Source organism: Anomaloglossus baeobatrachus, chromosome 5, assembly GCF_048569485.1.
Source record: "Anomaloglossus baeobatrachus isolate aAnoBae1 chromosome 5, aAnoBae1.hap1, whole genome shotgun sequence".
Classification (NCBI taxonomy): domain Eukaryota; kingdom Metazoa; phylum Chordata; class Amphibia; order Anura; family Aromobatidae; genus Anomaloglossus; species Anomaloglossus baeobatrachus.
In genome coordinates, this window is record NC_134357.1 from 22,395,242 (window position 1) to 22,539,420 (window position 144,179).

At 43.1% G+C, this 144,179-nt stretch overlaps 1 protein-coding gene across 1 annotated transcript; it reads right to left on the reverse strand.

The window, feature by feature from the left end:
- Positions 1 to 10,997: 10,997 nt before the first annotated feature.
- LOC142312584 (alpha-2-macroglobulin-like protein 1) lies at positions 10,998 to 116,434 on the reverse strand. The gene is made up of 31 exons (XM_075351573.1): positions 116,323 to 116,434; positions 111,926 to 112,010; positions 111,569 to 111,671; positions 109,079 to 109,196; positions 105,462 to 105,571; positions 100,435 to 100,599; positions 98,772 to 98,969; positions 74,224 to 74,269; positions 70,813 to 70,833; positions 69,067 to 69,212; positions 67,937 to 68,086; positions 59,953 to 60,096; positions 58,014 to 58,098; positions 55,530 to 55,659; positions 52,590 to 52,815; positions 50,562 to 50,691; positions 45,913 to 46,034; positions 45,777 to 45,828; positions 43,497 to 43,586; positions 43,074 to 43,250; positions 42,900 to 42,981; positions 39,384 to 39,540; positions 30,287 to 30,361; positions 29,842 to 30,004; positions 25,791 to 25,981; positions 25,498 to 25,713; positions 23,294 to 23,406; positions 21,576 to 21,666; positions 19,942 to 20,010; positions 18,058 to 18,163; positions 10,998 to 11,084 (listed from the first exon to the last, which is right to left on the reverse strand). Exons 1-31 carry the CDS (start codon positions 116,432 to 116,434, stop codon positions 11,044 to 11,046), a joined length of 3,714 nt encoding a protein of 1,237 aa, XP_075207688.1. The 3' UTR covers positions 10,998 to 11,043.
- Between the last annotated feature and the right edge of the window lie 27,745 nt (positions 116,435 to 144,179).

The window sequence follows — 144,179 nt, forward strand, 5'->3', positions numbered from 1 at the left end:
TGTAAATGTGTTTAATAATGTGTAGTGAAGTGTATTAGTCAGATAGGTTTTATGCCAAGACACAGGTTTTAACAGATATGGCAGGGTGGGGATTATTAAGTAGGATGTAGTGGGAGGTAAAGGTTTAGGATGTAATTTATAGGAAGTAATGTAACGTATAGGAATGTTATGTAGATGGACTTAGATAGTATTAGAAGCAGTTAATGTTAGTGTAGGGGGGTCAAGGCTATGCTACCCCCCTGCAGAAGTAGCCGGCACACAGAAAGGTTTATCTCCTGCAGCAAAATGTTGTTATGTCACCGTCGGAGTCTGCTCCGGCGACTTCTGCTCCGATCGCAGGGCGACGCCGTGTTCCTACCGTGGATGGTGCTGGTGGGGGGGGGGGGAGGTCGGTGCTGGCGGCGCCGGTGGGCGCGGGCTCCGATCATCCACTGGGCTGGGTTAGCTTGGGATCTGCAGTGCCGCTGGCTGTCTTGTGGGTGGCGTGTGTCTTCCAGCTGGAGTTGCCAGCGTTCAGCTACAGCCAATGGGAAGACACCACACCCTTCTTATTCCCCCTCCTGTCACATGATTACTGCCAGATATACTTCTGATTTTCCTGGCTCCTGTTATGTCCTATTCTGTTGGTGATTCCTGTGTTGACTTCTGCGTGTTTTGACTACCCTTCTGCCTACTGTTTTTGTACCTTGCTGCCCGACCCAGATCTGACCTCTGCTACGTTTGCTGACTACGTCACTGCCTGCCGATTCTGTCCCTGTTTCGCAATTCCTGGTTTGACCCTGCCTGACTACTACTCTCATCGGACTGCAGCCTTCCACAGGTAGTGATCTCCAGTTCCCTGTGTAATTCCAAATCCCTGTATAGGGGTTAAAGGGTTTCAGGGTTCTGGGGGTCCTACTTGGTGAGTGGCTTCCCTCTAGCCTCCCCTTTACAGCCCATCTGAGTCTGTGGATCCAGGCAGGCGTTACAAATGTATTGTGTACTTTGTAAATGGCCAGCAGGTGGCAATATGGTTCTGTGATGGCTGACCTCGCACCTGATTAGGCAGAACAAGGGTTAAGAGAAAGGAGGAGGATAGGGTATATATAGGACAGGATATGGAAGGGAAGAGATAGGGACAAGAGGCCATAATATTCTATTAATTCAAGATCCTAAGGGTCAACCCTTTGATCCTGGACATGCGGGGTCCTGCTCTTTAGAGGACCATGGAACTAAGTCCCCAGAAAAGGGGTTTAGTCCGGTCAGTTGGAGGCATCCGTTCTTTCCTGGACTTGAAACCCAAAGGTATCCCCTGCGAGACTGAAGGTCAGTGGGCCCTTAACAGAGAAGGGTAGGTCCTAGTCTAAAGCATGAATGGAGGAGTGCTGTCACACATAGCATTTCCAAAGCACAAGCTAATCCCTCTGGGTGGGACGGAAAGGCTTAAGGACTATTTGAATTGGTTCATGCAGTGTGACATCAAATGGGAGAATGAGAGGCCTAGTAGTGTCCGATGGAGCTCAGAAGCCAGGAAAGCGGTCGGCCGTCAGATTATTTTTTGGCGTGGATTCTGGAGGGAACCCCATCGGGACCAGAAGCGGTGGAAAATGTCCCTATATTGAAGTTCAGTAAAGTTCGGATGTTTGAAGGAAATATACCAGTGTCTGCTTTATTGACTCAAAGAATGAATGGACTGTGGTGAAAGCATCCTTGCAGTGAAGCAGCGACTGGGAGGCAAGGGGTTGGCAACCCCTACACACACGACTACCACTGTCTCCCCTTGCTGTTCTACATTAGGTCCAGCTCACTGCAGGGTGGAACTAGTTTTGAGGAGTGAGAGACTTCCTGTTTACAAGAGAGGAGTCAGTTAAAGTTCTGCTTAGCAGGAGAAGAGCCTGGGTGGCAGGGTCAGTCCAGAGAAGCCTGAGACCAATCCCGGTAGGTCTGGAGCATAAGGCTCATCCTGGTTGGCTTGGTGAAGCCGCCCGAACGAAACGCGTAGGGCAGTTGGATCAAGGAAAGATGGGACTATCCTGGGAAGCTGTAGACCTGTGTGAAACTCTCTGAGGGTTTTTACAGAGAAAGGAGAGGGCTGCCGCTGCACCCTTAGTGGGAGTCCTAGAGGGACTTTGTAAGGGTCACAGTGGTGGCATTATTATGTGGGTCAGTAAGAGGATCAGTAACAGGTCCACATACGGCAGCAGTGGCTCAGCATTGGGGTATCTGCAGGATGAGTTTGTGACAGTTGGGAATAGATGAAGTCAGATGTGTCTGTCTTTATGGCTGGTGAAGTGTTGTGTTGATCTGAGACAGACGGAAAAGATGGGAAAAGTGAATGACTCCATCAGAAATAACGACATCAACAGTCGCCAACTGTAATCACTTATATGTTCTGCAGGTCTGATATCAATCTCTATATGGTGATCATATCAGTGTTGCTCCTTGTGTTGATATCTACTGTATTTTGACGGTCCGGTTGTCTGCTGAGGTTCCCCTGTGGAGGTGGCCTAAGCTATAAATTGTTTGTTCAAACGTAATAAGAATATCTGTGTATGTAAATAATCAAAATCTAGATGTAGTTGCATAATTATCTGTATGTCTATGTAGCAATCGCACAGATTCATAATATGATTTTAAGCTGTATAGTCATGAAGGGGTTACCAAGAATAAGTGAACAGATGTACAAACAATGGAAGTTTTCATAATGATGAGTAAAAGTCTTATCAGTAGTTTTCACACAGAAAGAATGTATAACGAACAGAGATGTGTTTCATAACATGCTGGGAAAAACTAAGGAGTTGAATACTCCCTAAAGTTCCTGTTCTTGCTTCAAGGTTAATGATGTATACTGTATAATTTAATCTATCCAATACACGAGTTTCAGTTCGTAACGCTGGCTCAAAGAGAGAACATGTCTCCTGTGTTCATTGTCTGTTCATTAATATCGGCTCTGATATACAGCTAATACGGCACCGGTCTCTGGATACCCTGTATGAAGACTCCATTAGCAGTCTTACCCAAATTTCTCCCTTGACACCCCTATACCCATGTCAGGCTCCACCACCATCATTGTAATCGGGGTTACTGTTTAGGGTCCACTTAGATGTTTCGCCCACCCCATTCTTTGAGCTGAACCCCTGGGTAGTACAGACACCTCTAATGGGTATAAATGGCATTTTTACTATTTTCTTCCACTTTCCACCTCCCCTCTATGTCTCCTCCTCTGTATTGTGGAAAACTTATATGAGGAATCCTTATACTCTAATTACGGGAAGTCTAATGTCTTATTCCTATTTGATATCGCGCTTACTTATAGCCGTCGTCTTGCCTCTTCGTGGATCTCCAGCGACACATACAGACGTGTTAATTTATTTGTTTTCCTTCCTTTGTGCTGGATTCCCACTGGATCTGCAGATATTTATCGTGTTTGATGATTGCATTGAAATTCTTTTGGGATCTTCTAATTAAACAGACGTACAATTACAATCAAATTTACTCAACCCCCATTGCAAATTCGGTTAATTAGCAAAATTTATTTTCTGTTGTTTGCAACAAACCAGTGATAGAAGAACAATGCACAACTAATATAACCAGTTGTAGCTCCAAATTCATGACAAAAGCCACTTTTACTGACTCCTGCGGTCTCAGAGTAATTTACCCGTTCATGACAGGTGTCTATAGCACTTAGCAGAGCCCTCTGGCTGTTATGACCTGATGCATCACAATACAACAGCTTCTGATAGAGATCTTAACCAATTCCTCTTGGGAAATGGCCTCCAGGTCACTAAAATTCTTCGGTGTTTGTAAGCTGCTACTGTCATCTTTAAATCCCACCAAAGCTTTTCCGTGACGTTTCAGATAAGTGATGGTGATAGCCGCTCCAGAATCTTGGAGGACTTTGCCTGAAACCAAGCTTTGGAGGACTGTGAGGTGTGCTTGGGATCATTATTTAATGTGTCTTCAACTTTCTCAAAGAAGGCATGACGTTGTCTCTTTTGGTTTCCTAACGATTGAATTATAGTTATATAGTAGGGTTGAAAAAAAGACATGTCTATCAAGGTCGACCAAGGGATAGGACATGATAAAGGAAATTGTTTACAGGTAAAATCATACTATATTATCCATTCCGCCCCAGAAGAGCTTAATGTTCCCTTTTGATCCCAATTGTCAATCTACTGGACCAAACATTCAGAAGAGAACTTTATATACTTACATAATAATCTTACTTTTCTAGAAGAAAATATCTCAATCTTTTTGATATTCCTCAACGGTTCCAGCCGTGGTCAATTCCTGAGTTTGACTATTCCACAGATGAGTAATTCATAAGGTAAAAAGTTCTGCCTATTTTGAAGATTGGACCTGTCTTTCTTCAAGGAGTGTCTTCTGGAAGTCCATCTTGCCAGTTTCCCGTGTCAGAGGAAGAGAAGTGATTGAGCCCGAACCATACTTTACTGTAGGCATCACTAGGCCACTGACATGAGTCACTGTAGGGAATGAGAAACCACTGTGCTTTACTGTAGGCATCACTGAGGCACCACCACGCTTCAATGAAGACACCACAAGCCAGTGCCATGTTTCACTGTTGTTATCACCAAGACACCACAAAGCTTCACTATAAGTTTCACCAAGTTGCCACCATGCTTAAATGTAGTTAGGGTGTTTTTTTCAGAGCCTGTTCCATTCTTTCTCCTCCAGACATAGCACTGATGCATAGGCCAAAAAATTTAGTTTTGTTTCTTTGCTCCATTGAACACAATCCCGACATTTCTGTGATTTATTTGTATGGCTGTGAGCTTATCATATCGGACCTGACTTTTTATACACTTATGTGTCCACAGAAGTGACGTCTTGGACTTCAATAGATCTTCAGCTTTTAGTGAGCGCCTTACTGTACAGACTAAAACCTCAGTGCCTGCTGTCACTAAATCTTGATGTAGGTCATTGTTGTCACTCAGAGATTTTGCCACCCGCCTCCTCAGTAATCCGTTTCCAGCAGGTGACTTCTTCGTCTTTCTGCCACTTCCATGTTCTTATAACTTTGGACTTCAGCTACTTTTGGAAGTAGAGTTTCCTAGGAATTGTCAATGCCTTTGCAAACATTTTGTTTCCGTCTTCTTGCTTGTGCAAACTAATGTTCTTATCATCGAAAACCCCCTCAAGAAAGCTGCCAGATGCTGGTGTCCGGCTATGCATCACATTTGCAGCAGGTCGTAACAGCCAGGGGGACAACAAGTCGTAACAGCCAGGGGGACAACAAGTCGTAACAGCCAGGGGGACAACAAGTCGTAACAGCCAGGGGGACAACAAGTCGTAACAGCCAGGGGGACAAAAAGTCGTAACAGCCAGGGGGACAACAAGTCGTAACAGCCAGGGGGACAACAAGTCGTAACAGCCAGGGGGACAACAAGTCGTAACAGCCAAGGGGACAACAAGTCGTAACAGCCAGGGGGACAACAAGTCGTAACAGCCAAGGGGACAATAAGTCGTAACAGCCAGGGGGACAACAAGTCGTAACAGCCAAGGGGACAATAAGTCGTAACAGCCAGGGGGACAACAAGTCGTAACAGCCAGGAGAACAACAAGTCATAACAGCCAGGGGGACAACAAGTCGTAACAGCCAAGGGGACAACAAGTCGTAACAGCCAGGGGGACAACAAGTCGTAACAGCCAGGGGGACAACAAGTCGTAACAGCCAGGGGGACAACAAGTCGTAACAGCCAGGGGGATCTTCTAAGCACTAAAGATGTTTGTCATGAAGAAATTAATAATTCTGAAACTTCAGGAACCAGAAAAGGTGGCACTTTGAGCTGAATTTGGAGAAACCACTTGTTATATTAGTTGGATTGAGCTCTTTACATTGTTCTCGTTTCATTGGTTTATTGCAAATAGCAAAAAGTTTCTAAATGTTAAAAATAAACTAGTTTATAATGGGGATTAAATAATTTATGTTGCAATTGTAAATTATATAATCTAAGATTCATTCTTGATTCAGAAGGATATAACCAATTTTCAGGACATGCTTCAGACCCAAAAGAAATGATGAATTCAGGATGTTTTTTTTCAAGTACCGTCTTCAGGAAAGTGGAAAAAGTAAGGTATTAGAGCCTCTGTAGCTAATATTAAGACGCTCTTGCCGACTTTTCAAAAAAGTAATCTGGGAGATGGAGAATAACCAAGACACTGTCACAGCTGCTTGCTGGACGTAGCAAGAGGTTTCGGCAGCACTTGTGAAATTTGCCAAATCTTGACATAGTTTGGGAGGTCTCCCATATATTCTGGGTGGTTCATATGGACAAAACGTTTGTGCCCCCTCCATATTACACGTATATCAGCTTTTCTGACCAAGTATACACATCCATAGACATTAATAGTTGGATCATGTGCCAATATAACTGCAAGATTTCTACAAGGATTTCGGCAAGATTTTGTAATTGTTGCCCCTTCATCCAGAAGAGGATTTCTGAGCTAAGACCCTGATGTTGGGGAGAGGCCGGGCTCACAATATCTGATCTACTTGTTGAACTCGGTTGGGGTCCAGGCTCTGTGTGCCCTATCATATTCTTCAACCAAATTCACCCTACCATGCCTGTATGTACCTTCCCCAACTGTTCCCACAAAGCTGGAAGTTACATTTGTCAGCAACGTCTTGTGCTAAAGAATTAAGATTTCCCTTCACTAGGACTACGACCATTAATAACTGTGCTGTTCCTACTTGTTTTATTTGAAACATAATGTTTTTCATGCTTGTCTTCTGCTGCCATCTACTGGTCAGACCTTTTGGCTCCTCTGTTTCTTTTCGTTCAGCCCATGGGAGTGTCTGCTGCTCCTCTTACATCACATCCTGGCATCCATGTTCCCAATTACCAGCCAGAGATCGTGACAATCAAACCCCTTATTTGAGCTGCTAAAAGCAAAGTCTTCTGACCTTAGTGGCTCCAGAGACAAGCATCACAAGAGAACCACAATGCAAGGTACTTGGACCACTGTACTCTGCATGTCCTTAACTCTTGAACTCTTGGAGAAAATAAACCACCATTGTTTCATCTCAGCATGTGCATGTTTAACTCTGGAGCGCTCTGGTCCGGTCTGCCTCACCTATTGGAAAACAAAGGTAAGATTCTCACGCCATCCTACAACTGCGCACCTTCAACCACCTTTAAGTGGGGACAGAACAATAACAGCCCAGAGTATTATCCTCCTCTACCAAACTGTACAGCAGGCACAATGCAGTCAGGGGGTAACGTGCTTCTGGCATTCACCAAACTCAGACACGTCCATCAGACGTCAGAATCCAGTGGCGGCGACTTTACAATACTCCATCTGACGCTCAGCATTGTGCTTAGTGATGTATGGCTTGGCATTGTGCTTGGTGATGTATGGCTCAGCATTGTGCTTGGTGATGTATGGCTTGGCATTGTGCTTGGTGATGTACGGCTCGGCATTGTACTTGGTGATGTATGGCTCGACATTGTACTTGGTGATGTACGGCTCGGCATTGTGCTTGGTGATGTACGGCTCAGCATTGGGCTTGGTGATGTATGGCTCGGCATTGGGCTTGGTGATGTACTGCTCGGCATTGTGCTTGGTGATGGATGGCTGGGCATTGTGCTTGGTGATGTATGGCTCAGCATTGTGCTTGGTGATGTACGGCTCTGCATTGTGCTTGGTAATGTACGGCTCGGCATTGTGTTTGGTGATGTACGGCTCAGCATTGTACTTGGTGATGTATGGCTCGGCATTGTGCTTCGTGATGTATGGCTCAGCATTGTGCTTGGTGATGTACGGCTCTGCATTGTGCTTGGTAATGTACGGCTCTGCATTGTGTTTGGTGATGTATGGCTCAGCATTGTACTTGGTGATGTATGGCTCAGCATTGTGCTTGGTGATGTACGGCTCAGTATTGTGCTTGGTGATGTACGGCTCAGCATTGTGCTTGGTGATGTACGGCTCAGTATTGTGCTTGGTGATGTATGGCTCGGCATTGTGCTTGGTGATGTATGGCTCGGCATTGTGCTTGGTGATGTACGGCTCGGCATTGTGCTTGGTGATGTACGGCTCGGCATTGTGCTTTGTGATGTATGGCTCGGCATTGTGCTTGGTGATGTACGGCTCGGCATTGTGCTTGGTGATGTATGGCAGCTGCTCGGCCATGAAGCTCCCGGCGGGCGTAGTGTTTGTGTTGATGTTACCAGAGGAGATCTTGACTTGCCATTACGGAGTCAGAAGAGTGTTGGTGACTTTTCTTCTCTCTGTTCCTCAGCAATGACCCTGCTCTGTAATGTTAGAGTCTCCACTTCATGGTTGAGTAGCTGTATTTTTTTACCACAATTTTAGAAAATCAAAGACAAAAACAAAATCAAATACATCATATGAATGTACCTTAAAATTCATTGCGCAGAGCGCAGCAGCCGGAGGCAAACTCTGCTGAATTGCTGTACTCTGCAGCAGTAGAAGTCACAAAGCTGAGCTCAGTAGTGTTCAGTGTACAGAGCGCTCACCGGTGATGACTTAACAGTACCGCTGCGCTCTGCATATTGTATGAAGCCTGGAGTAGGCCCCCTCCATATCAGTGCATTCGGCACAATTTCCCTCTTTGCCCCTTCAGCCCCTTGTAGCTACACTTCCAGATCCATGATATGAATAGTGTAGCCTAAGATCCCCCTTTTTTGTGAATGGACCAAATGAGAGCGTTGGAAAAATGCTGATCTCATTAATTTGCTTGGGCTTCCTATCTTCCCAGTGTATGCAATAATCCGGCCATGTTATGGAGCAGACGGTCCTCGGCTCTCAGTCATTTTTACTTCTCTCGCGGCTGAGAGCTTTTGCCAGGGGACTTCATGATGTCTATGGTGTCTATGCAATCAGATTATTTTTTTTCCCTGTACAATAATTAATTTGTAACAAACCATCAGGGATTTTACAAGTAATCATCACTCCTAAAATGAATTCCCTCATGCCAATACCTAATACACGTCATGATTCTGATTAGCGGTGCTCTGCGCTCCTGCACAGCCTATACTGGGCCTCATATTTTCGTCCGCTGAACTCGTTGTTCCCGGTCGAGTCCTATGCGGTGTGGGCGGGGCCTGTTCATTGGAACCTCGTTCCCGGTGATTGCTCTGCTTCATCTGGGGGCTGTTTCACCCAGAACGCCGCAAGTGATAGTTCCTGTTTGGCAGTGTACGTCTCTGGTTCACATAAGTGATTGACCTGATCTTGTCCCGCTACCTAGTTCCTCGCACCCTATCCCGCCTCCTCCCCTTCTCTGACTTGACTCCCTGCCTCCATGACCTTTGGCTAGTTTCCTGACCCCGGCTCCACTCTCTCCCACATACTCACCATTAGTATTCTCTTAGTGTATATATACCACTTCCTTCCTTTGGACTGTGCTGGTGATAATTTCAGTTCCTTCAAGCCGAGGTTAAAAGCAAGTGGCTTGTACTCCTCTGTGGTATCATTGCTAAAAGCTCTGCTGAACTTCTACCTAACGTGCATACAAATCAGAGTGAAGAGGGGGTTAATGCCACGCATCAGCCAAAATGAAGATGTAGCACGTTGATGTTATAAACGTATTATTTTATTCCATCGGTCTACGCGTTTCGAGGATATACCTCTTCTTCAGGACCAGTGCATCAACATAGTATCATAGTATAGTATAGTATAGGATACTATGTTGATGCACTGGTCCTGAAGAAGAGGTATATCCTCGAAACGCGTAGACCGATGGAATAAAAGAATACGTTTATAACATCAATGTGCTACATCTTCATTTTGGCTGATGCGCGGCATTAACCCCCTCTTCACTCTGATTTGTATGCACATCCACGTGGGGCTGCAGCAGACGCCTTCATCCTATGCTCTATCAGTGGTTGGACTATCACAACCTTTTCAGGTGAGTGTATTTTTCCTGATCTACCTCACTGATCTGTTGGTATTACACTATCAGCGCTCCTTATTTTTCAGTTGAACTTCTACCTAAGTCATCTACTGATAAGTAGTTCTTGCTTTTACCTCTGTGTCCTCCTTGTGTCTTCTATTGTTCTTTAGTGGGGTTGACAAAGAACCCATCCCATCCGTTCCCTATTTAGGGCCCAGCACTAGAGATACCTAGGGTCAGGTATTCTGGCTTGGTGCATAGGTTTGGAACCTATCTAGGATGGTGAGGGACCCCAGGGACCAGCAGTAGGTTTTGTCAGGGTTCACCATCATCCATCTCTCTAGACACAGGGGTCCCTTTCCCTTCTCTTTCGCCATTCTCTTGGTACTTCCCCGTACCTAGCGTGACAAAAAGGCTAGAGGACCGGGCGGTAAGTTGCAGAGGTGGGACTAATGAGTAGAGATGAGCAAACCTCAGGCTCAAAGCTCAGGGTTCGGGCTCTGAAAACTACGTAAAAATCTCCGTGGTGAGTATCACGCTGTGCTTGTGTCTGAGTGATTACCTGCATTGTCCGTGCTGCTGGAAGTGTTTGTTAGTCACAAATTAGGCTTTCATTAAGCGTGCTGAGCTGTTTTGCTCACGTACAATTAAAAAAAAATACCGCCCACTTTGCTCCGGAAATGTTTTGCTATGGGCCTCAAGCAAAACATGTCTGGGGGTGGGTGGTGGTTTTTTTTTCTGACTTCTCCATGAACAAAACAGCATTTTGTTCCCATTATCAATGGGGATCCATCGGTGAGACCCCCAGTTAGTTATCCCCTATCTTGTGGAGAGGTGCTAACTTGGCAAGTAGGGAACAGTGGCATGACACAAGGTTCAAGGGCCCCACTTCACAATCTTCAACAGAGCCCAAAACTATCATGGGTCTGTAATAGAATTGGACCACCTGACCTTTTGGGTCTACCAAGGCTCCAGGGCCCGGGTGCGACTGGACTTCCTGCCGTCACTATAGTACGCCCATTATGTTTCTTAAATAATTACACAAACAATTCCGAAATAATGCAATTTTATTCCATCCATCATTAATGAATAGTCCCTTTACAAGTATTCACCCACAGACCGAGGCTTGGATCTTCACTACAGTCCCGAAATGGTCCCATCACGTTCATGGATGGATGTGCTATAGATCAACGGTTACAGGCGTTGTACGAAGTTACAGCATTTTCATCTGTAGTAAAAAAAAAAAAAAAAAGAATCCATCAATATAGGAGAATATTAAAAAGCTTCACTAACAGGGACCTGGTTCTCAAAAAAACCCTATCGGGAGTCTAAAAATTAGCTTGGTACATTGGCTGAGAATCTCTCAAGAAGTCAATCAGTAGATCTGACCGGGATGACATGACAGGTGGTTGCCGGTAGGTGGGGATGAGTCTGTAGAATTACGAATTCGGCGGATTCACTCGAATTCAACTAGGAATGTAAATTTGCAGATCTCTCCGAGCATAATAAATGTTGGGTTTATTATATTGCCCTTTCCCTCTACCCTGACTCTCACCTTTTCTGTGTAGTCCCTGCCCGGCCTGGTCTTTTGCGCCTGTTCATGCCAGGCAATGTCATGAAGTCATGGAATGGTGACGTCTTATGAGGCCTCCTTACTGATTAGGCCTTTTCGTAATGTCATGAAGTACGTCATCCTATGATGTCTTGGCATTGCAAGGCCTAATCAGGGCCAGAGGAGGGGAAGACTGGGCCAAAAGTATCAAGATGGAGACTGAAGACCTGTGATGAGAAAAGAGGAGTGGACAGGAATGGTGAGGAGCTGCAGAGAGGAGATAGGAGAAGTGGTGAGTAGAGATGAGCCAATTTATTAGGCCGAAGTCACAATTGCGAGTGACTCACGCAAGTCTCGCATCGGCATCACCTGGCACGGTCGCACACTCTCGATCACAGGAGGGTCTCAGCTGCATGTATTTCTATGTAGCTAAGATGCTCCTGTCCATAGAGTGTGCGGCTGTGACGAGTGATGCCAATGAGAGAGTCGCGCAAGTGTGACTCCAGTCTTAGGGTGGCTTTACACGTTGCGACATAGCTACCGATAGATCGTCGGGGTCACGTCATTAGTGACGCACATCCAGCGCCGGTAGCGACATCGCAGTGTGTGACACAAAGGAGCGATGATAAAAATCGTCCAAAAACGGTGATCGTTGACACATCGTTCCTTTCCTTAATATCGTTGCTGCTGCAGGTACGATGTTGTCTGTCGTTCCTGCGGCAGCTCACATCGCTGTATGTGACACCGCAGGAAAGACAAACATCTCCTTACCTGCGTAGACCGGCAATGCGGAAGGAAGGAGGTGGGCGGGATGTTACGTCCCGCTCATCTCCGCCCCTCCGCTTCTATTGGCCGCCTTCCATGTGACGTCGCTGTGATGCCGCACGACCCGCCCCCTTAGGAAGGAGGCAGGTCGCCAGCCAGAGTGACGTCGCAGGGCAGGTAAGTGCGTGTGAAGCTGCCGTAGCGATAATGTTCACTACGTCAGCTATCACAAGATATCGCATCTGCGACGGGGGCGGGGACTATCGCGCTTGGCATCTAAAGCATCGGCGTGCAATGCAGAAGGAAGTAGGTGGGCGGGATGTTATGTCCCGCTCATCTCCGCCCCTCTTCTATTGGACGGCCACTTAGTGACGTCGCGGTGACATTGCTGTGACGCTGAACGCACCTCCCCCTTGAAGGAGGGATTGCTAGGCGGACACAGTGACGTCGCTGCACAGGTAAGTGCGTGTGACACTGCCGTAGGCAGTGATCACCAAATGTCACATGTACGACGGGGGCGATGTCGCAGCGTGTAAAGCACCCTTTAGAGTGGTATTGAAAACCCCATAAATATTGCAAAAATTAGGATTTTCCCCAAAAATATGGATTTCTTTGCATTTTGACAACAACATGCACTGTGACGGCACGGCACGCAGTGACATCAGAGGACTAGTTGTGCCAAAAACCACAGCCAGGAGTGAAGAGGCTGAAGAAGATGAGCGTGACAAGAGAAGGGGAAAAGAAGAGTCATGAAGGCCCGGATGGCAGGCTGGGCAGATGTCCGGACAGGTGAGATGTGAGGCGAGTAAGGATATTTTTTGTTTTTTCTCCAGCCTCATCATTTATTATGTTCTGGGGTCTGGAGACACCATAATTAGAAACGTTCCATTTGCATCCAATAACTTTGCCTTGAATTGAAGTTTCCACGTTAGTTGGCAAATTTATGTTTATCATTACTAGTGGTGAATATACAGTTAGGTCCAGAAATATTTGGACAGTGACACAAGTTTTGTTATTTTAGCTGTTTACAAAAACATGTTCAGAAATACAATTCTATATATAATATGGGCTGAAAGTGCACACTCCCAGCTGCAATATGAGAGTTTTCACATCCAAATCGGAGAAAGGGTTTAGGAATCATAGCTCTGTAATGCATAGCCTCCTCTTTTTAAAGGGACCAAAAGTAATTGGACAAGGGACTCTAAGGGCTGCAATTAACTCTGAAGGCGTCTCCCTCGTTAACCTGTAATCAATGAAGTAGTTAAAAGGTCTGGGGTTGATTACAGGTGTGTGGTTTTGCATTTGGAAGCTGTTGCTGTGACCAGACAACATGCGGTCTAAGGAACTCTAAATTGAGGTGAAGCAGAACATCCTGAGGCTGAAAAAAAAGAAAAAATCCATCAGAGAGATAGCAGACATGCTTGGAGTAGCAAAATCAACAGTCGGGTACATTCTGAGAAAAAAGGAATTGACTGGTGAGCTTGGGAACTCAAAAAGGCCTGGGTGTCCACGGATGACAACAGTGGTGGATGATCGCCACATACTTTCTTTGGTGAAGAAGAACCCATTCACAACATCAACTGAAGTCCAGGACACTCTCGGTGAAGTAGGTGTATCTGTCTCTAAGTCAACAGTAAAGAGAAGACTCCATGAAAGTAAATACAAAGGGTTCACATCTAGATGCAAACCATTCATCAATTCCAAAAATAAACAGGCCAGAGTTAAATTTGCTGAAAAACACCTCATGAAGCCAGCTCAGTTCTGGAAAAGTATTCTATGGACAGATGAGACCAAGATCAACCTGTACCAGAATGATGGGAAGAAAAAAGTTTGGAGAAGAAAGGGAACGGCACATGATCCAAGGCACACCACATCCTCTGTAAAACATGGTGGAGGCAACGTGATGGCATGGGCATGCATGGCTTTCAATGGCACTGGGTCACGTGTTTATTGATGACATAACAGCAGAGAAGAGTAGCCGGATGAATTCTGAAGTGTACTGGGATATACTTTCAGCCCAGATTCAGCCAAATGCCGCAAAGTTGACCGGACGGCGCTTCATAGTACAGATGGACAATGACCCCAAGCATACAGCCAAAGCTACCCAGGAGTTCATGAGTGCAAAAAAGTGGAACATTCTGCAATGGCCAAGTCAATCACCAGATCTTAACCCAATTGAGCATGCATTTCACTTGCTCAAATCCAGACTTAAGACGGAAAGACCCACAAACAAGCAAGACCTGAAGGCTGCGGCTGTAAAGGCCTGGCAAAGCATTAAGAAGGAGGAAGCTCAGCGCTTGGTGATGTCCATGGGTTCCAGACTTAAGGCAGTGATTGCCTCCAAAGGATTCGCAACAAAATATTGAAAATAAAAATTTTTTTTTGGGTTTGGTTTATTTGTCCAATTACTTTTGACCTCCTCAATTCCTACAATTTCTATCAGATATTTTTGTTCAAACCTTCAAATTAAACGTTACAATCTGCACTTGAATTCTGTTGTAGAGGTTTCATTTCAAATCCAATGTGGTGGCATGCAGAGCCCAACTCGCGAAAATTGTGTCACTGTCCAAATATTTCTGGACCTAACTGTAACTTTTTACACTTTTGTAACCCTACATAATGGATCTGAAGAAATCTTGCGTTCAACACTCTTAGGTTTCATTCATCAAAGTCTTTTTGTCAGAAATACGTCATAAAACACTTTATTAAATTGCAAAAAGTTTTGGCAATGGCAACGTTGAGCAATACATTTTGCGATTTTTGCCAGTTTCGACACCTTTGTGGCATGACAGGGGCTGAATGGGGTTGTGATGCCACAGGTCATGGAATTCATGACGAGCTGCGGTGTAAGGAGCACCACAAATATTATTCTAGGGGACTGGAGGAAGATTTGTGAGGAGGTGCACATGGAGGCGCAGGCCACTTTTCTGACGCATGCGATTCATTAAGAGGTGAGCCACCAGGTGCCTCTGGCTCCAGCACTCCCCCTCATCAAGACTGGCCTTAATTTTTGGTCAGTTCCAAAAAATGTCTAACTGTGACACTGTAAGGCTATGTGCACACACTGCGTTTTGACACTGCGTTTTTGTGCGTTTTTTAGCGCTGAAAACACACAAACGCATCGTCTTTAAAAACACATGCGTTTTTACAATGTTTTGGTGCATTTTTGGCTGCGTTTTTTCTCACTGCGTTTTTCTGCATTTTTTTATCAGTGAACATTGCCATTAAAGATTGTTGAAAACAAAAAAAAAAAGGTCTGATGTCATTTCCTTCTTCTATATGTTCTTCATTCTCCACTAGTGTATGCATGAGAGCAAACAGCTGCAGAACTACAAGGTTCAGCATGCTCCATCCAGGACTGTATGCTGGAGGGAGAGTCAGGGGGAGCAGACCTACAAGGCTCAGCATACTCCATCCACTAGTGGATGCAGGAGAGCAGACCGCAGCTGCAGAACTACAAGGCTCAGCATCCTCCCTCCAATAGTGTATGCAGGAGAGCAGACAGCAGCTGTCGAACTACAAGGCTCAGCATCCTCCTTCCAGGACTGTAGGCAAAATTTCTTTGCCCCCCCAAACAAAAAAAATGACGTGGGCTTCGCCATATTTTTGTATGCCAGCCGGGTACAGCAGGCAGGTACGGGCTGCACCCAACCCCCAGCTGCCTATTTGTACCCGGCTGGGAACCAAAAATATAGGGAGGCCCTTTTTTTTTTTTTTTTTTTTTTTTAAGTATTTCATGAATTTTGTGTTTAGCTGGGTACAACTAGGCAGCTGGGGATTGGAATCCACAGTGCAGGGTGCCTATGCTTTCTGGGCACCCCCGCTGTGAATTTCAGTCCGCAGCCACCCCAGAAAATGGCACTTTCATAGAAGCGCCATCTTCTGGCACTGTATCCAACTCTTCCAGCTGCCCTGGTGACGGTGGCTCGCTGGGTAATAATGGGGTTAGGGCTAGCTGTATATTATTGTTGAGGATAAAGAATTGAGTATCCAAAAATACTTAATTCAGCCATTTCATAGACTCAGTTATATAGTTCAGTAGATGTAAACTAACACACATATCTATGCATGTCTTTGTTCTCTTTTATTCTTTTACTAATACGTTTATATAAGTATATTGCATATTCAGTGTATTTTCCTTAGACTCAGTATATACTAGGATATATATATATATGTATAGCTTGAAGATGGCTGCTATTTCCTGTCCTGCACCCAAGACAGATGGACAAAAGAAATTCTTGAAGCCTGGACTGACCAATCCAAGAAGGATATGCAGATCTTTCTACGTCATGAAGCCCTGACCTACGATACTTGATTGGACTAAAACTTTTGTTTACACCCCTTTTACTTCGTGGTCTAATTGTCCGAGAATAAAGATTTTCAGTCTTGCCTCAGCCTTGGTTGTGAGAGGAAGAGTTATAATTGATTACAAATTAATTATTATTCTTTTTCGCCGTGCACACACGATATCTTTAATTTGGAACAACGGTCAGATCGGAAAAAAAGGGATCACTTGTATCCCATCTTCAACATTATCAACTGGCCCTAAGCCCGAAATTCATGGTGGCACGCCAATATTAGACATGGCCACCATGAATTTCCAGTACAGATAAAAAAACACAACACACAGAAAATATTTTTATTAGAAATAAAACACAACACAATTAGTGACTCCATCTTTATTGAAATAAAGAACCCCCCTCCGCAGTAATCCTGGGTTAAGGGTCCCGCGCCGTCCAATCCGGATCCAATATCATCTGATCGGTTTGCTGGAAGGCAAAGCGATCAGATGATGTGTCAGCTTCAAGTGCCTGAATCACATGACACATCAGCTGATTGTATAAAAGCCGTTTATACAATCAGATGATGCATCAGTGCAAAAAAAAAATACTCACTTATGTGCTGATTACCGGCAGCTCCTGGAGCGAGTCTGATCCTGTCCGATCGCTGCAGGAGCTGCCGGTAATCAGTGATGAAGTCTCCTGACGGCTGATAGGTTAAACCGGCCGGGCGCCGGCATCACCGCGAGACTTACGATCAGCTGACGCGTCAGGTGACTGCATCAGGTGATCCATCGCCAGGTCCTGCAGGCATACGTACCCAAGGAGACTGCACACAGCCGGAACGGCGGTACCGGGAGAGGAGCTGGGAGCGGACTTGGCACTGGGAGTCTGCAGACATGTGAGTATGACATTTTTTTTTTCTACTGTTCACTTTTGATTTCGCAGCTGCCTCCACCTCCCGCCCAGACATAGCGCTGCACGGCAGCATACATGCACAGGTTGGGAGGTGGACGCAGCGGTGACGGTACCGGGAGGATTCACGCTTCTGTATTTACTGACAGAAGGAATCCTCTTCCTGTACATGTCACTTTACTACCCACCTCCTGCGTTTATAGCTGCGTTTTTGGTCTTAAAAACACAACAAAACGCACCAAAACGCAGCTATAATAACAATTTGCGTTTCTCATTGCGTCTTTCAACATCCCATTGAACTCAATGGATGAAAAATGTGGTGAAAAACGCGGGAATAATTGACATGCTGCTTTTTTGTGGTCACCACAAAAACACAGCTGAAAAAAAACGCTGTGTGCAGACAGCAAAAATGAAAACTCATAGACTTTGCTGGGGGAAGCAAAGTCATGCAGTTTTCTGGGCAAAAACGCACCCGAAAAACGGCGCGAAAAACGCACTGTGTGAACTTACCCTAATACATCTTTTTACCTGAGGGTCACTGCAGGGAAACTAAACACCTACTATCCTGCATCCCAATATACAACACTTTGAGCCTAGTTGTTTTTATTAGAAATTCATCTAACATGCGGTGATTGTCCAAAACCGAGACCTCCTGTGACTTCTTGATTGTTTGATGGTTTCTTTCTTACCTAGCAGATAATAGTCATATACTTTTACAGTTGCTCCTTTCAAGCCAAGGACACTGGTCTCCTGCTGTATCGAAAAGGTGAATTCATATTCTTGTTCCAGAAAGCACTTAAGATGGATAAAGAAGATCGATATTATGCAAACAACAGTATATAAAGAAGGCAACATTCTCTAAAAAGAACTTATCAATCAATTAAGAAATGAATTGACCATCCCATAATATGATAAGCAGCACATATACTAGGAATTGTATCTGTATCCTTTAACACAGGCAGATTTCTGCTCATGCCAAAGGGGGATGAAAACTTAATCGATCGGCGCTCATTTGTAACCCTCTTACATGGGGCGGTACAAACTATATACAGTATCTGTTGTCTGGAGATCTGCTTGGTCTTCATGGTGTTGTTTGGAGATCACCTTGGTCTTCATGGTGTTGTTTGGAAATCTCCTTGGTCTTCATGGTCTTGTCTGGAAATCTCCTTGGTCTTCCTGGTGTTGTATGAAGATCTCCTTGACCTTCATGGTGTTGGCTGAAGATATTCTCTGTCTTTATGATGTTGTGGAGATCTCCTTGGTCTTCATGGTGTTGTTTGGAGACCTCCTTGGTCTTCATGGACTTGTCTGGAGATCTCCTTGCTCTTCCTGGTGTTGTTTGAAGATCTCCATGAACTTCATGGTGTTGTTTGGAGATCTCCTTGGTCTTCATGGTGTTGTTTGGAGATCTCCTTGGTCTTCATGGTGTTGTTTGGAGATCTCCTTGGTCTTCATGGTGTTGTTTGGAGATATCCTTGGTCTTCATGGTGTTGTTTGGAGACCTCCTTGGTCTTCATGGTCTTGTTTGGAGACCTCTTTGGTCTTCATGGTGTTGTTTGGAGACCTCCTTGGTCTTCATGGTCTTGTTTGGAGACCTCTTTGGTCTTCATGGTGTGGTTTGGACATTTTCTTGGTTTTCATGATGTTGTTTAGTTAGAGGTTCCTTTTGCATAATGGTTTTGCAGCCTCTGTGGCATTTCAGAGAAGGTTTGTATATACTGATAGACCACGACATGCTTAGATTGCACACAGATGGACTTCCTGAATTATGAAGGTAATTGCTTGCACCAGAAATTTTTAGGGACTTCATACCAAAAAGGGTGAATATATACGCACATGGCAACTTTTATTTATTTTATCTCATAAATTAAAATTTTGCCTATATTTTTCTTACTTCACTTCATCAACTGGTGCATCACACACAAAAATCGGATAACATAAATATTTAAACACAGGTTGTAATGCAACAAAAAAGCTAAAAAACCAAGAGGGGTGAGTATTTTTGCAAGGCACTGTAAGAGCATATTCTCATTTGTGGGCTGATCACTAGCATATTTAAATTGGGACGAATACTCATTCAGCTCATTATTGGCCGATGTACAGGTAGCATCAGCACATGCGTGACTACTGCGTGTTACAGGAGACTCAGGATAACCTTCTTGTGATCGGTCAGGATCCCAACAGTCGGAACCTCACTAAAAAGATATAAAGCTATGGATAAATGATAAGTTTTGATCCTTAGGAAATTCATGCTCAGATACAGCAGAATCTCCTAGATCTGCGCATGCGCTGAATGCTTTCAGTCTCTGCACATTATGGGACAAAACTAGAAAAGCAGGCACATGACCACCGCCCGTCCTATGGGCATCAGGGGGACTTGCAACGTAGCAAAGGTGTTTGCAATAGGGATGATTGCATATATCTGTTTTGGGCTCTTTAGAAATTGAGTCAGGTGTGGACAAGGCCTTTAATAAGGGTCGACATCCTACACTTTAAGGCTCTGGACTAACTCAGGGAACTTTTATTATTCCACTATAGATTCATTTCTCACATGACATGGAACATTCACTGACCTCTTGTAGGTAAATGATTAAAATGCCATTCCGGAAGTTACATTTCTTGACCACATCTAATTCCAGGAGCTGGAAATATAAATATGAGATATATTTCTTTTAGAAATTTGGTTGCTTCCTATTTTCTAAACCAATTGTCCCCACTCTATGTCTCTGCCATAAGAACGTGCTGGGAATTGGAATCAAATTTTGCCCCATGCGTTAGACCAAAAATTGAAGACCTCTGCCACATGGAGTTCAAAATATTTCTTCAATTCACTGTTTCCAAACTATAACCAAAATTTTTGCCCTCATCATGTCCATTCTGCAATACCCTATGTGGCCCCCGCACTAACAGTATCACATGCCCCCTCTCCATCATTACAACTTTGTTCTCCATAGATCAGGGGTCGGGAACCTATGGTTCGCGAGCCCGATGTGGCTCTTTTGATGGCTACATCTGGCTCACAGACAAACCTTTAATAAAAAAAATACCATATTTTCTGGTTTGAGAGACGCACTTTTCTTCCCCAAAACTGGTGGAAACATCGGGGTGTGTCTTACAAACTGCATATGGCTTACCGGGGCGGCAGTGGTGGCGCAGGGTCGGCGATACTGCGAGCTCGTGGGGTGTTGCGTCAGCAAGCACCATTGATCTAAAATAAAATTATGGAGAAAACAGCACTCACCAGTTCTTGCTGTGCCGACACATCAGATGACGGCCGTTTCGCACTTTCTCAGCTGAAGCACTGAGAGAAAGTACGAAACAGCCGTCCTCTGACATGTCGGGTGGTCTGCTCCCTCCCCGCCAGCCCTATGCATGTAATCTCCACATATAAATAAAGAAATTCCTGCACAGCAAGAACTGGTGAGTGCCGTTTTCTCCATAATTTTATTTTGGATATGTCTCCTCTAAAATGAGCACCCCAAAGCAGCATGGATATTTGCCTGTTTACTATGGACACAATGGACACTGATCGCACGGCATGAGCAGTATAAAGGTGTTTGGAGCAGTGCCCGAGATTCTCCTCTACCTTTTGAAGCACCATTGATCTGCTGGCGGGCTGCTTTGAATCTCCCACAGTTGACAAGATCGACTTCAAGAAATTGTCCGCGGAGGCGGCGCGTGCGCAGATAGGACTCCGCGGCCATTATCTTGATGTCCACCACGTCAATCTGCGCACACGCCATGGCCAAATTTTTAAGTCAATCTCGTCAACTGCGGGAGACTTAAAGCAGTCTGCCAGCAGATCAATGGCGCCCGCCGCAAGGACACCCCAGGAGCCCGCAGCAGTATCACCGACCCTATGCATACTGACCCTCTTGAGGCACAACACCCCCTCCTCCGTGCCCGTAGCATCGCTTACCCTGATTCCTGGGACCTTCTGAGCCGCTCAATCACCGCCGCTCCCCCCTTGTAAGCATGGCCCTAACGGGATTACATTTTAAAATATGTGGCGTTCATAGCTCTCTCAGCCCAAAAGGTTCCCGACCCCTGCCATAGATCCTGCCCCGATCTTCTGATACCTCTGCTCACATAATCTCCAGTATATAACCCGTCCTCTCCATACATCTCTGCACTAATCATTCCTAATTTTACTAATTAGCGAAGCAAATTAAGGGAACGAGACTGTGACACAACATTTCTGTATTACCTTTTCTTCTGGATTGCCGGAGATCGTGAATCCCGAGAGCATTTCCACCTCAATAAGGACCATATTAGTCACATTTCTTTGTCCTATGTAACTGCGGCAAAAGAAATTAGGAAATTAGGGATTATGTTACTGATATGATGGTCCTCTGACATCAGGGATGACTTCTAATCGCGAGCATGAAGGGGCCTTTCTTATGCTTCAACGTTTTCTTTCACAGCGGCGCTCCCGGCCATCTGCCTATAGAGGGAACCGCAGCAAGTCCCATGTAAGAGAATGGAGCAGTACAGCAATGGGTGGTCGGGAGCGTCACTGTGCAAAGGGGATAGATAGATAGATAGATAGATACCCTGTTTCCCCAAAAATAAGCCCTAGTATCATTTTTCAGGATTTTGGGACTAAATTTGAAACATACAATATTTTTCGGTTTATAAGACTCACTGGATTATAAGACGCACCAAAAATGTAGAGAAGGAAAATAAGAAAAAATAGTTTTTAATGTAAAAATGAGGGTCCGTCTTACAATCCTAGTGCGTCTTATAATATCTTACTAGGACGGAGCGGCGGTGGTGGAGCAGCTCAGGAAGATCACAAGAGACAGGGTCGGCGATGCTGCGGGCTCGGAGAAGGGGTGTCGCGGCTCAGAGGGTCATGGGACGGAGGGTCGGTGATACTGCTGGCTCAGGGGTGCCACGGCAGCAGGCGCCATTGATCTGCAGACCAACTGGCGCTTGGAGGAGGGGGTGTCACTGCAGTGGAGTGGCTCAGGAGGGTCACTGGACAGAGGGTTAGTGATGCGGCAGGCACCATTGATTTGACAGTAGGCTCTTGGCTCTATTGAATCGACCATGGTTGATGAGACTGATGTTAAGAAAATGGCTGTGGAGGCGGCGCGTGTGCAGGTAGGACTCCGCGGCCATTTTCTTGAAGTTGATCACGTCAATCTGCGCACGCACCGCCTCCGCGGCCATTTTCTTGAAGTGCGCATCACGTCAATTGCGGGCAGCTCAATGGAGTCAAATCAATGGCACCCACTGCATCGCCGACCATCTGTCCTGTAACCCTCCTGAGCCACTCCACCTCAGTGACACCCCCTCCTCTGAGCGCTCAGTATTGCTAACCCTGCCGCCTGTGATCCACCTCCACTACTGCCGCTCCGGTAAGCCATATCCTGATTATAAGACACTCTCCCATTTTACCCCTAAGTTTTGAAGGGGAAAAAAGTGCGTTTTATAATCCGGAAAATACGGTAAGCCCTACTCCAAAAATAAGCCCTAGTTACACTTCAGTAGAGTTCCTACAGTTTATTCCAGTTTATATATCATGTGTCACTAGGTCTTTTCTTACTTATTTACATGTAAAAAGCTGCCTGGACATTTTTTGATTTTTGCTCAATACTGGTACATTGTTGTACATGTAAAAAGGAAATAGACTCAAGAAATTCATGATGGGATTCAGGTTGGAGGGTTTTGATGATGTTCCAGAATTTGATGACATGGGTAGATTTGAATAAATGTTGATTTCTTTTTCAAGAATAGATGTAATTTTTTGTTTATGGGAAAAAAAAGAGACATCCCCTGAAAATAAGCCCTAACCCAACTTTCGGACCAAAAAAATAGTATAAGACCCTGATCGGTGGCGGCGGCAGGTAGACTATCAATATCAAAGTCCTGGAAAAGCCAGATGGAAAGAAGTCAGTAATGATGCAATATAAAGATTACCTTATTGTTATAGTGAGAGTAAAAATAAAAGTTTTCCAGTCACAAACAATGTTGACATCAATAGTGAATGCCGACGGTACTTTCACTGGATCCAAATTGTATCTTGTAACTCTCTGTTAGAAATAAGGATCATTAGGTGAGGTATGTAATGGAAAAAAGTAAATCTACAAGAAAAGCAAGGAAGAGTCTCCCAAACACTGGAGATGCCAGGTATCAATGTGCTCAGAACCGCTCTAATGGACCAGTGCTTAGTTCTCCACCCCAGGGGTGCGTCTTGGGGCTTAACTTTGCATATACCATCACCTGCCGACCCTCTGACCCTACCTTCCAATACCTTTTTTGGACTTGACATTCACCTTTCTGTTCTAGATTTGTCCTGACTTTGCCTTTAGCCCAATCCGCTGTCAGCTCTCTAGATTTGGTGGAATTCATAAATCCCGAAAGGGATCTGAATGGGTTAAAAAAATATAAACATGCTAATAGTCACCTTTCTAGATCCTACTCTCACCAATCCTGCTGTCGCAGCTCCCCCACCTGATCCTCCACCCGCTTCAGATGGGTTTCAGTTTCAATCGTTCGACATGTGACCGAAAACCGACCCTAGGTGAGTGGAGGTCTGCACGGGAAGCTATGGTGGCAGGTCAGGTGAGCTGTGAACCTAGGAAGGGTGAGCTACATGTGCAGACAGGTGAGCTGAGGGCCAAGGATGACTGAGCTGTGAGCCCAGGATGGGGTGTGCTACTGGCCAAGGTCAGATGAGCTGTGGGCCCAGAATGAGGTGAGCTGTGGGCAAAGGTCGGGTAAGCTGCAGGTCTATGACAAGGTGAGCTGTAGGCTCAGGACAGGTGAACTTGGGGCCCAGGATGGGTGAGCTGGGGACCCAGGACAGGTGAGCTGCTGGCCAAGATCGGGTGAGCTCTAGGCCCAGGACGTGGTGAGTTGCTGGCCAAGGTTAGGTGAGCTGCGGGCCCAGGACAAGGTGAGCTCTGGGCCAAGGTCAGGTAAGGACGGGTGATCTGTGGGCCCAGGGCAGGTGAGCTGCAGGCCCAGGGTGTGTGAGCTGTGTGCCCAGGGTGGGTGAGCTGCAGGCCCAGGATGAGTGAGAAGCAGGCCCAGGACAGGTGAGCTGTGTACCCAGGGCAGGTAAGCTGCGGGTCCAGTAAAGGTGAACTGCGAGCCCAGGACAGGTGAACTGCAGGCCCAGAACGAGTGAGCTGTTGGCCAAGAACAGTGAGCTCTGTGCCCAGGATGGGTGACCTCTGGGTGAGCTCCAAGCCCAGGGTGTGTGAGCTGTGGGCCCAGGGTGTGTGAGCTGTGGGCCCAGGGCGTGTGATCTGTGGGCCCAGGGCGTGTGATCTGTGGGCCCAGGGTTGGTGATCTGTGGGCTCAGGGTTGGTGATCTGTGGGCCCAGGGTTGGTGATCTGTGGGCCCAGGGTTGGTGATCTGTGGGCCCAGGGTTGGTGATCTGTGGGCCCAGGGTGGGTGATCTGTGGGCCCAGGGTGGGTGAGCTGTGGGCCCAGGGTGGGTGAGCTGTGGGCCCAGGGTGGGTGAGCTGCAGGCCCTAGACAGGTGAGCTGTGGGCCGAGGACCAGTTAACTGCAGACCCAGGGTGGATAAGCTACGGGCCCAGGACAGTAGAGCTGGGGTCCAAGGACAGGTGAGCTGTGGGCTCAGGACAGCTGCAGACTCAAGGTGGGTGAGCTGCGAGCCCTGGACGGGTGAGCTGCGGGCTCTGGACGGGTGAGCTGCAGGCAAAGGATGGGTGACCTATGGCCCAGGTTGGGACCATGTATACTGCATACAGCATTGTCTTACAATAAAGGTTTCCCATTGCAGTGATAGCAGTACACTTGTCACTGGAAAGGGAAGCTTTTATTGTCAGACAATTCTGATGAGTGAGGCCCAATAAGCATCATCCTGTTCAAACTTCCCAAGAGTAATAGGCCCCATTTGCCAAAACTGTGTAAAAGGAAAAAACCTGTCTTTGTTGCTCATAGCAACCAATCAAAATTCAGCTTTCATCTTTCCAGAGTAACCAATCAAAGCTCAGGTTTAATTCTTTAAACGGCTCTGACAAAATAAAAGGTGCACTGTGATTGGTTGCCGTGGCAGCTTTTCTTACAGACAGTTGTGATAAATTTGCCCCTTAGGGGTTAGTGCTTGAGACTCACAACTGCACATAGGAAGCCCTTAGGGCATCACCTGAAAAAGTACGCATCCATTTCCTTCGATAACCACCCAGTATTTCCCAGGGATGTTTGGTAGAGGCGAGGTCTGGAGGAGGAGACGATTCGTTTGAGTGATCTTGAACGTTACCACAACTCTACTGCCGGTATAAACCGTAATGACCAAGGAGCTTGTCGGACTGGACGTCAACATCATGTACCTCACAAGAGCCTTAATGGTTACGACCGTGTCCTGTGGGAGGCAGAAATTAATACCACAACAGTAGAAGATGGCGGAGTAGAAAACATGAACCTTTCCGGAAGCCTTACCTGTGTGGAGGAATAACCCCCCTGGGGACTCTGCTGTTTGACCAACCAGTTGACAATTTGATAGGCTTTAAGAAGATCATTAGCCGAAATCACGGAGCCCGTAACTAACGCCAGCAGACAGTATGCGGTTAACTCCACGCTGGCGGTGGCTTGATAATTCTGTAGAAAGTACGTCCAGTACAGGTCCCCCCCTGAGTGAGATACATGACACGTAGACGTCAACATCGGCAAGACATCGATAAGACAATATCTGGCATTATAGGCAAAAGAAAACCTGCAAGATTTCCTACATATTCTCACATTGCTAAAAAAACGTCCACTGCGACCCGAAATCCACAGTGAATTTCCTCATCAGTCATGTAGAATCATACAGTGTCACCAATTTTACAAAATGATCCCCCATTCCGCTCATTGAAAATTCAATAGATTAGCAAATTTTACAAACTAACAACAATCTAAATAGTTCAAATGCACCAGCTGTCGGCTGTACACTACAGATGACATCCTGCTGAATCAGCCATGATCAGTGCTGACACCGACCATAGCCGTTTAACCCTTTAGATGCTGCTGTCAATAGTGACTATGGCATCTAGATGGTTAACACAGTATGGGGGATCCTTTAACCCCATCGGTATCCTGAGATCATTATTGTGTGGTCCTGAAGGTTCTCATGGTAATTCACAGCCAAATGCCGGCTTTAGAGTCTGCCGGCTATAGTGGCCTGTTCAGAAGTTAGCAACATTTAGGTGGTAAAAATAACATTTTTCTTTCCTGTTATCCCAATTTGCATCAATTTCTGAAAAGCAACTGATGGGTTAATAAACTACCTGACAGCAGTTTTGAGTATGTTGAGGGGTGCAGTTTTTAAAATGGTATCATTTTTGGAGGATTTTCAAATATAAAGTTTCAAAACTGAATAGATCCGTAAAAATCTTTTTTTTAACGGCTTTCAGCTCAATCTCGAGCCATTGAGAGTTGATGGATGAACGCTCTGTAAGAAGATCAATCTTGTACAGCCTAGATAGGTCCACCAGAGTCTTCTCTGCCTAGACAGGTCTACCAGGGTCTTCTCTGCCTAAATAGGTCCGCCAGCGTCTTCTCCGCCTAGACAGGTCCACCGGGGTCTTCTCTGCCTAACTAGGTCCACCAGGGTCTTCTCTGCCTAGATAAGTCTCACATGGTCTTCTCTGCCTAGATAGGTCCCACATGGTCTTCTCTGCCTAGATAGGTCCCACATGGTCTTCTCTGCCTAGATAGGTCCCACAGGGTCTTCTCTGCCTAGATAGGTCCCACAGGGTCTTCTCTGCCTAGATAGGTCCCACAGGGTCTTCTCCGCCTAGATAGGTCCCACTTGGTCTTCTTCACCTAAATAGGTCCACCAGGGTCTTCTCCGTCGTTATCTTGATACTATCAACCCATTGGGTCTTCCTCTTAGCCTTGTTCCTTTTATTCTTTGGACTATGATATCTTTTTCCAATTGCTCTCTTCATATGATGCGTCCAAAGTAGGCAAGTCGTAGCTTGGTAATCCTTGCTTCGAGTGACATCTCTGGCTTGATATGTTCCAGAATTGATTTGCTTGTTCTTCTTGCCATCCATGGTATTGATAATATCCTTTTCCAGCACCACATTTTGAAGGCATTGATTCTTCTTCTGTCTTGTTTTTTTATCGTCCAGGTTTCACATCCATCTGTTACCACAGAAAAGACCAGACATTATACAAACTGTGTCCTCATCACCAGTGAAATGGTCCTTGATTGGAGGACCTTGTCCAGTGACTCCATTGTTGATTTGCCCATAGCTATTCTCTTATTGGCTTCCGGTGTCGTCGCTGCACCTTGAGTGATCATTGATCTGAGTAGGTTAAAGTCTTTTTACAACTTCCAGTTCATCTCCGTCCATCTCAAATCTGTTCTGGTCCTACCTGGCAGTATTCAATATCTTTGTCTTCTTTGTATTGAGTAGGAGTCCCATGTTTGAGTTTTCCATTTTGACCTCTGCAGTAAATCCTTCATTCCATCTCCACTTGTTGCTATCAATGTTGTGTCTTCTGCATATTTAAGATTGTTGATGGTACGTCCAGCAATTTTGATTCCTTCTTCATTTTTGACAAGTCCAGCCTTCCTGAAAATAGCTTCTGCATATAAAATGAAGAGGAATGGTGACAGGATACCACCTCGTCTGACGCCTCGCTCTACTTTGAATCATGCCGTGTCACCGTGATCCGTTCGGACTGTTCCTTCTTGGTCGATGTAACGGTTCCTGATAAAGCTGATGAGATGGTTCGGCACACTCATATCCTTCATGGTATTTCAAAGTATCTGGTAATCAACATAGTCAAATGTTTTGCTGTAGTCAATGATGAAAAAATAGATCTCTTTGTTATATTCTTTGGCCTTTTTCATTATCCATCTAACGTTAGCAATCACATCTCTCGTTCCTCGGCCTTTCCTAAATCCTGCTTGTTCCTCTGGCCGCTCTTTGTCACAGTAAGGCTGCAGCCATCTTTGTAGGATCTTCAGTAGTATTTTCCTGGCATGAGATTTGAGCGCAATAGTCCAATAGTTTCCACAGTTGGTAACATCTCCCTTCTTCGGAGTTGAAATAAACCGATCTTGTCCAGTCCTTGGACTTTTACCAGGTGTCCATATCTGTTGACTCAGGTGCTTCAGAGGACTTTATTAGCTCTACTGGAATATTGTCACATCCAGATGCTTTGTTATTTGACAGAAGCTTTATTGTGACGACTTCATCTTTCAAGATGTTCGGTTCTCTATCATGTCCAGTCTCAGTCGTTCTTGTAGAGGTCTTCCATGGACTCTTTCCATTTTTCCTTAATCTGTTCTATCTCAGTTAGTTTGTTCCCGTTTGTGTCTTTCAACATTCCCACTCTTGGTTGAAACTTCGTCGTATCTCTTTGATCTTTTGGTGTCTTCCTGGTCTAAACGGTGCTTTACACCAGACGATCTATCGTGCGACAGATTGTCGGGGTCACGTTTTTTGTGACGCACATCCGGCATCGCTTGCGACGTTGGGCTGTGTGACACCTCCGAGCGACGCAGTATCGCTCACAAATTGTGAGTCGTGTACTCGTCGCTCGGTTTCATAATCTCGTTTAATTAAAATGGCACCGGTTGCTCATCGTTCCCGGGGTAGCACACGCCGCTCCGTGTGACACCCCGGGAACGATGAGCAGCAGATTACCTGCGTCCCGCGGCTCCCGCCGGCTATGTGGAAGGAAGGAGGTGGGCGGGATGTTTACATCTCGCTCATCTCCGCGCCTCCGCTTCTATTGGCCGGCCGCCGAGTGACGTCGCTGTGACGCCGAACATCCCTCCCTCTTCAGGAAGTGGATGTTCGCCGCCCTCAGCGACGTCGCACGGGAGGTAAGTATGTGTGATGGGGGGTTAACGACTTTGTGCGCCATGGGCAATCAATTGCCCGTGACGCACAAATGATGGGGGCGGGTACGATCGATCGTGAAATTGCACGATCGGCCGTCCCGTGTAAAGCACCCTTTACTCTTCAGTTATTCATTTTCTATCTCTGTACAAATCTTTTGGTAATAAAGTTCTTTGTCTGCTCAAATGGCTCTCTTTAGTCTTTTACTGATGTTGTCTGCGTCCTGCTTGTTACCTTTTTCCATTCGTCTTTACTCGATGATCTTTAGGGTCTCTTTTTATAAAATCTCATCCATTTTGATGCTACAGACTGAAATATTTCCAAATCCCCATCCCCCAAGTTTGGACAAAAATTCCATGTTGTATCTGCCCTGTGTGAACATGTCCTAAAAACACAGAAGGCTCTTAGGCAATACCATGTGCCACAAGTGTTGCTCATTATCTATAAGGGGCACATGAAATGCACTTTTAAAATTATTCCCAATTTTTTTAAGATGGAACAGTCCCTTCTTCTTCCCTACTAAGTTCCAATACTCAGGAAAGAAGTATCCTTTCCATCACATTGATGGGAATGGTGAAATCATTTGGTTGGTGAGCCTATAGTGCCATCATACATTTTAACCCTTTGTACACAGACCGTGATTACATTACCCGAGGACACAGCAGATAGATAGAGTTGGTTTAGAAGTATCTGCTTGTTTTCCAGGTCATCGGCAAGGGCAAAGGTGTACGCCAACAGCGCCATAGTGTACGTATTTGTTAGGTTCAGTACTTCATTTCTCAAACATGAAAGCGCCTGAGCCACTGTAGGGTCCTGGTAGATTTAGGAGAGACTTTATTATTAATATATGTTATACTGTCAAACGATGATAAAATATATTCAGCATCTTCTAATACCCTGGGGCATGGGGGGGAACTGGATGACATTAATGATAGTGTTATTTTGAAGATAAAAAAGGGCCTCCATCCATGCCATTTTTCAGCATTAATGAAAATCCAATATTTTCACTAGGGCCCTATTATGTGGCTGTATGTCCATGTCCCCTACTTCAGCACTACACCAGGTCTCTGGGCACATGCCCTTGATATTACTCACAGTCGCCGGAATGCCAGCCTCCAGGAAAGCCGAAGTGACGTAACCGCAGAGGGAGATGTCGTCTTCCACACCTCCCTAGAAAAAATAAAATACGTTTGCATCAAAGTTATCGTGAATTTTATTTTAGTAGTTATATTCTTGTACATAGGGGCAGTATTATAGTAGTTATATTCTTGTACATAGGGGCAGTATTATAGTAGTTATATTCTTGTACATAGGGGCAGTATTATAGTAGTTATATTCTTGTACATAGGGGCAGTATTATAGTAGATATATTCTTGTACATAGGAGCAGTATTATAGTAGTTATTTTCTTGTACATAGGGGCAGTATTATAGTAGTTATATTCTTGTACATAGTGGCAGTATTATAGCAGTTATATTCTTGTACATAGGAGCAGTATTATAGTAGTTATATTCTTGTACATAGGGGCAGTATTATAGTAGTTATATTCTTGTACATAGGGGGCAGTATTATAGTAGTTATATTCTTGTACATAGGGGCAGTATTATAGTAGTTATATTCTTGTACATAGGGGGCAGTATTATAGTAGTTATATTCTTGTACATAGGGGCAGTATTATAGTAGTTATATTCTTGTACATAGGGGGCAGTATTATAGTAGTTATATTCTTGTACATAGGAGCAGTATTATAGTAGTTATATTCTTGTACATAGGGGCAGTATTATAGTAGTTATATTCTTGTACATAGGGGCAGTATTATAGTAGTTATATTCTTGTACATAGGGGCAGTATTATAGTAGTTATATTCTTGTACATAGGGGGTAGTATTATAGTAGTTATATTCTTGTACATAGGGGCAGTATTATAGTAGTTATATTCTTGTACATAGGGGGTAGTATTATAGTAGTTATATTCTTGTACATAGGAGCAGTATTATAGTAGTAATATTCTTGTACATAGGAGCAGTATTATAATAGTTATATTCTTGTACATAGGGGCAGTATTATAGTAGTTATATTCTTGTACATAGGGGCAGTATTATAGTAGTTATGTTTTTGTACATAGGGGCAGTATTATAGTAGTTATATTCTTGTACATAGGGGGCAGTATTATAGTAGTTATATTCTTGTACATAGGAGCAGTATTATAGTAGTTATATTCTTGTACATAGGGGCAGTATTATAGTAGTTATGTTTTTGTACATAGGGGCAGTATTATAGTAGTTATATTCTTGTACATAGGGGGCAGTATTATAGTAGTTATATTCTTGTACATAGGTGCAGTATTATAGTAGCTATATTCTTGTACATAGGGGCAGTATTATAGTAGTTATATTCTTGTACATCGGGGCAGTATTATAGTAGTTATAGTCTTGTACATAGGAGCAGTATTATAGCAGTTATATTCTTGTACATAGGAGCAGTATTATAGTAGTTATATTCTTGTACATAGGGCAGTATTATAGCAGTTATATTCTTGTACATAGTGGCAGTATTATAGTAGTTATAGTCTTGTACATAAGGGCAGTATTATAGTAGTTATATTCTTGTACATAGGAGCAGTATTATAGTAGTTATATTCTTGTACATAAGGTCAGTATTATAGCAGTTATATTCTTCTAAATAGTGGCAGTATTATAGTAGTTATATTCTTGTACATTGGGTCAGTATTATAGCAGTTATATTCTTGTACATAGTGGCAGTATTATAGTAGTTATATTCTTGTACATAGGGGAAGTATTATAGTAGTTATATTCTTGTACATAGGATCAGTATTATAGTAGTTATATTCTTGTACATAGGAGCAGTATTATAGTAGTTATATTCTTGTACTTAGGGGGTAGTATTATAGTAGTTATCTTCTTGTACATAGGGTCAGTATTATAGTAGTTATATTCTTGTACATAGGAGCAGTATTATAGTAGTTATATTCTTGTACATAGGAGCAGTATTATAGTAGTTATATTCTTGTACATAGGGGCAGTATTATAGTAGTTATATTCTTGTACTTAGGGGGTAGTATTATAGTAGTTATATTCTTGTACATAGGGGCAGTATTATAGTAGTTATATTCTTGTACATAGGGGCAGTATTATAGCAGTTATATTCTTGTACATAGGGGCAGTATTATAGTAGTTATATTCTTGTACATAGGAGCAGTATTATAGTAGTTATATTCTTGTACATAGGGGCAGTATTATAGCAGTTATATTCTTGTACATAGTGGCAGTATTATAGTAGTTATATTCTTGTATATAGGAGCAGTATTATAGTAGTTATATTCTTGTACTTAGGGGGTAGTATTATAGTAGTTATATTCTTGTACATAGGGGCAGTATTATAGTAGTTATATTCTTGTACATAGGGGCAATATTATAGTAGTTATATTCTTGTACATAGAGAGCAGTATAATAGTAGTTATATTCTTGTACATAGAGAGCAGTATTATAGTAGTTATATTCTTGTACTTAGGAGCAGTATTATAGTAGTTATATTCTTGTACATAGGGTCAGTATTATAGTAGTTATATTCTTGTACATAGGGTCAGTATTATAGTAGTTATATTCTTGTACATAGGGGGCAATATTATAGTAGATATATTCTTGTACATAGGGGCAGTATTATAGTAATTATATTCTTGTACATAGGGGGCAGTATTATAGTAGTTATATTCTTGTACATAGGGGGCAGTATTATAGTAGTTATATTCTTGTACATAGGGGGCAGTATTATAGTAGTTATATTCTTGTACTTAGGAGCAGTATTATAGTAGTTATATTCTTGTACATAGGGTCAGTATTATAGTAGTTATATTCTTGTACATAGGGTCAGTATTATAGTAGTTATATTCTTGTACATAGGGGCAGTATTATAGTAGTTATATTCTTGTACATAGGGTCAGTATTATAGTAGTTATATTCTTGTACATAGGGGCAGTATTATAGTAGTTATATTCTTGTACTTAGGAGCAGTATTATAGTAGTTATATTCTTGTACATAGGGTCAGTATTATAGTAGTTATATTCTTGTACATAGGGGCAGTATTATAGTAGTTATATTCTTGTACTTAGGAGCAGTATTATAGTAGTTATATTCTTGTACATAGGGTCAGTATTATAGTAGTTATATTCTTGTACATAGGGTCAGTATTATAGTAGTTATATTCTTGTACATAGGGGCAGTATTATAGTAGTTATATTCTTGTACATAGGGTCAGTATTATAGTAGTTATATTCTTGTACATAGGGGCAGTATTATAGTAGTTATATTCTTGTACTTAGGAGCAGTATTATAGTAGTTATATTCTTGTACATAGGGTCAGTATTATAGTAGTTATATTCTTGTACATAGGGGCAGTATTATAGTAGTTATATTCTTGTATATAGGGGCAGTATTATAGTAGTTATATTCTTGTACATCGGGGCAGTATTATAGTAGTTATAGTCTTGTACATAGGAGCAGTATTATAGTAATTATATTCTTGCACATAGGGAGCAGTATTATAGTAGTTATATTCTTGTACATAGGGAGCAGTATTATAGTAGTTATATTCTTGTACATAGGGGGCAGTATTATAGTAGATATATTCTTGTACATAGGGGCAGTATTATAGTAGTTATATTCTTGTACATAGGAGCAGTATTATAGCAGTTATATTCTTGTACATAGGAGCAGTATTATAGCAGTTATATTCTTGTACATAGGGGGCAGTATTATAGTAGTTATATTCTTGTATATAGGGTCAGTATTATAGTAGTTATATTCTTGTACATAGGGGGCAATATTATAGTAGATATATTCTTGTACATAGGGGCAGTATTATAGTAATTATATTCTTGTACATAGGGGGCAGTATTATAGTAGTTATATTCTTGTACATAGGGGACAGTATTATAGTAGTTATATTCTTGTACATCGGGGCAGTATTATAGTAGTTATAGTCTTGTACATAGGGGCAGTATTATAGTAGTTATATTCTTGTATATAGGAGCAGTATTATAGTAGTTATATTCTTGTATATAGGAGCAGTATTATAGTAGTTTTATTCTTGTACATAGGGGCAGTCTTATAGTAGTTATATTCTTGTACACAGGGGCAGTTTTATAGCAGTTATATTCTTGTACATAGGAGCAGTATTATAGTAGTTATATTCTTGTACATAGGGGCAGTATTATAGTAGTTATATTCTTGTACATAGGGGCAGTATTATAGTAGTTATATTCTTGTACATAGGGGGTAGTATTATAGTAGTTATATTCTTGTACATAGGGGCAGTATTATAGTAGTTATATTCTTGTACATAGGAGCAGTATTATAGTAGTTATATTCTTGTACATAGGAGCAGTATTATAATAGTTATATTCTTGTACATAGGGGCAGTATTATAGTAGTTATATTCTTGTAGATAGGGGCAGTATTATAGTAGTTATGTTTTTGTACATAGGGGCAGTATTATAGTAGTTATATTCTTGTACATAGGGGGTAGTATTATAGTAGTTATATTCTTGTACATAGGGGCAGTATTATAGTAGTTATATTCTTGTACATAGGAGCAGTATTATAGTAGTTATATTCTTGTACATAGGAGCAGTATTATAATAGTTATATTCTTGTACATAGGGGCAGTATTATAGTAGTTATATTCTTGTACATAGGGGCAGTATTATAGTAGTTATACTCTTGTACATAGGGGGCAGTATTATAGTAGTTATATTCTTGTACATAGGGGCAGTATTATAGTAGTTATAGTCTTGTGCATAGGGGCAGTATTATAGTAGTTATACTCTTGTACATAGGGGGCAGTATTATAGTAGTTATATTCTTGTACATAGGGAGCAGTATTATAGTAGTTATATTCTTGTACATAGGGGGCAGTATTATAGTAGATATATTCTTGTACATAGGGGCAGTATTATAGTAATTATATTCTTGTACATAGGGAGCAGTATTATAGTAGTTATATTCCTGTACATAGGGGCAGTATTATAGTAGTTGTATTCTTGTACATAGGGGGCAGTATTATAGTAGTTATATTCTTGTACTTAGGGGGCAGTATTATAGTAGTTATATTCTTGTACCTAGGAGTAGTATTATAGTAGTTATATTCTTGTACGTAGGAGCAGTATTATAGTAGTTATATTCTTGTACATAGGGGCAGTATTATAGTAGTTATATTCTTGTACTTAGGGGGCAGTATTATAGCAGTTATAGTCTTGTACATAAGGGCAGTATTATAGTAGTTATATTCTTGTACATAGGAGCAGTATTATAGTAGTTATATTCTTGTACATAAGGTCAGTATTATAGTAGTTATATTCTTGTAAATAGTGGCAGTATTATAGTAGTTATATTCTTGTACATTGGGTCAGTATTATAGCAGTTATATTCTTGTAAATAGTGGCAGTATTATAGTAGTTATATTCTTGTACATTGGGTCAGTATTATAGCAGTTATATTCTTGTACATAGTGGCAGTATTATAGTAGTTATATTCTTGTACAAAGGGGAAGTATTATAGTAGTTATATTCTTGTACATAGGAGCAGTATTATAGTAGTTATATTCTTGTACATAGGAGCAGTATTATAGTAGTTATATTCTTGTACATAAGGTCAGTATTATAGCAGTTATATTCTTGTAAATAGTGGCAGTATTATAGTAGTTATATTCTTGTACATTGGGTCAGTATTATAGCAGTTATATTCTTGTACATAGTGGCAGTATTATAGTAGTTATATTCTTGTACTTAGGGGGTAGTATTATAGTAGTTATCGTCTTGTACATAGGGGCAGTATTATAGTAGTTATATTCTTGTACATAGGGGCAGTATTATAGCAGTTATATTCTTGTACATAGGGGCAGTATTATAGTAGTTATATTCTTGTACATAGGAGCAGTATTATAGTAGTTATATTCTTGTACATAGGGGCAGTATTATAGCAGTTATATTCTTGTACATAGTGGCAGTATTATAGTAGTTATATTCTTGTATATAGGAGCAGTATTATAGTAGTTATATTCTTGTATATAGGAGCAGTATTATAGTAGTTATATTCTTGTACATAGGGGCAATATTATAGTAGTTATATTCTTGTACATAGAGAGCAGTATTATAGTAGTTATATTCTTGTACATAGAGAGCAGTATTATAGTAGTTATATTCTTGTACTTAGGAGCAGTATTATAGTAGTTATATTCTTGTACATAGGGTCAGTTTTATAGTAGTTATATTCTTGTACATAGGGTCAGTATTATAGCAGTTATATTCTTGTACATAGGAGCAGTATTATAGCAGTTATATTCTTGTACATAGGGGGCAGTATTATAGTAGTTATATTCTTGTACATAGGGTCAGTATTATAGTAGTTATATTCTTGTACATAGGGGGCAATATTATAGTAGATATATTCTTGTACATAGGGGCAGTATTATAGTAATTATATTCTTGTACATAGGGGGCAGTATTATAGTAGTTATATTCTTGTACATAGGGGGCAGTATTATAGTAGTTATATTCTTGTACTTAGGAGCAGTATTATAGTAGTTATATTCTTGTACATAGGGTCAGTATTATAGTAGTTATATTCTTGTACATAGGGTCAGTATTATAGTAGTTATATTCTTGTACATAGGGGCAGTATTATAGTAGTTATATTCTTGTACATAGGGGCAGTATTATAGTAGTTATATTCTTGTACATAGGGGCAGTATTATAGTAGTTATATTCTTGTATATAGGGGCAGTATTATAGTAGTTATATTCTTGTACATAGGGGCAGTATTATAGTAGTTATATTCTTGTACATAGGAGCAGTATTATAGCAGTTATATTCTTGTACATAGGAGCAGTATTATAGCAGTTATATTCTTGTACATAGGGGGCAGTATTATAGTAGTTATATTCTTGTATATAGGGTCAGTATTATAGTAGTTATATTCTTGTACATAGGGGGCAATATTATAGTAGATATATTCTTGTACATAGGGGCAGTATTATAGTAATTATATTCTTGTACATAGGGGGCAGTATTATAGTAGTTATATTCTTGTACATAGGGGGCAGTATTATAGTAGTTATATTCTTGTACATCGGGGCAGTATTATAGTAGTTATAGTCTTGTACATAGGGGCAGTATTATAGTAGTTATATTCTTGTATATAGGAGCAGTATTATAGTAGTTATATTCTTGTATATAGGAGCAGTATTATAGTAGTTATATTCTTGTACATAGGGGCAGTCTTATAGTAGTTATATTCTTGTACACAGGGGCAGTTTTGTAGCAGTTATATTCTTGTACATAGGAGCAGTATTATAGTAGTTATATTCTTGTACATAGGGGCAGTATTATAGTAGTTATATTCTTGTACATAGGGGCAGTATTATAGTAGTTATATTCTTGTACATAGGGGGTAGTATTATAGTAGTTATATTCTTGTACATAGGGGCAGTATTATAGTAGTTATATTCTTGTACATAGGAGCAGTATTATAGTAGTTATATTCTTGTACATAGGAGCAGTATTATAATAGTTATATTCTTGTACATAGGGGCAGTATTATAGTAGTTATATTCTTGTACATAGGGGCAGTATTATAGTAGTTATGTTTTTGTACATAGGGGCAGTATTATAGTAGTTATATTCTTGTACATAGGGGGCAGTATTATAGTAGTTATCTTCTTGTACATAGGGTCAGTATTATAGTAGTTATATTCTTGTACATAGGAGCAGTATTATAGTAGTTATATTCTTGTACATAGGGGCAGTATTATAGTAGTTATATTCTTGTACATAGGGGCAGTATTATAGTAGTTTTATTCTTGTACATAGGGGCAGTATTATAGCAGTTATATTCTTGTACATAGGGGCAGTATTATAGTAGTTATATTCTTGTACATAGGAGCAGTATTATAGTAGTTATATTCTTGTACATAGGGGCAGTATTATAGCAGTTATATTCTTGTACATAGTGGCAGTATTATAGTAGTTATATTCTTGTACTTAGGAGCAGTATTATAGTAGTTATATTCTTGTACATAGGGTCAGTATTATAGTAGTTATATTCTTGTACATAGGGTCAGTATTATAGTAGTTATATTCTTGTACATAGGAGCAGTATTATAGTAGTTATATTCTTGTACATAGGAGCAGTATTATAGCAGTTATATTCTTGTACATAGGAGCAGTATTATAGCAGTTATATTCTTGTACATAGGGTCAGTATTATAGTAGTTATATTCTTGTACATAGGGGGCAATATTATAGTAGATATATTCTTGTACATAGGGGCAGTATTATAGTAATTATATTCTTGTACATAGGGGGCAGTATTATAGTAGTTATATTCTTGTACATAGGGGGCAGTATTATAGTAGTTATATTCTTGTACATCGGGGCAGTATTATAGTAGTTATAGTCTTGTACATAGGAGCAGTATTATAGTAATTATATTCTTGTACATAGGGAGCAGTATTATAGTAGTTATATTCTTGTACATAGGGAGCAGTATTATAGTAGTTATATTCTTATACATAGGGGCAGTATTATAGTAGATATATTCTTGTACATAGGGGCAGTATTATAGTAATTATATTCTTGTACATAGGGAGCAGTATTATAGTAGTTATATTCCTGTACATAGGGGCAGTATTATAGTAGTTATATTCTTGTACATAGGAGCAGTATTATAGTAGTTATATTCTTGTACATAGGGGCAGTATTATAGTAGTTATATTCTTGTACATAGGGGGCAGTATTATAGTAGTTATATTCTTGTACATAGGGGGCAGTATTATATTAGTTATAGTCTTGTACATAGGGGCAGTATTATAGTAGTTATACTCTTGTACATAGGGGGCAGTATTATAGTAGTTATATTCTTGTACATAGGGGCAGTATTATAGTAGTTATAGTCTTGTGCATAGGGGCAGTATTATAGTAGTTATACTCTTGTACATAGGGGGCAGTATTATAGTAGTTATATTCTTGTACATAGGGGGCAGTATTATAGTAGTTATATTCTTGTACATAGGGGGCAGTATTATAGTAGCTATATTCATGCACCTGAATTACAGTGGTTTTGCTTAATGTGTGGCTTTAAAGAACATGATTTAGTCTTTTATTCTTATGTCCGTGTTACCTTCATGCTTGTGTGATACAACATCCCTCGACTGATAAAGCTGCCGTCTTGTTGCTGCTGAGCTCTAAGCCATGATAAAGCCTGGTTTATAACAGTCTGATCAATATAAATGTACTCTGAAGATGGGATGAAACATACGATCACGCATGCGGTCAGCCTAGGAACAGAGACAGGTCTGTAAGTGACAAGTAGGACGAGAATCCTCAGAGAAAACCAAAGTAGAATGGAAAACAATCAATGTACAAATGAAATATAAAGCAGCACGAGAAGAAAATTAGAAGACCCAGATCTTGTAGATGACGTCCACCAGGGATGAGGATATTCCCTTTGTGTCCATTTCACAAGCATAGAGGGCTGATTTATTGTGCAGTTTACGCCAATTTTCTGGTGCGAAACGGCTTGAAATTTTGCTATTTTTTTGCATTAGTTGCAGTTGCGCAAAATTTTGGGGGGCTTTTGACATTTTCACAAGTTATGGCAATTTCTCCAAACTCTTGGAAAGATGGGTGGAGCTTGGGTGCGACGGTGCGTGGCCGAATAATCCCAACAAACCCATTATCATCTAATCCGCAAGAGAGACATGAATGGCAGAAATATCCGCCAGTTCCAAAACATGCGCCAAGAGGTGCACGCTTATGGCGCATTATATTCCAGCGCACACTTCATCACGGCTGGCAAAAAATGGCAATCTTTAATGAATTAGGGCCATATTAACCAAAACTCTGTCTAGGCTAATGAATTAAGTAGACGTCAGGTAGGGTGGGAAGAAAAATCTGATGTCGGGTAGGGTGGGAAGAAAAATTCTGACATTGGGGAGGTTGGGAAGAAAAATCCTTACGTCAGGTAGGGTGGGAAGAAAAATTCTGTCGTAGGGTAGAGTGGGAAGAGTAATTGTGACGTCAGGTAGGGTGGGAAGAAAAATCCTAATGCAGGATAGAGCGGGAAGAACAATTCTGACGTCAGTTAGCGGGGGAAGAAAAATCCTGACATCCGGTAGAGTGGGAAGAAAACTCCTGACATTGGGTAGGGTGGGAAGAAAAATTCTGACGTTGAGTAGGGTGGGAAGAAAAATTATGACGTCAGTTAGCGGGGGAAGAAAAATTCTGACATCAGGTAGAGTGGGAAGAAAAATCCTGACATTGGGTAGGGTGGGAAGAAAAATTATGACGTCGGGTAGGGTGGGAAGAACAATTCTGACGTCGGGTAGGGTGGTAAGAACAATTCTGATGTCTGTTAGGGTGGGAAAGAAAATCTGATGTCGGGTAGGGTGGGAAGAAAAATTCTGTCGTAAGGTAGAGTGGGAAGAAAAATTGTGTCGTAGGGTAGAATGGGAAGAGCAATTGTGACGTCAGGTAGGGTGGGAAGAAAAATCCCAACGCAGGATAGAGTGGGAAGAACAATTCTGACGTCAGGTAGAGTGGGAAGAAAAATCCTGACATTGGGTAGGGTGGGAAGAAAAATTCTGACGTCGGGTAGGGTGGGAAGAAAAATTCTGACGTCGGGTAGGATGGGAAGAAAAATCCTGACATTGGGTAGGGTGGGAAGAAAAATTCTGACGTCGGGTAGGGTGGGAAGAAAAATTCTGACGTCGGGTAGGATGGGAAGAAAAATTCTGACGTCAGGTAGGGTGGGAAGAAAAATCCTGCCGCAGGGTACAGTGGGAAGAACAATTATGACGTCAGGTAGGGTGGGAAGAAAAATCCTAATGCAGGATAGGGTGGGAAGAAAATTCTGACATTGGGTAGAGTGGGAAGAAAAATTCTGACATTGGGTACGGTGGGAAGAACAATTCTGACATTGGGTAGAGTGGGAAGAAAAATTCTGACGTTGAGTAGGGTGGGAAGAAAAATTATGACGTCAGTTAGCGGGGGAAGAAAAATTCTGACATCAGGTAGAGTGGGAAGAAAAATCCTGACATTGGGTAGGGTGGGAAGAAAAATTATGACGTCGGGTAGGGTGGGAAGAACAATTCTGACGTCGGGTAGGGTGGGAAGAACAATTATGACGTCAGGTAGGGTGGGAAGAAAATCCTGATGTCAGGTATGGTGGGAAGAAAAATTCTGACATTGGGTAGGGTGGGAAGAAAAATTCTGACATTGGGTAGGGTGGGAAGAAAAATTCTGACATTGGGTTGGGTGGGAAGAAAAATTCTGACATTGGGTAGAGTGGGAAGAAAAATTCTGATGTCAGGTATGGTGGGAAGAAAAATTCTGACGTCGGGTAGGATGGGAAGAAAAATCCTGACATTGGGTCAGGTACGATGGGAAGAAAATCCTGATGTCAGGTATGGTGGGAAGAAAAATTCTGACATTGGGTAGAAAGGGAAGAAAAATTCTGACATTGGGTAGGGTGGGAAGAAAAATTCTGACATTGGGTAGAGTGGGAAGAAAAATTCTGATGTCAGGTAGTGTGGGGAGAAAAATTCTGACGTCGGGTAGGATGGGAAGAAAAATCCTGACATTGGGTAGGGTGGGAAGAAAAATTCTGACGTCGGGTAGGGTGGGAAGAAAAATCCTGCCGCAGGGTACAGTGGGAAGAACAATTATGACGTCAGGTAGGGTGGGAAGAAAAATCCTAATGCAGGATAGAGTGGGAAGAAAAATTCTGACATTGGGTAGAGTGGGAAGAAAAATTCTGACATTGGGTACGGTGGGAAGAAAAATTCTGACATCCGGTAGGGTGGGAAGAACAATTCTGACATTGGGTAGGGTGGGAAGAAAAATTCTGACATTGGGTAGAAAGGGAAGAAAAATTCTGACATTGGGTAGGGTGGGAAGAAAAATTCTGACATTGGGTAGAGTGGGAAGAAAAATTCTGATGTCAGGTAGTGTGGGGAGAAAAATTCTGACGTCGGGTAGGATGGGAAGAAAAATCCTGACATTGGGTAGGGTGGGAAGAAAAATTATGACGTCGGGTAGGGTGGGAAGAAAAATCCTGCCGCAGGGTACAGTGGGAAGAACAATTATGACGTCAGGTAGGGTGGGAAGAAAAATCCTAATGCAGGATAGAGTGGGAAGAAAAATTCTGACATTGGGTAGAGTGGGAAGAAAAATTCTGACATTGGGTACGGTGGGAAGAAAAATTCTGACATTGGGTAGAGTGGGAAGAAAAATTCTGACATTGGGTACGGTGGGAAGAAAAATTCTGACATTGGGTAGGGTTGGAAGAAAAATTCTGACATTGGGTAGAGTGGGAAGAAAATCCTGATGTCAGGTATGGTGGGAAGAAAAATTCTGACGTCGGGTAGATTGAGAAGAACAATTGTGATGTCAGGTAGGGTGGGAAGAAAAATCCTGACGTCAGGTAGGGTTAGGTAGAAAAATTCTGATGTCAGGTAGGGTGGGAAGAAAAGTTCTGACGTTGAGTAGGGTGGAAAGAAAAGTTCTGATGTCAGGTAGTGTTGGAAGAAAAAAATGTAAAATTATTATTTTTCTGCTATTTTTAATTTCATAATTAGAGATAAGAAAGTTGTGACACAGATAAAGTCACGTGAGAGGAGAGATAAAATATATTCACCAAGTACTTCCATCTGCATCACTCATCCCAAATGCACTGTAGGAGCCGTCCGTGCGTTTGTATTGGAGCTCTCGGGCATATCCTGGTGATGGGCGACATTGGAGTAGTAGTTTGGGGACAGTAAAAGTATCTGGGAGGTCTTCATTATAGATCATGAGGAGAAGAGTAACTCACCGTCTTGCAGGTAGCCGATGGCTGTATTTCTTAGTGTCGCACTCAACTCTCCGGTGGCTTCCAGATACTGGAGCGCACATACCTCTGGTACCATGGTTAACAAATTTTGTTCCCCGCAGCCATAGGGCGCTACGATGAGCTTGTCAAGGTTTTTCAGTGTTGACCCTAAAGCGTTACCTGAGACAAAAATGTTCACCAGTGATCTATCAATGGGATCGAAGATGATCATTACAGGCATGAAGCCCTAAAAGGTCTGTGAGTCAAGCTCAAGACCAGGCGTATAAAGTTTTTGTAAAGTCACCCAACTTTTTAGATGGATGTAAGCCGTCACTCTGGAAAATGTATACATTAAATACATGATGCATCCATTTTCTTTGCAGCCATTAATCCCTTAGATCATTTTGGAGATACTTTTGATCTTACCCATCACGTTAACTTCCGCACTCTCAGATTTCTCCACAAACACTTTTGGAAGAACAATTGCAAATGATTTCTCTATTCTGGACACGGTATCTAGAAAAAGTAGAACAGTTATATTTACTAAATAGATCTCTTAGACCTGATATCATTGGTGTACTTGCAGTGAAAATCCTTTTTTAAATTCAATATCCACCCACCTATCCCGATTGGTAGGTCCTCAAAGTACCTCCTTCCTGCTGCTGCTACTACTGCTGAATCTCCAACCTCTTCACTCAGTATTTCTCCTCCCTGCTGCTTAATTTTCACCCATCTAGTTTGATTGACAAATCCTCAGTGTCCCTCCTCCTCGTTGCTATCAATCAGCCCACCTAACCTGATTAACAACTCCTCAATGTTCCTCCTTCCTTCTGCTGCTGAATCGCCACCCATCCTTATTGGCAGGTCTTCTGTCTCCTTGCTGTTGCTGAATCTAAACCCACCTAATCAAATTAACAGGTCCTCAATGTCCCTCCGTCCTCCCGGCTGCCAAATCTCCGCCCACCTAGCCTGATTGGCAGCTCCTCAGTGTCCCTTCTCCCTGCCATTCTCACACTGCTCTGTACAAGCTGCACCTGTCAGTCACGAAGGACGAGTGGAGACAGCTGCCAAGTCTCCACCCATCTAGTCTGATTCATAGGTCCTCAAGGTACCTCCTTCCTGCTGCTGCTGAATCTCCAATCACCACGCCCTCAGTATTTCTTCTCACTGCTGATGAATCTCCACCCACCTAGTTTGACAAATCCTCAGTGTCCCTCCTCCCCGCTGCTGGAGATTCAGCAGCAAGAAGGAGAGACATTGAGGAGTAGTTAATCAGGATAGGTGGGCTTATTGACAACAGCGGGGAGGAAGGACACTGAGGATTCATCAATACAATTAGGTGGGTGGAGATTCAGCAGAAGAAAGGAGAACTACTGAGAGCCTGTCAATAAGGACGCGGGAAGATTTAGCAGAAGGAAGGAGAGACATTGAGGAGTTGTTAATCTTGGCTCTCAGTAGTTCTCCTCCCTGCTGCTGAATCTCCACCCTCCTAGTTTGACAAATCCTCAGTGTCCCTCCTCCCTGCTGATGTCAATCAGCCAACCTTTCCTGATTAACAACTCCTTGATGTCCCTCCTTCCTTCCGCTGCTGAATCTCCACCCATCCTTATTGGCAGCTCCTCAGTGTCCTTTCTCCCTGCCATTCTCACACTGCTCTGTACAAGCTGCACCTGTCAGTCACGAAGGACGAGTGGAGACAGCTGCCAAGTCTCCACCCATCTAGTCTGATTCATAGGTCCTCAAGGTGCCTCCTTCCTGCTGCTGCTGAATCTCCAATCACCACACCCTCAGTATTTCTTCTCACTGCTGCTGAATCTCCACCCTCCTAGTTTGACAAATCCTCAGTGTCCCTCCTCCCTGCTGATGTCAATCAGGCAACCTTTCCTGATTAACAACTCCTCGATGTCCCTCCTTCTTTCCACTGCTGAATCTCCACCCATCCTTATTGGCATTTCGTCTGTGTCCTTGCTGCTGCTGAATCTAAACCCACCTATTCAAATTATAGTTCCGCAATGTCCTTCCTTCTTCCCTGCTGCTGCTGAATCTCCACCCACCTTGCCTGATTGGCCACTCCCCAGTGTCCCTCCTCCCTGCCGTTCTCACACTGCTGTATACAAGCTGCACCTGCCAGTGAGGAAGGACGAGCGGAGACTTAATACACTTGGACTCATGAGCTCTCTCTATAGCCAACCATCCTGACCTGAATTAGCACAGTAAGTAAGCAGACCCATCAGGTCACAGGTCTATTCCATAATGTATAGAATTACATAGTCATTTCACATTTTTTATCTTTAGCAAAAAAATACTCTTTTATCTGCAGCATTTTTTTCCCATAATTTTTGCAATATTTTTTGTGATTTTTTTTTTTTTTCACTTTTGCCACTTTTCTTCTACTTGCAGATTTTTGTTTTCAAAGATTTTTCCACTGAATTCTCAATAAAGAAAAAAATAAATAAAATGGCATGCATGTAAAAAGAAAAAGCCAAAATTGATTTTTTTTTTTTCCATTTTCCAGTACACTATATGGTAACATAAATGGTGTCATTCAAAAGTACAACTCGTCCCGCAAAAAACAAGTCCTCATATGGCTGTATTGGTGGGAAGAAAAAAAAAATATGGTTCTTCAAAGAAGAAGAGGAAAAAAACGGAAAATGGCCTCAGCGGGAAGGGGATATAAATATACAGGATCTATAGGTGATTGGTTACCGTTCAGACATATGTACACATTCTCAGCCACTTCTTTTCTGACGCCTCTGGCCTGGATGAGAGAGAGAAGAATGAATCAGGTTCTCCCGCTTCTCGCTGTGACATATACTGTAATATTTGGCTCTTTAGAACTTACTTTGACCAGAAGTTGCCTTTGCAGTAGGTCGATGTTTCCCTCCGGGGGCACAAGTATCGGCCTCCCACGACAGGATTCATCGCTGGCCACCGCTTCCACTCTCACATTGATTTCTATCACGCCTAGAAACATAAAAACCCATGTAAATGGACACCTGGGGGTTACCAGTTTTATTTAGTGATACTTTTTATGATCTTTCCAATTGGGTGTGGCTCACAGGATCCTCGGGGGCGTGTCTTTAGGCAGCTGCACACAGTTTGCAATCAATGCTGCTAGTAGCAGACTGTGTGAAGAGAATGGTAACACCCGGTCCATATACACATATCCCAGCAATATGATTTATGGTTTATAGGGATACAAAACGCTGTAAATGCAGAAAAAAAGTAAAAAGAAAAAAAAAACTACATTTTTTCCTATTTTTTGTCATGTAAAAACTGAGAAATTTATAAAGAAATCTTTACCTTCTCTTCACTGTCTTGTATCTGGCTTTAATACAACTGACTGCAGCAGGAGCCTCTCCCCTTCTTCCCTGATTTGAGTGGCTAACGAGACAGTGTTTACACCGGCCACAGCGCACGATGGAAGTGATTGGCAGGAGATTAAAGAGAATCTGTATGCAGGTTTTTGCTAATCTGACAGCAGCAGGATGTAGGGACAGATATCCTGATTCCAGTGATGTATCACTTACTTTACAGGGTGCAGCAGTTGTTATATGATCACAGCTTTCTCTGCTGCAGATCTAGCAGAGCTTACAGTTAGGTCCAGAAATCTTTGGACAGTGACACAATTTTGGCGAGTTGGGCTCTGCATGTCACCACATTGGATTTGAAATGAAACCTCTACAACAGAATTCAAGTGCAAAAAAACAACCTCCACTCAAAAATATTATATATTGCAAAGTGTGCACAGTACCAACATTCCAAACTGTACTATTGAAAAAATGAGATTTTTGGCAAAAAATTGCAATTTTTCGAGCCACCCCGCCAACGTCACGGCAAATCTCCTGGGGCAGTCCTAACACTAAAATATTTTTATTTAAAGTGTGCCATGTGGCCTCACATATGCAAAATTAGGACTGCACAGCACGTACCTTGTGCTTTTCAGTCACCGTCTCCATGACTGATTCATGGTTGTGGGCGGGACAGGCCCGAGCACATGCTGCTTAGAATAAATAGCCAGTGGACGGGGTTGGATGGCCAGTGTGAACAGCCACCAACCGCCAAAAATCAGGACAGATGGAAAAATAAACATGAGTTGCACCTCATGTTTATTTTTCCATCTGTCCTGATTTTTGGCGGTTGGTGGCTGTTCACACTGGCCATCCAACCCCGTCCACTGGCTATTTATTCTAAGCAGCATGTGCTCGGGCCTGTCCCGCCCACAACCATGAATCAGTCATGGAGACGGTGACTGAAAAGCACAAGGTACGTGCTGTGCAGTCCTAATTTTGCATATGTGAGGCCACATGGCACACTTTAAATAAAAATATTTTAGTGTTAGGACTGCCCCAGGAGATTTGCCGTGACGTTGGCGGGGTGGCTCGAAAAATTGCAATTTTTTGCCAAAAATCTCATTTTTTCAATAGTACAGTTTGGAATGTTGGTACTGTGCACACTTTGCAATATATAATATTTTTGAGTGGAGGTTGTTTTTATGCTGTTTTTTCTTGTTATATAGAATTCAAGTGCAGATTGTAACGCTTAATTTGAAGGTTTGAACAAAAATATCTGATAGAAATTGTAGGAATTGTACACATTTCTTTACAAACACTCCACATTTTAGGAGGTCAAAAGTAATTGGACAAATAAACCAAACCCAAAAAAAAAATTTTTATTTTCAATATTTTGTTGACAATCCTTTGGAGGCAATCACTGCCTTAGTCTGGAACCCATGGACATCACCAAATGCTGGGTTTCCTCCTTCTTAATGCTTTGCCAGGCCTTTACAGCCGCAGCCTTCAGGTCTTGCTTGTTTGTGGGTCTTTTCGTCTTAAGTCTGGATTTGAGCAAGTGAAATGCATGCTCAATTGGGTTAAGATCTGGTGATTGACTTGGCTATTGCAGAATGTTCCACTTTTTTGCACTCATGAACTCCTGGGTAGCTTTGGCTGTATGCTTGGGGTCATTGTCCATCTGTACTATGAAGCGCCGTCCGATCAACTTTGCGGCATTTGGCTGAATCTGGGCTGAAAGTATATCCCGGTACACTTCAGAATTCATCCGGCTACTCTTGTCTGCTGTTATGTCATCAATAAACACAAGTGACCCAGTGCCATTGAAAGCCATGCATGCCCATGCCATCACGTTGCCTCCACCATGTTTTACAGAGGATGTGGTGTGCCTTGGATCATGTGCCGTTCCCTTTCTTCTCCAAACTTTTTTCTTCCCATCATTCTGGTACAGGTTGATCTTGGTCTCATCTGTCCATAGAATACTTTTCCAGAACTGAGCTGGCTTCATGAGGTGTTTTTCAGCAAATGTAACTCTGGCCTGTCTATTTTTGGAATTGATGAATGGTTTGCATCTAGATGTGAACCCTTTGTATTTACTTTCATGGAGTCTTCTCTTTACTGGTGACTTAGAGACAGATACACCTACTTCACTGAGAGTGTTCTGGACTTCAGTTGATGTTGTGAACGGGTTCTTCTTCACCAAAGAAAGTATGCGGCGATCATCCACCACTGTTGTCATCCGTGGACGCCCAGGCCTTTTTGAGTTCCCAAGCTCACCAGTCAATTCCTTTTTTCTCAGAATGTACCCGACTGTTGATTTTGCTACTCCAAGCATGTCTGCTATCTCTCTGATGGATTTTTTCTTTTTTTTCAGCCTCAGGATGTTCTGCTTCACCTCAATTGAGAGTTCCTTAGACCGCATGTTGTCTGGTCACAGCAACAGCTTCCAAATGCAAAACCACACACCTGTAATCAACCCCAGACCTTTTAACTACTTCATTGATTATAGGTTAACGAGGGAGACGCCTTCAGAGTTAATTGCAGCCCTTAGAGTCCCTTGTCCAATTACTTTTGGTCCCTTGAAAAAGAGGAGGCTATGCATTACGGAGCTATGATTCCTAAACCCTTTTTCCGATTTGGATGTGAAAACTCTCATATTGCAGCTGGGAGTGTGCACTTTCAGCCCATATTATATATATAATTGTATTTCTGAACATGTTTTTGTAAACAGCTAAAATAACAAAACTTGTGTCACTGTCCAAATATTTCTGGCCCTGACTGTAGAATGCTGAGCTGTGTATATTCCCGCCCACACCACTGATTAACAGCTTTCTGTGTAAATTGTAAAACTGCTAATCAGTGGTTGGACTCAAAGGCAACTGACACCTATTGCAGTAGTGATAATCTCCTGCTGATAAAACATTGATTGTATTGCTACAGCAAAATACAGTCTACTAAGTGACACAACGCTGGAATCAGGGTTCAGTCTTCATCATGCTGCTCTCAGATTACATGGAAAAACCCTGGTGACAGATTCCATTTAATTCCTTTGTTCTCTGTAGGTTTTCCACTAGATCAAGGTCTCACGTCAGTTTTCGACAGACGGGTTGTGTCTGAAATATTCACATAGAGACTCATAACCATTATTGTTTATGTTTTCAGGCGTACTTTTTTTTTCAGACCGAGTGGTCCATAACAAAACCATGAAATGTCTGATATTGATATGCGTCACAGATCAAAACAAGCCAATGCAAGTCTATGGTTTTGCAGTAAAAAAAATCGGATGGCACTCAGATGCCGTCCGTGTGCCGGCCTACTTTCATATATATGCAGGGCAAAGCTTGAGAAACCTTCTTGTGGGCTAAAAAAAGTAATGAAAATCTTAAGGTAAAAAGTGACACTGGCCAGAAACTGTCAGTTTTGTCTCTCAGTCGCCCGCTTCTAACTTCTTTTATAAACCTCACCCCCTAGGACCCTGGGAAACGGTAAGTTTGGTGTCTCAGTTGCCAGCTTCTAACTTCCTTTATAAACCTCACCCTGGGGGTATTTGGCTGCGGTTTATAGTTTGTTTCTGACTGAGCTATGGAGAAGTTGTCTTCTATTGCTGCAGAATCCTGTGGTTGATGCTGCCTAGATAAGTGTTGTCTTTACCATCTACCAGGGCTCTGCTGATTGCAGCTGTGCTTCCCTTGTTTTTTTCCCTTATGTCTCCCATTAGTGATAGTGGTGTTGACGAAGAGCTCATACTCTCCATCCTTACTTAGGACCCATTTGCCAGGGTAAGATAGGGCCCCAGATATTCCAGCTTGGGGACGGAACCTGTATAGGGTCTGTGAGGGCAGATAGGGTCAGCTGCAGTTGTAGTCAGGGGTCACCACTTCCCCCTTTACTGGCCAGGAATTTGGGCATTCAGATATGAATGCTTCTGGGTTGCATGGCATAGGAGACCTGACAGGTTCCCTTTTAAAACTGGTGCTCTTGCACCGCTCATCTCAGGATATGTTGAGCCAAGAGAAATAGTTAAGATTGGACACATTTGTAATGATGTCAGGTCAATGCTAAACAAAACCCAGAGAAATGCTGAATACAGCAATGGATGAGGACTGAGCATAAAATATGAATTACCGTAAACCATAATAAATAGGCGCTCCATAATAAACCTATAACGTGTGCCAGAAGGGTGCCTGGCGGCATTTACCTATGGTGGTGGCGGTGATATTCCAGGTGAAGGTCACTGTTTCATTGGCACAGATGCAACTGGAATTTACACATTGCTGCTGGCATCCTTGCACTGTGAAATTTGTAGAACTGATCAGGGTTATCTGGGCCTAAGCGACATAATACATCAGCTGGTAAATGACAGAGAAAATATAAAGCAGAGCAGGGAATAGATATAGTCAGAGCATGGTAGTGCCCACTCATCACTAGTAACGAGTACTGAGAACCCGAGCATGGTAGTGCCCACTCATCACTAGTTACCAGTACTGAGCACCCGAGCATGGTAGTGCCCACTCATCACTAGTAACGAGTACTGAGAACCCGAGCATGGTAGTGCCCACTCATCACTAGTTACCAGTACTGAGCACCCGAGCATGGTAGTGCCCGCTCATCACTAGTTACCAGTACTGAGCACCTGAGCATGGTAGTGCCCGCTCATCACTAGTTACAAGTACTGAGCACCTGAGCATGGTAGTGCCCGCTTATCACTAGTTACGAGTACTGAGCACCCGAGCATGGTAGTGCCCACTCATCACTAGTAACGAGTACTGAGAACCCGAGCATGGTAGTGCCCACTCATCACTAGTTACGAGTACTGAGCACCCGAGCATGGTAGTGCCCGCTCATCACTAGTTACCAGTACTGAGCACCCGAGCATGGTAGTGCCCGCTCATCACTAGTTACGAGTACTGAGCACCCGAGCATGGTAGTGCCCACTCATCACTAGTTACGAGTACTGAGCACCCGAGCATGGTAGTGCCCGCTCATCACTAGTTACCAGTACTGAGCACCCGAGCATGGTAGTGCCCGCTCATCACTAGTTACGAGTACTGAGCACCCGAGCATGGTAGTGCCCGCTCATCACTAGTTACCAGTACTGAGCACCCGAGCATGGTAGTGCCCGCTCATCACTAGTTACGAGTACTGAGCACCCGAGCATGGTAGTGCCCGCTCATCACTAGTTACGAGTACAGAACACCCGAGCATGGTAGTGCCCGCTCATCACTAGTTACGAGTACAGAACACCCGAGCATGGTAGTGCCCGCTCATCACTAGTTACGAGTACTGAGCACCCGAGCATGGTAGTGCTCACTCATCACTAGTTACGAGTACTGAGCACCCGAGCATGGTAGTGCTCCTCATCACTAGTTATGAGTACTGAGCACCCGAGCATGGTAGTGCCCGCTCATCACTAGTTACAAGTACAGAGCACCCGAGCATGGTAGTGCCCGCTCATCACTAGTTACCAGTACAGAGCACCCGAGCATGGTAGTGCCCACTCATCACTAGTTACCAGTACAGAGTACCCGAGCATGGTAGTGCTCACTCATCACTAGTTACCAGTACTGAGCACCCGAGCATGGTAGTGCCCGCTCATCACTAGTTACCAGTACTGAGCACCTGAGCATGGTAGTGCTCACTCATCACTAGTTACGAGTACAGAGCACCCGAGCATGGTAGTGCCCGCTCATCACTAGTTACCAGTACAGAGTACCCGAGCATGGTAGTGCTCACTCATCACTAGTTACCAGTACTGAGCACCCGAGCATGGTAGTGCCCGCTCATCACTAGTTACCAGTACTGAGCACCTGAGCATGGTAGTGCTCACTCATCACTAGTTACGAGTACAGAGCACCCGAGCATGGTAGTGCCCGCTCATCACTAGTTACGAGTATAGCGCACATGAGCATGGTAGTGCCCGCTCATCACTAATAAACATTAATTTTTAAGCAATTTTTTTCAAGAAAATATTGATCAGGAGGACGGGTAATATACTTATTCTTTTTATTTTTGATAATCAATGAAGTATAGAATTATTAATTATTCGGCTATCTGTAACCAGTGCACATCCCCATATGCTGCAGATTTTCATCCTTTATAATACATAGAGTCAGATCTGCAGCAAATCCTCATCAAAATAGATATCAGAGAGTTTGATCTAGATTTGTGGAAAGATCTGCGGTGGAAAATTGTAGACATTCTTTGCAGGAAACTTTTTATAACTCACCTCTATACAATGTTCAAAATAATTGAAGACGGTGGCTTTGAGAACGAGAATCTCTCCTTGGACGATGGAACGTGGCAGAGTTAGGTCGACAAAGAAGGGTTTATAGACCGTCAAAGAAACCTCTGGGGAGAGGACAAAACCAATGTCTCCAACGCAGAAGGCCCTGGCATTGAACTGTGTGATGGTGTCTGGAGCGATCACTGGTATGCTCGAATTATTAGAGTTACTGAAAAGAGGACAATTAAAATAAATTAATAAAACAACGACTAAAAATATGTGCAGACAAGACAATGTGTTCCTGAAGTCTGGTCAACAAAGCAGTAAATCCAGAGGGGGCATAAAGGGTTTGGCAGGGGCGGAACAATCACGGTCACAGGGATTGCAACTGCAACTGGGCCCGAGGGTGTAGGGGGTCCGCCGGCCCCAGCTGGATGTGTGTCTGAGGGCGAACATCCAGCTGGAATTCATTGCAGCACAGAGACCCATCAGGTCCCTGCACTGCGATACACACTGTGGGCCAAACAGAAGCCGGCAGTTTTCATCGGTGTCCCAGTGACTGTAGCGGCACATGACAATGATGTCATGTGTTGCCATAGCACGGACACTGATGAATGCCGCTGGCTTTTGCCCGGTGGCTGCACAGGAGGATGCTGCGCAATGTTGGAGCCAGGGAGGGTAAGTTTAATGGGGGGGGTTTGCGTTAGACAGAACGGAGACATATTTACCAGGATACAGGCATATGTACCACCAGGGACCCAGGAGGGGGACAATATATACCAGGAGGCGGACAGTATATATCAGGAGGGCCCCAGAAGAGGGACAGTATATACAAGGATGGAGACATATATACCAGGAGGGACCCAGGAGAGGGACAGTATATACCAGGATGGGAACATACTGTATTTACCAAGAAGGACCCAGGAGAGGGACCGTATATACCAGGATGGGGACATATATACCAGGGGGGACCCAGAAGGGGGACAGTATATACCAGGAGGGGAACAGTATATACCAGGAGGGCCCCAGGAGGGGGACTGTACATACCAGGAGGGGAACAGTATATACCAGGAGGGGGACAGCATATACCAGGATGGGGGGGGAACATATATACCAGGAAGAAGCCCAGGATAAGGTACATTAGAACAGGATGGGGGACATTACTACATAATGGGGGGAGGGCAACCTGTATGTCTTTATAGGATTTAGATCTGACCAACATGTGGGGGGCCAGGACCAAATTTTGCATCGGGGCCCATCGAACTCTAGTTATGCCACTGTTTTTTTTTATACAAAGTGTAAGTGATAACTCTCTTTGGGGGTCTCAGAGCTGGGATTTCCCCTGTTCATAGGAATGGGGGTAAAGAGCCCCCCATTTGAATGGAATGGCAGTCGAGAAGGTATATTACCAGTATTTTCTAAATCAACTTCTTTTATCAGGATTTTATATCCACTTGCTCTTGTTCAATCTCTACTTTTGTCATATTTGGGGAATTTTGGAAACAATTCCCAATTTTTTTTTATTTACATTATTTTCTATTAACAATGGCTGCTTCAAAAGTATTACTGAAAATTAATTGTTAGTATTAATTCTCATTGGGGAGATGCCGATGGAGTCTTAAGGGCGCTTTACACGCTACAATAAATCTTACGATGTGTCGGCGGGGTCACGTCGTAAGTGACGCACATCCGGCATCGTAAGGTACATTGCAGTGTGTAAAACCTCCGTGCAATTGCGATTGAACGAAAATCCGTTCATCGCACGCACGTCGTTCATTCCTCAAAAATTGAACATGCGGTTGTGCAATGTTCCCGAGGCAGCACACATCGCAGTGTGTGACACCCCGGGAACATTGAACGTCAGCTTACCTCCGTCCGCGGCTCCCGCCGGCAATGCGGAAGGAAGAAGGTGGGCGGGATGTTTACGTCCCGCTCATCTCCGCCCCTCCGCTTCTATTGGCCAGCTGCCGTGTGATGTCGCTGTGACGCCGAACGTCCCTCCCACTCCAGGAAGTGGATGTTCGCCGCCCACAGTGAGGTCGTATGGAAGGTAAGTACGTGTGACAGCTTTTAATCGATTTTGCGGCAGAGTCAAAAAAATTTAACGTGCCGCACATACGATGGGGGCAGGTCACATCGCATACAATATCGTATGCGAAATTGAAAGGTGTAAAGAAGGCTTTACAGGTAAGGATCCCTGGGAAAAAGTAAGCAAATTATGTCTCCTTTAGAAGGAAGAAAACTTCCCAATGTCACCCTGGGACAAGGGAACAATCAGCATGCGGTGCAAGAAGGGGTACACCAAGGAAGATGTATAGGTAGGCCGTGAAAACTGGACAAGGAGTCACCAACTAACTCTTTGAACTCCCTAATGTCCCTAGACGGGTCTTTCTACCTGTGCGCCATCATGTACCTAGGCCCTTGCTGACCCTGAACTCATCCTGACTAGTGTATCGGCCAGGGAGACACTAGTCTCACTGCTGTATTAAGATAACATGTGGGAGGTAAGACAAACAGGTGGAGAAAGACACAACAGCTGCAATTAAATGAACACTTCAGCTTCATCAGAGACAGGCTCCATCAAAGTGGTCAGTACAGAAGATCTATAACCGGCATGGAGTAAACCCAGGAGTGGGTATATATAGAGGAAGGGTGTGATGATAAGATGCTGCAGCCGTGATTAAAGCTATGAGTAATCTCAGCCAAAAGGGAAAGAGTCCTTAACCCTTTCGGCATTAAATGAAAGTAAATCCACTCGTACACAAGGTGTAACCTGCGTATGTGACACACTCGTGACACCCCCAGTCTCTCCTATAATAAAACGTAACCATCATGAAAATACAAGGAACATTTATCTACTCGAACCAAAAGATGTTGTTCCCACTATGGAGAAAGCTGGTAAAATTTTAGTAGTGGAAGGCTTATTTTCCTAATGGTGCTTACTCAATAAAGACAAAGAACCAGAGCCAATCCTCAGGGAAATATTTCCGGACCACATCAGTGCTGTCAGGTATCGGAGCTTCAGGTTTCATCTCCTGCGGCCTTTCTGCTGAGGAAATTTGCAAAAGTTGAACTTTAGTGTCAGATCATAAAATGTTAGAAAATCTAAATTCTGCGGCTGCTTTAAATTTATAAGTGTAAAAATCTCAAATTCTTTCTTCTCATTCAAATTTATCTTTTTTTTCTAATTTATATAAAGTTTCATAAAGTTTGATAACTTTATAAATATCATCTTGATTTTTTTTAATATAAGATGCTAGACAATTTTTGGAAACAAATTAATTCTTTGGCTTCTCTTTGGATATCACTTATCTCTTACTAGGTTTTTGCTATGTAATCTGAGGGCAGCGTGATCTAGGGGCAGAGAGCCTGATTCCAGTCATTTACTGGTCTGCTTGGTGCTGTTTTGATAGGACCACTATTTTCTCTGCTGTAGATGTAGCAGTGCTCAAAATGCTGAGCTTCGTATAACCCCACCCACACCACTGATTGACAGCTTCCCGTGTACATTGTCAGCAAGTTGTCAATCAGTGGGGGTTCCGGGAGTGCACCTAAGACGCGAGCGCACACACTGACCCTCCTCTTAAAGCGTGCTATTTCCAGGAAATGACTCTCAGCCTATGGATGAGAGGCACTGTGTATTTAAGGCACCCTCCCATTCAGGGAGGTGCCAGTGCAGCACCTTGTGTTAGTCAGTGTCCTGTCTGTCTAGCTAGGTGACAGGTCCCCTTATCCCTGTCTCCATTACCTATACCTGAGTCTGTCTTCCCATATCCACCTGTCCCTGCCGTGCCCACCATACATGTCCATACCCGCCTGTCCAGCCTGCCTCAGTCATCCCACCTGAGTCCGTCTCCTGTCCTGGGGGTCAGCTGTCACAGTCCCGGTCACTGCCCTGGGAGTGGCACCTGGCGTCCGCCTCGCAGTGGGTGCTTAGTTAAGCCTACTAAAAGGTAAGCCCGTGTCCCCCCCCGTGATCCAGTGGGTTACTAATCCCCTACACTGGCAGCGAGCATTACATGGGATTACACAGATTAGCTGAACTGGCCTGCATGCAACACATAGTACTGTGCTAATTATCTCCTGCTGATAAAACATTGATTGTATTGAAACTACAGAAATTGCTGAGCAAGAGACACATCACTGGAATCAGGCTCTCAGCCCCTACATCACCACTCAAAAAATAAACTATACATGTTTGGTATCTGCATAATTGTACTGAGCTGGAGAATCATATTACAAGGTCATTTTTGCTATATGGTGAACATGGTAAATAAAAATCCCAAAAAACAATTGTAGAATTGAATTTTTTTATTTTTTTTTTGCAATTTCAACGCACTTGGAATTTTTTTTCATGTTCACTATGTTCTAAAATGAATGGTTTCATTTAAAAGTACAACTCATCCTACAAAAATGAAAAGTAAAAAAGTTATGGCTCTTGGAAGGAGGGGAGGAAAAAAGGAAAAAGAAAAAACGCTGCTTCAAATCTGGACAAAAAAGTGCATGGAAATAAAAGGAAAAAAGTATTAAAAAAAATGCAATAATCATTGAAGATTCATATTGCGTGTCGTGGTGCACGAAAATAGGTGGATAAAAAATAATGCTAAAAATACGGCATTTATGATGTGTGCGCACCCTAAGTTGGGTGCAGTTTGTTGCCCAAATCTGCACATCTCTCCTTCTCCCAGCAAAGTCTATGAGAATTCAGCAGCAATATGCGCACATTGCAGAAAAAAAATCTGCAGCATGTCAATTGTTGATGCGTTTTTTCCTGCTTTATGTACTTTATGAAATGTCATTTACAGGCTGCGACTGGAAGGGCTAAAAAAAAGTCCTTCCAGTCGCAGCGTGTAAATGACATTTCATAAAGTCTCATTCTCAAGATGTCCTGGTTATTACATGACATAATATAGAACAACTAATCAGTAAGGGCTATCGTAGGCTGTATAAAAGCCGAGGCAGGGAATGCAGCAGCCACTTTATGGAGGAATCTGGATGGTAAGAGGACGTCACTGCTTCCAGGCATTGGATTTCACAAAAAAACTCATGCCAAAAAAATGCTCAGAAAACACACCAAAAATCCATGCGCTTTTTGGTGCGTTTTCGGAGCAGTTTTTGCCATGCATTTATTTTTCGGTGCCACAAACTGCGTTTTTTTTGGTGCAGAAAACGTCTGCTACTAATCTGCACATACCCTTAAGGGGCTCTACGCTGCAGATTTATGTGTTGAAAATTTGTTAAAAAAAAGGTAACATCATTGGGAATGAGACTTTATGAAATCTCATTTACACGTTGCGACTTTATGGTGCGGATATCACCACGGATTTTACCCATTTCCAATGCTTAATGTAACCTAATAATTTGTGAAACCATCCGACTGTCCTACAGCTCCAAATATCAGCAACAAAGTACAAATACAGCTCTGACCAACAATTTCCGGAAAAAAGCAGGGCTTTGGCTTCTTCGGCGGCTGCTTGATTTGAGTATTTGTCAGTATTTTCAGACCAACCTCCTGTTATAGACAAAGAGGTAGATAAAGGGGAGACATTTAAAGGGACTGTAGGATAAAAACATCTCATGTGTAAACGACAATCACATTAAGGCTGGAATCACACTTGCGAGAGACTCGCATTGCATCACCCGGCACGTCCACACAATCTCCTGACAGGAACAGGATGGCTGCATGTATTTCTATGCAGCTGAGATGCTCCAGTTCTGAGAGCTGCAGGCCGTGCCGGGTGATGCGATGCGATACTCACACGGGACTCTTACAAGTGGGACTCCGACCTAAGAAATATTTTTCAACTAATTAATTTTTTTTTTAAAAGGAACCTGTCACCTGAAATTTCGCTATTAAACTAAAAGAACCCCCTTCTGCAGTTCCTGGACTGCGTTCTAGAAAGGTTCCTCTTGCTACTGGCCCCCTTTTCAGACCTAAATAACAACTTTATAAAATATTACCTTTTGGTATGCGAATGATGTTTTATGGTCACGAGGGCGGGCTGTATTGCGTCCGTTATTCCCCCCTCCTGCCGCTGTTCGCCGTCCCCCAGTGTTGATTGACAGATGACGCCGACGTTCTCCTATTACTCAGTGCTCCTGCGCATGCCCAGTGGCAGTATCGCGGGACTGAACACAGGTCAAATTGAACGCGGCGGTGATCGTATTGCGCAGGCGCGAGATTATGGGCGGATCCTTGAATGGCGCTGGTGATGTCATCAAGGTAAGATTTTATAACGTGTTTATTTAGGTCTGAAAGGGGGGCCAGTAGCAAGAGGAACCTTTCTAGAATGCAGCCCAGGAGCTGCAGAAGGGGATTCTTTTAGTTTAATAGCGAAATTTCAGGTGACAGGTTCCCTTTAAAAAACTAAAGGGGGCTTTACAAGCAACGATATCGCTAATGAGATGTCGTCGGGGTCACAGAATTTGTGACGCACATCCGGCCTCGTTAGCGACATCGTTGCGTGTGACAGCTAGGAGAGACCGCTAACGATCAAAAATACTCACCTAATCGTTGATTGTTGACACGTCATTCCTTTCCCAAATATCGTTGCTGTTGCAGGACGCAAGGTTCTTCGTCGTTCCTGAGGCATCACATATCGCTACGTGTGACACCCCGGGAACGAGGAACAGCACTGTACCTGCGTCTTCCGACAACGAGGTGGGCGTGTCTTTCATGCGGCTGCTCTCCGCCCCTCCGCTTCTATTGGACGCCTGCCGTGTGACATCGCTGTGACGCCGCACGAACCGCCCCTTTAGAAAAGAGGTTGTTCGCCGGCCACAGCAACGTCGCTACGAAGGAAAGTATGTGTGACGGGTGTTAGCGATTTTGTGCGCCACGGGCAGCGATTTGCCCGTAACGCACAAATGACGGGGGCGGGTGCAATCGCTAGTGACATCGCTAGCGATGTCGCTGCATGTAAAGCGCCCTTTAGTACGTAATAAAATGGCACTATCGTAGGCTGCATAAAAGCCGAGACAGAGAATGCAGCAGCCACTTTATGGTAGAATTTGGATGGTGAGAGGACGTCATAGCTTAGCAAAAGACGCAGAGGAGAAAGCCAAAAAATACTGCAGAAACTGGACAGATAGTGTTGAGAGGACAATAGTGAAGACGGTTAGTGTAAGAGGAGAAGAGAATAGTGTCCTATTCATTTTACTGGGCAATTGGAGGCTTTGCAATACTCTTGATTTGATTTAATTTTCCCGAGAAAATTTGGCAAGTCTCAAATTTCACTAATCTTTCGTGTGAAGGCACGCTTACGAACAAGACCAATCAAAGAACACAAAAGTGGGCAAATAAAACAAAAAGTCAAGATGCCGCTAACGGAAGAAGGTGGACGTAGACCGGACTTTTTTTACATACCTGACATAAAGTGGCCATGTCCACAAAATCATTTCTCCACTGTCGGTTAAAATACCAAGGCCACCAACAATCGAAGGGGTTTGGGTCCTCCGATACGATGTCCGGATATCCGCCTCTTACTGAGTCTTGGAACAATTCAAACACCTGGAAGGGGGACATTGTAAAATACATTGTTTTTAATTAAAGGGACCCTGACACATTGAACAAACGGTCCATTGTGCAGGCAGCATGTTGTACGGGGGGTGCTGGAGGAGCTGAGAAGATGAGTACAGGATTGTGGGGCAGATTCAGTGTAAGGCCTCTGTGACGACATGGACTCTCATGGGTTAAAGTTTCTTAACATTCATCCAGACTATTGTTCTTATGTGTGCTAAGTCATGTTTGCTTAGCTATTGCTCTCCAGACTTTTCCAGTAATCATTGTATTGTAGTTGTGTATTGATAATGTAATTACCTTAGTAGCCATTGTCTAGTCGGTGACTTGCCGACTCCATGTAGATATACTGAGTCTTTTTATGCACATCATTTAAATGAACATTATCCATGCAGCTTGAAATTCATCCAATGGGAGAAGCAATCTTGTCCAACCAATCGTGTATCCTAAGGGAAGGTTATGGCTATAAAAGGGACTTCTTTAAGCCACCAGGGTTGATGAAGGTTGATGGATGCTGATGGATCCAGTCTAAGCTCTTTGGAGCTGACTAGAGGATCAGGATATCTTATGGCTTCAATCTAGGGACTCCGGATCCGGTTGGAGACCATATCCACAGCCTAGGGATTTCGACTCCGGCTGCCAGGATTGTAACATCATACCAGGACTACCTAAGGAGGACACTCAGGTTGGGACAGTTCAGTCACCTGTTACAGACTTTGCAGACCTCACACAGCTTCCTAAATCTGGCGTTATTCCAGTCACGGTGGGTGCCCGCCGAAAGCGGGCTGCTGCTGGACTGGAGTAAGCGGCCCTGGAACCTGTGAGTCAAGGACATTCTAAATCCCTGGTGAGCCAGCGGAAGGGTGAGACTCTGTTGCCTGTTACATTTGTGTGTATTGCTGGTTATGTGTTATGTGCCGTTAATTGTTTGGGGATCCAATAAAGTCTAATTATTGTGGTTCCCTCACCCTGTGTTGTCTGAGTAGTGTTACGCCCACGGTTAAGGAGGCCGGCGTTCAGTTGGGATGAGCCCTGAGCCACGCTGTCTTTCTAAAGGCGGCGGGTTTTAGTGGACGAGAGCACCCACTGAGCCCCGTGTCTCCACAATTGGTGGCAGCGGTGGGATACTACTCAGCCTGGTTTACCCAGGGGAGATGCAGTGGACTGGTGTTTTCGGACACCGTCCAGGGCTCAATAACCAGGGAGGCACATAAGCATACCCAGCAGGCCATAGGGGAGGCATTCAGGTTTCGGACGCTGCTATGTCCAACCCCACCAGCTCAGCCATGGGACAAGGACCAGAGAGGAGTTACGACCGCAGCAGTAAATGGATGCTACAGGATCTGTGCCAGATGCGAATTGACTACAGGAACACTGACACTCGGTCAGACTTGATGCAGAAATTAGTCTGTTGGGATGCCCAGAATGATGCAGAGGATGATGAGGACACTGCCGTTGTGGTATCAGAGGAGGTAAACCCTGTATCTCATCCTAGATCCAGTGACAGTCTGGAAACAAACCAAACCCAAGCAGACCGAGTCAAGGAATTGTTTACTGCATTGGGGCCTGAAGCTTCAAGGGAAGAGAGGGCTGGTGTTCTGCAATTTGTGTTTGGATTTCCAATTTCCTCACCATCAGCACCTACCTCCAGGATAGACCACCACCAAGGAAGTCATCTTCGCTACAGGGATGTGCCAGTGTTTAATGATTCCAGCCCTGAGATAGATGAACACTTGCAAAACTTTGAGATGCAAATGCGTATGCACCAGGTGCCCACAGATGAGTGATCCAAATACCTGTGGACAAGCTTGCCGGTCCGGGCCCAGGAGGCTGTCTGATCACTTGGGCCTCAGGACTGCTTGGACTACGGAATTATTAAGGACACTTTGTTGGCCCTTTTTACCATAACACCCGAGAGACATCGCACTAAGTTCCGGACTATGTCTCGCCAGGGTGTCTCGTACGTCGAATTTGGCAGTCAACTCCGACGACACTGTAATCGCTGGCTCAATGGTCGGGCTGCCCACTCCGCTGCTGCCCTCCGGGATGTGATAGTGCTTGAACAGCTGCTGGAGCAGATGGACCCGGAAATCCGAGAATGGGTAGCTGACAGGAAGCCCGACAACCCCAGAGCAAGCAGCGCGATTGGCTGACGAATTTACAGCCAACCGACCCAGCTGGAGGCCCAATAGGCCCACCGATCTGAGGAGGTCCCTCAACCATGGGTCCAAGCGACCCCCAGACTCACGTGCTGGACTAACTCTTTACCCCACAGAAGCCCCAACAAGACAAAAGTTTACCAACAGGGTGGGTGACTTGTCTAACCCACGGCGCTGTTATACGTGTGGGCGCCTTGGACACATGGCCAAAGAGTGTCTACAAAACCGGGGCCCCATGCCTGGAGCCCATCTACCAGTCAACATATGCCGAGATGAACCAACGAGACTTGAGGAATGCTACTCCCGAGAAACACCAATAGCTGAGGAAGTGGTTTATCCAGTCCACACCCTACGGCAGGCCGGACACCGTACACCAGCTAACCTCCATCCCCACATCCAGACGGTCAAGGTCGGTGATATACAGGCTCAGGGACTTCGAGACTCGGGATCTTCCATTACCCTGGTCAGCCCAGATATTGTTCCCACAGAACATCATTTACCTGACCGCCAAGTGACCATCACCCTTGCTGGGGGCCAGCGCTCGAACATCCCTCTGGCACGAGTGCAGTTGGACTGGGGAACTGACCAAGGAGAGGTTGAAGTGGGGCTCATGGACGGCCTCCCCACCCCTGTAATTTTGGGAAATGACCTAGGACAAGGACTATCCAGCCAGTTTGTCACCGCCATCACCCGCAGCCAAGCCAAACACCATCCTGGTGCAGGTCTTTCTTCCTGCCCATCAGAGGAGAACCCAACTCCTCAATCTTCAGCCTCCTCATCAGAGCCAACAAATGTGAGTACGTCAGACCCAACTGTGGCCATTGATTGGGGGGAGATAGATCGTAAGGAGTTCAGGGAAGCTCAACTGTCAGACCCCACCCTAGAGCTTATCCGTAGTGCGGCCGCCCAACCTGGGGGAGGAAATCAGGGGGAGGTATATAGATGGGAAAAAGGCCTCTTATATCGGGAGAAGCCCGCATCCGGCCCAGAAAAACCCTGGACCCGTGTACATCAGCTTGTGGTACCCCGGCAATACCGACCCCAACTATTGCGTTTAGCTCATGATGTTCCTGCTGCTGGGCACATGGGGACCAAAAAGACTCGGGCCCGCCTGCTGCGTAGTTTTTTCTGGCCAAGGGTCACTCAAGAAGTGCAAAAATACAGAGCCTCTTGCCCAGTGTGTCAGCGTATGGGGGGAGCCCCATGCCGTGCCCCACTTCAACCCATGCCCTTGATAGGAGAACCGTTCCAGAGAGTTGCCATTGATATAGTAGGCCCCTTAGCCATCCCCAGCCGCAGTGGAAAAAGATTCATCCTCACCCTAGTAGACTTTGCCACCCGTTACCCAGAAGCCGTTGCCTTAACCTCCATAGATGCAGAGCACGTGGCTCAAGCTCTACTGGACATCTTTAGCCGGGTAGGGTTTCCACAGGAAGTATTGACTGACCAGGGGCACAGTTCCAAAGTGAACTGATTCACACCCTGTGGGAAAAACATGGAGTCCGCCCCATGCGCACAACCCCCTACCATCCTGAAACAAATGGATTGTGTGAGCGCTTCAACAAAACGCTCAAACAGCTCATTAGCCGATATGTGGAGTCCGAGGGGGGGACTGGGAGAAAAACTTGCTGCAGCTCCTTTTTGCTTACCGGGAGGTGCCGCAGGACTCCACTGGGTTCTCTCCCTTTGAATTGCTGTACGGCCGAAAAGTCTGAGGGCCCCTAGAGCTGGTACGAGAGAGTTGGGAGGGCACCTTCCCCACAGAAGAGGTTCCCATACTGGACTATGTTCAAAAGTTTAGGGAAAGGATGAGGCACCTCATGGCGTTAGCCCATGGGAATTTAGAAGTGGCTCAGGAAAGGCAAAAACGATGTTACGACCGCACTGCCCGGCCCCAAGAATTTGCCTGTGGACAGAACAGAAGGTCCTCGTACTAGTACCGGTGCGGAAAAACAAGCTGCAAGCCATGTGGGCGGGTCCATTCACCATTACCAAGAAATGTGGCAATACTGACTACACCGTGTCCCTGGATCGAGCAGGTGTTCATGAGCGTACCTACCACATCAACAGGCTAAAAGCTTATGAGGAACGAGAAGTCACCAATTTAGCAGTTTGCTGTCCAGAGTTAGATGATCCAGAGTTGGACCAGATCCCAGACCTATTAGTGGACTCCAAAAGGGAAATGGGGGTAAAAGATGTATCACTAGTGGAGCAGCTTTGTCCATCACAGAAGCGACAGATATCAGACATACTCGGAACATATGAAACCCTGTTCCCAAGTCAGCCTGGTAGAACCCCCTGGTCCGGCATCATGTCAATATAGGTGCAGCCACCCCACTAAGACAACCCGCCTACCGGATGACCCCTCCTGTGTTGGCAATGATGAAGGCCGAGGTGGATGACATGTTAAATATGGGAGTCATAGTCCCCTCCCATAGCCCATGGGCTGCCAGTGTGGTGTTGGTGCCAAAAAAGGACAAGAGTACTCGTTTCTGTGTGGACTATAGACGGCTCAATGAGGTCACGATTACAGATGCTTACCCCATGCCCCGGGTGGATGAACTACTAGATAGGTTAGGGGGGTCTCGATTTATATCTACCCTCGATTTGAACAAGGGATACTGGCAGATCCCACTCACAAAAGACGCTCAAGAGAAATCGGCCTTCATAACCCCTTTTGGCCTCTTTGAGTTTACCAGCATGCCTTTTGGGATGAAAATGGCCCAGCCACCTTCCAGAGGATGGTAGACCATTTACTAGAGGGATGTCAGGGGTATGCCCAGGTCTATTTGGATGACATCGCTATCTTCAGCGACACTTTGGAAGAGCATCTTCAGCATGTGTCCCAGGTGCTGCAGAGGGTAGCCAAAGCCCAGCTCACCATCCGACCTGACAAATGCCAAATGGGGATGGCCGAAGTGCTATACCTGGGACATCGGGTGGGAAGTGGGTGCATAACAGGTCCGTGCGTTTCTAGGAACCGCAAACTACTATCGAAAGTTTATCCCCAATTACAGTACCATAGCAAAACCGCTCACTGACCTCACAACCAAAAGATATGCCCGTAACCTTATCTGGACCCCAGAATGTGAAACTGCGTTCCTCCAATTGAAAGACCGGCTAGTCCAAAGCCCAGTCTTGACTGCTCCTGACTTCCGTCGCAGATTCATTGTCCAAACAGACGCATCGGACACAGGACTAGGAGCTGTACTTAGCCAAGTGGGGGACAACGGTGAGGAACATCCGATAGCGTACCTCTCCCGGAAGCTGTTGGACCGAGAGAGGGCTTATGAAACCATAGAAAAAGAATGCCTGGCCATAGTCTGGGCCCTAAAAAAATTGCAGCCCTACCTCTATGGCAATGAGTTCACAGTCCTCACTGACCACAATCCATTGAGTTGGCTAAATTGCACTGCCGGGGACAACGGACGCTTGCTCAGGTGGAGTCTGGCATTACAATCTTACAATTTTTCCATCTCCCATAAACAGGGCAAGAACCATGGAAATGCGGATGGGCTTTCCCGACAAGAGGAGAAGGATGATCGGAAGCCTATCATGTCTGGCTAATATTAAGAAGGGGGAGGAATGTGACGACATGGACTCTCATGGGTTAAAGTTTCTTAACATTCAGCCAGACTATTGTTCTTATGTGTGCTAAGTCATGTTTGCTTAGCTATTGCTCTCCAGACTTTTCCAGTAATCATTGTATTGTAGTTGTGTATTGATAATGTAATTACCTTAGTAGCCATTGTCTAGTCGGTGACTTGCCGACTCCATGTAGATATACTGAGTCTTTCTATGCACATCATTTAAATGAACATTATCCATGCAGCTTGAAATTCATCCAATGGGAGAAGCAATCTTGTCCAACCAATCGATGAGGACACAGTGTATCCTAAGGGAAGGTTATGGCTATAAAAGGGACTTATTTAAGCCACCAGGGTTGATGAAGGTTGATGGATGCTGATGGATCCAGTCTAAGCTCTTTGGAGCTGACTAGAGGATCAGGATATCTTATGGCTTCAATCTAGGGACTCCGGATCCGGTTGGAGACCATATCCACAGCCTAGGGATTTCGACTCCGGCTGCCAGGATTGTAACATCATACCAGGACTACCTAAGGAGGACACTCAGGTTGGGACAGTTCAGTCACCTGTTACAGACTTTGCAGACCTCACACAGCTTCCTAAATCTGGCGTTATTCCAGTCACGGTGGGTGCCCGCCGAAAGCGGGGTGCTGCTGGACTGGAGTAAGCGGCCCTGGAACCTGTGAGTCAAGGATATTCTAAATCCCTGGTGAGCCAGCAGAAGGGTGAGACTCTGTTGCCTGTTACATTTGTGTGTTTTGCTGGTTATGTGTTATGTGCCGTTAATTGTTTGGGGATCCAATAAAGTCTAATTATTGTGGTTCCCTCACCCTGTGTTGTCTGAGTAGTGTTACGCCCACGGTTAAGGAGGCCGGCGTTCAGTTGGGATGAGCCCTGAGCCACGCTGTCTTTCTAAAGGCGGCGGGTTTTAGTGGACGAGAGCACCCACTGAGCCCCGTGTCTCCACACCTTCACTTGTCCATTGTTCATGAACTTCTGTCCGTGTTTCCCACGGATTGAACAAGTACCTATTATAGTGTATGGGGCTATTCTCATGTCCATGTTTTTTGCAGACTGGGTGGTCTGCAAAGAAAGTGGAGACATGTCCATGCTTGCTCCGAGTCTATGGGTCCATGAAGCTCACGGACAGCCCACAGATGCCACCCACGTGCATTCCGTGTACTGTCTGTTTTTTATATTGTCACGTGGAGGAGAAGCTTTGTAATTTATGTTAGTATATGAAAAAATCACTGACAAAACACTAATGGTAAAAAATTAGCAAATCCTGATGAAAATCTGATCTAAAACACTGATCAAAATCTGACCCAAAACACTTATCAAAATCTGATCCATAGCATGGATGGAAATCTGATCCATAACACTGGTTGTGATGGTGGTTTGTGTATGTTCAGATGTTGGGAGTGTTGCCTTGTGTGTACATTGCCCTGTCTGCAGGTTAATCACCCCTTGCAGTACTTCTGACCCTAGGTCTGGGGGAGGAGGGCCTGAAATCCACCCAACTTCTTAGCTTACTTGGGGTCAGGCTGAGAAGGACAAGAGACAAGAAAGAAGATTTATCCTCTGTGGGTGAAGCTGGAGCTACAGGCAGCACCCCAGAGAGACTTGGACATTTATCCCATTACTGGACTACTCTACCCTCTGTGTGGTGGATTATTTTATTGACCTTCTGGATTGCATGGAATAAAGGTTCTTTGGATTGTTCACCCATCTCCCGCTCTGTAGATTGTGTGATGAAAATCTGATCCATAACACGGATGAAAATATAATCTAAAAAAACTGATAAAATCTGATCCAAAACGCTGATGGAAATCTGACCCATAACACGGATGAAAATCTCTCTGCCAGGTTATGCGTTCAGAAAAATTGCATGTAAATAATTAAGGTTTCTCGTGCAGATAGTGGAGCCTGATATTAGTTTCCCCCCATGTTTTTCCATTATTCTAGGGCCAATCCCGACCATCTTGTCTTGGTGAGTCCTGCACAGTGGTCACCCCCCAGTAGCAGAGGGATGGGAGCTAAAAGTCGTAGTGTTCATTTGACTCCATCTACTCAACTATGTCTTACCGTTTCTGGAGTTAGCTCCTTGTCTTCATTGTTGATCTGAACGCTTTTATCCACGGCTCGGATTGCACACACAGATCCAGCTGAAGAACATACGGTGAGGACCACCCTATCTTTTGGCAGGACAACTTTTCGGGAAAATTTCAACGAAGCCTGTCAAACCAAGAGACCATAAGCATAAAGGAGTAAGAAACCTGTTGTGAAATCTCAAGACTGTTGTAAAGGTTTACGACTTTACATATTACCAAGAATGTTACAGGTGTAACTTTGAAAGAACATGTCAGAAGTTTGGAACGTTGGGGATCTCAGTACCCGGTTGTCAAAAAATAAGAGCTCCGATTCCCTTCCACAAGTAAGTCTACGAGATCGACTTTGGAGATGGAGGAGAGCAGCAAACGAGTGAAGGCTCCTTCACTTTCATTTTGGCAATCTCAACTCTATCTACAAATGTATGAAGAGCACTTCCTCTCAAATTTATACATAAAAAAACACAAAGAAAACTTTTTGAATTGTCATTTGCCATCAGGATTTTCTTTAACTTTTGACTAAGAATTTTGTCGTCAGAAGCCTAGTCATGGAATAAGTTTCAAGACTCTATCCATAAACTCAACTTTGGTAGAAATATCCAAGAGTCATAATAGATGAAAGACATTGGGACCAAAATAATATGTTTTTTTAGTTATGGTGAGTATCATGGAGCAGTAGTGCACATGATGACCACTCAAGACGGAGTCATATATTCTGAATATCCGGTGGTAACTTGAAGCCACTGATCTGTGAGGTTGCTGCTGGTGTTGGACCTCTACAGATCTAATCCTAGGAATACACCTTGGACAACCCCCTATAGTGACCAAATGTTCTACATTTAGAAGGAGCCTAACTGTTTTGGATTTTATATTCTTAAATCCTATCATCGATATTATGATTTGACTTTGAAAAGTAGAACCTAAAAATATTCTTCAAGGTTCAGGACATGAGACATTTCTTAGATGATGAAAGGATTTTCTACATACGGCTACTTATTTGTCTCAAGCTCCATGAGCCGAACCAAAGACTCCCTCAAAATCCAAGATCTAAAGAAAATGACAATGCATTATACCCCAAAGCAAAGGCAGTCATAGCTAAGGTCTCACCCAATTTGGGAAACACTTTTCCACATTGAAGAACAGTCTGTCCGCAGTCACAGCTCCATCTTTCAGCACCAGGAAGCCCAGCATTTTGGGAGCGGGTCCAAACTCCGATGTGAAAGTGATTGGGACGGTGATAAATCCACAGAGGGCTGGAGACGGAGCGGAGGGTCAACGTTAGATATGTCATCTAACCATCAGTTACTAATAAAACGAGTACTGTGCATTAGTTGGGGACCATTGCGTGAGATCCTGGGCTACTAAATACAATAGTTGGCTGTAAGGGTGCAGGCCAGGAGCTCATGGAAGTAACCATGGCTGGTGACTATGCATCCACATTTTATGACATATAGTATATTTGAAAGAGTTGTCTAGGTCTGTTGTTTTTTTTACTATGGACCTAAGAACTAATAGGCAGGTGGTTGCTAACTACCTGCCTGGTGTGCCCGACGCTGACCTCTGCCGGCTCAGAGAGGTCACACGCCGCTCATGCCGGCAATTCTACGACTTCCACTGATGTCATATCAACAGACCAACTGCTTCTCTTCTGCTCTGTTGATGGAGCACCACCGCCGGAGTCATGATGATTGACAGCTTTCCCCCCAATATCAGTCACACCCCATCAACCAACAGCCTGGCAGAATAATAATAATAATAAGTTTTATTTCTATAGCGCCAACATATTCCGCAGCGCTTTACAATTCAGAGGGGACATGTACAGACAATATGAGACAATACAAAATAACAATATTAAGATACCAGGAGGAGTGAGGGCCTGGCTTGTAAGCTACAGTCTATGAGGGAATAGGGGAGACACAAAAGGTGATGGGGGGGGAAAGCTTGTTATATATGGTCCAGCCATCGATTAAATAGGGTATTCAAAATCAGCTGTATGAACCCGTCGGTGAGAATTTATACCGGTACAGGGGACGAGAACTGAAAGTACATTTTTTGAAGGGCAGAAAGGGACTAGATTAGATCAGGGCCGTGAGGTGATAGGCTAGTCTAAAGAAATGCGTTTTTAGGGCCCGCTTAAAGGTGTGGATGTTGGGATTTAATCGGATTGCTCTTGGTAGTGTGTTCCAGAGCATAGGCGCAGCTCGTGAGAAATCTTGAAGACGGGAGTGGGAGGTTCGAATTGTTGAGGATGTCAGTCTTAGGTCATTAGCAGAGAGGAGGGCACAGGTGGGGTGATAGACAGAGATGAGGGAGGAGATGTAGGGTGGTGCGGAACCGTGGAGAGCTTTGTAATTGAGAGTGATAAGTTTATATTGGGTTCTGAAACGGATAGGCAACCAGTGCAATGACTGGCACAGAGCAGAGGCATCAGTGAAGCGGTTGCAGAGGAAAATGATCCTGGCTGCGGCATTCAGAATGGATTGGAGAGGGGAGAGTTTAGTAACAGGGAGACCAATTAGTAAAGAGTTACAATAATCCAGACGAGAATGAATGAGAGCGACAGTAAGAGTATTTGCAGAGTCAATGGTAAGAAAAGGTCGAATTCTAGAGATGTTTTTGAGGTGGAAGTGACAAGAACGACCAAGTGAACGAATGTGGGGAGTGAAGGAAAGATCGGAGTCAAATATAACCCCAAGACAGCGGGCGTGCTGCTGGGGCGTAATGGTAGAGCCACACACAGAAATGGTAATATTGGGTTTCGGAATGTTAGGAGAGGGAGGAAACAGGAGAAGTTCAGTTTTTGACAGGTTCAGTTTTAGATAGAGGGAGGACATGATGTTGGAGACAGCGGACAGACAATCGGTAGTATTTTGTAATAGTGCAGGGGGATGTCAGGAGAAGATGTGTACAGTTGGGTGTCATCAGCATAGAGATGGTACTGGAAACCAAATCTGCTGATTGTTTGTCCAATAGGGGCAGTGTATAGAGAGAACAGGAGGGGGCCTAGGACTGAACCCTGAGGAACCCCGACCGTAAGGGCAAGAGGAGAGGAAGAGGAGCCGGCAAAGGAACCAGTGAATGAGCGGTTAGAGAGGTAAGAGGAGAACCAGGAAAGAACGGTGTCCTTGAGCCCGATAGAGTGGAGCATAGTGAGGAGGAGCTGGTGATCCACAGTATCGAATGCAGCAGAGAGATCCAGGAGGATCAGCAGGGAGTGGTGACCATTAGATTTAGCTGTTAGTAAATCATTAGAGACTGTAGTAAGAGCAGTTTCAGTAGAATTTAAGGAGCGGAAACCGGATTGTAGAGGGTCAAGGAGAGAATTATCTGACAGATAGCGGATTAGACGGGAGTGGACCAGACGTTCCAGGAGTTTGGAGATGAAGAGGAGATTAGAGACAGGTTTGTAGTTAGCGGCACAATTTTGGTCCAGGGATGGTTTTTTCAGTAATGGGTGTATGCTGGCATGTTTGAAGGAGGAGGGAAAGACACCAGAGGAGAGAGAGAGATTGAATATTTTAGTTAGTTGAGTGGTGACAGCCGGGGTGACAGATTTAAGGAGATGTGAGGGAAATAGTGTCACTGGTGTAGGTAGTAGGGCGAGAAGATGCGAGGAGCCTGGTGACTTCTTCTTCTGTGACCGGATCAAAGCGTGAAAGTGAGCTAGATGTGGTGTAGGAGGGCAGACAATGTGTGGTGTTATGAGGCTGGGAGGACATTTCCTGGCGTATATGGTCAATTTTTTCTTTACAATAATTGGCCAGGTCATCTGCGCTGAGGTTGGTGGTTGGGGCCAGAACTTTTGGTCCTAGGAGGGAATGGAAAGTATCAAAGAGTCGTTTAGGATTGTTGGCTAGAGAGGTGATGAGGGTGTTAAAGTACGCTTGCTTGGAGAGGTGAAGGGCAGCATTGTATGTTTTGAGCATAAACTTATAATGGATGAAATCTTCGGCTAGATTGGATTTTCTCCACAGACGTTCAGGGCACCTGGAGCACCGCTGGAGAAAGCGTGTTTGCAACGTGTGCCGGGGCTGCTGCCGTCTGCGCCGAGTTGCTCTGCGTGTAGCAGGAGCAGCTTCATCTAGGACGCTCTGTAGGGTGTCATTATAATGTTTTACAGCAGAGTCAGGACATGAGAGGGAGGATATTGGGGCCAGTGATGACTGCAACTTCTTCAGAAATTCCTGGTTGTTAATGGCATGTACATTCCTATATGGGAGGTAAATGGGGGCGTCCTGAGTGGGTTGACAGATCTTGACCAAGAATGAAAGCAGGTTGTGGTCAGAGAGTGGGAGGGGGGAGTTAGTGAAATCATGCACTGAGCAGAGACGGGAGAAGACCAGGTCCAGCATATTCCCACCTTCATGGGTAGGAGAGTGAGTTAGTTAGTTGTGAAAGGCCAAGAGAGGAGGTTAGAGATAAAAGATGAGTGGCAGCTGGGGAGATGGGATCATCAATAGGGATGTTAAAGTCCCCCATGACAAGAGTGGGGAGGTCACAGGCTAGGAAATGTGGAAGCCAGGTGGCGAAATGATCCAAGAACTGACTGGTTGGGCCTGGAGGGCGATACACAACTGCTACTTGCAGGGAGAAGGGTCTGTAAAGCCTGACAGTGTGGACCTCAAAAGAAGGGAAGATAAGTGAGAGAACAGGAGGGATGACCTGAAAAGTGCAGTTTGGGGAAAGCAACAGACCAACACCTCCACCTGATCTGTTGTCAAGTCTAGGGGTGTGTAAAAATTGTAGGCCACCATATGAGAGAGCAGCAGCTGCGGTGGTGTCTGACTGCTGAATCCAGGTCTCAGTAAGAGCCAGGAGGTTGAGGGAATTGGAAAGGAAGAAGTCATGGATGAAGGGGAGTTTGTTACATGCTGAGAGTGAGTTCCAAAGGGCACAGTTAAAAGAGACAAAAGGTATGCTGAAGAAGAGCAGCTCTGTTGATGTGAAGCCGCAGAATCATCAGCAGGAGCGGTCCGTGACTGCTCTGAGCTGCTGCCGATGAGCCGATGCTAATTACATACTGTCTACTTTTATTATGCATACTATTGCCCCTTAGTAAATAGCGCTCTCCCTATCCCTTATTGCATACAATTCCCTACCTTTATATGAACAGTATAAGCTCTTATTTCATACAATGTCCTCTCTTTTTATAAAAACAAAAAAATGAGCCAGAGTATGAGATGGTATACATGGAGCTTGTGAGCTCATGTTCACACTGGCCATTAGACAAAGAGAAACCAAGGGAAAAATTGTGAAAACATACCCTGCTGTAACTAAATAAAAGCATAGTGCATATAAACATAGGGTACTTAGTAAACACTGTTTTTGATCAAAAAAAGCATAAAGCTATCCCACCAACGCCAAGGTGTACCCAGTTGGGATAGTACCTACACTCTCTAATATTAAAACCTTACCATGGGTCTAAAATAGGCCTCAATGTGGCTAAGTGTTTACTAAGTACCCTATGTTTATATGCACTATGCTTTTATTTAGTTACAGCAGGGTATGTTTTCACAATTTTTCCCTTGGTTTCTCTTCGTCCTCTCTTTTTATGTAGAGGGCCATCTCTTATTACATATAGTGACCTCCCTATATTTTGTATATCATTGTCCCATAGTATATATTTTATTGTCCCTTTTTAAATTAAGTGCTGTACCTTATTAAATACAGTGTCCTCCCTTATTATTTTAAAGGCTATTCCTTATTATATTTAGCATAAGATTTCCTTTCTTATATACAGCATCCTCTCTTATTATGTATAGCACCATCTTTTACATATAGTGTCCACCTTATTATCCATAGTTCTTTCTCTTATTAGCTATACTTCAGGCAGTGTCTTCCCTTATTATGCATGTCTCTTATTACATAAAATATGCGCCATTAATATTATTTACTGTGTTCACCATTCTGTACATTCTCCAGTATTATTATATATATATATATTATTATATATTATATATATATACACATATATATATATATATATATATATATATATATATATATATATATTAATATAGTAATAATAATATAAAATATATTATATATTAATATAATATATATATTTTTTTATATATATATTATTATATTTTTTATAATATATATATATTATACATTATCCAGCATTATACAGTATTATGTATCATGCCATCTCTAATTACATAAAGTGTTCTTCTTTATTATGTATAATGCCATACCATATTGGATACAGTGTCCTGTCCTATCTTATTTACTATATGCACTTACAGTCGTTTTCGTCCCCTACAATTGTTATTTGTCCATGGAGCATGATCCCATTTTTACCTACAACCTGTAAGGTAACAAAAAAAATAGAAGAATAGATAGTGTAACAAACATAGTAGCCATTCCTGTTTTTATACATACAATAATATAACTACTTTACGTATTCACAGTATATAATTACTATATTAACGCACTGTAGGTATAGGAGATGTTGCTGCTTTTTTACTGCTGTTTGCATAAAGAAATCTAAGTATTATAATATTGCCCTCTACATTCAAACGTGGTTTCATTTCTTTCAGTGCCTAATGAGTTAATGTCAGTTTTGTTATCCAGCAGTTCTTATCGGAGTGTTTCAGCTGCAACTGCTTTGTAGCGACGCCCCTTCAGATTTAGGTAGCGGTGTCTCCCAGCATTCCTTGCTGAAGATACAAACTTATTCTTCTCTGGTGCTTTATCCTTTGTTCCTTACTGTTTCCCCAGTTTGTCTGTCCTTCCCTTGTGTCTTATTAGTGCAGTGGTGAGGTCTAGTGTACCTGACCCGCCTCTCACTAGCCAGGGCATCTACAGGGCTTCTCAGGTTCCTGCTCGGCGACAATTGCAGAGACTGTATAGGGACTGACAAGGAGAGTAGGGACAGCTGCAGGTGAGATTATAAGGTGTCCTATCTACCCCTCTCACTAGCTCCAGGGCCCTCCGTTGTTATCGTGTGCCTTGTGTCCTATTTGTTTGTTGTGTTTTTTGTTATGCATCAGATACCCGTAGGTCTGAACACACTTGCCACGCTCGTCACACTTGGCAAGCATGACTTTATCTTCAGCCTAAACACATTTTTTCCTGTTCCTCTATGGCTCAAGCGGTTCACGAATCTGTGTTCTCAGGTTGTGCAGCAACTACTATAATACTGCAACTATGAACAGAAATATAACTACTGTAATACTGCCCCCTGTTTACAAGAATGTAACTACTATAATACTGCTCCTATGTACAAGAATATAACTACTATAATACTGCTCCTATGTACAAGAATATAACTACTATAATACTGTCCCCTATGTACAAGAATATAACTACTATAATACTGCTCCCTATGTACAAGAATATAACTACTATAATACTGCTCCTATGTACAAGAATATAACTACTATAATACTGCCCTTATGTACAAGAATATAACTACTATAATACTACTCCTATGTACAAGAATATAACTAATATAATACTGCTCCTATGTACAAGAATATAACTACTATAATACTGCCCCCAATGTACAAGATTATAACCACTATAATACTGCTCCTATGTACAAGAATATATCTACTATAATACTGCCCCCTATGTACAAGAATATAACTACTATAATACTGCCCCCTATGTACAAGAATATAACTACTATAATACTGCTCCTATGTACAAGAATATAACTACTATAATACTGCTCCTATGTACAAGAATATAACTACTATAATACTGCTCCTATGTACAAGAATATAACTACTATAATACTGCTCCTATGTACAAGAATATAACTACTATAATACTGCTCCTATGTACAAGAATATAACTACTATAATACTGCCCCCTATGTACAAGAATATAACTACTATAATACTGCACCTATGTACAAGAATATAACTACTATAATACTGCTCCTATGTACAAGAAAATAACTACTATAATACTGCTCCTATGTACATGTATATAACTACTATAATACTGCTCCTATGTACAAGAATGTAACTACTATAATACTGCCTCCTATGTACAAGAATATAACTACTATAATACTGCCTCCTATGTACAAGAATGTAACTACTATAATACTGCTCCTATGTACAAGAATATAACTACTATAATACTGCTCCTATGTACAAGAATATAACTACTATAATACTGCTCCCTATGTACAAGAATATAACTACTATAATACTGCTCCTATGTACAAGAATATAACTACTATAATACTGCCCTTATGTACAAGAATATAACTACTATAATACTACTCCTATGTACAAGAATATAACTAATATAATACTGCTCCTATGTACAAGAATATAACTACTATAATACTGCCCCCAATGTACAAGATTATAACCACTATAATACTGCTCCTATGTACAAGAATATATCTACTATAATACTGCCCCCTATGTACAAGAATATAACTACTATAATACTGCCCCCTATGTACAAGAATATAACTACTATAATACTGCTCCTATGTACAAGAATATAACTACTATAATACTGCTCCTATGTACAAGAATATAACTACTATAATACTGCTCCTATGTACAAGAATATAACTACTATAATACTGCTCCTATGTACAAGAATATAACTACTATAATACTGCTCCTATGTACAAGAATATAACTACTATAATACTGCCCCCTATGTACAAGAATATAACTACTATAATACTGCACCTATGTACAAGAATATAACTACTATAATACTGCTCCTATGTACAAGAAAATAACTACTATAATACTGCTCCTATGTACATGTATATAACTACTATAATACTGCTCCTATGTACAAGAATGTAACTACTATAATACTGCCTCCTATGTACAAGAATATAACTACTATAATACTGCCTCCTATGTACAAGAATGTAACTACTATAATACTGCTCCTATGTACAAGAATATAACTACTATAATACTGCTCCTATGTACAAGAATATAACTACTATAATACTGTCCCCTATGTACAAGAATATAACTACTATAATACTGCTCCCTATGTACAAGAATATAACTACTATAATACTGCTCCTATGTACAAGAATATAACTACTATAATACTGCCCTTATGTACAAGAATATAACTACTATAATACTACTCCTATGTACAAGAATATAACTAATATAATACTGCTCCTATGTACAAGAATATAACTACTATAATACTGCCCCCAATGTACAAGATTATAACCACTATAATACTGCTCCTATGTACAAGAATATATCTACTATAATACTGCCCCCTATGTACAAGAATATAACTACTATAATACTGCCCCCTATGTACAAGAATATAACTACTATAATACTGCCCCTATGTACAAGAATATAACTACTATAATACTGCCTCTATATACAACAATATAACTAATATAATACTACCTCCCATATATAAGAATATAACTACTATAATACTGCTCCTATGTACAAGAATATAACTACTATAATACTGCCTCCTATGCACAAGAATATAACTACTATAATACTGCCTCCTATGTACAAAAATATAACGACTATAATACTGCCCCTATATACAAGAATATAACTACTATAATACTACTCCTATGTACAAGAATATAACTACTATAATACTGCCTCCTATGTACAAGAATATAACAACTATAATACTGCCTCTATGTGCAAAAATATAACGACTATAATACTGCCTCCTATGTAAAAGAATATAACGACTATAATACTGCCTCTATGTACAAAAATACAACTACTATAATACTGCTCCTATGTACAAGAATATAACTACTATACTACTACCCCTATGTACAAGAATATAACTACTATAATACTACCCCAATGTACAAGAATATAACTACTATAATACTGCCCTCTATGTACAAGAATATAACTATTATAATACTGCTCCTATGTACAAGAATATAACTGCTATAATACTGCTCCTATGTACAAGAATATAACTACTATAATACTGCCCCTATGTACAAGAATATAACTACTATAATACTGCCTCTATGTACAAGAATATAACTACTATAATACTGCCCCTATGTACAAGAATATAACTACTATAATACTGCCCCTATGTACAAGAATATACCTACTATAATACTGCCCCTATGTACAATAATATAACTACTATAATACTGCCTCCCATATATAAGAATATAACTACTATAATACTGCCCCCAAGCTGTGAGGTTGTGTGTGAGCAGTTCTCCTGATGTCTGGAGCAAGCCCAGGGCGGGGCCCCCCTGGGCGGGGAAGCTCCCCAGGCAAGGCCCAGGCTTCCCGGCCTACACTGGGACACGGCTCCCAGGCCTCTTCTATTGGGAATACCACCCCCAGAGTCGCTGTGAGGCCTGTGACTATAGCACAAAGCTGCAGCAGGAAAGGAGAAAGTAAGGAATCCATGTGTCCTGTTTTGGGAGGAAAACCGACTCCAAGTGCAGTAATGAAGCCAGAAGTGAGTGAAGAAAAGAAACAAAGTGTGCAGTGTTGTGATTCCTGCAGAGAACCCCCGGTCAGTGCACAGCTCCAGCCAGGAGCTCAGCTTCCATCACCGTCAGCTGTGCAGCTCAGCTCTCCGGCCCGCAGACAGAGGACATCTTGGGAGAAGCAGACCCTGCAAGAGAATCTCCAGCTGCAGCATGTGGTGTCCGGCATGGCGAGCTCAGGCCGCACCAGGTCGCAGTCCAGTGCCAGCGGTAAGCAAGTCCCAGTGCCTGGGTCCAGCAAGGCCACCATGCAGACATCTGTGGTGGAGGCCTCTGACAAGCCTGTATTCAAGGTCCCTGCACCTGTGGCCAAGCCTGAAGCTGTGGAGACGGGGCGTGCGCCCGAGCTGCAGCTGGCGGAGGAGATACCTGGACTGGTAAGGAAGATGGGTGAGTTGCAGACGCATAAACAAATGCTGCAAAGTGAAATAGACTTTATTTACCACCTGAAGACAAGTCACCCTGATAACAATGCCACGTATGACATGAGGCTGAATGCGCTGGGTGTGGAGCTGGCCGGGGTGGTACAGGACATGGACTGTTGTCTGGAGGCGATGGGGCCCCTGAAGGAGACCTACGTGAATCGGGAGCGGTTTGCCTCCTATACACAAGACTGTGCTGTGGAGACCAGGACCCCCCACATAAAGTCAGAGACTGTTCAGGACGAGACCCCCCAGCAGCAGGCACGGCCGGTGGTACAGGCTGCACGCTTCTGCTTCCAGGAGGGAGCACCACTGCAGCAGCAGGGACAGCCTGTAGAGTCTGAACAGGAGCATACGCCTCAGACTCTAGCAGAGGCACCACAAGTCTCAGCATGCTCCTCACAGGAGCAGGACAGTATGTGTGAGACTGATTGTGCTGATGAGGCCGGTGCACAGCCTGGGCATAGTGACGCTGTGCCTGTGGGGTCGGGGGCTGGAGGGGATTCACAATCTGTGATGGACGTTGTACTGTCTGACAATGATGCTGCTCATGTTAATGTACATGACATATGTGACTATCCCCCTTTACCATCTAGTCCACAAGGTGTGACAGCCCCCCCTGATGCAGATCCTCTCCCTGTCAGTCAGCCCAGTGTGACCCAGCGGGTGTCCCCCAGGAACGCCTGGAGCCGCAGTGCCCCATCCTTCACCTCTAGTGCCAGGTATACCGGCCAGACATTTAAACGTATAAATGTTGTGCGTTTTAAGTACATAGGTCCCAAGGAGGATCTGCCGCAGCGCAGATATGTGGTGCGAGAGCTGCTGTGCCGCCAGATGGGGTTTGTGGTACATGAGATCCTGGCGGTCTCTAATCTGCAGGACAGGCAGGGCTATGAGGTCAGTTTCAAGCTCGTTGGTGATCTGGACAGATTCTGGGCCCATTACCCCAAGTTCAGGGACACTGAGGGCTGGAATAAGTTCTTGTTGGTCCCCATTTCCAGGCCAGATACTGTTACTGTAAATGTCACCTTCTGGAATGAGGCCGTTCCCCCACAGGACATCGAGGTGTGGCTCCGGAGGCATTGTGACCTCGTCTCTGATCTCACCAAAGTCAGGGATGAGGATGGTATCTGGACAATGGGGTGGAAGGTCCAGGTGAAGCTGAGGCAATATAATAATATCACTGCCCACCTACCCAACTCCTTCTTCATTGGGAGGGAGAAGGGGAGATGTTACTACCCCGGGCAGCCCAGAAAATGCTTCAAATGTGGTGGAAAGAGTCATCTGGCTAATGCCTGTACTGTGGTGAAGTGCAGCCTGTGTGGGGAAATTGGCCATGTTGCTGCAGATTGTCGGGACATCCGGTGCAACTTCTGTGGTAAGATGGGCCATCCTCACAGGGACTGTCCAGACGCCTGGCACAACATCTGCAGAGAGTTACCGGATGAGGATGTGATGGCAGGGGCTGAGGCTCAGGAGGTAGTTGAGCTGGTGGCAGAGGCTCAGGAGGAGGATGTAATGTCAGGAGAGATACCGACCAACTCAGATGCCCACCAGGAGTCCGCCTATGTGACACCAGAGCAGCAGGGTACAAAGAGGAACATGGAGGTTGTCCCTCAGGTCCAGCAGCCTCAGGTAGGCCCCTCTTCTGCATCACTCTTTGTATCTGAGGACTGGAGTGTTAAGCACAATAAGAGGAAGAAAAAAAATGCGTCCTCTCGTAAACCTGAGGCAGAATATGACTCTGGTCAGAGTGCTAGCAAGAAGGTCCAGGGTTCTGCTGAAGTGATGGTCATGTCCGACAGGTATGGGGTGTTATCAGAGTCTAATGATGAGGACTATGAGAACGAGTTGAGGAAAATTGATGCTGAATGTGACAGGGATGTAGAAGGAAGGAAGCCCATTTCTGTAGACCATCAGGTAGAGACTGACATGGACACCAGTGGTGGACAGAACATCTTTGATTCATGATGATGGCTGTTACTCTGCTTCTTTTATACTGTGTTGTGATGGCCGGGTTCTCATTAACAATAACCTCGAGTAATGTGAATAGTATTAAGGTGAGGAGGACGAGACATACGGTATATGAACATCTACGATACCTGGGCACTGATGTCATCTTCCTGCAGGAGACGCGACTGACATCTCTGGGGCTTATGAGGGAGGCTGAGAGGGAATGGCGGTCCGGTCCATCATTCTGGTCACTGGCTATGGAGCCTTACGCTGGGGTCGCTGTTCTGTTTAGCACCAATGACGTGACTGTACATAGGATGACGGAGGTGGTCATGGGGAGGTGTCTGGTTCTGGAAGTCACTATCCATGGTAGGCGACTCCGGCTTATTAACATCTATGGGCCACAGACGGTGACTGACAGGATCCAGCTTTATAATGACGTCAAGCCTTACCTCTTCACTTCTCTTCCAGTGGTGATGGCAGGGGACTTTAATGCGATACTGTCATCAGGTGACAGTTCCTCAGGCAGGACAGTGACCAGGGATGGTAAGGTCCTACAGAACATCATAACACAGGCAGGGCTGACAGACGCTTTCACACGGGGAGGTCGGCAGCCTAAGTTCACATATTCTTGTTCCAACAGAAGCAGTAGGATAGATTTTGTGTTTGTGAGTCCTACTGAGGCTGTCGGCGCCCTGAGTGAGAAGGTCGTCCCTTACTCTGATCACCTCGCTTTGTGCTTGTGCCTAGGGGTCTCTACCCGTCCGGACATTGGTAGAGGGTTGTGGAGGCTTAATTCCAGTCTCCTGGATGATGTTTATGTCCAGAGTCGTATCCACTCCCTTATGGAGCTTCATCTAGACAGGGCAGACTTCTATGACAACATGACCGACTGGTGGGAGGACGTCAAGGAGGATATCAGATCCCTCTTGCAGAGACTGTCAGTTAATAAAGGGAGGAATAAGTACAGCCAGTACCTAAGACTGCGTAAAGAATGGGAGTCATTGTATTCGGCGGGTGGGGATGACAGAGTAAGGATTAACCGGCTGAAATCTGAGATAAGGCAGTATCAGTACAGTAGGTACACCTCCCTGGTTCTTGAGCGAGATTATGGGTCCTTAGGGGCCCCTGATCCGTTTGAGAATTGCAGGGAGAGGGTGGCCAAGAAAATGGTCACAGGTCTCACTGATTCCCAGGGTGTATTGCAGGATTCACGGGAGGGTATCCTGGGGGTGGTGAGATCTTACTATGCTGACTTGTTTCAGAGGAATGTTTTGGATAGAAATAAGATGGCTCAATTCTTGGAGGCAACTCCAGTGCCTGATACTTATGATCGGGACTTTTCTCCTTTGACAGCGGAATTAACGGTGGAGGAAGTTAAGGAGGCTATTAATAAATTATGTCTGAAGAAGGCACCAGGTCCAGATGGTATTACAGCAGAGTTTTATAAGAAATTTAGAGACCTCCTGGCTCCAATCCTTGTGGATGTGTATAGCAATTGCCTAGAAACTCACCTGATGCCTCCATCCATGAGAGTCTCCTCGTTAATTCTGCTGTCTAAAGGTAAAGAGCCGAGCGACATCAGGAACTGGAGGCCGATTGCCCTCCTGAATGTGGACAGGAAGATTCTGGCAAAGATCCTCTTTTCTAGATTAGTCTGTTTGTCTCCGGCACTGTTGGCAGGCTCTCAGTTTGGCACAGTAAAAGGGCGGAACATCTCTGGAGCAGTCATCTCGATACGGGAGATGTTCGAGAGATGCAAAGCTCAGCGGTGTGGGAGATATGTTGTGAGTCTGGACCAGGCTAAAGCCTTTGACAGGGTTGATCATGACTATCTGTGGGCGACTTTGTCAAAGTACGGTATTCCAGGAAAATTTGTGAATTGGCTGAAGACGCTGTACAGAGAGGCGGTGAGCTTTCCTCTGATTAATGGTTGGCAGGGTGACACTTTTGGAGTTGAGGCAGGGGTGAGACAGGGCTGCCCATTGAGTCCACTCCTGTATGTTTTTGCCCTGGACCCGTTTCTGAGGTCACTGCAGGAGTGCGATTTTCAGGGGGTGTCGGTCCCCCACTGCTTGCCTCTGAATGTTGTTGCCTATGCGGATGATGTGACGTTGGTGATCTCCAATCCTCATGAGGTGCAGATGTTATCTGCGTCCATCAGAAGCTACTCAGAGGCCTCCGGGTCTCTGGTCAACCTTGAGAAGAGTCAAGCTCTGTGGACATTAGACACTGATCCCGGCTTTGATCTGCCGCAGTTTGCCAATGCCTCCACCCATATTAAGATCCTAGGGGTTAAATTCGGGAGGGATGATAATGCCAGGCTAAATTGGGAGGAGAAATTGGAAACCGGAAATGTGAAGGTTCAGCTATGGAAGAACTGGAGGCTGACCTACAGAGAAAGGGTCACTATGTTGAAGACTTACCTTGTCCCCGTGTTTTTGTATGTCTCTGTCATTTTCCCTTTGCCAGAGCCTTTCTTAGCGAGGCTCTTCAGCCTGTTCTTCCAGCTCTTGTGGGGGAATAGGCTGAACCTAGTAAAGAGGGGAGTAACGTACTTACAGCGGAGAGAGGGTGGGCTGGATATGTTGAATCCAAGGGTTTTCTTTGACTCCTTGTTTCTGAAGGTGAATTTTGGGAACATGGACTCAAACAGTAGCTCCCTGTGGGTGAATAGTATCCGGTACTGGATATTGCCTTTTGCAGAGTCTTGGGTGCGAGGCGGCAGTCTCAAGAGGAGGATATGGACGGGTGACTACCTCCCCCAGTATCTGGACTATGGTCTGAAGTGTGTCAGGAAGTGGGGACTGCAGAGGTCTTACATTGAGAGCAACACGAGAAGAGACCTGTATGCTCGGATATGTGGGACTTTCCTCCATTCTCCACTGGCCCTGAGGGACTGTGTCACGACCACCCTTCAGGACAGTCTCAGGTTCCTAAACGGGAGACGACTTCCTTCCAAACTGTTCGATATTGCTTGGCTTTCGCTCCATAGTCGGCTCTTTGTCAGGGGGAATCTGAAGTTTCTGAGCGTCTCTGATCGGACCTGTCCCCTTGGTTGTCGGCAGGAGGAGACTATGGATCACTTTATATGTGATTGCTGGGGAGGAAGGAAGATCCGGGAGGAAGTGTCCAATCGTCTCCAAATCCCCAGACTGCGGACCCTAAAGTATCCTGACATAGTGTACGGTGTCCCCTCTAATGTCAGTAATATCGACAGAGAGACCATGTATATCATAATTAGTGTCATCAAGTACTACTACTGGCACATGAGGACCCGGGTATCACTGCACAATGAGCCGTGTGATCACACCGCTGCGGCCGATCAGGTTATGTCGGAGCTCCGGTGGATAAAAGCCATAGAAATTGGAAGGAGTCAGAGGAACGCAACATTATGGAGGAATGTGAGGTTCAGTTAGGAGATATGGTGTTTTTTTTTTGTTTTCTCTTTTTGTTTTCTCTCCCTCTCTCTCTGCTAACGGTGGACTTCATCATTTCTTTATGCATGTAATGTGATTATTTAGGGCTTTTGTATATGTGACTGCAGAATGCAGTGATTTGTGTTTTCTTCGGGCAATTTTGTGTTTTTATAATTGTATTTGTTTGTTTTATAATAAAAATTGCCCCTATAAACAAGAATATAACTACTATAACACTGCCTCCTATATACAAGAATATAACCACTATAACACTGCCTCCTATGTACAAGAATATAATTACTATAATACTGCCTCCTATGTACAAGAATATAACGACTATAATACTGCCTCCTATGTACAAGAATATAACGACTATAATACTGCCTCCTATGTACAAGAATATAACGACTATAATACTGCCCCTATGTACAACAATATAACTACTATAATACTGCCTCCCATATATAAGAATATAACTACTATAATAATGCCTCTATGTACAACAATATAACTACTATAATACTGCCTCCCATATATAAGAATATAACTACTATAATACTGCCCCTATATACAAGCATATAACTACTATAATACTGCCCCTATGTACAAGAATATAACTACTATAATACTGCCTCTATGTTCAAAAATATAATGACTATAATACTGCCTCCTATGTACAAGAATATAACGACTATAATACTGCCTCTATGTACAAAAATATAACTACTGTAATACTGCTCCTATGTACAAGAATATAACTACTATACTACTACCCCTATGTACAAGAATATAACTACTATAATACTGCCTCCTATGTACAAGAATATAACTACTATAATACTGCCTCTATGTAGAAGAATATAACTACTATAATACTGCCCCTATGTACAAGAATATAACTACTATAATACTGCTCCTATGTACAAGAATATAACTACTATAATACTGCCTCTATGTGCAAAAATATAATGACTATAATACTGCCTCCTATGTACAAGAATATAACGACTATAATACTGCCTCTATGTACAAAAATATAACTACTATAATACTGCTCCTATGTACAAGAATATAACTACTATACTACTACCCCTATGTACAAGAATATAACTACTATAATACTGCCTCCTATGTACAAGAATATAACTACTATAATACTGCCTCTATGTAGAAGAATATAACTACTATAATACTGCCCCTATGTACAAGAATATAACTACTATAATACTGCCTCTATGTAGAAGAATATAACTACTATAATACTGCCCCTATGTACAAGAATATAACTACTATAATACTGCCCCTATGTACAACAATATAACTACTATAATACTGCCCCTATGTACAACAATATAACTACTATAATACTGCCCCTATGTACAACAATATAACTACTATAATACTGCCCCTATGTACAAGAATATAACGACTATAATACTGCTCTTATGTACAAGAATATAACTGCTATAATACTGCTCCTCTGTACAAGAATATAACTACAATAATACTGCCCCTATGTACAAGAATATAACTACTATAATACTGCCTCTATGTACAAAAATATAACTACTATTACACTGCTCTTATGTACAAGAATATAACTACTATAATACTGCTCCTATGTACAAGAATATAACTGCTATAATACTGCTCTTATGTACAAGAATATAACTGCTATAATGCTGCCCCCTATGTATAAGAATATAACTACTATAACACTGCTCCTCTGTACAAGAATATAACTACTATAATACTGCCCCTATGTACAGGAATATAACGACTATAATACTGCCCCTATGTATAAGAATATAACTACTATAATACTGCCTCTATGTACAAAAATATAACTACTATTACACTGCTCTTATGTACAAGAATATAACTACTATAATACTGCCCCTATGTACAAGAATATAACTACCATTACACTGCTCTTATGTACAAGAATATAACTACTATAATACTGCCCCTATGTACAAGAATATAACTGCTATAATGCTGCCCCCTATGTATAAGAATATAACTACTATAATACTGCTCCTCTGTACAAGAATATAACTACTATAATACTGCTCCTATGTACAAGAATATAACTACAATAATACTGCTCCTATGTACAAGAATATAACTGCTATAATACTGCTCTTATGTACAAGAATATAACTGCTATAATGCTGCCCCCTATGTATAAGAATATAACTACTATAATACTGCTCCTCTGTACAAGAATATAACTACTATAATACTGCTCCTATGTACAAGAATATAACTACTATAATACTGCCCCTATGTACAACAATATAACTACTATAATACTGCCTCCCATATATAAGAATATAACTACTATAATACTGCCTCCCATATATAAGAATATAACTACTATAATACTGCCCCTATGTACAAGAATATAACTACTATAATACTGCCTCTATGTACAAGAATATAACTACTATAATACTGCTCCTATGTACAAGAATATAACTACTATAATACTGCTCCTATGTACAAGAATGTAACTACTATAATACTGCCTCTATGTACAAGAATATAACTACTATAATACTGCTCCTATGTACAAGAATATAACTACTATAATACTGCTCCTATGTACAAGAATATAACTACTATAATACTGCCTCTATGTACAAGAATATAACTACTATAATACTGCCTCTATGTACAAGAATATAACTACTATAATACTGCTCCTATGTACAAGAATATAACTACTATAATACTTCTCCTATGTACAAGAATATAACCACTATAATACTGCTGCTATGTACAAGAATATAACCACTATAATACTGCTGCTATGTACAAGAATATAACTACTATAATACTGCCCCCTATGTACAAGAATATAACCACTATAATACTGCTCCTATGTACAAGAATATAACCACTATAATACTGCTCCTATGTACAAGAATATAACTACTATAATACTGCCCCCTATGTACAAGAATATAACTACTATAATACTGCCCCCTATGTACAAGAATATAACTACTATAATACTGCCGCTATGTACAAGAATATAACTACTATAATACTGCTCCTATGTACAAGAATATAACTGCTATAATACTGCCCCTATGTACAAGAATATAACTACTATAATACTGCCCTTATGTACAAGAATATAACTACTATAATACTGCTCCTATGTACAAGAATATAACTACTATAATACTGCCCCCTATGTACAAGAATATAACTACTATAATACTGCCCCCTATGTAGAAGAATATAACTACTATAATACTGCTCCTATGTACAAGAATATAACCACTATAATACTGCTGCTATGTACAAGAATATAACCACTATAATACTGCCCCTATGTACAAGAATATAACTACTATAATACTGCCCCTATGTACAAGAATATAACTACAATAATACTGCCCCTATGTACAAGAATATAACTACTATAATACTGCCTCCCATATATAAGAATATAACTACTATAATACTGCCCCCAAGCTGTGAGGTTGTGTGTGAGCAGTTCTCCTGATGTCTGGAGCAAGCCCAGGGCGGGGCCCCCCTGGGCGGGGAAGCTCCCCAGGCAAGGCCCAGGCTTCCCGGCCTACACTGGGACACGGCTCCCAGGCCTCTTCCATTGGGAATACCACCCCCAGAGTCGCTGTGAGACCTGTGAATGTTGCACAAAGCTCCAGTAAGAAAGGAGAAAGTAAGGAATCCATGTGTCCTGTTTTGGGAGGAAAACAAACTCCAAGTGCAGTAATGAAGCCAGAAGTGAGTGAAGAAAAGAAACAAAGTGTGAAGTCTTGTGATTCCTGCAGAGAACCCCCGGTCAGTGCACAGCTCCAGCCAGGAGCTCAGCCTCCATCACCGTCAGCTGTGCAGCTCAGCTCTCCGGCCCGCAGACAGAGGACATCTTTGGAGAAGCAGACCCTGCAAGAGAATCTCCAGCAGCAGCATGTGGTGTCCGGCATGGCGAGCTCAGGCCGCACCAGGTCGCAGTCCAGTGCCAGCTGTAAGCAAGTCCCAGTGCCTGGGTCCAGCAAGGCCACCATGAAATCATCTGTGGTGGAGGCCTCTGACAAGCCTGTATTCAAGGTCCCTGCACCTGTGGCCAAGCCTGAAGCTGTGGAGACGGGGCGTGCGCCCGAGCTGCAGCTGGCAGAGGAGATACCTGGACTGGTAAGGAAGATGGGTGAGTTGCAGACACATAAACAAATGCTGCAAAGTGAAATAGACTTTATTTACCACCTGAAGAGCGGTGACCCTGATAATAATGCCGCGTATGACATGAGGCTGAATGCGCTGGGTGTGGAGCTGGCCGGGGTGGTACAGGACATGGACTGTTGTCTGGAGGCGATGGGGCCCCTGAAGGAGACCTACGTGAATCGGGAGCGGTTTGCCTCCTATACACAAGACTGTGCTGTGGAGACCAGGACCCCCCACATAAAGTCAGAGACTGTTCAGGACGAGACCCCCCAGCAGCAGGCACGGCCGGTGGTACAGGCTGCACGCTTCTGCTTCCAGGAGGGAGCACCACTGCAGCAGCAGGGACAGCCTGTAGAGTCTGAACAGGAGCATACGCCTCAGACTCCAGCAGAGGCACCACAAGTCTCAGCATGCTCCTCACAGGAGCAGGACAGTATGTGTGAGACTGATTGTGCTGATGAGGCCGGTGCACAGCCTGGGCATAGTGACGCTGTGCCTGTGGGGTCGGGGGCTGGAGGGGATTCACGATCTGTGATGGACGTTGCACTGTCTGACAATGATGCTGCTCATGTTAATGTACATGACATATGTGACTATCCCCCTTTACCATCTAGTCCACAAGGTGTGACAGCCCCCCCTGCTGCAGATCCTCTCCCTGTCAGTCAGCCCAGTGTGACCCGGCAGGTGCCCCCCAGGAATGCCTGGAGCCGCGGTGCCCCATCCTTCACCTCTAGTGCCAGGTATACTGGCCAGACGTTTAAACGTATCAATGTTGTGCGTTTTAAGTACATAGGTCCCAAGGAGGATCTGCCGCAGCGCAGATATGTGGTGAGGGAGCTGCTGTGCCGCCAGATGGGGTTTGTGGTACATGAGATCCTGGCGGTCTCTAATCTGCAGGACAGGCAGGGCTATGAGGTCAGTTTCAAGCTCGTTGGTGATCTGGACAGATTCTGGGCCCATTATCCCAAGTTCAGGGACACTGAGGGCTGGAATAAGTTTTTGTTGGTTCCCATTTCCAGGCCAGATACTGTTACTGTGAATGTCACCTTCTGGAATGAGGCCGTTCCCCCACAGGACATCGAGGTGTGGCTCCGGAGGCATTGTGACCTCGTCTCTGATCTCACCAAGGTCAGGGATGAGGATGGTATCTGGACAATGGGGTGGAAGGTACAGGTGAAGCTGAGGCAATATAATAATATCACTGCCCACCTACCCAACTCCTTCTTCATTGGGAGGGAGAAGGGGAGATGTTACTACCCCGGGCAGCCCAGAAAATGCTTCAAATGTGGTGGAAAGGGTCATCTGGCTAATGCCTGTACTGTGGTGAAGTGCAGCCTGTGTGGGGAAATTGGCCATGTCGCTGCAGATTGTCGGGACGTCCGGTGCAACCTCTGTGGTAAGATGGGCCATCCTCACAGGGACTGTCCAGACGCCTGGCACAACATCTGCAGAGAGTTACCGGATGAGGATGTGATGGCAGGGGCTGAGGCTCAGGAGGTAGTTGAGCTGGTGGCAGAGGCTCAGGAGGAGGATGTAATGTCAGGAGAGATACCGACCAACTCAGATGCCCACAAGGAGTCCGCCTATGTGACACCAGAGCAGCAGGGTACAAAGAGGAACATGGAGGTTGTCCCTCAGGTCCAGCAGCCTCAGGTAGGCCCCTCTTCTGCATCACTCTTTGTATCTGAGGACTGGAACGTTAAGCATAATAAGAGGAAGAAAAAAAATGCGTCCTCTCGTAAACCTGAGGCAGAATATGACTCTCGTCAGAGTGCTAGCAAGAAGGTCCAGGGTTCTGCTGAAGTGATGGTCGTGTCCGGCAGGTATGGGGTGTTATCAGAGTCTAATGATGAGGACTATGAGAACGAGTTGAGGAAAATTGATGCTGAATGTGACAGGGACGTCGAGGACCATCCCCCGCCGAAAAGGAAGCCCATTTCTGTAGACCATCAGGTTGAGACTGACATGGACACCAGTGGTGGTCAGAACATCTTTGATTCATGATGATGGCTGTTACTCTGCTCCTTTTATACTGTGTTGTGATGGCCGGGTTCTCATTAACAATAACCTCGAGTAATGTGAATAGTATTAAGGTGAGGAGGACGAGACATACCGTATATGAACATCTCAGATACCTGGGCACTGATGTCATCTTCCTGCAGGAGACGCGACTGACATCCCTGGGACTTATGAGGGAGGCTGAGAGGGAATGGCGGTCCGGTCCATCATTCTGGTCACTGGCTGTGGAGCCTTACGCCGGGGTCGCTGTCCTGTTTAGCACCAATGACGTGACTGTACATAGGATGACGGAGGTGGTCATAGGGAGGTGTCTGGTTCTGGAAGTCACTATCCATGGTAGGCGACTCCGGCTTATTAACATCTATGGGCCACAGACGGTGACTGACAGGATCCAGCTTTATAATGACGTCAAGCCTTACCTCTTCACTTCTCTTCCAGTGGTGATGGCAGGGGACTTTAATGCGATACTGTCATCAGGTGACAGTTCCTCAGGCAGGACAGTGACCAGGGATGGTAAGGTCCTACAGAACATCATAACACAGGCAGGGCTGACTGACGCTTTCACACAGGGAGGTCGGCAGCCTAAGTTCACATATTCTTGTTCCAACAGAAGCAGTAGGATAGATTTTGTGTTTGTGAGTCCTACTGAGGCTGTCGGCGCCCTGAGTGAGAAGGTTGTCCCTTACTCTGATCACCTCGCTTTGTGCTTGTGCCTAGGAGTCTCTACCCGTCCGGACATTGGTAGAGGGTTGTGGAGGCTTAATTCCAGTCTCCTGGATGATGTTTATGTCCAGAATCGTATCCACTCCCTTATGGAGCTTCATCTAGACAGGGCTGACTTCTATGATAACATGACCGACTGGTGGGAGGACATCAAGGAGGATATCAGATCCCTCTTGCAGAGACTGTCAGTTAATAAAGGGAGGAATAAGTACAGCCAGTACCTAAGACTGCGTAAAGAATTGGAGTCATTGTATTCGGCGGGTGGGGATGACAGAGTAAGGATTAACCGGCTGAAATCTGAGATAAGGCAGTATCAGTACAGTAGGTACACCTCCCTGGTTCTTGAGCGAGATTATGGGTCCTTAGGGGCCCCTGATCCGTTTGAGAATTGCAGGGAGAGGGTGGCCAAGAAAATGGTCACAGGTCTCACTGATTCCCAGGGTGTATTGCAGGATTCACGGGAGGGTATCCTGGGGGTGGTGAGATCTTACTATGCTGACTTGTTTCAGAGGAAGGTTTTGGATAGAAATAAGATGGCTCAATTCTTGGAGGCAACTCCAGTGCCTGATACTTATGATCTGGACTTTTCTCCTTTGACAGCAAAATTAACGGTGGAGGAAGTTAAGGAGGCTATTAATAAATTATGTCTGAAGAAGGCACCAGGTCCAGATGGAATTACAGCAGAGTTTTATAAGAAATTTAGAGACCTCCTGGCTCCAATCCTTGTGGATGTGTATAGCAATTGCCTAGAAACTCACCTGATGCCTCCATCCATGAGAGTCTCCTCGTTGGTTCTGCTGTCTAAGGGTAAAGAGCCGAGCGACATCAGGAACTGGAGGCCGATTGCCCTCCTGAATGTGGACAGGAAGATTCTGGCAAAGATCCTCTTTTCTAGATTAGTTTGTTTGTCTCCGGCACTGTTGGCAGGCTCTCAGTTTGGCACAGTAAAAGGGCGGAACATCTCTGGAGCAGTCATCTCGATACGTGAGATGTTCGAGAGATGTAAAGCTCAGCGGTGTGGGAGATATGTTGTGAGTCTGGACCAGGCTAAAGCCTTTGACAGGGTTGATCATGACTATCTGTGGGCGACTTTGTCAAAGTACGGTATTCCGGGAAAATTTGTGGATTGGCTGAAGACACTGTACAGAGAGGCGGTGAGCTTTCCTCTGATTAATGGTTGGCAGGGTGACACTTTTGGAGTTGAGGCAGGGGTGAGACAGGGCTGCCCGTTGAGTCCACTCCTGTATGTTTTTGCCCTGGACCCGTTTCTGAGGTCACTGCAGGAGTGCGATTTTCAGGGGGTGTCGGTCCCCCACTGCTTGCCTCTGAATGTTGTTGCCTATGCAGATGATGTGACGTTGGTGATCTCCAATCCTCGTGAGGTGCAGATGTTATCTGCGTCCAACAGAAGCTACTCAGAGGCCTCCGGGTCTCTGGTCAACCTTGAGAAGAGTCAAGCTCTGTGGACATTAGACACTGATCCCGGCTTTGATCTGCCGCAGTTTGCCAATGCCTCCACCCATATTAAGATCCTAGGGGTTAAATTCGGGAGGGATGATAATGCCAGGCTAAATTGGGAGGAGAAATTGGAAACCGGAAATGTGAAGGTTCAGCGATGGAAGAACTGGAGGCTGACCTACAGAGAAAGGGTCACTATGTTGAAGACTTACCTGGTCCCCGTGTTTTTGTATGTCTCTGTCATTTTCCCTTTGCCAGAGCCTTTCTCAGCGAGGCTCTTCAGCCTGTTCTTCCAGCTCTTGTGGGGGAATAGGCTGAACCTAGTAAAGAGGGGAGTAACGTACTTACAGCGGAGAGAGGGTGGGCTGGATATGTTGAATCCAAGGGTTTTCTTTGACTCCTTGTTTCTGAAGGTGAATTTTGGGAACATGGACTCAAACAGTAGCTCCCTGTGGGTGAATAGTATCCGGTACTGGATATTGCCTTTTGCAGAGTCTTGGGTGCGAGGCGGCAGTCTCAAGAGGAGGAGATGGACGGGTGACCACCTCCCCCAGTATCTGGACTATGGTCTGAAGTGTGTCAGGAAGTGGGGACTGCAGAGGTCTTACATTGAGAGCAACACGAGAAGAGACCTGTATGCTCGGATATGTGGGACCTTCTTCCATTCTCCACTGGCCCTGAGGGACTGTGTCACGACCACCCTTCAGGACAGTCTCAGGTTCCTGAACGGGAGACGACTTCCTTCCAAACTGTTTGATATTACTTGGCTTTCGCTCCATAGTCGGCTCTTTGTCAGGGGGAATCTGAAGTTTCTGAGCGTCTCTGATCGGACCTGTCCCCTTGGTTGTCGGCAGGAGGAGACTATGGATCACTTTATATGTGATTGCTGGGGAGGAAGGAAGATCCGGGAGGAAGTGTCCGATCGTCTCCAAATCCCCAGACTGCGGACCCTAAAGTATCCTGACATAGTGTACGGTGTCCCCTCAAATGTCAGTAATATCGACAGAGAGACCATGTATATTATAATTAGTGTCATCAAGTACTACCACTGGCACATGAGGACCCGGCTATCGCTGCACAATGAGCCATTTGATCACACCGCTGCAGCCGATCAGGTTATGTCGGAGCTCCGGTGGATCAAAACCATAGAAATTGGAAGGAGTCAGAGGAACGCCACATTATGGAGGAATGTGAGGTTCAGTTAGGAGATATGATGTTTTTTTTTTTTTTTTTGTTTTCTCTCCCTCTTTCTCTGCTAACGGTGGACTTCATCATTTATTTATGTATGTAATGTGATTATTTAGTGCCTTTGTATATGTGACTGCAGAATGCAGTGATTTGTGTTTTCTTCGGGCAATTTTGTGTTTTTATAATTGTATTTGTTTGTTTTATAATAAAAATTGCCCCCTATGTACAAGAATATAACCACTATAATACTGCTCCTATGTACAAGAATATAACCACTATAATACTGCTCCTATGTACAAGAATATAACTACTATAATACTGCCCCCTATGTACAAGAATATAACTACTATAATACTGCTCCTATGTACAAGAATATAACTACTATAATACTGCTCCTATGTACAAGAATATAACTACTATAATACTGCTCCTATGTACACGAATATAACTACTATAATACTGCCCCTATGTACAAGAATATAACCACTATAATACTGCTCCTATGTACAAGAATATAACCACTATAATACTGCTCCTATGTACAAGAATATAACTACTATAATACTGCTCCTATGTACAAGAATATAACTACTATAATACTGCTCCTATGTACAAGAATATAACTACTATAATACTGCTCCCTATGTATAAGAATATAACTACTATAATACTGCCCCCTATGTACAAGAATATAACTACTATAATACTGCCCCCTATGTACAAGAATATAACTACTATAATACTGCCTCCTATGTACAAAAATATAACGACTATAATACTGCCTCCTATGTACAAGAATATAACGACTATAATACTGCCCCTATGTATAAGAATATAACTACTATAATACTGCCTCTATGTACAAAAATATAACTACTATTACACTGCTCTTATGTACAAGAATATAACTACTATAATACTGCCCCTATGTACAAGAATATAACGACTATAATACTGCCCCTATGTATAAGAATATAACTACTATAATACTGCCTCTATGTACAAAAATATAACTACTATTACACTGCTCTTATGTACAAGAATATAACTACTTTAATACTGCTCCTATGTACAAGAATATAACTGCTATAATACTGCTCTTATGTACAAGAATATAACTACTATAATACTGCTCTTATGTACAAGAATATAACTGCTATAATGCTGCCCCCTATGTATAAGAATATAACTACTATAATACTGCTCCTCTGTACAAGAATATAACTACTATAATACTGCTCCTATGTACAAGAATATAACTACAATAATACTGCCCCTATGTACAAGAATATAACTACTATAATACTGTCTCTATGTACAAGAATATAACTACTATAATACTGCCCCTATGTACAACAATATAACTACTATAATACTGCTTCCCATATATAAGAATATAACTACTATAATACTGCCTCCCATATATAAGAATATAACTACTATAATACTGCCCCTATGTACAAGAATATAACTACTATAATACTGCCTCTATGTACAAGAATATAACTACTATAATACTGCTCCTATGTACAAGAATATAACTACTATAATACTGCCTCTATGTACAAGAATATAACTACTATAATACTGCTCCTATGTACAAGAATATAACTACTATAATACTGCTCCTATGTACAAGAATATAACTACTATAATACTGCCTCTATGTACAAGAATATAACTACTATAATACTGCCTCTATGTACAAGAATATAACTACTATAATACTGCCTCTATGTACAAGAATATAACTACTATAATACTGCTCCTATGTACAAGAATATAACTACTATAATACTGCTCCTATGTACAAGAATATAACCACTATAATACTGCTGCTATGTACAAGAATATAACTACTATAATACTGCCCCCTATGTACAAGAATATAACCACTATAATACTGCTCCTATGTACAAGAATATAACTACTATAATACTGCTCCTATGTACAAGAATATAACTACTATAATACTGCCCCCTATGTACAAGAATATAACTACTATAATACTGCCCCCTATGTACAAGAATATAACTACTATAATACTGCCTCTATGTACAAGAATATAACTACTATAATACTGCCCCTATGTACAAGAATATAACTACAATAATACTGCCCCTATGTACAAGAATATAACTACTATAATGCTGCCCCCTATGTACAAGAATATAACCACTATAATACTGCTCCTATGTACAAGAATATAACTACTATAATACTGCCCCCTATGTACAAGAATATAACTACTATAATACTGCTCCTATGTACAAGAATATAACTACTATAATACTGCTCCTATGTACAAGAATATAACTACTATAATACTGCTCCTATGTACACGAATATAACTACTATAATACTGCCCCTATGTACAAGAATATAACCACTATAATACTGCTCCTATGTACAAGAATATAACCACTATAATACTGCTCCTATGTACAAGAATATAACTACTATAATACTGCCCCCTATGTACAAGAATATAACTACTATAATACTGCCCCTATGTACAAGAATATAACCACTATAATACTGCTCCCATGTACAAGAATATAACCACTATAATACTGCTCCTATGTACAAGAATATAACCACTATAATACTGCTCCTATGTACAAGAATATAACTACTATAATACTGCTCCTATGTACAAGAATATAACTACTATAATACTGCTCCCTATGTATAAGAATATAACTACTATAATACTGCCCCCTATGTACAAGAATATAACTACTATAATACTGCCCCCTATGTACAAGAATATAACTACTATAATACTGCCCCTATGTATAAGAATATAACTACTATAATACTGCCCCCTATGTACAGGAATATAACTACTATAATACTGCCCCTATGTACAAGAATATAACTACTATAATACTGCCTCCTATGTACAAGAATATAACGACTATAATACTGCCCCTATGTATAAGAATATAACTACTATAATACTGCCTCTATGTACAAAAATATAACTACTATTACACTGCTCTTATGTACAAGAATATAACTACTATAATACTGCCCCTATGTACAAGAATATAACGACTATAATACTGCCCCTATGTATAAGAATATAACTACTATAATACTGCCTCTATGTACAAAAATATAACTACTATTACACTGCTCTTATGTACAAGAATATAACTACTATAATACTGCTCCTATGTACAAGAATATAACTGCTATAATACTGCTCTTATGTACAAGAATATAACTACTATAATACTGCTCTTATGTACAAGAATATAACTGCTATAATGCTGCCCCCTATGTATAAGAATATAACTACTATAATACTGCTCCTCTGTACAAGAATATAACTACAATAATACTGCCCCTATGTACAAGAATATAACTACTATAATACTGTCTCTATGTACAAGAATATAACTACTATAATACTGCCCCTATGTACAACAATATAACTACTATAATACTGCTTCCCATATATAAGAATATAACTACTATAATACTGCCTCCCATATATAAGAATATAACTACTATAATACTGCCCCTATGTACAAGAATATAACCACTATAATACTGCTGCTATGTACAAGAATATAACTACTATAATACTGCCCCCTATGTACAAGAATATAACCACTATAATACTGCTCCTATGTACAAGAATATAACCACTATAATACTGCTCCTATGTACAAGAATATAACTACTATAATACTGCCCCTATGTACAAGAATATAACTACTATAATACTGCCCCCTATGTACAAGAATATAACTACTATAATACTGCCTCTATGTACAAGAATATAACTACTATAATACTGCTCCTATGTACAAGAATATAACTGCTATAATACTGCCCCTATGTACAAGAATATAACTACTATAATACTGCTCCTATGTACAAGAATATAACCACTATAATACTGCTGCTATGTACAAGAATATAACTACTATAATACTGCCCCTATGTACAAGAATATAACTACTATAATACTGCCCCTATGTACAAGAATATAACTACAATAATACTGCCTCTATGTACAAGAATATAACTACTATAATGCTGCCCCCTATGTACAAGAATATAACCACTATAATACTGCTCCTATGTACAAGAATATAACTACTATAATACTGCTCCTATGTACAAGAATATAACTACTATAATACTGCTCCTATGTACACGAATATAACTACTATAATACTGCCCCTATGTACAAGAATATAACCACTATAATACTACTCCTATGTACAAGAATATAACCACTATAATACTGCTCCTATGTACAAGAATATAACTACTATAATACTGCCCCTATGTACAAGAATATAACTACTATAATACTGCTCCTATGTACAAGAATATAACTACTATAATACTGCCCCCTATGTACAGGAATATAACTACTATAATACTGCCCCTATGTACAGGAATATAACTACTATAATACTGCCCCTATGTACAGGAATATAACTACTATAATACTGCCCCTATGTACAGGAATATAACTACTATAATACTGCTCCTATGTACAAGAATATAACTACTATAATACTGCTCCTATGTACAAGAATATAACTACTATAATACTGCCCCTATGTACAAGAATATAACTACTGTAATACTGCCCCTATGTACAAGAATATAACTGCTATAATACTGCCCCATATGTACAAGAGTATAACTACTATAATACTGCCCCTATGTACAAGAATATAACTACTATAATACTGCTCCTATGTACAAGAATATAACTACTATAATACTGCCCCTATGTACAAGAATATAACTACTATAATACTGCCCCTATGTACAAGAATATAACTACTGTAATACTGCCCCTATGTACAAGAATATAACTACTATAATACTGCCCCTATGTACAGGAATATAACTACACCTTGTTTCCATGAATATAACTAGTTTAATACTGCTAATAAACTGTATACCCCGCCCTACGCAAAGTGCCTGTTTTCTTACCAAATAATAGAAGCGGATGATTCTGCAGGATTTCCTCATTTCGCTCCGGATAATATTATACCGCACTCGTATGTGCACCTCTTGGCCACATGGTATGATTCCAGAGATGGGTTCCAGCCTTATAGAACTGAGAGCTGCACTGTAATAGGGGCGCACGTATTGTGTCACATCAGCTGTGGTGATATTTTTTATGAACCCCTAAATATGGGAAACAATAGAGCGAGGACATATTAGAACAATATTTAGAAAGATGACATTTGAGACAAAATGACTATATGCACATGTATTATTGCTATTACGTTTATTGACTTTTCTCTGCACCCGTTTCCTGTATCCTTGCCTGCCGTCTTTACACATGTTATAGTAACTCTCTGTCACAATGACTATAGGAAAGCGGGGCATTCAGGGCTCCTAAACTGTTTCTATGCTATCCCTATCCTCAGGGATACTCCTGATGGTGGAGAGGCCGGAGTCTCCTTCCTGGCCCTGCTTCTGAAAAGTCCTGCTCTGATTCTCCCTCCCCCCAGGTAGGGGTGGGAGAGGTGTGTGATTAAATCTCACAGATAAAGATAGACAAGGGGAAACCAAAAGTCACACAGCACACACACACAAAGCTAAAGACAATAGGAAGTTCAGGAGGAAAACAAGAGCAGGAAGCTACAAAACAACAGGGGTAAACTCCCCAATCGCATCAAGCAATTAGCGCAACCTTCACCAATAATGATTAAACCTCACAGATAAAGACAGACAAGGGAAAACCAAAAGTCACACAGCATACACACACACACACACACACACACAGCATACACACACAAAGCTTAAGACAATAAGAGGTTCAGGAGGAAAACAAGAGCAGGAAGCTACAAAACAACAGGGGTAAACTCCACAACCGCATCAAGCAATTTGCGCAATCTTCACCAATAATGATTAAACCTCACAGATAAAGACAGACAAGGGAAAACCAAAAGTCACACAGCATACACACACACACACACACACACACACACACACACAAAGGTTAAGACAATAAGAGGTTCAGGAGGAAAACAAGAGCAGGAAGCTACAAATCAATAGGGGTAAACTCCACAACCGCATCAAGCAATTAGCACAACCTTCACCAGTAAGTCTGGAACAGCACACCTTACAGACAAACATAGAATAAACCATAGCTGGCATGGGTGGAAGGTTTCAACCAGCATAAATAGGAGGGGAGCAGATGTGATAGGTCTCCCCACCACATGTGACCAAAAGAGCAAGGAGACCAGCAGACTCTTGCTAGCCTGCCTATGAATCAGCGCTCAGCAAGTGATGAGGATAGGGACCGTGTTTTGTGCAGCAGCCCATGGAGTGCAAACTCCAGCCCATTGCAGGGAGGGTAGGGATGACATTTTTGAAAATATTTTTTGTATAACTTAAAGAATCTAGTCCGAAGGAGATTCATTAACAACATCAAATTAGATGGAGCTATTAAGATTTGCACTTGACACTAAATGTTTTGCGATGCCGTGGTCTGAGCACATTCGGCGCGGTGTTTTACCTGCAAGAAACATCAAATATGAGAAGACACCAGAGCTCCACTTTTTGAAGAAAGAAACACAATTGCATACATTGACTATAAAGATAAGACTAATAGATGACACAAGAAGATCTTAGAGTCTCTTACCCGGATTTTGACTTGGCCATTCCAATCTAATGTGTCCAGACTGAAGTGCGCTCGCCCCGTCTCATCCGTTATTTCATCTATAAAGCACTCGTGGTTTTTAAAGGTCACTTCAATAGATAGCAGAATGGCATCAACTGAGATGCCAAGCACATTGTGCACTGCCAGCTACAACAGAAAATAGGCATTACATGACCACCATTATCCTACACAACATAGGACTCTATTCTATCAGTCTAAAGGACCTGACAATCTGCTGCAGTAACGTTGGGATCTATAACTGTTGAGGATAAGAATTGAGTAACCACAAATACTTAATTCAGCCATTTCATAGACTCAGGTATATAGTTTAGTAAATGTAAATTAACACATATTTATGAATGCTCTTGTTTCTTACTAACACATATATATGTATATTTAGTGTATTTTCCTTAACACAGTATATATCAGTATACAGTCATATGAAAAAGTTTGGGCACCCCTATTAATGTTAACCTTTTTTCTTTATAACAATTTGGGTTTTTGCTATTTCAGTGTCATATATCTAATAACTGATGGACTGAGTAATATTTCTGGATTGAAATGAGGTTTATTGTACTAACAGAAAATGTGCAATCCGCATTTAAACAAAATTTGACAGGTGCATAAGTATGGGCACCCTTATCAATTTCTTGATTTGAACACTCCTAACTACTTTTTACTGACTTACTGAAGCACTAAATTGGTTTTGTAACCTCATTGAGCTTTGCACTTCATAGGCAGGTGTCTCCAATCATGAGAAAAGGTATTTAAGGTGGCCACTTGCAAGTTGTTCTCCTATTTGAATCTCCTATGAAGAGTGGCATCATGGGCTCCTCAAAACAACTCTCAAATGATCTGAAAACAAAGATTATTCAGCATAGTTGTTCAGGGGAAGGTACAAAAAGTTGTCTCAGAGATTTAAACTGTCAGTTTCCACTGTGAGGAACATAGTAAGGAAATGGAAGAACACAGGTACAGTTCTTGTTAAGCCCAGAAGTGGCAGGCCAAGAAAAATATCAGAAAGGCAAAGAAGAAGAATGGTGAGAACAGTCAAGGACAATCCACAGACCATCTCCAAAGACCTGCAGCATCATCTTGCTGCAGATGGTGTCACTGTGCATCGGTCAACAATACAGCGCACGTTGCACAAGGAGAAGCTGTATGGGAGAGTGATGCGAAAGAAGCCGTTTCTGCAAGCACGCCACAAACAGAGTCGCCTGAGGTATGCAAAAGCACATTTGGACAAGCCAGTTACATTTTGGAAGAAGGTCCTGTGGACTGATGAAACAAAGATTGAGTTGTTTGGTCATACAAAAAGGCGTTATGCATGGAGGCAAAAAAACACGGCATTCCAAGAAAAGCACTTGCCACCCACAGTAAAATTTGGTGCAGGTTCCATCATGCTTTGGGGCTGTGTGGCCAATACCGGCACCGGGAATCTTGTTAAAGTTGAGGGTCGCATGGATTCAACTCAGTATCAGCAGATTCTTGACAATAATGTGCAAGAATCAGTGACGAAGTTGAAGTTACGCAGGGGATGGATATTTCAGCAAGACAATGATCCAAAACACCGCTCCAAACCTACTCAGGCATTCATGCAGAGGAACAATTACAATGTTCTGGAATGGCCATCCCAGTCCCCAGACCTGAATATCATTGAAAATCTGTGGGATGATTTGAAGCGGCTGTCCATGCTCGGCGACCATCAAACTTAACTGAACTGGAATTGTTTTGTAAACAGGAATGGTCAAATCTACCTTCATCCAGGATCCAGGAACTCATTAAAAGCTACAGGAAGCGACTAGAGGCTGTGATTTCTGCAAAAGGAGGATCTACAAAATATTAATGTCACTTTTATGTTGAGGTGCCTATACTTTTGCACCGGTCAAATTTTGTTTAAATGCGGATTGCACATTTTCTGTTAGTCCAATAAACCTCATTTCGATCCAGAAATATTACTCAGTCCATCAGTTATTAGATATATGAAACTGAAATAGCAAAAACCCAAATTGTTATAAAGAAAAAAGGTTAACATTAATAGGGGTGTACAAACATTTTCATATGACTGTATGTAACTTGAAGATGGCTGCCACATCCTGTCTACACCCGGGATGATGAACAAAGAAGACATTCCTAAGCCTGGACTGACCAATCAAGAAGAGACTATGCTAATTTCTATATGTCCTGAGTCCAGCCTGCGATACTTGATTGGACTGTATTTTGGCTACACCCTTCACTTCTCAAGAGCTATAGAAAAGTTTCAAACAATAAAGACCACTTGGTCAGTGCCCGTCATGAAGATAGTTATAACTGACTCGTTGTCCGTTATTTAGTCTCTTGTGCACACATGACAATATAATTTGAAACAGCGGTCACATCCTGAGGGACCGCTTGAGTCTCATCATCATAATCATCATTTCAGTCTAACTCCATACAACACAGACATCCTTTAAGTGGAGTCCATAGGGTCTCTTCACAGAGGGGTCTCTTCACAATTATTAGTCTGTGTCATGTAACTGTACATTTTTGTGTCTCTATTAGGACAATAAGGTTTATTTTCCATGTGAACTCAATAAAAATTTATTCATTTTACACAGTTCAGCAAAAGAAACAGCCATTACCAACACCAGGTCAGAAAAATCTTTGTAGTGATAATGTGATCATGGAGATTCTGTAAGTGCTCATGTACCGCCCCACGCTCGGCTGCAGCCTAGCCGCTCGGATCCAGGCTCGTTGGTTGGTGGCTCGAGCGCCTCCGGACCCGGGGTCACTTCGCTCTGAAAGGATTTGCTGGCGCTACTTAGGGGGGTGGTAGGAAGGTGTACAGCCGGAGCCGTGTTTGAGTTCGTGACACCACCCACGGGATGTGGTGAAGGTGTAGACACCACCGCTGCGGTTACGGGGCACCCGGGGGAGATGGTGATACAGCAAGATGTTAACCCCTCCGTGGGCAGGGATGATGGCCCCGGGACCCGTTGGGGAGAGCTGGGCGGTGCAGGGTGGTGTGCTGCCGGATGGCACTGTGGTACTCACTGTTATTGACACACACAAGTCTCTGGTAAACAAAGTTGATGGTGGTCGGTGTCCGCAGCCGGCTGCGTCTGGTCCCCCACCCGGTTCGGTGGTCTTTGCCTTTCTCCTGCACCGTGTAGAGTATGTGTAGACTGCCTGCGCTTCAGCGACGGAAGTCTGCTCCCCGGCTTTGTATATGTCGGAGGAGCCCATTTGCCCGCAGACGCTGGCCCATGGGATCTCTCTGCCTGTGCGCTGGCTTTCTATCCCCCTCAGTGGGCTGTTGTCTTCAGTCGGAACTTGGGTGGGAAAGGACCTATAGTCCAGACTGCAATCAGTGAATTATCTTAGTCCAGTGGATTCTGGACCTCGTTTCAGGGTCTGAGTACCCCCCTGTGTGCTCCGGTTTCCGAGTCGGTTCCCCGGGTCGATACCTGCGGGCCTGTCCCAGTCCACCACGGTTCCGATGAGCCGTCTTCCCGGCTCCTGCAGGCTAAGGCCACCATATGCCTCCTAGTCGAGGTACCAGGGCTCCGACCCCGGCACCTGTCAGTCTCCTTCACTCCTCAGACCACTCACAACTCAACTGACTACTGACTGTTTCCTGCCTCAGGCCCTCTGAACTCCTCAGTGGGCGTGGCCAACTGCCTGGCTCCGCCCCCTGGTGAGTCCATTAAGCACTGAGGGAGGTGACTAGGGTTTATGGTTTGGCTGGTGTTACCTTGTGTGGGACTGGTGTTGTGCGGGGCGCTATCTGTGACTACCTGGCTAGTCCAGGGCGTCACACTCATAGGATGCAGTGCTTTGTGGAGATGGGGACCGTAATGGGGTCTGAAAATACCCCTTTTCTGTTGGTAGAAAGTTATGACCAACATGTATTATATATTTGTCAAATAACTCACAGAAAAGGGAGATAAATGTAAAAAAAAAAAATACAGAAACAGCCATTGCCAACATAAGATTAGATTACCAATGCACTAGCAGGATGCAGCAAGCCCCCATGATAAAGGTGAGAGCAGAAGAGGTGCAAAATACTGATGAAAAAACCACTTAAAACCTACCAATTAATAGAGTAATGGCTTCTAGTATTAGACATTCACACAGATAAGGCTTGCATTGGGCTCAAGTCACACAGGTACATGCGATGCACAGTGCCTGGCTTACAGACTATTGATGATGCTCATACTATTAGATCAGTGGGGTGCCCTTTTTTATAGTGCTAGGTAGCCCACCTGATCTAATAACATGGGCATCATCAATTGGCTGTAAGCCAGACACTGCACATTACACGCCCTGATTGGCGCCCTATACAAACCTCATATGTGTTCATGTCTAATACTTGCTGCCACTTCCTCCATAAATTGGTAGGATGTAAGTGGTTTCCTCATCAGTATTTTGCACTTGTGCTGCCCCCACTTTTATCATGGGGACCTACTGCTTCCCGCTAGTGCATTGGTAATAGTAGATGTGGAGGAGAAGGGGGTTAACATTGGGCTGCTATCATAAGGAAGAAACCAGATGATGAAAGTAATCTTTATTACGCGTTTCAGAGAATAAATCTCCTTCAGAAAAAAAAAAATCACAAATATGACCTTATGTTGGTATCGGCTATTTCTGTGATTTTTTTTTAAATTTGTCCTTTTTCTGTGAGTTTTTGACACAGTTGCAATACATGTTGCTCCTAAATTTCTACCAACAGAAAAGGGGTATTTTCAGACCCCATTACGGTCCCCATTTCCACACAGCACTGCATTCTATGAGCACTTACAGAATCTCAATGATCACTTTATTACTACAAAGATTTTTCAAAAACTACAGTATTGATCATGAATAATAGTTTTCAAGTGCTATGATCCCATTTCTTTTGGACATCTGAAATATTTCTATATTTAAGGTATTTTGCTGGATCGATCCCTAAGCCTATATATTCCCAATTTAATAATTTATGACATAGCGATAAAATATGCTATGTAAATTTTATTTTAACCATTCCTTACTGTTATGTTATATGGATATCCACCCTTGTAAAAAGAATCCATTTCTTCAAATGATAAGATCACATCTACACATGAAATTGAGACTTCTTTAGTGACAGAGAACTGGATTCCTGTAGAGAAAAAAAGTTTACAGAAATATATTGACGATGGATTTTAATGTCCCATACCTAGTAAAGTTAGGCAAACGTGCCCATTATGGAAAGTCCGGCTCTCTATCTTAGGTTAGGGCTACATGGTGACAGATGTCATGCAACAGCAATTATCCAACAAATCTCAAGGCCAGAAAGATTTGTGTACATTCCTGTTCCATGATCAAATTAGACCTATGATTTTGATTTGACTTAACAAAGAAGAGTTCAAATTCAAAGACATTTCACATACGAGTCATATGCGACTTCAGTTATGTGGGGGAAAAACGTATACGTCTTTTGATTAAAAAATTCTGTAGAGTTAGATTTTTTGCCACGGTCATATTACTATATACAGTGATGAGCAAAAGGGTAACAATGTTTTGCACTTTTGACTTTCAGGCTCCATATCTCACCATCCTTTACAGCTTTGAGCGTGAGACAACCTTCATTCTATAGACAATCATCTTGGCTATCTCATACATATTGTAAATGTGTTTTGCAGCTATTTAGCATATGATTAGTTATTCAGATTCTTGTCATGTCACTGCATTGTTACTGTTTTGTTTCTAATAATCTAACTTTAAATTTTTATTATTTTGTTAATATTTTATAAATCCACCTTTTGTCATGTCTCGACGAAATCTGATCCCAAGGTCTCTTCTACATGGTCCCAATATTGGTGCATACTGGTCAGCTCACTTGGTGTCATGCTAGGTATGGGGAAGTATCACACGTACGATGACAGGGAAGGGAAAACAGTGTGTCTAGGGAAAGGGGAGATGGTGACCCCTGAACAAACCTTTCACTGGCCTCTGGCTCCCCTGACCACCCTAGGTTCTAGGTTCTGCACCTATGCGCCGAGCAGGATACCTGACTCTGGCTGACCCTAGGTAGGGAACTGATGGCATGAGTACTTAGGCAACCCCACTAAGCTCCAAAAAAGACAGAAGGGGCACACACAGGAGAAAACACATGAACAACTTATTTCCAGGATGACTTAAGGAGAGGTACAGTAATGAACAACAATGTTTCTTCAGATGGATACAAGCCGACTGCTTGCATCCAAAGCCTGTATAGGTTTTTAACTTTATCACCAGCAAAGACCAAGCGGAAATGAGAGTATTAAAGACATGAAGGGAAGTGCTGCTGATTAACAGCTGAAAGGTGAGGAAATCCACAGGGTCCTAAAGGGAAAAGGATTAACCCGAAACAGAGAAGAATAGAATGTCAAGGAGCAGTTTATGTAGCCAAAGGCTGTGACCTTCTACAGCCGGACACCACAGGACCGTCCGTCAAGGCGTGACACACCCGTGATACTTGGGTATGTATACAGCTTTTTCTTCAACTCTATCCACAAGTGGTTGGGGGCCAATCCAGCACCTCTACTTCATTGTCATTGAACCATTTGTTTACTAATCTTGACGCAAATTCAAAACATTGTTACCCTTTTGCTTGTCATTGTATTGTTGGCCACAACACCATCCCAGTCACTGTCATGTCCATCAATTCTTTTTTTCTTCAATTTTTGACGTTGTAATGTGCCAGCAAGAAAAAAATAATATTTTACATTTTTATACTTTTTTACGTTGTTTTTTAATTTAACCTAATTAAATTAATTGTCACACAATAACCTCAGTGGATTCCCTTGTATAATGACCCACCCCCACCTACAGCACGTCAATGCTATAACTCCTGGGAATTGAGGTCATCATTTTATGCATCCACAAAATCAAGAGGATTAGACGAAAAAATATTTCACAGGTTTTTCTTTTTTCTTTTTAAGTGTATTGTTTATTTAATTTTTATTTTTTTCCTTTTTTTTCTGTATCTTAAGAAACTTGTCAGAAACACATTCATACTCTGGCCATTAGATCACTATCCGCATAGCTCTGAAATACAAAACAATGCTGGGATGACATGGATATTGTTTCCCCCTATGCTTCTCTGCCAAGTTGTCCGTGATGTCATTAATTTTCATGGGATCAACTTGAGCACCGGGAGAAAGTTTTCTGTATTTTAGTCCTATTGCAGATCACAGATATCGCTTTAAGCAATGTGTAAAAGGAGTTGACCAGGCTTACAACACAGAGAACGTACCCTTAGTACAGAATATCTATAGCAGATCAGTGGGGGACAAGTTCTGAAGAACGTTCTCCCATGCTTAATGTAATGTATACCAAGAGCCAATTTTTAAAACCAAAAAGCCCAGACCACATGTTGCTGGTGCTGCTGTCTTAACTTGCCATCATGGCTTTAGCATCTCTGGACTTGTCTCCCATTCTTGCAGTGTCTCTGGACATGTCTTCCATGGCTGCAGTGTCTCCAGACTTGTCTCCCATGGCTGCAGTGTCTCTGGACTTATTTTACGTGGCTGCAGCATCTTCATACTTGTCTTCCTTGGCTGCAATGTCTCAAGACTTGTCTCCCATGGCTTCAGGATCTCTGGACTTGTCTCCCATGGCTTCAGGATCTCTGGACTTGTCTCCCATGGCTTCAGGATCTCTGGACTTATTTTCCGTGGCTGCAGCATCTCCATACTTGTCTTCCTTTGCTGCAATGTCTCCAGACTTGTCTCCCATGGCTGCAGTATCTCCAGACTTGTCTCCCATCTCTTCAACATCTCCAGACTTGTCTCCCATGGCTTCACTGTCTCCGGAATTTTCTCCCATGGCTTCAGCGTCTCCAGACTTGTCTCCCATGACTTCATCATCTCTAGACTTGTCTCCCATGGCTTCACAGTCTCTGGACTTTTCTCCCATGTCTTCAGCGTCTCCAGACTTGTCTCCCATGGTTTCAACATCTCCAGACTTGTCTCCCATGGCTTCACTGTCTCTGGACTTGTCTCCCATGTCTTCAGCATCTCCCGACTTGTCTCCCATGGCTTTAGTGTCTCCATACCTGTCTCCCATGGCTGCAGCATTTCAGAACTTGTCTCCCATGTCTTCAGCATCTCTAGACTTGTCTGCCATGGCTTCAGTATCTCAAGACTTGTCTCCCATAGCTTCAGCGTCCTCAGAGTTGTCTCCCACTGAGCACATCAGGGACATCATTGGTCAGTGATTACACAGGAGCTGCCAGCAGCGGCTCTTGATGATTTTCCCAAGTGCATTCAGAAAGGCAGACCCTTCCTCAGACGACTAATAACCTCAGTGATAGCAGCCGAGGCTGGAAGTGCCGGGATTTCTGTGCATGGAGCTCATACTCCAGATTGAAGAAATCAAAATATTTTTAAAATTCTTTCTCCATTTTTTCATCATTTGTAGATCAGTAACGTTTCTATCTCTCCTATGATTTCCATCATCCCACAACTTTTCCTTCTTAGTGTTTCCCTTTCAGTTCTGGGTAGTGCATACTTTGGTCATCTAGCTAGTAAGGCTTTTATCACGACTGTTCAGGTGACACCACACGCCTCCGCCAAGAAAATATAACATTACCTTGCCCATAATAAATAAATCAGTTAATATTCCAGAGCCGGAGTCCTCTCACCTGTGCCATCTTCTATCAAATCTGCTCTTATCACCACATTCAAATACGTAATATCTGGATTATTAATATTCAGTTGGGATGTTTTGATTTCTATTTCGCAGCATCCGGTTTCGTCAGTCTAGTAACAAAAAGACGGCATAAAAAGGCAAAAATAAGGAATTCAAAAATGTTATTATAGAGGGACGTAAATTCACAGTCATCATCAATTCACCATGAGCAATTATCCTCTAGTTTTAAATTTTGGAAACTTATTCGGGTATTAGGAGCTAACATACCAAATGCGGGGATATGGTTCTGCAGTAAAACATTGCTTAACAATCAGTGAGATTGTCATCTGCTCCATTCTTCTGTCCCGATATTATCATCCTAAATAAATGGTCAATTTCTACTGAAAGTATTTTTGTGCAAACGGACGTTTTCCATCTAATTGTCAGTCGTGACCTTCAGTTTACCAAATAACGTCCAGTTGGTGTTTTGGGTCTTTGTTTTCTCATGGAAAAATGGAGTAAAAAATGTTTCTATAACTATTGGCCAAAAGTTCAGTAGGGGAACCATTCAATCGTCAATGTTTCCTGGTTTATTCTCATGTCCATGGCCAGATTAATTAACCATAAAGACAATTGGTTACCTAAGAATGTTACTGTTTTTTTGGGGCAAAATATAAAATTGAGAACGGGTGGTTTAAGTCTCAAGGTGGCTGTGACGATACACCACTAGGTGTCAATAATCACAAACTCTGCAAAAAGTCACTGTAGTGAAGTCAATAATCAAAAAATCCCTAGTTATGAGCTAGCATAAAACACCAAGAAAAAGGGGATAGTGATCATGACAATTGTGTGAAGTTAAAATGCTGAATTTTATTAAAGAATTATGTTGAAAATTCATTGAGTGCATCCTGAGGAAGATTTACGCACGAAACGTGCGTCGGGGTATGCAGCAAACAGGACCACCAGACCACACATTAATGTAGTGGACCTTTCTTATACATTCTATTGTAAACACTGGATATTTAATACGATTGTTATTATATCTAAAAGACAGCTTGGATCTGATCTAGCACTTTATAATATGCCACCAGAATTTTCACCTTTGATATAATATAAGTCTACATAATTAATTATTATCTGGTAAAATTTAATGAGTGGCCTTTGCACTAAGCACTTCATTTTCCTGTTTTGTTGCTTCTAAAATAAGGGAATCTTTGTCCAGAAATTGTTTTATATAATGCAATTTGAATTTTTGACGAATTTCTTTAATAAAATTCAGCATTTTATCTTCACACAATTGTCATGACCACTAGGTGTCATTAGCAGCAACTAGAGAAAGGGAAGTCAAAGAAGCCAGTGGTCAGAAGCCAGGAAGTCACATATGGAACACAGGGGGAGAGCAGAGCAGAGATCAGGGTACAAGCCAAAGGTCAGAAGCCAGGTAAGGTACAGGGAGCGAGCAGAGTCGAGATCAGGGTACAAGCTGGAGGTCAGAAGCCAGGAAGTCAGGTAAGGTACACAGGGTGCAAGCAGAGTTGAGATCAGGGTACAAGCCGGAAGTCAGAAGCCAGGAAGTCAGGTAAGGTACACAGGGAGCGATCAGAGACGAGGTCAGGGTACAAGCTGGAGGTCTGAAGCTAGGGATTGACGTCAGAGTCAGGGGCATGGGAAAAAATTGGTAACAAAGGTCTGGGGTAGGGAGACAAGATCAGGACAACTATGCACATGTGAGCCAAAGAATTCACTGCAGAGCAGTAACTACGACTGGCAGTGTTCCAGGTGAAGTTGCTCCCTAATGAAGCTGAGCACTCACCCAGAACAAGGCACCTGAGATCAGGCCCCTCCCAAGACCAGCGCAGGACCCATAGGCTGGGAAGCAACCCGTCACCTGGAGCATAATACAGAACATTGGCTCTGCTGGAGAGCAGAGCACCGTGGATCATGACAGTGGCGACACACATTAGATTTACATTGTCCAAAAAGTTCAGCAGGCCATGTAATGTGTAGAAACGTTCATTGGTATTTGTCACGTAAAAAGATGGATCGGGCATGTTGAATTTCAACATGTCTGATCTTTTTGTTTTGAGGGGAGAAATATTCCCTTCTTCCCCATGAAAACTCATGCATGCTTAGCATAACTGAGTGTGCGTGTGTATGGGAAGTTTTTAAGGAATATTTTTCGGCTAAATGAGCTATTGATTGGACCCAATTCAGTTGACATTTGGGATTCTTGCCCCCTAATTATCCAGGCAATGCAAATATTGGTCTCTCATCAAGTCGGAGAACAGAGCTTGGCTCTTATTTTATCTGCAGCCTTGTATTGTCGAAAAGCAAAGTAGCTTGTTGGGGGTCCGCTCTTGGCTCCCTGCACACAGGGGACATGCCACACCAGTGCCCCCTATTAACATTTCTGTGTGAAGTGCTCCAAATCATCTATACCACTATTTCCAAAAGTTATTTAAAATGAAGACAAAATTTTACAATTCTTCTAACAAGAGCTCACCGTTCCACACATAGTAATGCAGTTTTCCTCACTGGAGGACCAATCGAGCTTACGACACAGGACCAATTCCAGTCTTCCTCGTACCCCTTTCCCATAAGTATATCTACAACAAAATTATCAAGATGAAATCAGGAATGGCCGTTGCTATATTTGTCCCACCCAAAAGAGTGTTGGTGTTCACGACCCATTATTAACCGTATGTTTTAAAAGTCAGGATCGCACATTATTGGATCGTGGAGACTTGGTTGTCAAAATGAGGAGAAACAGATGAAATTTGCAATTTTTAAGGACACTAATTGGAGTACACAAGTGAGATCAGAGCCATATATGTTATGCAAACTATTAGGGTGTACTTACTTTCCACAAACTTTCACAGTGAACGTAGGAAAACCACAGTAAATGAGATCAGGTTCACTGATTATGACTTCAAAGCGCGGAAGCACTGAAAAATGAACAAGGTGACAAGTGCAAGTTATGACTAATCCGCGCCTTGGTTTTGTTTAAAATCATGAGCGAAACCCCATAATGTATATGAGGGGCCAGTGTAAGACCCATGGCTGTACCCTCAACTTTTAGGAGAAAAGTTCTCCTTTGACCCCTGCTTAGCTACTCTATATATATATATATATGGCTGTTGTCTCTATAGATCATACCACCCATTTCCCCGACGGGTGAAGGTTCCAAAGATCTAACACCAAAGAAAAGTTTACCAGCGCATAGCAGACCCTACATCCAGTTGTAAGTTATTAAAAAAGTTTCTATTATTACTAGTGATGAGCGAATCTTCTGAAATTTGAATTCACCAGCTTTGAAAAAACTTGGTGAGGAAATTTGATTTGCAGAGAGTTGATTCGCTCCAAATCTAAAATATTCCAGTCTTTTGTTGTCTTGAAAAGACGGGTATGTGTGAAAGAATTGCAGCAGCTCTATAGCCACACTGATCAAGAGAACAGCAGCTGCCAACGATACCTCTATCCCTATTCCTGCCTGACTCTCCTGCCTCACAGACACAGTGACTCTTCTGCCTCACAGGCACAGTGACTCTCCTGCCTCACAGACACAGTGACTCTCCTGCCTCACAGGCACAGTGACTCTCCTGCCTCACAGACACAGTGACTCTCCTGCCTCACAGGCACAGTGACTCTCCTGCCTCACAGACACAGTGACTCTTCTGCCTCACAGACACAGTGACTCTCCTGCCTCACAGGCACAGTGACTCTCCTGCCTCACAGACACAGTGACTCTCCTGCCTCACAGGCACAGTGACTCTCCTGCCTCACAGACACAGTGACTCTCCTGCCTCACAGACAGTGACTCTCCTGCCTCACAGGCACAGTGACTCTCCTGCCTCACAGACACAGTGACTCTCCTGCCTCACAGACACAGTGACTCTCCTGCCTCACAGACACAGTGACTCTCCTGCCTCACAGACACAGTGACTCTCCTGCCACTCAGACACAGTGACTCTCCTGCCTCACAGACACAGTGACTCTCCTGCCTCACAGACACAGTGACTCTCCTGCCTCACAGACACAGTGACTCTCCTGCCTCACAGACACAGTGACTCTCCTGCCTCACAGACACAGTGACTCTCCTGCCTCACAGACACAATGACTCTCCTGCCACTCAGACACAGTGACTCTCCTGCCTCACAGGCACAGTGACTCTCCAGCCTCACAGGCACAGTGACTCTCCTGCCTCACAGACACAGTGACTCTCCTGCCTCACAGGCACAGTGACTCTCCTGCCTCACAGGCACAGTGACTCTCCTGCCTCACAGACACAGTGACTCTCCTGCCTCACAGACACAGTGACTCTCCTGCCTCACAGGTACAGTGATTCTCCTGCCTCACAGACACAGTGACTCTCCTGCCTCACAGGTACAGTGACTCTCCTGCCTCAGAAACATAGTGACTCTCCTGCCTTATAGACACAGTGACTCTCCTGCCTTATAGACAGTGACTCTCCTGGCTCACAGACACAGTGACTCTCCTGCCTCACAGACACAGTGACTCTTCTGCCTCACAGGCACAGTGACTCTCCTGCCTCAGAAACACAGTGACTCTCCTGCCTTATAGACACAGTGACTCTCCTGCCTTATAGACAGTGACTCTCCTGCCTCACAGACACTGTGACTCTCCTGCCTCACAGACACTGTGACTCTCCTGCCTCACAGACACAGTGACTCTCCTGCCTCACAGACACAGTGACTCTCCTGCCTCACAGACACAGTGACTCTACTGCCTCACAGACACAGTGACTCTCCTGCCACTCATATTGCTCTATTGCTCTATGTTGGAGCTCTATTGCATTGATCAATTCAGTAGCTAAATTTCTCTTGATTCATATGTTCATGGCAGTAATGCAGATTCCATTTTTCACATTTTCACTCTTACATATAGCTATTGGATTTTTCAAGTCAGTATTCACACAGCAGTTTCTGCTATTCCATGTATTCCCCTTACATAGTCACTGGTGTGCATACCTTATCTCCCCATAGTGATGTTTTTTTAGGTTTTTGCACCCAGTTCAGACTTAGAATGGAGTTCCAAACGTTATTCCTTATTTATTTCTCCTGCCACTCAGACACAGTGACTCTCCTGCCTCACAGACACAGTGACTCTCCTGCCTCACAGGCACAGTGACTCTCCTGCCTCACAGACACAGTGACTCTCCTGCCTCACAGACACAGTGACTCTCCTGCCTCACAGACACAGTGACTCTCCTGCCTCACAGGCACAGTGACTCTCCTGCCTCACAGACACAGTGACTCTCCTGCCTCACAGACACAGTGACTCTCCTGCCTCACAGACACAGTGACTCTCCTGCCTCACAGGCACAGTGACTCTCCTGCCTCACAGACACAGTGACTCTCCTGCCTCACAGACACAGCGACTCTCCTGCCTCACAGACACAGCGACTCTCCTGCCTCACAGGCACAGTGACTCTCCTGCCTCACAGACACAGTGACTCTCCTGCCTCACAGACACAGTGACTCTCCTGCCTCACAGGCACAGTGACTCTCCTGCCTCACAGGCACAGTGACTCTCCTGCCTCACAGACACAGTGACTCTCCTGCCTCACAGACACAGTGACTCTCCTGCCTCACAGGCACAGTGACTCTCCTGCCTCACAGACACAGTGACTCTCCTGCCTCACAGACACAGTGACTCTCCTGCCTCACAGACACAGTGACTCTCCTGCCTCACAGGCACAGTGACTCTCCTGCCTCACAGACACAGTGACTCTCCTGCCTCACAGACACAGCGACTCTCCTGCCTCACAGACACAGCGACTCTCCTGCCTCACAGGCACAGTGACTCTCCTGCCTCACAGACACAGTGACTCTCCTGCCTCACAGACACAGTGACTCTCCTGCCTCACAGGCACAGTGACTCTCCTGCCTCACAGGCACAGTGACTCTCCTGCCTCACAGACACAGTGACTCTCCTGCCTCACAGACACAGTGACTCTCCTGCCTCACAGACACAGTGACTCTCCTGCCTCACAGGCACAGTGACTCTCCTGCCTCACAGGCACAGTGACTCTCCTGCCTCACAGGCACAGTGACTCTCCTGCCTCACAGGCACAGTGACTCTCCTGCCTCACAGGCACAGTGACTCTCCTGCCTCACAGACACAGTGACTCTCCTGCCTCACAGGCACAGTGACTCTCCTGCCTCACAGGCACAGTGACTCTCCTGCCTCACAGACACAGTGACTCTCCTGCCTCACAGACACAGTGACTCTCCTGCCTCACAGACACAGTGACTCTCCTGCCTCACAGACACAGTGACTCTCCTGCCTCACAGACACAGTGATTTTCCTGCCTCACAGATATAGTGACTCTCCTGCCTCACAGACACAGTGACTCTCCTGCCTCACAGACACAATGACTCTCCTGCCACTCAGACACAGTGACTCTCCTGCCTCACAGGCACAGTGACTCTCCTGTCTCAGAGACACAATAACTCTCCTATCTCCATCAATTTGTATTATTCTCTTTGGTTCACACACTAATCTTATTCTCTGCTTTTCACACACGCACACACACACACATATACACACACACATACACACACACACACATGCACATACGCACACACGCGCGCGCGCACACACACACACATATGCACACACATATAAACACACACACACGCACGCACACGCACACACATGCACGCACACACACACACATACACACACACACGCACACACACACACACACATATACACACACACACACACATACACACACACATACGCACACACGCGCGCACACACACACACATATGCACACACATATAAACACACACACACACATACACACACGCGCACGCACACACACGCACACACACACACATGCACACACACACACACACATATACACACACACACATACACACACACACACATACGCACACACGCGCGCGCACACACACACACACACACATATGCACACACATATAAACACACACACACGCACACACACACACACACATACACATACGCACACACGCGCGCGCACACACACACATATGCACACACATATAAACACACACACACATACACACACGCACACACACGCACACACACGCACACATACACACACGCACAGCTCTCGCATAGCTCTGATGTCCTCTCACTACTCAGATTCACTACATAGGGGCCGCTGCCTTTCCTGCCTCTAAACATCTCAGTTAATCTTCATTACTGTGTTTTAGCAGAATCTTCAGATGAAAGAAATGTACTCACCTGCCTCATCAACCACAAAGGTCTTTATTGCCAGCCCGTTCTCCACAATGATGGTATAGACGCCCAGTATGGGCTCAGTGGTCAATTTATAGAACAAGTCTGCAATGCACATCGTGGTATTCACATCCAACCATTGGAAGATGAAATTACCTTGAGGATCCTTATGTACAAGAATATAAATGATAGAAGGAGAATGAGTGTATGATTACAAGAATGACAATCTGTGACAGCGGCACTTACCACGCCTCGGCAGGGGGCAGCGTCATTTCATGTGCTCCTCTGACATGATGGTGAGGTGTCAATGGGTTTTTATGACAGCCGGGGGTCAGCTGATGACCCGTGTGTCTTTCATTATAATTCTCCTGTGAACGCTGGCCCGTGACCAGCATTCATAGGAGATCAGGATATTGGCTGCGTATAGTGATTCGATAATCGCAGCTTCAAGTCCCCTCTAAGGACTATTAAATACAGGGGGAAAAGTTTTAAAAATATGAAAAAAAATTCAAAAAGTTCCAATCAACCCACCTTTGACCCATTAAAAATACAATTAAAAATAAATAAAAAATTCACATATTTGGTATCACTGCATTTGTAAAAGTCCAATCTATCAGAAGATATAATAAATTAGTCCAGTAAACAGTGTAACGGTAAAAAAAAAATAAATCAAAAAGACAGAATTACTCTTTTTGGCAGCTGTAGCATTGCTATAAAATTTAACGACAATTAAAACATCATACTGTATCTACCCCAAAATAAACGGATCAGTAAAACGTCAGTTCAGGCCACCAACAAAAAGCCATCACACAGCTCCAGATTCCAAAAAATCGTAACATTATGTGTCTTAAAAAATGGTGCTTAAAGCATATTTTCATTTTTATTTTTTTTTAACAAATTACTGAATTTTTTTCACCAACTAAATAAAAATAACTATACATTGTTTGGCATCTGCGTATTCACACTGACCTGGAAAAACATACTGTAAAGTCAATTTAATATGGTAAATAAATAAAAAAAAATATTGTGGAATAGTTTTATTTTTGCAATTTCAATGCACTTTATATGTCTATGTGGACGGAAAAATAAAAAAAGTTATAGCTCTTTTAAGGAGAGTAAAAAATGAAAAAATAAAAAGACAAAAAAATGAAAAATCGCTAGGGGTATAAGGGGTTAATGATGATAGCGTAATTCATCTATGTACCCCCGTATGGCGGGCGGGCACTGCTTGTGTCCATCAATCAAGACATGAATGTTTTATTTCTCTATCATGCAGTTGTACAATAACTCACCTGTAGTTGGATAATAGAGTACTGTAAAAGATAAAAGAGGGAAATTAGTTTCCTATCTAATCGTAGCTCCTGCACAGAAGCAGCAGCATGGAGGACATTATACAGCAGCACTGAGAGGTGTAGATGTAAATAAAGCATGGTGGTGAGAAGCAGCAGCAGCATGGAGGACATTATACAGCAGCACTGAGATGTGTAGATGTGAATCCAGCATGGTGGTGAGAAACAGCTACAGTATGGAGGACATTATACAGCAGCACTGAGAGGTGTAGATGTAAATCCAGCATGGTGGTGAGAAGCAGCAGCAGAAGGGAGGAGATTATAAAGCAGCACCGAGATGTGTAGATGTGAATCCAGCATGGTGGTGAGACGCAGCAGCAGCATGGAGGACATTATACAGCAGCACTGAGAGGTGTAGATGTAAATCCAGCATGGTGGTGAGAAGCAGCAGCAGAAGGGAGGAGATTATAAAGCAGCACCGAGATTTGTAGATGTGAATCCAGCATGGTGGTGAGACGCAGCAGCAGCATGGAGGACATTATACAGCAGCACTGAGAGGTGTAGATGTAAATCCAGCAAGGTGGTGAGAAGCAGCAGCAGCGGGGAGGAGATTATAAAGCAGCACTGAGAGGTGTAGATGTGAATCCAGCATGGTGGAGAGAAGCAGCAGCAGCATGGAGGACATTATACAGTAGCACTGAGAGGTGTAGATGTGAATCCAGCATGGTGGTGAGAAGCAGCAACAGTATGGAGGACATTATACGGCAGCACTGAGAGGTGTAGATGTGAATCCAGCATGGTGGTGAGAAGCAGCAGCAGCATGGAGGACATTATACAGTAGCACTGAGAGGTGTAGATGTGAATCCAGCATGGTGGAGAAGCAGCAACAGTATGGAGGACATTATACAGCAGCACTGAGAGATGTAGATGTGAATCCAGCACGGTGGTGAGAAGCAGCAGCAGCATGGAGGACATTATACAGCAGCACTGAGAGGTGTAGATGTGAATCCAGCATGGTGGTGAGAAGCAGCAGCAGCATGGAGGACATTATAAAGCAGCACTGAGAGGTGTAGATGTGAATCCAGCATGGTGGTGAGAAGCAGCAACAGTATGGAGGACATTATACAGTAGCACTGAGAGGTGTAGATGTGAATCCAGCAAAGTGGTGAGAAGCAGCAGCAGCATGGAGGACATTATACAGCAGCACTGAGAGGTGTAGATGTGAATCCAGCATGGTGGAGAGAAGCAGCAGCAGCATGGAGGACATTATACAGTAGCACTGAGAGGTGTAGATGTGAATCCAGCATGGTGGTGAGAAGCAGCAACAGTATGGAGGACATTATACGGCACCACTGAGAGGTGTAGATGTGAATCCAGCATGGTGGTGAGAAGCAGCAGCAGCATGGAGGACATTATACAGTAGCACTGAGAGGTGTAGATGTGAATCCAGCATGGTGGAGAAGCAGCAACAGTATGGAGGACATTATACAGCAGCACTGAGAGATGTAGATGTGAATCCAGCACGGTGGTGAGAAGCAGCAGCAGCATGGAGGACATTATACAGCAGCACTGAGAGGTGTAGATGTGAATCCAGCATGGTGGTGAGAAGCAGCAGCAGCATGGAGGACATTATAAAGCAGCACTGAGAGGTGTAGATGTGAATCCAGCATGGTGGTGAGAAACAGCAACAGTATGGAGGACATTATACAGCAGCACTGAGAGGTGTAGATGTGAATCCAGCATGGTGATGAGAAGCAGCAGCATGGAAGACATTATACAGCAGCACTGAGAGGTGTAGATGTGAATCCAGCAAGGTGGTGAGAAGCAGCAGCAGCAAGGAGGACATTATACAGTAGCACTGAGAGGTGTAGATGTAAATCCAGCAAGGTGGTGAGAAGCAGCAAAGCAGCAGCAGCATGGAGGACATTATACAACAGCATTGAGAAGTGTAGATGTAAATCCAGCAAGGTGGTGGTGCAGTAGCACTGAGAGATGTAGATGTGAATCCAGCACGGTGGTGAGAAGCAGCAGCAGCATGGAGGACATTATACAGTAGCACTGAGAGGTGTAGATGTGAATCCAGCATGGTGGTGAGAAGCAGCAGCAGCATGGAGGACATTATACAGTAGCACTGAGACGTGTAGATGTGAATCCAGCAAGGTGGTGAGGAGAAGCAGCATGGAGGACATTATACAGCAGCACTGAGAGATGTAGATGTGAATCCAGCACGGTGGTGAGAAGCAGCAGCAGCATGGAGGACATTATACAGTAGCACTGAGACGTGTAGATGTGAATCCAGCAAGGTGGTGAGGAGAAGCAGCATGGAGGACATTATAGAGCAGCACTGCCGAAAGGTGTTGATGTGAATTCAGCACGGTGGTGAGATAAAACACTTACTAGAAAGCATCAGCATATAAATTATCAATATAGCAGTACTGAGCAGTGTAGCTCTGAATCCAGCACTGGGAGGGAGAAAAACGCTTACAAGAAAGTAGCAGCAAGGATGATATTATACAGAAATACTCTGCAGTAAACCTGTAAATCCTCCATAGGGGTGTGATAATACACTTACTACAAAGCATTGCCAGCACTGTCTGTGTGTCTGCCCCTGCCTCCTTCTTTTCCCTTGCTCTAGACTTAAAGATGACCTCTCATCATGTCATAAGTGGAAAGTTTATGTTCTTATTTTATTCCAACCGGGGTGTTAAGTTTTATGGGGTTTTTTATTTTTGTTATTTTTCAATCCACCATATGGTTCCTAGGACATAGGTCTTTTTAGTAAGTGCGCTCAACATGCAATTTTTGGGGTCTAAAAAAACTTTTCAATTAATTAATTTGATATTTTTATAAACCCAAGTTTTTTTGACGCAACAATATGCTTATATCAGGGGTTTTTTCCAGGTTTTTTTTTAATTTATATATATATATTTTATTTTTTTTATTTATTTATTTATTTATTTATTTTTTCTTAAAGAACTGACCGCCTGAACCACTGCACAGGTTCACTGGCTGCACTAGATCAAAAGTGTTCAATTTTTGACCTGATTTTTTTCCTGCCGCTCCCCTGATTATGTTGTGTTTAATTTTCTTCTTCTTTTTTTTTTTTATACAGTTCTAGAGATGCGCTTTTTTAATTTTTTTATTTAGCATTATTTTTCAGCACCCTAAGTCGCCAGACCTTTAAATGGTTGCAATGTAAATATTGGGCTCTCATTTTAAAATCTCTTTGTACCTCTGTCTTGGCGCACAAAAAGTTCTCATTCAAAGTCAAAATTCTGAATTTTACTGTAGAGGAAAAGAAGGCAGAAGTTAGAAATGCTCGGCGCAGTCGTCCACCGGCCGGTCCGGACTTGCACATTACCAGTGTCACTCGCCCGGTAACTCGGCTTATCCGTCTGAATCACAACTTTATCCGGGATTCTTTTGATTGCAACATTTTTACTCTCCTCAAAATTGAAGTCTCCTTGAATGACAATTCTCACTGTCGCACGCACTAAATTGCCGCTTGGAGGAGGAACCTGAGGAAGAAGCGAAGGACACAAATACCAGTATAGTAGACTGCGCTACAGCCGCTGTGTGCGATACTGTTGGGTCCTATTTAACTATTAAAGTACACAAAAAAATGTTACTGTTCACTGCACTGCAAAAGCTAAGGATTCTACATATTTCTATAATTTACCATTGAAAAAAATTACGTGAAGGAGCTTGTAATGTAATGTATGTACACAGCAGAATAGTGAGTGCAGCTCTGGAGTATAATACAGGATATATCTCGGGATCAGTATAGGATTAGCAATGTAATTTATGTACAGAGTGACTGCACCAGCAGAATAGCGAGTATACAGGATGTAACTCAGGATCAGTAATGTATGTACACAGTGACTGCACCAGCAGAATAGTGAGTGCAGCTCTGGAGTATAATACAGAAGGTAACTCAGGATCAGTAATGTATGTATACAGTGACTGCTCCAGCAGAATAGTGAGTGCAGCTCTGGAGTATAATACAGGAGGTAACTCAGGATCAGTAATGTATGTCCACTGTGACTGCACCAGCAGAATAGTGAGTGCAGCTCTGGAGTATAAGGTTGCTTTCACACATCCGGCTTGAGCTGTGCGGCTCAATCCGGCTGTGCAAGCTATGCAACGGAAGAGGTGAAAACACCGCATCCTTTGCATAAGTTTTTCCCATGCGGCTCGTCCGGTTTTTGCCGCTTGCGGCATGCCACTGAGCATGCGCAGTGGCAAAAACCGCATGCGGCGGCCGGATGCGGTTTTTGCCGCATCGCGCCGCATCCGGCCGCCATAGGCATGCATTGAAAAATGCGCTGCACCGGCCGAATGCGGCGCGATGCGGTTTTTTTTTTGCCGCACGAAAAAATGTGCCAGGCAACATTCCATCCGGCCGCCGCATCGGCTAAATCTGCCGCATGCGGCAAAAAACGGACCGAACGCGAGCCCATGCGGCACAATGCGGCACTAATTAAAGTCTATGCAGAAAAAACGCAACCGGCAGCAAAAAAAAACGGTTGCGATTTTCCTGCAAAGAGCCGGAGTGTGCCGCATTGCAGAAACCGGAGGTGTGAAAGCAGCCTAAATACAGGAGGTATATATAAGAATAAGGCTGCACATCAAACTTAGATAATGGTATAATGCCTCAAGCATATGGAAAAATATTGGAATATACAATGAAAAATGCTACTTGCTAATTTGAACATGTGAATAATGAATTGCATACCTGCCATGAATATTAGGAAAAAGGAGATATTTAGCAATCGCATTGATCAATGTAACTGAGCCCCAAGGCCTCGTCAAGGCATATCTCTATATTGGGGTCCCTAGCTCTGTGACCCTAACTGTGTGTCATCTCATTGCAATTAAAAACTGCTGTGGGTGGAGAGGGGTAACTAAGGACTTTCTTATATAGGAGATGGAGAAAACATGGCCGAAAGGGGCGGAGCTGTGTTCACATTCAGAAAAAAAACTACATATAACTGAATAGGATAACTGAAGTGAGCACTAATATATATATATATATATATAGAGATATGCCTTGACGAGGCCTTGGGGCTCAGTTACATTGATCAATGCGATTGCTAAATATCTCCTTTTTCCCAATATTCATGGCAGGTATGCAATTCATTATTCACATGTTCAAATTAGCAAGTAGCATTTTTCATTGTATATTCCAATATTTTTCCATATGCTTGAGGCATTATACTATTATCTAAGTTTGATGTGCAGCCTTATTCTTATATATAGTATGTATTTTTGGCTTGCACTCATATATATATATTAGTGCTCACTTCAGTTATCCTATTCAGTTAAATACAGGAGGTAACTCAGGATCAGTAATGTATGTATACAGTGACTGCACCAGCAGAATAGTGAGTGCAGCTCTGGAGTATAATACAGGAGGTAACTCAGGATCAGTAATGTAATATATGTACACAGTGACTGCACCAGCAGAATAGTGAGTGCAGCTCTGGAGTATAATACAGAAGGTAACTCAGGATCAGTAATGTATGTACACAGTGACTGCACCAACAGAATAGTGAGTGCAGCTCTGGAGTATAATACAGGAGGTAACTCAGGATCAGTAATGTATGTACACAGTGACTTCACCAGCAGAATAGTGAGTGCAGCTCTGGAGTATAATACAGGGGGTAACTCAGGATCAGTAATGTATGTACACAGTGATTGCACCAGCAGAATAGTGAGTGCAGCTCTGGAGGATAATACAGGGGGTAACTCAAGATCAGTAATGTATGTACACAGTGACTTCACCAGCAGAATAGTGAGTGCAGCTCTGGAGTATAATACAGGGGGTAACTCAGGATCAGTAATGTATGTACACAGTGACTGCACCAGCAGAATAGTGAGCGCAGTTCTGGAGTATAATACAGGAGGTAACTCAGGATCAGTAATGTATGTACACAGTGAGTGCACCAGCAGAATAGTGAGTGCAGCTCTGGAGTATAATACAGAAGGTAACTCAGGATCAGTAATGTAATGTATATACACAGTGACTGCACCAGCAGAATAGTGAGTGCAGCTCTGGAGTATAATACAGAAGGTAACTCAGGATCAGTAATGTATGTATACAGTGACTGCACCAGCAGAATAGTGAGTGCAGCTCTGGAGTATAATACAGAAGGTAACTCAGGATCAGTAATGTATGTATACAGTGACTGCACCAGCAGAATAGTGAGTGCAGCTCTGGAGTATAATACAGAAGGTAACTCAGGATCAGTAATGTATGTATACAGTGATTGCACTAGCAGAATAGTGAGTACAGTTCTGGGGTATAATACAAGATGTAACACAGGATCAGTAATGTAATGTATGTACACAGTGACTGCACCAGCAGAATAGTGAGTGCAGCTCTGGTGTATAATACAAGATGTAACACAGGATCAGTAATGTAATGTATGTACACAGTGATTGCACTAGCAGAATAGTGAGTGCAGCTCTGGAGTATAATACAGGGGGTAACTCAGGATCAGTAATGTATGTACACAGTGACTGCACCAGCAGAATAGTGAGTGCAGCTCTGGAATATAATACAGAAGGTAACTCAGGATCAGTAATGTATGTATACAGTGACTGCACCAGCAGAATAGTGAGTGCAGTTCTGGGGTATAATACAGGAGGTAACTCAGGATCAGTAATGTAATGTATGTACACAGTGATTGCACCAGCAGAATAGTGAGTGCAGCTCTGGGGTATAATACAGGAGTTAACACAGGATCAGTAATGTAATGTATGTACACAGTGACTACACCAGCAGAATAGTGAGTGCAGCTCTGGAGTATAATACAGAAGGTAACTCAGGATCAGTAATGTATGTACACAGTGACTGCACCAGCAGAATAGTGAGTGCAGTTCTGGGGTATAATACAGGAGTTAACACAGGATCAGTAATGTAATGTATGTACACAGTGACTACACCAGCAGAATAGTGAGTGCAGCTCTGGTGTATAATACAGGAGGTAACACAGGATCAGTAATGTAATGTATGTACACAGTGACTACACCAGCAGAATAGTGAGTGCAGCTCTGGTGTATAATACAAGATGTAACACAGGATCAGTAATGTAATGTATGTACACAGTGATTGCACTAGCAGAATAGTGAGTGCAGCTCTGGAGTATAATACAGGGGGTAACTCAGGATCAGTAATGTATGTATGTACACAGTGACTGCACCAGCAGAATAGTGAGTGCAGCTCTGGAGTATAATACAGGAGGTAACTCAGGATCAGTAATGTATGTACACAGTGACTGCACCAGCAGAATAGTGAGTGCAGTTCTGGAGCATAATACAGGAGGTAACTCAGGATCAGTAATGTATGTACACAGTGACTGCACCAGCAGAATAGTGAGTGCAGTTCTGGGGTATAATACAGGAGGTAACACAGGATCAGTAATGTAATGTATGTACACAGTGACTACACCAGCAGAATAGTGAGTGCAGCTCTGGTGTATAATACAAGATGTAACACAGGATCAGTAATGTAATGTATGTACACAGTGATTGCACTAGCAGAATAGTGAGTGCAGCTCTAGAGTATAATACAGGAGGTAACTCAGGATCAGTAATGTAATGTATGTATACAGTGACTGCACCAGCAGAATAGTGAGTGCAGCTCTGGAGTATAATACAGGAGGTAACTCAGGATCAGTAATGTAATGTATGTACACAGTGATTGCACCAGCAGAATAGTGAGTGCAGCTCTGGAGTATAATACAGAAGGTAACTCAGGATCAGTAATGTATGTATACAGTGACTGCACCAGCAGAATAGTGAGTGCAGTTCTGGGGTATAATACAGGAGGTAACACAGGATCAGTAATGTAATGTATGTACACAGTGACTACACCAGCAGAATAGTGAGTGCAGCTCTGGTGTATAATACAAGATGTAACACAGGATCAGTAATGTAATGTATGTACACAGTGATTGCACTAGCAGAATAGTGAGTGCAGCTCTAGAGTATAATACAGGAGGTAACTCAGGATCAGTAATGTAATGTATGTATACAGTGACTGCACCAGCAGAATAGTGAGTGCAGCTCTGGAGTATAATACAGGAGGTAACTCAGGATCAGTAATGTAATGTATGTACACAGTGATTGCACCAGCAGAATAGTGAGTGCAGCTCTGGAGTATAATACAGAAGGTAACTCAGGATCAGTAATGTATGTATACAGTGACTGCACCAGCAGAATAGTGAGTGCAGCTCTGGAGTATAATACAGGAGGTAACACAGGATCAGTAATGTAATGTATGTACACAGTGACTGCACCAGCAGAATAGTGAGTGCAGCTCTGGTGTATAATACAAGATGTAACTCAGGATCAGTAATGTAATGTATGTACCCAGTGACTGCACCAGCAGAATAGTGAGTGCAGCTCTGGAGTATAATACAGAATGTAACTCTGGATCATTACAGGATCAGTACAGGATAATTCACACATATGCACAGTTACTCACCAGAAATTCGCGGCAGTGTAAACCACTTTCCACAGCAAATAATATAATGAATATTTGCCTTTCAACCTGCAATGTCACGGTCACAGTAATATTCAGGGTGTACATGTCCCCCTCCAGCAGCAGGCAGGCGCTCTCTGTGGACGGATAGGGCAGCTCGGCCGGGAGGGTCAGGACATAATTCCTGGAACACAGAGGTGAGATGTAAAATCTATGGTTTGATCAGATCAGTGACAAGAGGTTCTGCAGCTTCTAATGATCTCTGTTTAGCATTTCTTCGCTATTATGGAATATTCAGGGAACAAACAGACTGAGGACCTCTACAATGCAGTGCTGCACACAGCTGCGCTGAGGGTTTGCTCCTGTGTGTCAGGGCTGTTCAGTCTTATGTGCCAATGAGGCTGGACTGTGGCTACACTGTGATACAGTGCCCCAAACCGGCAGAACCGGAGGGAAATGTGTGCGGCTCAGATGATATCGCCCGGACTGGATCCATCAACAGCAAATACTTACTGTAAAGTCTCAGGTCACAGATCCCTGCGCTCAGATCCTACAGAGGGATTGTTACAATTGTATTCAATGCAGACAATTATCTGCGAGACAAATATATATGTATGGAGTCTGCTACAATGTACAGAGCTGACACAGTAACCTAGAATACTGGGGTTTATATTATGTGAACATTGTGTAGATGGAAGAACAAACAGAACGATGGAATACAGGAAGTCTAGGAAGTTAAATCAGCAGAATAGTGAGTGCAGCTCTGGGGTATAATACAGGAGGTAAGTCAGGATCAGTAATGTAATGTATGTACACAGTGACTGCACCAGCAGAATAGTGAGTGCAGCTCTGGGGTATAATACAGGAGGTAAGTCAGGATCAGTAATGTAATGTATGTACACAGTGACTGCACCAGCAGAATAGTGAGTGCAGCTCTGGGGTATAATACAGGAGGTAAGTCAGGATCAGTAATGTAATGTATGTACACAGTGACTGCACCAGCAGAATAGTGAGTGCAGCTCCGGGGTATAATACAGGAGGTAAGTCAGGATCAGTAATGTAATGTATGTACACAGTGACTGCACCAGCAGAATAGTGAGTGCAGCTCTGGAGTATAATACAGCAGGTAACTCAGGATCAGTAATGTAATGTATGTACACAGTGACTGCACCAGCAGAATAGTGACTGCAGCTCTGGAGTATAATACAGCAGGTAACTCAGGATCAGTAATGTAATGTATGTACACAGTGACTGCACCAGCAGAATAGTGACTGCAGCTCTGGAGTATAACACAAGATGTTAAATAGGAGTATTACAGGATAAGTAAAAAAATTACGTAAAGGAGCATGTAATGTAATGTATATAGACAGCTGAATAGTGAGCGCAGCTCTACAGTATAATACAGGATGTAACTCAGGATCAGTACAGGATCAGTAATGTAATGTATGTACACAATGATGTACCAGCAGAATAGTGAGTACAGCTCTGGAGTATAATACAGGAGATAACTCAGGATCAGTAATGTAATGTATGTACACAATGATGTACCAGCAGAATAGTGAGTACAGCTCTGGAGTATAATACAGGAGATAACTCAGGATCAGTAATGTAATGTATGTACACAGTGACTGCACCAGCAGAATAGTGAGTGCAGCTCTGGAATTTAAAAAAAAAATATGTATCTCAGGATCAGTCCAAGATTATTAATGTATCTCCACCATTAGCTGAAACAAGGCACTTTATCCTTGCAGTCACCACTTACAGTCCTGAGATCATATCTTCCTCTTGTCCATTAATAGAAGGCATTAAGATAAGACCTAAAAGAAATCCTAGTAGTTTGGGGCACCATATGTACCGGGACATCTTCTTCTTCTGAATCTCGGAACCATGGAGCATCACCCGACCTCGCAATTATCCGCTAATCAGTCAGTATTTATGCCATTCCTCTACACGACCCCCCCCCCCCCCCCGACCCCTCCTCTCCATACACAACATAGGAGAATATGATGGATACTGCACAGGTGACATTGTAAATCTTCCTCATACCTGAGCCCCATTGTTTTTATTGCGGCTCTGATCTGTGGACCATGTCCAAGGACAAGTAACCACATTATTCCCGGATTCAGCGCTTAACGCCTTTTGTTATAAAGTAAATATTATTACTGTTGGAAATTATCCTAATTGTTTAGACTAAGTTTTGCCTTAAAGGGAATGTGTGATCCGATGATTATGTATTCCTGATCGGCCAGCAATGGGTTAAGTTTGCTTTAGCCCTATAGGACGGAGTAATATTTAGCAATGACTAAAATGGATTGACAGCTGTGTGTCCCCTATAAGACCCAGGGGCGGACATAGCATTGGTGCAGCCCAAGGGGGCCCAAGAGGTCAGGGGCCATTTCTACCTCCAACACAGGTGCATTATGGTGAGCTCTTGGGCTGCAAATGGCCCATATCCTGCACAGGGGCCCTTTTCTGTCTGTGTGCGCCAGTGATAACAACTATGTACCCAAAACCCAAGTGTGGTTTTTTTTCCCTCTCTTAGGACAGGTGTGTTTAACATGCAGCATGATGTGATTTTGTGGACGTTTGTGGTCCTTTATGGACCTTTGTGGAACTTTACAGACTTTTATGGACCTTTTTGGACCCTTATAGACCTTATTGGACCTTTTTGGATCCTTATGGACCTTTTTTGAACTTTTTGGACCTTTATTGACCTTTGTGGACCTTTGTGGACTTTTTGGACCTTTGTGGAACTTTGTGGAACTTTACAGACCTTTATGGACCTTTTTTTGACCTTTGTGGACCTTTTTGGACCTTTGTGGCCCTTTGTGGAACTTTACAGACTTTTAAGGACCTTTCTGGACTTTTTTGGACCTTTATGGACATTTATGGACCTTTATGGACCTTTGTAGACCTTTATGGACCTTGTATAACAAAAACAACCGGTGGAATTGAGCAGTGCAGTCCTCCTGCTTGCGTGCAATTCCTTCCCATGCTGTGGAGCTGGGTTATCGGGGGTTTGTTTAGTTTTACTTTTATCTAACGGTTAAAAAAATTCAGAAAGTTGTCCAAAAAAAAAAGTACGCTTTTTGTGCCATTTTTCGCAACCCGTAGTGTTCTCATTTTTCGGTATCTGGTGCTTAGCGATGACTTTTTATTTTTTTTGCATCTTGAGCTGATGTTTAATTATTCCATCTTTGTGCGGATGCTACATTTTGATCGCCTGTTATTGCATTTTAAACGTAAATTTGACATTTGGAATTTTTTTCTTGCCACTCCATGTACCGATCAGATTAATTGATTTTATGTTTTGATAGATCGGGCATTTCTGAACGTGGCAATATCAAATATGTGTGTATATATATATATATATATATATATATATATATATATATATATATATATATATACATACATAGTATTATTATAGTAATAATAATTATTATTATTAGTTTTTTTTTATTTTGTCATATTTTAAAAAACTTTTTTTCCTGTAACAGGAAATACACCATGATAGCGATAGGTAGATATAGAGAAAAGAACAAAAACCGCTCACCACTGCAGAGGCAAGCCTGAATATTTCCTCCTGTTAATGTCCTTTAGTCTGGCACAGATTACAGCAGCAAGCTGAGAAGGTAATGGAACAGAACAATGGAAAAGATCCAGCTGGACTCCAAGGGGATGAATAAAAATGCTTCTTTATTTGTAATAAAGGTCCTGAGGAAGGCGTTCCGCCGAAACGCATTGTGGTATACATCTGCCATTCATCAGTGTGCACAAGCCGGTGTTTTCATTTGGAATATGGATATTTATTTTTAACCAAGTTACAACTAAAGAAGCATTTTTATACATCCCCTTGGAGTCCAGCTGGATCTTTTCCATTGTTCTGTTCCATGATAGCGATAGGAGTCATCATTTGGCAACCATTGTCTCCCTGTGATCACGTCACAGGGCCTCCCATGGCAGCGGGAAATGGAGCGATCCCTGCCACGGCAATTTAAATCGCACTTTCACATTTTGAAAGCGCGATTTAAGTGGCAAGCAGGCACGGGTGGATCGCGGATCCACCTGCACCTGTGAGGCAACATGTCTGCTGTTCAAATCAGCAGACATGTGCAGGGATCAGCACCGGCTCACCGCTGCAGCCGGTGGTGATTACCGCGATATAACCAATGACGTATCAGTACATCATCGGTTGTGAAGGGGTTGTGATATGGAATATTCTTAGAGAAATTAAATTACTTAGTGCATATATTGGCCAATTCATAACAGCCCATCACATAAAAGATGCCTACGTATCGTCAGCTTTAGTCTGTAAATCGGGGATGTCCAGTGTCCCTGTGGCTAGAGCCCTCCATATTGGCTTAGCCGATGATCTGAAAGAAGGCATTTCCAGGGAGCCATCAGGTTTGTTTACAGAAATGTATGCCTTGTGAATATGGCCAGGAAAAGATGGTGGGCTGGGGACATATCCTAAAAATCTCACTTCTGTTCCTTGCCTTTCCATCCAGGTAGCCTGTTTGGTCCTCAACTGAGAATATTTCGGAATGCCCCCTTTTCCTTCCAGATGTTTTTGTTTGCCAGAAAAGATATACGTCATTCAATGGGAAACAGTCCATAGAGGATAAAGCCGGTAATGACAATGTCGCCGGTCCCACCTCAATTCATCTGGGTTGTCTAGCTTTGCTTCTCGGTGGTTCTGAACCTGCTCAGATTCCCGGGTCTTCTGCCAAGACCTAGACCTAAAAAACTGACTCAAGACCGGTTTCTTTTGATTTCGGGCAACGAAACGGTCATACTCTCTCTTCTGGAAGATTCAGTTTTTTAAAAAATGGGCGGCTTGGGAAAGGTCCCATGACATATATTGAAAAACGTTTGCTGTTCCAAAATCAGAAGGAAAACTCAGATCTCACCTTTTTGAGCAAATACATTCTAAAATGAAAATTCAATCTCGAGAATCATCGAGAAGGAGATTTTTTTGGCCACAATAGACCTTACGGAGACGTACTTGCATATTCCAATACTGAAAACTCAGACATTTTTTGAGGATTGCACAAAGACTATGGTTCACATGTCTGCCGTTCGGCCTATCCTCAGCTCCGCGTGTTTTCACAAAAGTGTTGATGGTTCTTTTGGCCACTCTCGAAATTCAAGGAGTAACAGTGATTCCTTATCTTGATGACTGGCTAGGACTTGGCTCTTCCATGGATCTCTTGCTGACATATCTTCAGATAATGATTCAAACCCTAGGAAATTATGGTTTCATAAACCTCAAAAGAATCAAACCTTAGGTTCCTGGTGTGATGACTGTCACTAGGTGGCGCTAGACACTACTTGCATGCAGTAACTGGTGAGGTAGTCAGACAGGCTGAGATCATAAACCAGGAGGACATGACAGTGCACAAGGGGCAGACAAAGACGAGGTCAGAAGATACAAGCCGAAGGTCAGGGTTCCAGGAGAGTATGTACAAAATACAGGAAGCAGGCTGGGACGTGGTGTCGCGGGCGGCGGGGCGCTGCGCTCACTGCTGCTGCTGCTGCTCGGTGGCTCGAGCGGTGGGCCGGATCCGGGGACTCGAGTGGCGCTCCTCGCCCGTGAGTGAAAGGGGGGTAGTTCGGTTTGGGGATTTGGTCCGTGACGCCACCCACGGGTTGTGGTGAGGTTGGGCACCACCGCTGCTATTGACGGGGATCCCGGGAGCGATGGTAGGGAGCAGCTGGGATGTTTTTCTCCCCTCCGTGGGTAGGGGGTTGGTGGTCCCGGGGCCCGGTGAGGTGTCGGGGAGGCAGGGTTGTATGGGTGCAGGGTCGCTTGGACTGCGCAGCGCGGTGCCGGATGGCACGGTGGTACTCACTCAGCCACAAATGGATGCAAAGTCTCTGGTAAACCAAACGGCTGGATGGACGGGTCCCGCAGCCGGCTGCTGTGGTTTCTCCCGGACGATTGGTAGTGGCTGCCTTTCCCTGCACCTTTGTGTATGTTCGGTCCCGATGGCTTCCCACCGGTAACCCGCTCCCCAGCGTGTATATGTGCTGGAGGAGCCCTTTTGCCCGCAGGCTCTGGCCCTTGGAACTCTAGCTGTGGCGGTAGCTGTATTTCCTCTTGCTGGTTGGACGGTTACCTTCAATCGGGTCTTGGCTGTTAGGAAACCCCTGGGGTTCCAGTCACTGACGGATTTGACCTATTTAACGGCGACTCCAAGCCTGGTCGGGGTCCGCAGGCCCTGCCGGTTTGTGCTGGCTTCACTTGGCTCCCCGGTTCGGTACCGGCGGGCCACCGCCCGTCCCCGGTCCTAGAGTTCCGCGTTGATCTGCCTCTCCTGCAGACGGCCACCGCCGTCTGCCAACCTTGCTCTGGGTGCCCGGGCCACGTACCCGGACACAGTCAGTTTGCTCCTCTACTACCACTTTACTCCTCACTCTTCCACTTCCCTAACTGATCTCGAGCTCTGCCCGAGCTTAACTGACTACTGTTTGCTGTCTCCAGGACTGTAAACTCCTCAGTGGGTGGGGCCAACAGCCTGGCTCCACCCCACCTGGTGTGGACATCAGCCCCTGGAGGGAGGCAACAAGGATTTTGTGTCTGGCTGATGTGCCTATCTCGGGGTGGGGGTGCATGTTGTAGTACCTGTGACGACCTGGCTAGTCCAGGGCGCCACACGTGGTCAGGAGGAAGTCCGAGGTCAGAAGCCGTGCAGTCACAACAGGATCAGGGGAGGACAGACAGAGACGGCTCAAGAATAGTCCGAAGTCGAAAGGCCAAGATCTGAACACTGAGCACCATGGGAGCCAAAAGCACAACTGTAACCAGGACGTATGACTGGCGGCATCCTGAGCTAACACGCTCCATATTGAAGCAGAGCAATCACCGGGAACGAGAAGCATCTGCATGAGCACCACCCACAACCAGCAGAGTGTCCATCCTGCAAAGCACTCTGCACCATGGGCAACATATACTGGCTCTGCAGGAGAGCATAGCAGAACAATACAGAATGTTCTGCACTTAGGAATCGTGACACCTGGGCTTGATAATAAATACTCAAAAGATAACATAGGGCCTATCCTCCCAAAGAGAACTTGTTTCCAGCGTGAAGTTGCGTATGCACCATTCTCGAGTTCCGATGCGAATAGCCATGAGACTCTTGGATCATTTAACCTCATAGATAGACGTCAATCCACATGAGGAAGTTGTAACAACATATCTTGGTCTAAACAAACCTCTCCAGCTGTCTCCACGGAGTCTCTGGGACCTGAATTAGTGGTGGAGGACAGACCATTTTTTGGGGAGAGCTCTTCATGCTCTTTCTCAGATGGTACTCACTGTGGATGTGTCAGGCTCCGGCTGGGGGGCCCATGTAGGAATCTCCTGGATTAAAAAGAATTGAAGAAGACAAAACTAGGCTTCTCATCCAATCTGAAGGACCTAAGAGCTGTGAGGCTGGACCTTCTTAATTTTCAAGATTCCTTGGTCAATCATCATGTACTAATACTGTAAAAAAATATGACTAGAGTTGATGGAAACCGAACTTAAAAGTTCAGGGTTCATACCGGATACCTTGTGTCCGATGCTGAACCCCGAAAACACACTTTTGACGGTATGTCCGGTTCCTGTTCAGTTTTTTCACCCAAATAAAGTTTATTGAAAGGTTGCAGAGCAGCCAATCATCACGCTTTTTGGTGTGGGTACCTCCAGCCCCATCACAGCCATGTGAAGTATTGGCATGGCTGTGATTGGCCAGGGAAATTACTGTAAAACAAATTACGTGGGCTCCTGCCATATTTTAATAGCAAGCGTGGGTAAAACAACAGCTACGGGCTGCAGCCTCCACCCTTGAGCTTTACCATGTCTGGATATCAAAATAGAGAGTATCCTGGGCCGTTTGTTTGCTTTTAATTATTTAAATAAATAATCTAAATAAAAGGCATAAGGTCCCCCCATTTTTGATAACCAGCCATGGTAAAGCAGATAGGTGGGGGCTGGTATATCAGGACGGGAGGAGCCATGCATATTGGCATCCCACAGCCTAAAAATACCAATCCGTAGCTGTCAAGAATTGGCACATCACATTAGATGTGCCAATCTTTGTGCTTTACCCTGGTGCGGTGGCAATCAGGGTAATATAAGGGGTTAATGATGGCTGTGATTTTTCAAAAAATCACAGCTTCCATCAAGTGATGGATTATTAATAGGAAGCGTCTTTGAGACACCCCCATTACTAATCCTGCATGTGAAAAGAATTAGAACAGAAACAGGGAAAAAATCCTTTATTTGAAATAAAATACACACACCTTCTTTCACCCCTTTATTAACCCACATAAAACCCTTGCAGATCTAACGTAATCAATACAAAGTCACTCTGCTACATCCAGAGGCTTCAAAACCAGGAGAACAGAGTAAATATGCTTCAAAAGATGTCAAAAAAGTTTATTCAAAAATCATTAGACATATATTAGCAAATATAAAAATGGCACAAGGAGAGACAGTGATGTAAAAGGCAATAACACCTGGGAGGCTGCACGACTAAAGAGGAATCAAGTCTCAACCCCTCGGGCAATATGCGTCCAATACAACAAGAAAAAAGCCCCAATGGGCTCAAAATATCAAAGGCACAGCCGAATTTGTTGAATGAACACACACACCCGAGTAGAGACTAAGGAGAAGGGAAGCAGTGAATCCACTGAAGGAGCACATGCATCGGGTAATCCCCAGTATGTTAAGAGGCCCATAAGGGTTCAAAATACAAGGTAAAACTGGGAAGAGCCGAATGCACGTGAACCCCGACACAACAACACTGCTCACCTGAAATGACCAGGGATCGTGCAGCCGACCAGGGGTGACAGGAGGGGGTTAAAACCCCAAATACATACTCCAACGTACGTTTCACGGATGGTGAGGTGTTCGCTTCGTCAGGGAGTGTGTACCTAGCACAGAAGGGCTGCTATAAATAGCCCTTAACACAGCTGGGGCACCGCACGGATAAGAGGCGGCGCATGCGCACATCGCGCCGCACAACACCAACACCTCCCACCGGCCGTCACGATCCGGCGCATGCGCGGGAGCAGGGACGCGTCTCCATAGCTCCCGCGCATGCGCCCCGATCGATAAAAGACAGCCGCGGAGAGCCGGGTCGGCGGCGAGAAATGCGCACGCGCACATCAGTGCGGCGCGGGACACAAAGAGCCAGGTATACAAACAAATATAGGATCACAGAGCATAGATAAGACCAGCAGTTCGCGATAAGAAAATGTGACAATACAGTTGCATAATCCGGCTCCAGGAGTCCGTGTATAAATGAAGATCAAACAGGATCATGGAGCACAAAGAACCGGATACGCAAGCTGATATACAGTAATGAATCATAAATAAATAAAGACAACAAATCATGATAAGATAACAGTACAGCCACATAATCCGGTTCCAGGAGTCCATATGTGCATATAGAGTTAAGATGTATCAACAGTGATCATGTTTGAAGACCCAGATGAGAAATCTGTGCTAAATGACAAAAATAGAGATAGGGGAAAACACAAAATAAAGAAAAAAGTTAAAACATGTTTGAACTACAAACACTTTGGGCCACAAAGATAGTAAGCCATCATATTAAATAAAAACAGTAAAAGACCCCTACAAATAGAGAAAGAAGGGGGCAGGGGCAAAAACCAAAGGTGATGTTAAAGAAAAGAGGCAAAGCTCAGAGCCTCGTTGAGACCAGATGGGGCAACTGTTCCAAGAGTGACCATCCATCTAGTCTCACGCTGAGCCAGCTTCCGCTTGATGTTACCACCACGAATGCCACCATGAATGACTTCAATGCCGCGGACCAATAGGGATTTGGGGTCACAACCGTGGTGTAATTTGAAATGACGCGGCAGCGTCTTCAAAGTGGCAAGATCCTCCACTGTTCGAGCTGCCGCAATGTCTCGCACGTGTTCCCTTACACGGATGCGGAGCTCACGGGATGTCAACCCGATGTAAATGAGTGAGCACCCGCATACCGCGTAATAAATCACATTGGATGTGCCACAAGAAATGTAGTCTCTGATGTGAAACTCACGCCTCCCATCAGCAGATGTAAACACGAAACTGCGCGAGACATTGCGGCAGGCCAAGCAGTGGCCACAAGGGAAGCAGCCAACTCGAGGTGAGGTAGAGCCAAGAAACCCGGACGGAGGTGGAACATAATGGCTCTGAACAAGCTTGTCCCTGAGATTGGAAGACCTTCTGGCAGTCATCAAGGGTAATCTAATCTTACATCCAGAGGCTGCAGAGACGTAAAATATGTCCGCTCTATGCAGGCTACGGGAATCACAGACAGCCGAGGGGGACCCGGCTGTGAGCAGGTGACGTCACTCAGTTCACCGGAGGTCACACCCGGGTTCCCACTGTTTGACCTCAGGTGACCTGACTGACGAACTGTTGGTTTGCGTGATATGGCTATGACCGCAGTCCTACAGTCCAGCAGTCAGGTCACCTGTGGTCATACTGGGGGCTCCCCCGCTACACTCAGTGAAAGTTGAAGCTGCTGCTGAACTGTCAGATTGCGGTTCACGGCTGTGTCCTGCAGTTGGACAATTCAGCAATAATTTTACTGAGGGCAGCGGGGTACCCCCTAGTGTGACCTCAGGTGACCTGACTGCCTGACTGTTGGATTGTCAGTCACGGCCATATTGGGCAGAGAAGAAGCCCCCAGTGTGACCTCAGGTGACCTGAATGCCAGACTATCAGATTGTGGATCACGCCGTGTAGTGCAGTACGACAATCCGGCAGCTCATTTCACTGAGGGCAGCGGGAAGACCCCAGTGTGACCTCAAGTGACCTAAGAAAATAGCAAAAAGGGGGGGGGGCTTCACTTTATGGATCACCCCAATAATTTAGTCCAAACCTAAAACTTAACTTTAGTAATAAGTATTCATTAATAAGTGATGAAAAGATCACTGAATAAAATAGTAAGATAAAAGATAAACACATATGTGTTACATAGGAGCAGTATTAAAGCAGTAATAGTCTTGTTTTTAGGGGCAGTATTATAGTAGTATTATTGTACATAGAGGGCAGTATTATAGTAGTTATATTATTGTACATAGGGGCAGTATTATAGTAGTTATATTATTGTACATAGGGGCAGTATTATAGTAGTTATATTCTTGTACATAGGAGCAGTATTATAGTAGTTATATTATTGTACATAGGAGGCAGTATTATAGTAGTTATATTCTTGTACATAGGGGGCAATATTATAGTAGTTATATTCTTGTACATAGGGGGCAGTATTATAGTAGTTATATTCTTGTACATAGGAGCAGTATTATAGTAGTTATATTCTTGTACATAGGGTCAGTATTATAGTAGTTATATTCTTGTACATAGAGGCAGTATTAAAGTAGTTATATTATTGTACATAGAGGCAGTATTATAGTAGTTATATTATTGTACATAGGAGGCAGTATTATAGTAGTTATATTCTTGTACATAGGGGGCAGTATTATAGTAGTTATATTCTTGTACATAGGGGCAGTATTATAGTAGTTATATTATTGTACATAGGAGCAGTATTATTGTAGTTAGATTCTTGTACATAGGAGCAGTATTATAGTAGTTATATTCTTGTACATAGAGGCAGTATTATAGTAGTTTTATTCTTGTACATAGGCAGAGTATTATAGTAGTTATATTGTTGTACATAGGGGGCAGTATTATAATAGTTATATTCTTGTATATAGGGGCAGTATTATAGCAGTTATATTCTTGTACATAGGGGGCAGTATTATAGTTGTTATATTCTTGTACATAGGGGCAGTATTATAGTAGTTATATTCTTATACATAGGGGCAGTATTATAGTAGTTATATTCTTATACATAGGGGCAGTATTATAGTTGTTATATTCTTGTACATAGGGGGCAGTATTATAGTAGTTATATTCTTGTATATAGGGTCAGTATTATAGCAGTTATATTCTTGTACATAGGGGGCAGTATTATAGTAGTTATATTATTGTGCATAGGAGCAGTATTATAGTAGTTATATTCTTGTACATAGGGTCAGTATTATAGTAGTTATATTCTTGTACATAGAGGCAGTATTATAGTAGTTATATTCTTGTACATAGGCACAGTATTATAGTAGTTATATACTTGTACATAGGGGGCAGTATTATAGTAGTTATATTCTTGTACATAGGGGGCAGTATTATAGTAGTTATATTCTTGTACATAGAGGCAGAATTATAGTAGTTATATTCTTGTACATAGGCACAGTATTATAGTAGTTATATTCTTGTACATAGGCACAGTATTATAGTAGTTATATTCTTGTACATAGGAGGCAGTATTATAGTAGTTATATTCTTGTATATAGGGGCAGTATTATAGCAGTTATATTCTTGTACATAGGGGCAGTATTATAGTAGTTATATTCTTGTACATAGGAGCAGTATTATAGTAGTTATATTCTTGTACATAGAGGCAGTATTATAGTAGTTATTTTATTGTACATAGGGGCAGTATTATAATAGTTATATTCTTGTACATAGGGGGCAGTAGTATAGTAGTTATATTCTTGTACATAGTGGCAGTATTATAGTAGTTATATTCTTGTACATAGGGTCAGTATTATATTAGTTATATTCTTGTACATAGGGGCAGTATTATAGTAGTTATATTCTTATACATAGGGGCAGTATTATAGTAGTTATATTCTTATATATAGGGGCAGTATTATAGTAGTTATATTCTTATACATAGGGGCAGTATTTTAGTAGTTATATTCTTATACATAGGGGCAGTATTATAGTAGTTATATTCTTATACATAGGGGCAGTATTATAGTTGTTATATTCTTGTACATAGGGGGCAGTATTATAGTAGTTATATTCTTGTATATAGGGTCAGTATTATAGCAGTTATATTCTTGTACATAGGGGGCAGTATTATAGTAGTTATATTATTGTACATAGGAGCAGTATTATAGTAGTTATATTCTTGTACATAGGAGTAGTCTTATAGTAGTTATATTCTTGTACATAGGGGCAGTATTATAGTAGTTATATTCTTGTACATAGGGGGAGTATTATAGTAGTTATATTATTGTACATAGGGGAAGTATTATAGTAGTTATAATACTGCCCCTATGTACAAGAATATAACTACTATAATACTTCCCCTATGTACAATAATATAACTACTATAATACTCCCCCTATGTACAAGAATATAACTACTATAATACTGCCCCTATGTACAAGAATATAATAGTTATATTATTGTACATAGGGGCAGTATTATAGCAGTTATATTCTTGTACATAGGGGCAGTATTATAGTAGTTATATTATTGTACATAGGGGCAGTATTATAGTAGTTATATTCTTATACATAGGGGCAGTATTATAGTAGCTATATTCTTATACATAGGGGCAGTATTATAGTTGTTATATTCTTGTACATAGGGGGCAGTATTATAGTAGTTATATTCTTGTATATAGGGTCAGTATTATAGCAGTTATATTCTTGTACATAGGGGGCAGTATTATAGTAGTTATATTATTGTACATAGGAGCAGTATTATAGTAGTTATATTCTTGTACATAGGAGTAGTCTTATAGTAGTTATATTCTTGTACATAGGGGCAGTATTATAGTAGTTATATTCTTGTACATAGGGGGAGTATTATAGTAGTTATATTATTGTACATAGGGGAAGTATTATAGTAGTTATATTCTTGTACATAGGGGCAGTATTATAGCAGTTATATTCTTGTACATAGGGGCAGTATTATAGTAGTTATATTATTGTACATAGGAGCAGTATTATAGCAGTTATATCCTTCTTTTATAGTCACAAGTCCTCTCCCCCTTCTCCTACTTTAGCATTTTAAATGCAATGTTCATTAATTTCAGAGTAATAACAATTAGTGCAGACCCTTCAGAGTGCGGGGTGGTTGCATCTGATGTGCAGCACCTGGCTGGAGTAGGGCGTTATAACTCTCGTGTCCCACATGATGTAGGGAAGATGAATGCTCCCGGAGTATTTGCTCAGTTTCTGCCTTGCACAGTGTGACCTCGCTATATTTTATGTCCGGGGACGTCTATTGTTTGAGAATATTATAAGTTATTTTTTTGTTCCGGATTTCTGACAAGTTGGAGAATTTCCATTTTACTATTTTATTACAGATGTGTCCTATTCTCTAAAATATAATACAAGCCGTAACCATTAAGCAGGGGCTGTACGATGACACATAATTGTCACATCTCCGTCACATCAACTGTGTCCAAGCACAAGGCATTAAAGTCGCATATCGGATCCTCGGTTCCAGTTTCCCAATGAGTCAAAGTAATTAAACATTTTTGAAAAATTCTGTGTAAACTTGCACCAACCTCCAAAGTTCATTATAAACCTGCAGTGAATAAACTCAATTCCATCATTGTTTTTAGAACTTTTGTTTTTGCGGTTTTCATTGCCTCGGAAAAATGACTTGTGTGAACACAATTCTTCAGATCACTGCAATTACGGTAATATCATACTTTCGTAGATTTTGTTTTGTTTGTGTCCATTATCAGTACATGATTACAGCACCAAAAGCATCATCAGTTCATGAATACATCAGCAAAAAAATAAGCATCATCAGTAAATGAATACAAAACAAGAACGACCATCAGTACATGAATACACAGCCAAACCATTATCAGTACATGATTACAGAACCAAAAGCATCTTCAGTTCATGAATACAGCAGCAGAAAAAGAAGCATCATCATTAAATGAATACAAAACAAGAATGACCATCAGTACATGAATACACAGCCAAACCATTATCAGTACATGATTACAGCACCAAAAGCATCTTCAGTTCATTAGTACAGCATCAGAAAAAGAAACATCATCAGTAAATGAATACAAAACAAGAACGACCATCAGTACATGAATACACCGCCAAACCATTATCAGTACATGATTACAGCACCAAAAGCATCTTCAGTTTATGAATACAGGAGCAGAAAAAGAAGCATCATCAGTAAATGAATACAAATCAAGAACCACCATCAGTACATGAATACATTGCTGACACATCATTAGTACATAACTACAGCACCAGAGCCATCATCAGTATATAAATACAGCAGCAGAAGCAGAGCCACAATCAGTTCAGGAATCCAGAGCCAGAGCCAAAACCATCATCGGCACATTAATACAGCACAAAAACCACCATCAGTACATGAATATAGCAGCAGAACCATCATCAGTGCATAATTTCAGCACCAAAACCATCATCAGTATAATAATACAGCACTAAAACCACCATCAGGATACGATTGCAGCATCAGAAGCATCATCCATACATGAATACACCACCATAATCATTACATGAAGAATGCACCAAAACCACCATCAGTACATGAAGACAACACCAGAACCACCCTCAGTACATGAGTATAGCAGCACACTTATTAAAGTGATAAACGGTATTGTCAGGTCAGTCCCTGCCATATACATTTCTGTCACATGAACCTACAACTATCTGTATAAGTTGTTGTTACCAGTGATCCTCAAACTGAGGACCATACAGGAACTAAAGTAGTTATAAGTGCTCCCTGCACCAAATATGTCCCCCATACAGTCCCTCTAACAATATCTGGTTTCTACAGTGTTTTCTCCTATAAAATATTGTATTCAACACAATGTCGCTCTTATGGTACATTGCCTGTGCACAGTCCTCTCCAATATCTAACCACCCCACTGTTCTTACTTATAGTCCTTAACTACCGCACTGTCAGTCCTTCTGAACTATAACTCACACTGTCCTCCCTTATGAACTGCTTCACTGTCTTCTCTTAGTAACTTTACTATACTATTCGCCCTTAAAAACTATAAATGTCACATTATCCTCTATTATTCACTGTAACCACTACACCTTCCTTCCATTTTAAACTATATCCACCAGACGGCTGGCTCTTATGAACTATAACCACCACACTATCTGCTCTTATGTACTATAACCACCAGACTATCTGCTCTTATGTACTATATCCACCACACTATCTGCTCTTATGAACTATAACCACCAGACTATCTGCTCTTATGTACTATAACCACCACACTATCTGCTCTTATGTACTATAACCACCACACTATCTGCTCTTATGTACTATAACCACCACACTATCTGCTCTTATGAACTATAACCACCACACTATCTGCTCTTATGTACTATATCCACCACACTATCTGCTCTTATGTACTATAACCACCACACTATCTGCTCTTATGAACTATAACCACCACACTATCTGCTCTTATGTACTATATCCACCACACTATCTACTCTTATGTACTATATCCACCACACTATCTGCTCTTATGTACTATATCCACCACACTATCTGCTCTTATGTACTATATCCACCACACTATCTGCTCTTATGTACTATATCCACCACACTATCTGCTCTTATGTACTATATCCACCACACTATCTGCTCTTATGTACTATATCCACCACACTATCTGCTCTTATGAACTATAACCACCACACTATCTGCTCTTATGTACTACCATATATCCACCACACTATCTGCTCTTATGTACTATATCCACCACACTATCTGCTCTTATGTACTATAACCACCACACTATCTGCTCTTATGTACTATAACCACCACACTATCTGCTCTTATGTACTACCGTATATCCACGACACTATCTGCTCTTATGTACTATATCCACCACACTATCTGCTCTTATGTACTATATCCACCAAACGATCTGCTCTTATGTACTATATCCACCACACTATCTGCTCTTATGTACTATAACCACCACACTATCTGCTCTTATGTACTATAACCACCACACTATCTGCTCTTATGTACTATATCCACCACACTATCTGCTCTTATGTACTATATCCACCACACTATCTGCTCTTATGATCTATAACCACCACACTATCTGCTCTTATGATCTATAACCACCACACTATCTGCTCTTATGTACTATGTCCACCACACTATCTGCTCTTATGTACTATATCCACCACACTATCTGCTCTTATGTACTATGTCCACCACACTATCTGCTCTTATGTACTATATCCACCACACTATCTGCTCTTATGAACTATATCCACCACACTATCTGCTCTTATGTACTATATCCACCACACTATCTGCTCTTATGTACTATAACCACCGCACTATCTGCTCTTATGTACTATATCCACCACACTATCTGCTCTTATGAACTATATCCACCCCACTATCTGCTCTTATGTACTATATCCACCACACTATCTGCTCTTATGTACTATATCCACCACACTATCTGCTCTTATGTACTATAACCACCACACTATCTGCTCTTATGTACTATATCCACCACACTATCTGCTCTTATGTACTATATCCACCACACTATCTGCTCTTATGTACTATATCCACCACACTATCTTCTCTTATGTACTATAACCACCACACTATCTGCTCTTATGTACTATGTCCACCACACTATCTGCTCTTATGTACTATGTCCACCACACTATCTGCTCTTATGTACTATATCCACCACACTATCTGCTCTTATGTACTATATCCACCACACTATCTGCTCTTATGATCTATAACCACCACACTATCTGCTCTTATGAACTATAACCACCACACTATCTGCTCTTATGTACTATAACCACCACACTATCTGCTCTTATGAACTATATCCACCACACTATCTGCTCTTATGATCTATAACCACCACACTATCTGCTCTTATGTACTATGTCCACCACACTATCTGCTCTTATGTACTATATCCACCACACTATCTGCTCTTATGTACTATATCCACCACACTATCTGCTCTTATGTACTATAACCACCACACTATCTGCTTTTATGTACTATATCCACCACACTATCTGCTCTTATAGTACATAAGAGCAGATAGTGTGGTGGTTATAGTACATAAGAGCAGATAGTGTGGTGGTAATAGTACATAAGAGCAGATAGTGTGGTGGTAATAGTACATAAGAGCAGATAGTGTGGTGGTTAAAGTACATAAGAGCAGATAGTGTGGTGGATATAGTACATAAGAGCAGAT

Bases quoted from the DNA above. Each gene is read 5' to 3' on its own strand.
- LOC142312584 (XM_075351573.1), bottom strand. From the start codon at position 116,434: ATGTGCATTGCAGACTTGTTCTATAAATTGACCACTGAGCCCATACTG. The intron at 68,087-69,066 runs GTGAGACCTTAG...TTGGTTTGACAG, and splicing joins AAAAGTGTTTCCCAAATTGG to GCTTCGTTGAAATTTTCCCG. The intron at 58,099-59,952 runs GTATGTAAAAAA...TGTCTATAACAG, and splicing joins ACATGGCCACTTTATGTCAG to GAGGTTGGTCTGAAAATACT.